Here is a 139,152-nt window from a genome sequence, read left to right as displayed (position 1 = left end):
AAAGTCTTGTCCTCTCCCTCTCTTCCTTGTTCATCCTTTGTTTCCCCTCAAAGTGATCCTCAGAATGTTAGGTTGAGTCCACGTTAGAGATTCCCCACTGAGCCATACATGGGCCCACCTGCTCGGGCCCAACCTTCCAACTTCCTGCTGCCTGGATAGTTGGGCGACACTCCGGCTGGCACGGCAGATCTGGGCAGGCAGTGCCAGGCCTCTGGTTCCCAGAGAACAGAGGCTGAGCTTGGGGTGAGAGACCTGCTCAGGGGTCACTGGATGTATTCACTTGTGTGTGCACCTGTGTGTATAGCTGTGTGTGTGTTCAAGTGTGTGAACCACTGTGTCCCATGATGCCTGCATATGCTTGTGTGTATGAGTATATTTGTGTAAATGTGTGTCAGTGTGCCCCTGTAGTGTCTGCCTGCTGTGTGTGTGTGTGTGTGTGTCTTCTGTGCAGGCCTGTCCATGGGAGTGTGCCTGTGCTGTGAGTGTGTGTACGAGTGTGAACACGTGTGGTAAAGTTGAGTCCCTGTTGGCCTTAGTTCCTCTTCTTTTTCTTCTTGTTTCTCGTGAACAGTTTGATTAAAACTCAGGAAGCAGCAAAACCTCCAAAACAACATGTGTGTGTGTGTTTGCGTGTGCACACACCCTTAGGCCAGAGCCCCCCTTTCCGTCTGCCCTGCTGTCTGGTCTCCTCACCACCCTGCCTGGATGGCCCTCTCTCTCACCCCCCGGGATTCCACTCTCCTCCCTCCCGCTGGTTCTCTGCATCACACCATTGCCCTGTCCTGCTCCCTGTCTCCTGCTGTGTCCTCTGTTGAAGGAGGCCTCACTCCTTCCATCTCTTCCTGTAGCAGTTGTGTCTCTTCCTTCAGAAGGTTCACCCTACAGGGGGGCAGCCTCCTCCCTGACCAGCACCCTGCCCACTGCCTTGCCCTCCTTGGGCCCTGGACTGGCATGGCCCCAAGAGCCTCAACATCTGTTGGACTGGATGTTCTTCACCAGACTGTCTCCAGCTTGTAAAGCCTCCCCCTGCCTGTGCCCCATCCCCACCTGCAGACCCACACCCATTTACAGCAGGTAGGAACTGGCCCAAGCCAGGCCCGCGGACAGGCTCCTTTGTACAGTTCTTATAATAAATCTCCCCCTGGTGCCTCTGACCTGTGGGCTTCTTCCTTCTGTGCCTCTGAGTATGGACGTCAAGGGGGGATGAGGGTAGCAAGAAGGAGGGCTGGTGGGGATTAGAACCAAGTGGGGAAGACTTGGGGAGTTTCTTGAGTGGGGTCAGGTAGGGCAGGATAAGGAGCGCCCCAACTCCTTCCTCTGGCCCAGTCTGGCTCTCTCCTGCCCCCCTCCAAAAGTGAGCTTGGACTCCAGCCTCTTAGCCAGAGTCCAAGAGGCCAGACGAGGCCAGGAGTCACATCCCTTCTTTCTTAACAGGCAGCATCACGTACTCTCCCCTCCCACGACAGTGCCCAGGAAATAGGGGCCTCCATCCCCAGGCCCTCGTCTCTGGAAGCCCCCTTCACTTTTCTGTGCCCCTGAGAGGCCCCAACTTTCCTGTGGGAAACATGGTGTGGCCCCTCCCTCTCCTCAGGGATACTATCCCCTCACCCCAGGACTCTGTCTCTGACCCTTGACCTCAGAGAGCCTGCGACAAAGAGTTATGTTACGTAGTGAGCTCGGTCCATAATCCCAGTGGGTGAAATACAATTTTATATATAATTTTGTTTCCTACAACTTGATTTCTGACTCCCAGGGCTGTATTCCTCCAAACTAGAAAACAGCCTTTTTCAGGATTTCTGCACCCCCTTATCCTGTGTCCTGAGGTTACATGGCGCCCATGGGAACTGGGGAGGGATACCCACAGACTGCCTTAACATCCCTCAGCCACATCCCTAGTCACGTCCCCCGGGCCCTCGTCACCTGCTGATGGGAGGAATCCAACATCCTTGCAGGGATCTCTCAGCCCCTGTTCAGGTGCTGACCTCCCTCCTTGAGGTCGTGGCTTTTTCTCACTTTAAGTTTCTCCAAACCGCCCCTGGCACCTTCTCTCGCCCAAAGGACAGGAGAGCTTGCAGGGTGCTCCAGCCCAACTTTCCCCTGAGACTTGAAGGGCAGAAGAAAAAAGGTAAAACACTAAGAAACATAGACAACAGAGGCCAATGCTTCAGAATCATCCCCCTACTCCCCAGTTAGCAATGCTACTCGTCCGTTTGAGGGTGAGTTGTGTTTCCAGGTACCTTACCAAGCCCTGCAGGTAACGGATTTCCTTCCAGGCTCACAACTGCCCTATGGAGAACGTATTATTACAATTACTTCTATTTTACATAAATGAGGAAATCTGGTCTCTGAGAGGTTACGAATGCCTGTGTGAGGCAGGGAAATTCTGCTTTGTGAGACACTGTCCCTCCCACTGCAGGCCCTTTAGCGCCCCTGGCCCATGAATGCCAGTAGCACCGATGTGTCCTTGTGACCTTCAAAATGGCCCTGGCGCATTTCCAAATACTGCCCGAGTGGAGCAGGACCACCCCTCGTTGAGACCCACCAGGTAACTTGAGGAAACTTTCTGGCTGGTACACAGCAGAGCCAGGATTCAAACCTGCATCCTTTTTAGCCAGCATGCCTCCTCCCAGGAACAGAACCAACAGCCCAGGAATATAAACATCACCTGAGGTGGAGCCAGTAAGAGTGGACTGGGGGAGGAGCAGAGGTCTGAGCCCTTCTTTCCAAATGGAGCTTCTACCCTCTCCCATCCTTCCCAGGGTTGCTGGGGGTCCCTGCTGTCTTGCTACCCCAAACACCTGTGCCCTTTGTCCCCTCTACCCACACCCCCATCTCTTGTTTTGATGCTGCCTTCCTGGAAAGGTGGAGTAGAGGCTGCCAGATGTCGGCGTGTGCAGCCCAGGGTAGCCAGGGGCAGAGGTGGGAGTGGGCTAAGGAGGCCTCATGTTCCGGGAAAGAAAAGGCGTCATGAATCCCGGACAGAGCTTGGTACTGTTGTCACCACAGAGGGAACAGCATGGCCCCAACTATGACAAATAACCCTGCACTCGGTGGGGCCCTTCTACCCCCACCCCCTCCTGAAAGCAGATCCCTGCCTGCCATGAATGGGAATGAGTCCAAAGGACACATCTGCGTCCCTTCCCTGTCCCCGGGGTGGGGGTGTGTGTGGTAGTGTGTGTGTGGAGAATGCCAACTCCCCTCCCTAGCCTCCGTGCCCCCCATATTCACCCTGGGCCCCAGGACCAGCTTCCGAGCAGGCCCCGTGCCACACGGCCCAGGCAATACACCTGTGTGAGCATACACGTGCACACATACACTTGTGTGCCCCAAGCCTTAGCCTTCCCCAATTCTCCCAACTTTGTGGGGGACATGAGCCCCAAAGCTAACGAAGGCCTAAATCACCAAGAGGTACTTAGTTAAAGAGACCCCTAGATTTTTCCCTCATTCTGCTGGGGCATGTCCAAACACCCCCACCTGTACCCAGGGCCTGTGGTCCCCAAGCTGACCTCAGGTGATGTTTATAATCCTGGGCTGTTTGTTCTGTGAACTGAACATCTGACACCTTTTCAGGGAAATGTTTTTTCATTTGGAACATCTGGAAACTGCAAGAACATCTGGGGCTGCCGGGAACAAGCTGCTCCTTGGATAAAACCTTAACCCTCCTGTACCCGCTCTTTGCAGCACCGATCCTGACCTGCGCTCCTGTGGGACGGCCCCCACTGTGCCAGGTGAGGCCTATGCCCAGGGCTGAGGGGGCAGCACCCAGACCTCTGCCTTCCTCACTGCCAGCCCTGGCCTGGGAGACAGGCCCACGTCCACCTAAACCCAAACAGACCCACAAGCAGCACAGGCGGTTTGAAAACTGGAGGGTAGTAGGGAAAATGAGAGGTAGGCAGACGACACATAGAATTTAGCATCTTTCCTTCCCTCCTGGGGGTCGAAAGAATAGAGAGAGGGGACGAGAGAGAGAGAAGAGGCTGCTAGGAAACCTAAAACTCAGAGTGGGCTCGGCTGCACATATGCAAGCCTGCTATGTGCAGCTGTGCAGGTTGTGCACTGCACAAGGGCCCCACCACCACCACTAAGGAGAAAAGGTTGTGTCTGACCCAGGAGCAGGGGCACAAAGTTGAGCTTAGACAAGCTCCTGATCACTATGTTTCCATCCACCCGGCTGACTGGCGAGATAAAGCCAAAGAGCCTTTTAGTTTCAGAACCTGGAGGCTCCCCAACCCTAGCTTCCTGTCCCCCACCCAAAGACACTTAGAGCTATGGACATTTCAATGCCCTGGGAGTGCCCTGATTGCTGCGGGTTTTCTCTACGCCATGGGTGTCCAAACTGCAGCCCGCGGGCCAACTGCGGCCCATGATCCATTGTTAATTGGCCCGCAGCAAATTCCAAAAATATATTCAGTTTACTTAAATAAACCAGGTGAGGCAATACGTACTTCACCTCGAGTGAGTGGCCCGGCTGTTTGTGTATTTTACCGTATATGGCCCTTGGTGAAAAACGTTGAAAAAAGTTTGGACACCCCTGCTCTAAGCCATCTCCACCTAAGGCCACTCCCCAACAGCTCCCAGCAAACTCCCACCAAGTGCGGGAGGGAGGCCTCTCACCAGAGCCTGGACCAAATCTTTTTCCAAGTGGCTGCTACACTTGACCTGCTCTTGCTCAAGAACTTCTGGGGCTCCTTTACTCCATAGGGTCAAATTTCCATCAATCCCTGACATGGCTGCCTGCACTCCAGACAAGAGGCTGTACTTTGGGCCCCTCCGGGTGCCTGGCCTCAGCCCATAGCTGCCCCTCCCCCAAAGGCCCCCCCACACCATCCTTCCTTGGTGTTCCTCTTCCTGCAGGGTGCAGGCTGGTCCAAGGCAGAGGGGCCATACTCAAGTTCATCTAAGCACCTGCAAATCTAGACTTGGGGATGAGAGGCTGGCAGGCCCCGCGGCATCAGTGGGGTGGGGACACCTGGAGGAAAGCACAGGCTGCCTTGAGAGGACTCAGAGGTCCCTGCCCCCCAGGGGTGTCCACCGTGGACCTGAACTGTGGTGCCCAAGCTGGGGTGACTTTTGAGTCTGAGCAGCACAGCTGACAAAAGAGCCCGCCCTTCCCCAGGGTCCCTAGAGATCTGGTGCCTCCCCTGGGTCCTGATTTGCATGACAGGAAGGGGCCTGATGGGGAAGGGGCGGGGAGGGGACAGGCTACAGCCCAGACAGTTACACATTTTCCCCCTAGGAGCCTTGGTTGTCATCACGGGCTTGGGCTCAGAGACGGAGTGGTGACCATGGCCAGGCTGGCTCTGTCTCCTGTGCCCAGCAACTGGCTGGTGGTATTGCTGCTGCTTCTTTCAGGTACAGCATCTGATGAGACCTGTCGGTTTCACTCTGTTTCTCTGTTTCCACTGGTGCTGTCTCCTGCTCTCTCCAGCCTCCTCCTGTCTGTCACGCTTTCCACCTCCAGTCTCTCTCTGACTGCCCTGGTCTGTGGGTATCAGCCATGTGAATGGGCTCAGGGATCTGAGGCCCCGCCTCCTTTCCCGCCTGGAAGTGTCAAGCTGAGCTAGGCACGAGGGGTTGGTGGCCCTGACCACGGAAGAGCCAGAACAGGGGGGAAGAGAGGAGAGAATGTGCTTCACCCCCAAGCCCAGGAGGGCACTACGTGGGGGAGGCAGGGGAGAGGCTGATCCCAGTCAGACCCTGGGACATACATGTTCCAGTAGTGGTTTCTTCCGAAGCTGGGAGAGGCCTCCAGGTGTGACTTCCTTCCTGTCTCATCCAGAGGCCTGCTCAAGGCAGAAGGGGGGTTGGGAGACAGATCTTCTAGGGACCCGTTCCAGTCCTGTCTGGAGCGGGGCTGGGAAGGGCTGAGGGGTCTAGAAGCTGCTGCGGGGAGGAGAAAGTGGGTGTGGGAATGCGGAGGGAGGGTTGCAGGGGTAGAGCAGCCAGCTCTGCCGGGAGGTCCTGACCTTGCCCCACCCACTTCCTCCCAACCAGCAGGTGAGCCGGCAGCCCAAACAGTGGACCAGTTAGTGGATTCTGAAGGTCAGCAACTTCCCCTGCCCTTTCTGGGGGTAAGGATGCCTGTGTCCACCACCAGTTACTGTCCCTATGGTCGCCCTGTGCTCTCATCCCCCTGGGTCTCCTCACCCAGAACCCAAATCCCTAGGCCTCCTTAGGGTCTCCTTCTCCAAGGCCTGGCTCCAAACCCCCCACCTTCCCACCCCTGCAGCCACCACCAGTTGTGATCCTCATTAGACACAAGTGCTCCAGTCCCAGCAACTGGGGGATTGGGCTAAACCCCTGCCCCCAGTCTGTCTGAGGTGGGACCAAAGAGAACCCAACCCCCTGAAGACTCAGGCCAAGTCTGTCAAGTTGGGGAGTCGGGCTCAGCCCCAGGAGGTATCTTAGGGGCTCTGACAGGCTGCAGAGGCTCAGGGGTTGCTAGGGGGCCACTTGCTGGGAACAGTGAGGCAAGAGGGAGGCTTCTTGGAGCAGGTGGGTGGGGAAAGCGTGCCAAGCTGAGAAAGAAGATTTAGGAATAAAACATGGACCAGGTCCACGCAGTGGCGGGGTGGAGGGGGGTGAAGGAGGAAAGAGGGGCAGGGGAGTGACGCAGAGGGCCCCAATTGCCAGGCTAAGGATTTGTGGAGAGCTCCTGAGGATTTCAGACAAGTGCAAGGCAGCCAGGACAGGGAGAGGTGGCTGCACCAGACCAGTTAGGAAGCTGTCCTCTGAGCCTCTAGGCTCTGGAGAATGAGGCCTGAATCAGGCTGCTATAAGGGGACGGAGAGGAATTGGAAGGTTCCAGGGCCCTTCTAAAGGAAAATCAAATCTCAGGAAGGGGCAGGGTCTGGTGGTTTGGCCTGTGGCTTCTCACGTGGCTTGGCTCCCCCACACCTCTGCCTCATGAGGGTCCCACACCCTGAGAAGCAAGGACAGACCAGGGGGCTGAGCCAGGGGTATATGCCACCAGGGCGGGGACCCATGGCTGGGCTGGCCATCAGGAAGACACTGAGCGGGATTTTGATTCTGGCCTTGGTGCCCGCAGGAAGCTCTTGTTCCCAGGTCTGGCAGTACCCACGTTTCATAGCCAAGAAACGCAACTCCATGGTGAAAATAAGGTGCGAAGCAAAGGTTTCAGGCGACGTGACCTGGCTCTGGATGCAGGATAAGGACTCGACGCCCAAGCCACTGCACCTGGAAGAGGGGCACATCATACAGAACCAGACCGGGTCTAATGCCACCCTCATCATTCAAGACATCCAGTTTCAGGACAATGGCATCTACTTCTGTCAGATTGAGTGCTTGGAAAAACAATTTGAGAGGGGCTGTGGCACCGAACTTCGAGTCTTGGGTGGGTTTGGGGCCTGCCCTCCAGCCAGGGAGGGGAGCGGGAGTGGATGGGGCCACGGGGTATTCATGGAGCCATCCACACCCCACCCCACCCCAGCCTGCCACCAGTGAGGGGGCCACATTGTGGAGGTGGCCGTGGCCCTAGACCCCCCAAGAGAGCCGCTGAGAAGAACTTCCTCAGGTGTGCAGGCCCAAGAGGGGGCTCAGCCTCACCCTCCCTGTCCCCCCTCCACCCAGGGTTCAGCACCTGGGCACAGTTGAAGCGGCGGAACACACTGAAAGATGGCATCATCATGATCCAGACCCTACTCATCATCCTCTTCATCATCGTGCCCATCTTCCTGCTATTGGACAAGGTGACCTCGGGGGGCAGGGGGGCAGCCACAGGGCAGGCCAGACACGAGCAGGGTCTCCACCTCCCCAGCCTCAGAGCCTGCCCCTCGACTCCCTGTTCAATCACTCCTTCCTTCATTCAGTTGTCCTTGCAGAGCGTACCTTCCCCGCTAACGCCTGACGCCTCACCCCTCACCCCAGGCCAGTCTCCCTGGCCCTCCCTGGCCCTCCCCGGCCTGGCCAGGCGGTGGATGGGGTAGGGGAAGCTAACATCTCTGCTCTCCATCTCTTGCCCCACCAGGATGACAGCAAGGCTGGAATGGAGGAAGATCACACCTACGAGGTAAGGAGCAGGGTGGACCCCACAGCTCTGAGCCCTGTGGGGACGGTCAGCAGCAGCACCTGTGGGTGTGGTTGGGGAGTGGCCAACGCCTGAGCTCCATTCCATGTCTCTAGGGCCTGAACATTGACCAGACGGCCACCTACGAGGACATAGTGACTCTGCGGACTGGGGAGGTGAAGTGGTCAGTGGGTGAGCACCCAGGCCAGGAGTGAGAGGCCCGCCCTCCCCATGCCCCTGGGCACAGCCTGTTGTGCCCTCAGTGACTGTTTCAGAGCCACCTGGCTCCCAGTCCATCCCCTTTTCCCTGGACCCCCTGTTGGCCTCCAAACCTGGCCCACCAGATCCGCCTGCCCCTCCAGCCCCTGGTCCCCAGCTCTTGCCAAAGGGACTGGAGTGGAAAGGCCACAGGGCAGTGATTTGGAGCAGGGAGTTCTCTGGGGATAGACTGGACCCAGCCTTCTGGGGTGCTATGTGGGGATCCACCCCACGTTCAAGACGGAGAAGGCAGAGACTTGTCTGGAACCTACAAAGGTTCCTGTGAAGCCTGCGAAGGGCCGTGGCCCTGCCCTCCTTGGCCACAGATGGGCCACTGAGAGCTTCATCCTTCTCCCACCCTCTCCCACCTCAGGGGGGTCCTAGCCTTGAGACCATTCTCCCATGGAATAAACAATATGTCTTGAGAAACCACACCCAGGCTTGTGACATCTATGGGTATGGGGTGGATATGAGTATCTGTTTGAGCACAAATGTTTGGGCACCTATGGGCCCATGGGGCGTGGGAGGGGACAACTCCATGGGGCTCATGGACATCTCCTGGGCTCACTTGTCACTTCTCTCTGAAGGTCCAGTTGGAACCTGTAGTCATGTCTTCCTTTCTTACCCTGCTCCGACCCTCGCTGGACCCTGAAGGCGCTTACCCTCCCCCATCCATCCCAATCCTACTATCTTTCAAGGTCTTCCACGTATGGGACGCCTTCGCAAAGCGCCCCAGTCCCTATTGGGACCCCAGCCTCTGCGGCTCTGGCTTAGCTATAGCCTTGTGTTGCTCTTGCTGGCCTTCTTCTCCAGTTAAACCAGAAGCTGCCTGCGGGCAGGGGTTCCCCTGCCTCTACTACACCTGCCACGCCCTGCCCGCCCCCCCCAAGCCTGGAAACTGTTGTTGTTGTTTGACCCAAAACCGTGTGAGAGACTCCTAAAGAGGGAGGCTTTGCGGTGGGGAACTTTAGGAGATGGTGATCTTTAGTCAGGTGACCCCTTCACTTTTCAGTCATCACATCAGAAGCCCCCGAGGGTTACAAGGTCACCACAAAATGGTCCCTAGGGCCCTACAAATTCGGGCCCCAACCTGCCAGCTGCTGGAGTGACTAGGAGCAGCTCACACCTGAGAGCTCAAGCGCAGTTCACCTCCTGGTGCAAAGCCAGGCTGTGCTCTACTTCCTGTTGACCTTGGGGGGACCCCCAAACACCTCTTTGCCATTCATGCTCTGGATTCAGGTGGGAGACATCTCTGCCCTCAGGGAGCTGCCCATTTAACTGGAGAGCAGAAGCCAACATGTGGGGACCAGTGAAAGCAACACCAGTTTTTACCAGCTTTCCCCTGGAAGTCCAGGTAGGGCGGGTGGCTAAGTCACCCAGGCCTGGGATTTCAAGTCAATCTCTCCTTGTTCAGTGATGGCCCCTCGGAACCAGACTGGGCCAAGCCGGGCCAGGCCTGCTCTCTCCCTAGTCTCTGGGCTGCCAGAGGGAACTGGCTTGTTTTGGCATCTGCCTCCACTGAGCTGGAGCCCTTCCTCTCCTACTGCTTTGCATAGTGGCGCTAATTCTGTCCTCTTGCCTCCACCAGGGACCATGGGCAACAGGGCTGGGTGTAGGAGAGAGTCTTCACTTCTCCCCCCCAGCAGGGTCTCCCCCTGCTTGGGGCTGCCCTGAGGTGGGGGAGGCTTTGGCTTTACGGAAAGGCAACTTAATACCTTTGAATAACTGAGTTTCCCTAATGCAGAGACTCATTTGAGCAGCAAGGCCAGCCTCCTCCACCATATAAAGGGAATTTGCCTCCATGGTTACAATCTAGAAGCCCCCCTTTTTTTTTCTTTTTAGGGTGTTGTTATGTCTGTCTCATGGGTCCCTGGGCCCCAGAATTGACTTAGGTGGTGGAAACAAAGCTCGGTGATGCTGATGAGGATGATGAATATCTCAGGTCTCATTTGCTTTATCTGTAAAATGGGAATCACAAAACCTGTCTGAGGGAAGGGAGTTGAACCAGATGCTGTTTTGTTTTGTTTTTTTTTTTTAGTTATCATACAGTAAAATTGACTTTATTTTCTTTTGGTGTCTAGTTTGATGAATTCTGGCACGTGTACAGTTTTGTACAACCGCTATCACAGTCAAGATACAGGACAGAAGCCAAAATCTTTTACTGGGCACCCCAAATATTTATTTATTGAGCATCTCTGTATTCATTCCATGATCTTGCGTTTAAGCCCCCGCATACCCAGAAGGAGTACCATCTCTGCCAAGGTTTTCCATTGCTCTCAAGTCCCAAAGCCTCAAAGACCCTACTCCTTCCTAACAGTCCCGCTGTCTGCCACTGACGTCCTCCGGGAGTTCAGCTCTGGGCCGCTGTTTGGCCCTCCCCTTCCCCAGAATGCAGCCAAGGCCCCTTGGTGGGCTCATGCCCCACTACCCACTGGGGGAATCCAGCCCGGTCCCTCGGGGCCTGGGTGTAAGCACAGGCTGCTTCCTCCTCTGTTCTAGCTTGACTTCCGGCCCTCTCACTGCAGGTGCTGCTAGGCCTGGGGTGCTCTGACCCTGGGGTTTGGGTGTTTTTCCAGCAGATTGGAGATGAGAGAAAAACAAACCAAAACGCGAAAAGTTACTCTGTTTGGGTATCACTGGCAGGTGGCGTTCATTCTTTAGCAGTTGTCCAACCTGGCTGGGTCTTCTACGAAGGGTCTCAGAGGCCATCTCGGCATACAGGGTTTGGGACGCCTGGATTCTGTCCGCACGTGCTGTGCTCTCTTTAGTTGACCTCAGTAGCTGTATTCAGGCCCACATTGGTGAAATTCCTGTATTTGTCTCTGCTCTCCATGCTGCATCCTGGGGACCTGCCATTGACTCAGTTGCAAACAAAAACAAAAAATAACAACAACAAACCTTCCCCTTGGAACACCTCAGCTGCCCTTTCCAACTCAAAAGCCTTTACTTGGAAACTTAGGTGACTCCACAGAGAACAACACTGAACAAGCATTCAATCCTAAATTCAGAGTAGCTTGTTAAAACACATTTAGGTGCATCCTGATGCAATTAAAAAAAAAAAAGATATCTTTCTCTGAGATCTAACAGCACTTTCTCACATGGCAGGAATGGAAGGGCTAGATACCGCATGAGGTCCTGCTCAGGGCTCACATTCTGCAAGTTGTAAGTCCACATAGAACATTTGTGTGTACTTGGGATCAACATATACACACTGCCTCGTCTACATTTTTGTGTAAGTGTTTTCATGTTCGTATTGCCGTGCATTGCAAGATCCTGTACTTGTTCTTATTATTTTTAGTACTTGTTATTTTAAATTCACTCTACTATGAAGAGGACATTGAGACACAGCACGGTTTACCTTGTCATTTCTGGCCAGGTGGATACTTGAGTTCTTTCCTTAGCACTGTCCTTCTATCCATTCCATCCACTCAGCAGATGCTTGTTGAGTTCCTGGGCCTGGGACCACTGGCCAGCTGCCAGTTCTCCCCACTCCCCAGGCTATTCTCTCACTTCTGAATCTTAGCTATTTCCTTCATGGCAGTTTTCACGATGTGAAATGTCTGTATGTATTTTACCATTGTGTATTTATTTGTTTGCTATTGTCTCTCTTTCACATAGACTGTAAGCTCCAGCAAAAAACGGATCGTATGTTTTGTTCAGCTATGTATGCCCATCTGCCTGGTACAATGTCTGGCACGTGGAAGGAGCAACAACTACTTATTGAACCAGTTAGTGCATGAATAAGAGAATGAGTGAATGAATGGATGGATAAAAGGCATGAATCCAGCCTCAAAGAGCTTACAGTCCCATAAGAGGGATAAGATGCCCACAAATAACATCAGAATAAGGTAAAAGGAGGCAGAAGTTATTTCCAGCTGAGTTCACCCATCAGGAAAGCACCCCAGATTTCCCACAGCTGCTGGATACACCTCGATTCTTATTACTTCTTTTTCAGTGAGCCTGTCTTCCTGGGAAATAATCCCCAATATGGAAATTACTTAATAGGTCCAGTTATGGAAATTGCCATGCATGTCTAGATTGTTCAGAGATCCTCGACCAGTGTAAACAACACCCTCCAAGGTCTGTCCTCCATGGTTGAACCCTCTGGCTAACCCAAGGGTCTGATGAGATAAAGGAAGTGAAAACATGATGTACACTGAAACGTGCAATACAAATGTGAAGGATAATGTGGCTTGGTTCATTAAGTCAGGCTACTGTGGGTTGTTTTTCTGCAGCTTTTCTTGGTGCCTGTGGACCTCATTTGGGGCTGAATTGCCCCCGCCTTCCTTGAACACCTGAGTGGGGACTTGATGCTGTCCTGCTAGCTTTGCACTGAGGAAAGTTCTGTCCACACCCAGCAGTGCCACTGTCTTCCCTGGATGAGGCTTCTAAAGAGCCTGGCACCGTGGGAACACCGGATCCTGGGCAGCCATCACTTAGGAGCTGGGAGTCTCCAAGCAAACTGCTTTATCTCTTTGAGCCTGCGTGTCCTCTATGAAATGGGCCTCACCCCCCTCTCGCCCAGTTCAGTGCCTGGCACATGGTGGGCACTCAGAAATGTGGATCTCCTTCCCCATCTGCCCTGGAGGAGCCCTTGGGAATCCCCACATAATATTCTCTAAAGACCTTGACCCAATTCCCTGAATGATCAGAGGGATGCTTAGACCCATGCTGGAAGCAGAGAAGAGGTAAGGTATGTCCTGGGGGCGATCCCAGCCTCCGGCCTCAAGGGAAGCAGGACAGAGTGAGTAGTGGGAAGTGTGGGCCTCAGGTGACCGAGGCGGGTAGAAAGAGCTGCCACCAGTCCCTCTGAGGCGGTCCCTAAGATCAGAGTGAATGTGACCCTAAATAATGAGATGGCCCCAAACTCCATGGGCTTGAACCTCAGAGAGGCTCTTGAAGCCTGAAAGAGGCCACTTCAGATCGAGACCATATCTGTGAGCTTCCATGGTAGGTACAGAGAACCCCAGAGATGATCAAATCTGGAAGTATGAAGGGTTGCCCAACACACTGAAATTCACAGATTTCGAAATAACGGGGGCTTCATCCCGAGCCTTTCCAGGCTGACCTCAGAGATGGTACTTACAGCTTCTCACTGGCCACCATGCAGAGGCCACTGATGGGCAGTCTCTGACCTGGAGAAGCCAGGGGTCTGGCGTTAGGTGGTGCCCCAAGAAATGGTGGGTGACTCCCTAGCAGTGGAGGGAAAATCCCATCTAATTCAAAATTTATCGTGTGGCATTGGTGGTATAGCGATGAGCATAGCTGCCTTCCAAAATTTATCTTCTACTAGCAATGAATCATAGATGTGGTCCATAGTTTCCATCCAAGTTTCCCCAGCATTAGCTAGAAGCCTGTCATGAGGGGTTCCACATTGGTGTCCCTTCTCCCAGGTGACATAGGAGGAAAGAGTAGTGGGGGAGCAGAAGTCTGTGTGAGGCTCAGAGACCCTCCTCCACTTCCTGGCTCCCCCTCTTGGGTGGAGCTGGAAGGATGAGAGGAAAGGAATGTCTCTACCTTCTTCAGAGCCTGTAGCTTTGATGATCCTCCCACAGTCCTGCCTGGAGAATAGCTCCCACAGGTCCCCGTGACCTCCTTAGCAGATAATGAATCAGGGTCACAGTTGGGCAATGGTTCAGGAATGATGGGAGAAAAGGAAGCTCTATTTTCTGGTTCGAAAAGGGGGAGCTAGCAAGGCACAAGTACTCATGTTGTGGAATGTGGGGGTGTGACTTTTCAATGTTGGTTGCCAACACCATAAACAACCACCTCTAGAAATGTTTTCTTGTTTGTTTATTTTCTTGCAGGGTCAAGTGCGAAATGTTCTTAGACTCAAGGGGTAGAAGGTATAAATGGAAGGAAATATGTTCTTTTCTGCTCTTATCCCAGGAGGTGATTCAATGCTGGGGACCTCCAGATGCTGAAATAGCCAGGATCCTGGGCACCAGGAGGCTGGAAGGCAGCAGTTCCAGCCTGCCCGGCCCTAGCCTTGCCTGCTGTGGTCTCTGACATGCACCCCTTGTGTCTGGGCCATTCTCACCTGGAAAATGAGGGACAACAATCTGCCCTTTAGGGGAGGACAAAATGAGGCAAAGGGGTCTTTGTGATGAGGCATAGGATCCTTGTGTTCAGAGGGATATGAAGTTACAATAACTAAGGGGCGCCCACCCTGTCAGCTTTGGAGAAAGCTTGGGATGATGTCACATAGGAAGAGACTTTGGAGATCTGCTGCCTTGGCTGAGGTAACTCGTGCAAGTCAGCCTCTCAGAACCTCGGTCTTTTCGTCTGTAAAATGGGGTGATGATAGTACTTCCTCTGCAAGATGGGCAGGAGGGTCAAATGTGAGAATGCAAAGGCATGCTCTTCACAACCTGATAAGCTCTATACAAATATTAAAAGAAGACAGAATGATAGAAGACTACAATGGCTGGAGACAGCATCTTTCAGGGTGTTGTACCCTGAGTTCCAGCACTAGGGACAAGACTCAAGCTCTCAAGGTCTCTTCCAACGTTGAGATTTCCTGAAGGTGACAGGACTGCAGACGGAAGCATTTGTGGCACCTGTGTTCCCGGGATTTCTGCTTCTTAGTTTGCATCTCTGTGCAGGTCCAACCTCAAGTTTTGGTCCACCCTTGGGGGAACCCCAACGCTAAGGGAAATGGGAAGGCATTATGTGGGGCTTGTGCCCTCTAGAGGTCAGTATTAGCATGGCATCCAGCTGTCTGAGGCCAGATCAGGTGGGGAGTGGCCTGAGGATGGTGATAGAGTGTGAAGATAGAATCTGGGGCTGAACTGTGCCCAGAAATGCCAGAATCTATTGCTGCCTCAGCCCCCTTTTCCAACACACATTCTCTCTAGTGAGTGGAAGGGAGTGATGCAAGGAGGCGGGAAGTGTTATTAGAGTAAGGAAGGGATCAGCACAGCTCTCAAGGCACAGCCATCCTGACACAGCCCCCTGTTTGGGGACCAGGTTGTGTCCGCCTCACCCTGGTGGACAACTCCGCGGTGATATCCTGCCAGCATGCACGTGGACTCAGACTGCTCCTTTCTGCCGCCTCTCCCTTAAAAAGAGGACATATTGGGTGGTCTCTCTAGCCAAGACCCTGTGTGTGCAACCCTCACAGGGCTAGTGACGGTAGAGAGGGGAAGATGACAAACGTGGGGGACATGACCCCAGGAGCGGAGCGGGAACATGATGAGTGGGAGGAGGTTCTAAATTATCCATCAGTAGAGGCCCGTCAGTAGTCCCATGCATAAATGTACAGAGAAAATAGGTAGGGCAGAGGGGGGAGAGAAGGGGCCAGGGTATAAGAAGGGCCCGCCTGGGACCAATTCCAGGATCCTAGGACCCAGCTCCCCAAACCGCTCAGGGACCTGACGACAGCTCACCCAGCTGACATGGCTGCAGGTAGGCGCTCCTAAAATCCCCGTGGGCTTGGTGTGTACTGAAGGGGAATATGGGGACCCTGCGGATGGATGGGGGCACTAACCCTGGGCTTTGGGACTTCTGAATACGAGCATAGACATCTACGCCCAGACACCTGGCCAAGTTTAAATGCTCTCAGTCCCTGAGGGAAGGGGAGGAGGAAGGAAATGCTCCTGGGGCAGGGAGAGGGTGGGCAGGAGACCAAGGCCTCCTGCTCTCTGGGTCCCTGCCTTAATCTCCATGTCTCGCTCTAGGCCCTCGAACCTCTGTGCTCCTGGCTTTCACCCTGCTCTGCCTGCCCTGGCCTCAGGAGGTGGACGCCTTTCCCAACATGCCCTTGTCCAGCCTGTTTGCCAACGCAGTGCTCAGAGCCCAGCACCTGCACCAACTAGCTGCTGACACCTACAAAGAGTTTGTAAGCTCCCCAGGAATGGGTGCTGGTGGGGGTGGCAGGAAGGGGGACATAACAGGAAGACACTGATGAGTTCAGGGTAATTTTATCCAAGTCAAGATGCTGTCAGGTGAGCATGAACTGGGGAGGGTTCCGAATAAAGCAGTGGTGAGAACTGTGCACAGGCTTAGAGCTGGACGGGCTTTCTGTCTCCCAGGAACGCACGTATATCCCAGAGGGACAGAGATATTCCATCCAGAATGCCCAGGCTGCCTACTGCTTCTCCGAGACCATTCCGGCCCCCACCGGCAAGGATGAGGCCCAGCAGAGATCCGTGAGTGGTTGTCACGGCCCAGCCAAGGAACAGAGGCCTCCCTCTTCCTAAGGTTGCCCCTTCTCTGGCCAGGAGCCTGGGCAAGCCTGCCTGCACCGGGCTCTGGGTCGCCTTTACCATGAGGGGGCGGAGGGTAGCAGTGGGTGGGATGGCAGGGAAAGGCCTGAGGGCAGGGGCCCGCCTGGGTACCTACCACCCATCCCCTCCCCGCAGGACATGGAGCTGCTTCGCTTCTCGCTGCTGCTCATCCAGTCATGGCTTGGGCCTGTGCAGTTCCTCAGCAGGGTCTTCACCAACAGCCTGGTGTTCAGCACCTCAGATCGTGTCTATGAGAAGCTGAAGGACTTGGAGGAAGGCATCCAAGCTCTGATGCGGGTATGGATGGCATTGTGGGTCCCCAAACCTGGGGGAGGGGCCTGCCCTTCTCCTGGGCCTGGAGGCCCAGGTGGCTTAGCTGAGGGGTGGGGCTTACATGGACCGGAGAAGAGAGATACTGCCGCTCTCTTTGTAGCAGTCCAGCTTTGACCCAGGAGAAATCTTATTCCTCATTTCCCGTTTAGAATCCTCCACACCTTTCTCTAAGCCCTGGGTGGGCGGGGGTGGGGGGTGGGGGGAGTGAAGGAAATGGAGGGGAAGGGAGGGAGCAACTTGCAAGGACTGAGTCTCTGTCTCTCCATCCCTTTTGCAGGAGCTGGAAGACGGCAGCCCCCGGGCTGGGCAGATCCTCAGGCAAACCTATGACAAGTTTGACACCAACTTGCGTAGTGACGACGCACTGCTCAAGAACTACGGGCTGCTCTCCTGCTTCAAGAAGGACCTGCACAAGGCTGAGACGTACCTGCGGGTCATGAAGTGTCGCCGCTTCGTGGAAAGCAGCTGTGCCTTCTAGCTGCTGGGCATCTCTGTTACCCCTCCCCAGGGCCTCCCCTGACCCTGGAAAGTGCCTCTCCAGTGCCCACCATCCTTTCCTAATAAAATAAAACTGCATCATATTGTCGGAGTAGGTGTCATTCTATTATAAAGTGGGTAGGGCTGCTGCGTATGGGGCAAGGGACAGTTTGGGAAGACAACCTGCAGGGGTCCTGTGGGTCTATTGGGAACCAGGCCACTGGCCGATAACTGACCCGGTTCTTCCTGAGTGAAAAGAGGCTGACATATTCACGTCTCTCTGTCACACACCAAGTCCACTCTGTAGGTCCGTGGTCCCAGCTTGTTGGACAGTTATAGGTCAACCACCCCTGGAAAGTATTTGAAGGCATTTCTCGCCACCTGTCCTAGCACCACAACACCAAACCTAGGCCCCAAGAATGGGAAGAAATGAAAGCAAAACAACTATGAAGTACACGAGCAAAATGCCCCAACATGTGCGAAAACAATGAGAGAAAACATAGAATTACTTTTGTGCAGAAATTTTAAGGTGCATACACATTAGGCCCAACTACCCTTAGGAAATGGGAACAAGGCAAAATGGCTTTGGGACAAACAGAAACAGAATTGTTTTGGGATCTGAAATAAGGCAAGGGAAGTGAAGAGAAGATTCTAAATTGGGGGTTGCAAATTCAGTGCCGACAGGTGCCAGGTAGATAATTACATAAGTAATGACGGCTGATTGTGAAGGGATAAATTGGAACCGATGGCCCGTCTCTTTGTGCCAGGTACAACACCGAAGGGTGGGGACCAGAGCCACCTAAGTACTCAGGCCTCGGCTAAGACGGGGCCTATCCTGCCTTGTCATTCAGGACTGCAGGACCCAGCTGCCAGACCTTCTGACTCTTTAAGACAGGTAGGACATCCGAACCTTAATGTGAAATCTAGTTTTTAAACGTTGGCAATTAATTCTTATTGAAAACATTTTAAGGGGAAAAATTAAGCCACACACATAGGGTCTTCAAGCAGTCAGTGAGCAATTTGTTCTAAGAACAGTGGATTAGGAAAACCTGGTATAAGGGAAAGAATCAGAAAGACTTGGATTTGAATTCATGCTCATAGATTATTTAACCTCCCTGAGAACCAGTTTCCTCACCTATAAAGTGGCAATAATAATAAATTGCCTTACAAGGCTTATGTGAGAATTAAATGAAACGTTTCTGAAGTGGTTGACACATCGTTATAGCACTCAAGAAATTGCCGCTGTTTTGCATTGAATTTTGGGGTGTTCCATGTTTTCTGATGGAATGTTTAAATACTTAGTATTAAATATATTCTCTTTTCCTAATGGCATCTCCAATATTTATTTATTTTTTAATTTCCAAATGAACTTAAAAGGGCACCTAAGCACCTTGGCTAAGTGAATCAATACTTAGATCCTCAAAGTAACTGTATTACCCAAACAAGATTTTACAAAGTCAGTAATTCTTTTGCAACACAAATGATCAACTTACTAATTAATCTTCCTGCAAAGTTCGGATTTTTAGCTGTTATAATGAATTATCTTTGACACAGGACCCACCTGTATTTATTTTAGATATTTTACATTTAGTAACCTAAGTCCTTGGGGTGGTTGAAAGTTGGAATAATCAGAACCCTAGAGCTCCATTTCTTAGCTCAGAAACAATTTGTCTGCCTTAGATCATTCTTTTATTGTCTGACTTTAAAGTCTTGGAGTTTTGGAGTTAGAAGGGCCTCATAGCCTCATAGGTCATTCTAATTCCTTCTAATTTAGGAATCTTACTCTATGGCACCCCTTATAGATGCTATTCACTGTGTGGGACTAGCGTCAAGGGAATCACTATTTTAACTCACGCTACTAAAGCGTTCTGATTTCAGGGAAGCATTTCTTACATTAAGCAGAAATCAATATCCCTGTGACAGCCTTCATTTGGCATTAGACTTATTTGGCAATCTCATGGTCTTAAGTTGATGAAGTTATAATTAGCACAAATATAATTATATCTCTTGGCTCAAAGAAGTGTTTCAAAAGGAAATGTGAGCCATCTTAAGTATTTATTGAATGAATGTGGCAGGAGAGGGGTGCCTACAGAGGTGTTAATAGCTATTAGTAAGAGGATTCTTAAGTGGGGTTGTCATGGCAGCAGTTGACTGCAGGGGGACCCACACTCCAGAGAGTGTCGGTTCAGCTCCTTCTGGGTCGAGCTGAATCAAGTCGACCCCTGCTGGTAGCGAATTCCAAGGATGCTAGTTGATTTTGCAAAATTTTAGAATTTAAAAAGACCTTAAAGACCATCTACCCTAAACTCTTCGATGTGACAAATATCATTCCATCTTTCAGCCCCTCAATTAGGCGGAGGATGGCAACCCCCACTGCAAGTTAGAAACACCTGCGATGTTTTCTAAACAACTCTTACAATAGAAGCCTCCACTTCCTGTGATTCTCTGATTTAATTGGTCTGGTGAAAGGATCCAGGCAAGAGTGTTTTTCAAAGCTCCCTAGGTGAGTCTAAAGTGCAAACCAGGTTGAGAACTACTGCTGAGTTAGGGACCACAAAGATGAGATACACGTGTCACACTTATTGGTAAAAAGGGGCAAAAGGAGATGAAAGACCTGGGCCAGTTTTAGCTCTCCCTGTTTCTAACCAGTGATTATTTTTTTTCTAATAAGCCAGTAACAAAAAGACAAGAACTGTGTGATGTCTTTTATATGTGGTACTTAGAGTAGTCAAATTTAGAGACAGAAAGTAGAATGGTGGTTACCAGGGGCTGGGTGGGGGTGGGTGCAGGGGGAATGGGGAATTGTTTAGCGGGTTCAGAGTTTCAGTTTTGCAAAATGAAAAGAGTTCTGGAGATTGGTTGCGTAGCAATGTGAATGTACTTGACATTATTGGACTATAGCCTTAAAGCATTTAAGATGGTAAAGTTTATGTTATGTTTATTTTACCACAATTTAAAATTTTTTCAAAGTATTTTCTCATGAAAAATCTTCCCGAGGGTAAGATTAGTGAGATTTGCATGAGAAAGGTTTCAATTGGCAGAGCTCAAGCCATCTTAGACCCCTGGAAAAATGTTTTTCTGACTCCGTGTAACTTTTTAATTTACTCTCACCTAAAATGACCACTTCTGAATTTCCTCCATTAGCACTGCTGAAGCACACGTAGTGACTTTTGTCTCTTTTATACATTTCCCCTTTCTACACAAGTCCTCCTCAGAATTACAAGACCTAGGCTTCTGGGTCAAGCAAACGTGACACTTGGCCTTGCAATTTTTTAAATTCACTCCCCCTACTCCCCATGTACCTACTCCCCCTGCACCCCTGCACCTACATACACACACACACACACACACACACACACAAGCTGAGAAACACTTTGAGTGATACCAGTATTAGAGTCACCAACTCCTGCCGGTTTGCAAGAGACTTTCCAAGTTTTAGTGCTTCAAGTCCCATGTCCCAGAACCCCTCTCAGCTCAAGGCAAACTGGAACAATTGGTCATCCTACTAGTAGTCCTGAATCTTAAGGAACAAAAAAAAGGGAAAGTAGAGGAAAGAAAGGAAAAGAAAAGGAGGAAGAGAGAGCAGATGAAAAAGAGAAAGAAGGTGTCCATAGTATATATGTCTTTTGATGGCCGTCAATAGTTACCACGGCTTTCTGAGTGTTGCCTTGAGCTTGTCAGAATTATGGATGTGATTACCACCAGCACTATTAGTGTAATAATAAAAACTAATACTTGTGAACTCATGTATACAACACCATGCTAGTGTTTTTACAAATACGATGTCTTTCCAACTATAATCCTATAATAGGTAAATACAATTATAATTCCCACAGTAAGAAGCCCCACTAATGATTCAAGTTATTTTTTCCTCAGGTCTAAAAATAAAGACACCAGAAAGTTACCTTGACTTTCTTTTTTTTAACGATTTAATTGGGGAAGGGAACAGGACTTTATTGGGGAACAGTGTGTACTTCCAGTACTTTTTCCAAGTCAAGTTGTTGTCCTTTCAGTCTTAGTTGCAGGGGGCGCAGCCCTGTATCCCTTGAGGGAGTCGAGGAATTGAACTGGCAACCTTGTGGTTGAGAGCCTCCTGGCCCATGTGGGAATTGAACTGGGAGCCTTTGGAGTTAGGAGCACGGAGCTCCAACCACCTGGGCCACCGGGCTGGTCACCTTGACTTTCTTAAGAGGTAAACTTTTGGAGTATTAAAGGCAGCTCTTCTCCTGAAGATAATCAGGGTCGCTGCAGTTAAGTGTGAGCTGTTTGCTCTACTGTTCAGAAAAAGAGCATAATCCAAACCTTTTCGGATGTGGGACTCCCCAGAGACAAAGCAGCTAGCTACCCTTTGGAGAGTAGGCAGAGACCAGCTCTATTATTCTGGAAAAGAGATGTAATGAAACCCTTTGCGTTTTAAGAATTGACTAGGAGGGGCCACTGGACCCCTGGTTGTGTGGATCCTTGGGGACGGAAAGGGAACAGAATTTTCAAGTCTACGCGGTGAGGAACCTACTCAAATCTGAAGAGGCTTGCTGGACAGCTGATCTAAAGTACTGAGCTCTAAGAACTGTAGCCCTGGAAACCCATGCAAAGAAGCCACTCCTAGCTGGACCAAGACCTGCGGAAGTGGATCAAGCTCCTGAAAGATCCATGGCAGCCTACCCAGAACTTGGATCTGCCAACCCCCCAGTTCAATGGACTGTGTAGGACACTCTGTCAACAGTGACACCATGTGGCAGTGAGAAGCAAAGGCAGGAGAAGGCTAAGCCTCCAGGTTCTCCATGGTGGAACCAGGAAGTCCGAATGACACCCGTCCTCCCTCCTGTTTAGGATTCACTGTGCTTCAGGGCACTGGGGCCCCGAAGTGGGGTTTGTACACTAATTCCAGACCTGCGGCTGCTGATCTTAAGACACTGAAATGACAGGCGATAACTGGATCAGACTGCTCTGTACTCTTCTCTCTTAAATCGGCTTCCTAATTTATTTCTCCAAGTGCTTAATTCAGAAAAGTAATTTATATTATACAATGAGAGAGCAGTGGCTACTATGTTTAGTGGAAAATTTGAGGCTGGAAAGGTCATTTTGGGGGAGTGCCATTTTTGCAAAATCAAACAAGGGTACTTCCCGTCTCCTTCCAGGAAGCCTTTCTTGATCCTGAGTTAGGTGTTCTCACACCAACCTGTGCTTTCCCAATCAGAGGAGTTAAGGGGCAACTGTAATTTCCTGTTGACTTACTCTAGCTTCCCTCGTAGACTGTAAGCTTGTAGGAGGCAGGGACAGTGTTTTGTCAACCTCTGACTATCTCCCCACTGCCTTGTGTGTGTTGAAACCAAAGGGTTATTTTTATACCTAATCCATAATCCCGACTCAGGGAAGGTCTGGGAAGGAGAATTTTTTCCCCTTGATGCCTGATGCTGTGTTCTAGCGAGTGTCTGCAGTTTGGAATTCTGTGGACCTCTCTTTATCTGGAAGTCTGGACTGTAGTTTTGAGGGCACGTCCAACAGGCTGCTGCCCTGAGCTAATGTACCACCTGTCCCAGGCTGGTTGTTTACACTACCAACTTGACATTCTTTTCTTAGAAATTGTATTCAAAGTGCAACCATGTGGCTTAATAAAAGCTTTCAACAATGACAAAGAAGAGGAATACCTTGAGAAATTATAAAATCACTTTTATTTTTACCATATCCACCATTTCAGTAACCCGTATGTGACTGATGTGGAAGAAAAGATCTGCTTTTGATTCCTCATATCTTCTCTTTCCAAAGAACAGAAAGGGAAGCTGAACCATGAAATCACGCAGTGAACATTGTCACAGGAGGAATCCTCCTGAAGCTCAAAGAAAGTAAGTTTGCAGACATATGAGAATACATATTTCTTTATGGAAAGGGAGAAGAAACATTGGAGCTCTACCATAAGAGCCTGTATAGCTAAAAACAAAACAGTTATTATGTCGAATGTGAACTCAGAGATGATTACTCTATAATGCATTATGAGAAGGAATTCAGAGAGATGTTTGGAGCCCTTAACCTATGAGGCCAATTTCATGGAAGAACTCTTGAAGTTCCACTTCAAGGGCAGAACAGTGGGCTAGGTACGCTGCCTGTCTGACACAATGTGAAATTTCTTATGCTTTTTATTCTCCTCCAAGGCACACACTAGATGGTGAGTTGAAGTCTAACCAGCCACTGACCCCCAATGATGTCATCAAGCTCGGGTCTGGGCGCCGGCATTCCAGACCCCCAGGTTAGGGGAGCAGGGAAATGTGTAGACAGAAACAGGGTTCCGATTCCTGTCCCTTTTGTTTGGTACTCACTCTCTTCAAAGTCCTGTCTCTGGACTAAGAAATTGGTTCCCCCCTAGTCAGGAGGAAACCACGAGAAATGAGCTGCATTTCTGAGACATTTCTATCTCTTCAGTCTGATGTTTGGGAGCAAAGGACAGTGGTAATGGGGATGATGAAACAAGAGCAGCGTCTTATTTTTTGAATCTAAGAGTCGACTGATGAAGCATAGAGCCAGGAGAAGAGGCCTTCTCTAGTTAAACACTGAGACTGAAATTCCTAGTGACTAGAATGAACTTAGAGTACACCTTGTGGACGGATTGGATACAAGGGACAAAGGGGGCCTGAAATACTTATTTTATGGGACTGCACAACATAAAGGATGATGTCTCTTCCTTTCCCCTCTACCCCCTTTACTCCCTGAAGTGAACCCCAGTAGTAGAGGTCACCTACAACCAAATAGCCATTTCTATTTAACAACTGTGTGTGTTCCATTTTTCTGCTTGTCCAACAGCAAACTGGTTTTCCTCCTCTTTGTCCTTCTCTTTCTGCCTATAGGGCAATTTCCTCCTCTCTATCTTGCAGGGCCGATAGTTCAAATACAGTGCTATGGTGATTACACCCATTCCCAGGGCAACAATGATGATGATGAAGATGGTGGAGCTGTTTCCTTCATCCAGTCCTGCCCAAGTACAGAAGACAGAGAGTTGGGAGGGTTCTAGGGCAAGAAAATCACCCCACCGCAGCCCCCAAGCCCACTGCTCAGTCTCACCCTCCCCAGCCCACTGAAATCTTTCTTCTTTCCATGTTGGGAGAAGAATCCCAAACCCCTGGGGGATTTCCGTCCTGGACCTGGCAGCAGGTGAGGCACAGTCACCTTGAACAATGAGAGTAATGTCCTTGCTGACAGAGCCCAGCTGGTTAGTAGCTGTGCAGCAGTAGATTCCAGTGTGGTTCTGGGTGGCCTTCTGTGGTACTTCAAGGTCGAAGATCACTCCATTCCAGGTACACGCCAATGATGGAGTCGGGTTTCCCTTTGCGATGCAGGCAAGCATCTGCTCCGTCCCTTCCACCCAGGTCTGGTTGCCAGGGCAACCAGATTCCTCTAACCGTGGCTTATCTGGAAGCGAGTTCGGAAGGAACAGAGCTCAGGGTGCCACATCCCCTCCTCACTGTCATGTTCACCTCTCCCTCCCCTAATCCACATGCGGTGTCCCCTCCATCCAGCAGCTTTCCCGGGGAGGATCATCAGTCCCCTGCTTTGAGCCACTTCTCTCCTCCCTTCCCTAGGAGCATGGAGTCTGTCTGAGACGTAGCATAGGGCATTTTAATGGATTCTGACTAAATCCCCCAGGCCGCTCTATCAGGGGTAGCTGTGGGGCCCCTGCTTCCCATCTTTGCTTCTCAGGGAGTGAGGACAGGAGTAGTGGTGAACCCAGAGATGGGGAGTTTTCTACTTTTCAAAATACACATTTTTACGTGGAAATTTCCTCCCTCAGCATAAACTTAAACTATTACTTCCTATGTTCTCAGCCATTGGCCCTCAACTAATACTGCCCGATCACTTTACCCACTTTCTCTTTTCTGTGCCCAGTTTCCCTTAATGTTTCTCCCCACTCACTCTGCTGGGTATAAGGTAAGCTTAGAGAGCTTTAATTTTACTTTTTCTCTTGACTTTATTTTAATGAGAAAAATGTGGCAACTCTAATAATAAAGCTGCTGGCCAAGACCTCTGGAAATGGGAGACTAATAATCTTTGTTTTGACAGGAAAGATCAGGCCTGTACTCACATAAGACATGGAGCTGGATTGTAGTGGTTTTGATGAACTGCTGACCCTGAACCTCCAAAGAGGCCTCACAGGAGAAATTTCGGCCATCATCTTCCTCCCTGGTCGTAAGTAAAAGCCAGGCAGGCTCCCCAGGGGCAGGGAGGTCTGGGACTCCCTGAAGCCAAAGAGTAGGGCTGGATGATGTTAACACATGTCCTGTGCAGGTCACATTAATGTCTGTCCCTACCAATGGGTATAATTCTTCAATCTCTAGGATTGGTGGAGGGAAGCCTATATGGAAAGGAAAAGGAGAAGCAAATATATTTCTCAAACTGGCAGCCACTCCTGTGCTCTTGCTGCTGGCATCCCCTGGGTGAGCAGGCACCAGGGGAAAGACTATGGATACCATTACTGCTTCTGTGCGGAATGGCAGCAGCAACAAGGTGGTTTGGGAATTTGAGAGCTTCTCCTACAACAAATGCAGTATGCCCTCACTTGGCTGTTTCTGCAGCAAGGATAGCAAGATGTCTTTTCACCTTATAGATTTCTTCCTCAGCTCCAATAATTGTTTCTAGAAACAAGTTCAAGGATCCACAATCGCTGTCTAAGTAGGATGGCCTAGGGAAACAGGGTGAAGGCTGGAGAGAACTACTGTCTAAGTGTGTGTCTCCAACCTGCCTGCACTTATCAGAGGCAGCTGAGGACTACTGTTCACTGGAGAGCGTGCCTAGTAAAGATAGCAGGGATATTTGCAGTCAAATCACCAAGGCTGTACTGTGGGAGTTTCCAACGGCAGAGAACCCTCATGGGGAAGGGAAGAGGCTGGTAACTTACTGTAGACATGCACTGGCTCTCTTGTTTTCTGTTCCATCGGACCCAGAGACACGAGGCAGGACAGCTCCTGGTCCCCAGTCTCCATGGCCCGAACAGTAGCGTTGGCCCATGCTGTGTCTTCTTCCCAGGAGAGAAAGGGGCTCAGCTCCTGGTCTCCCAGGAACATGTGGAACATTACCTCTTTGGCTGGGAACACCCTAGCCACCTCGCAGCTCACAGTCTCTGCCATCCCAACCTCCAAAAGTGGAGGGACCTGGATTTGCGGGCGCTGAGAGAATTCTGCCAAGAAATGAGGAAAAGGAAAGAAAGGAGAAAAGCCATGATAAATCATGTTGTGTAGGACCCCACAATGTAGGAAGGGAGTGGGGCAAAAAGCTCTCTGTGCCCCAGGGTGAGTTTAAAGCCCAAGAGGTGGAGCTCAGTTTTCCTCACACTCTCATCCCAAACTAGGTGGGACCTCAGTCTTGAAGGCCAAGGTAAAATGAGGTAAATGAGCCTCAGGGTTGCTTCCCTGTCTGAGTTCTGACTCACCAAAGCTCCGGAGCACCTTCATGGCTGAAGTGGAGTGAAAGAGCTCGCCACCACGTGAACTCAAGTCCAGCTCTGCACGGCAGGAGAAATTGCACCTGTCGTCCTCCCTTTGCGCTTTGACCCTGATGGTAACCTCGGCTCTTTGGGTGGCCACAGCCAGGCTCATAAAGTTCTTTCTATATAGTTCTTGGTTACCCTGGAGGAGGGTAAGGGTGAGGTTCTCCAGGGGTGCTACACGGGGCACACAGCACTTCACTGTAAAGACTTCATCCACGGCCACCCATGCAGGCTGCAGCTCCAGGGTCACCTGCTCTGGTGGCTCTTTAAGACAAAAAGGCGAGTTTGAAGAGAGAAGCCTCCGCACCTCTCCAGAAAGAAATGGGATAGGACAGGAAGCCTGTGATAGAAGGTGACTGCTACCCTTAAGCCATCTGATCAACAGTGTCAGCTTTCTGCCACCCCTGTCCTAGACGGGACAAGTTAGCCTTCTGGTTCTTCTTCTGCCCATCAAAGGTGGCTAAAGCCATAGGCAAGAAATGTGACTGCTGAGGGGAGGTCCCTTGCTTTGACTGTTGCTGCCATTCTGGAGCACGTTTATCTCTTAAAGGAGGTGTGAGCAGCTTCTGAGGAGCTCTTTAGCATCACACAACACTATACCTAGTTAACCACACTCTTACCCCCACAGGGATCACACTTATTCTTAAAGCCTATCTTTGCCAATGCTATTTGCCCATCTAAAAGACTCTTCCCACCCATCCCCATTACTTCAAATCCTACCCATTCTGCAGGGGTGAAGCTCAAGAGCCTCCTCTTCCATGAAAACTTCTTCAACTACTCCAGCCTACAAAGACCCTCCTTTCTCTATTCACTATTTATTCTAAGAATTTGTGGCAAAAATTCAGCACTAATTTCACATGTTTTTTGATCATTTATAAGTCAGCATTATTAGCATATGCCGCCTGTATTTGAACATATTCTCAAGCACAGATGTCTGGATGCCCTCTGTGGTATGCTCCTAATTTAAAAGCCTACACCAAAGGGAAATAAAAATAATTGGCTTTAGAATTCCAATAGTATGATGGAAAAATAATAATCTTCATTAAGGGCCCTAATTCTCTCCCCTAAAAGAAGTCTCTAATTTTTCCCTAAATGAGACATAGTCATGTTCACCAGTTCTTCTCTTCCTCCCCAATCCTCAGCCCCACTCACGATACATGGTGATGTCAAGGTTTGTGTCCTTCTGGATCCCGGCGCAAGAGAAGAAGCACTGCAGAATGGAATTCTCTGTGATATCCTCCAGGAGAAACTCCTTCCACTGAGGCCCTTTGCCCACCTGGGTTTTCTTTAAGAAAGTCTCAATCCCACTAGGTCCTGGGTTGGGACAGGTAGTGCTGCAGTTGACCATTAGGGACTGTCCAAACTTTACCAGGGCCTGTTCTGGCCAGACAGAAACCTCAAATAGCTCTTCTGTGGCTCCTGAAATGATCAACCACATATGCCAGAGACTCTGGTGAGGACCACAAGATGCAAACAAAATACAGAGCCTATTTATCTAGTTATAGGTTAGAGACTAGGAAACCTACCCTGAATGAAAAGGTACAGGGGACTAGACAAGAAAAAATACCCTGAATGAACAAGTTAGAAGTCTGATTCCATCACCATTCCCTCCATTCATCACCTTTCTTGGGATCTGATTTCTCCATTAATGTCACTGTGGAAACTATGGAATTGCTAAACATTCCTAGGAAACCATTCATTCTCTTCTTAAACTTCCAGAAATCTTGGAAACTCCTAGGATTGGCTGCTGAGGGCCCTCATGGTAGGCCCCTAAGAAAAAGAGTTTTGTTACTTATACTTCAAAGCCGTGTTTCTCTCAAATTATGGCCTAAGGAGTACTGTCACCAGAACCACCTGGAATGCTTTTACAACTGCTAATTCTAGCTCCACTTCAGACTGAATGATTAAGAACTTGTGAAGGTGGGACCTGGAAATATCCAAGTGAACAAAACAAGCACTCCTGGTGACCCTTATGCATACTAAATTACGAGAACCACTAGTCTAAAAGTGACTCTCAGGGTTACTCAATTCCCATGGAACTTTTCACCTCTTCACAAAGTGAGACTTCCATTTTGCTTTGGTGATAAGGCAACAGATGTTTTTAGATACTGAAGAGTTTAGTCTGTTAGGGAAATCTTCTCAGGTGCAGTGAGAGAGACATCTTTCTCAGGTAAATTTGAGATGCGCGATGTAGGTAAGGAGCACAGTCTCAGGAAAGCTCCCCTGTACGTCCCCTTTAGCTACTCCAAGTCCACCATCTACTTCATCTCCCAAATAGCAGTCCCCTAGGGAATGCACACTCTTGTCGCAATGTTACCCACTAAGGCTCCAGTTCCTTTCTTGCATTTAGAGAACTCACTCCTCTGAGCTATGGGCTCTGTCCTATTAAAATCCAATTCAGGACACAAAGGGTGGCAACAAAGAAGTAAAAAATATTCTCAAGAGCAGCAAAAGGACAGTCGTGGGCAGCAGAGAGCCAAGCAGAGAAGGTATATATATTTCTTAAGGAGAGTATTCTCTGATGGTCTATTATCCTGTACCTTATTTGGGCTATCCCAATATGGCCAGAGACACCTAGATTCTGCGTCCTAGTGATCCAAGAAATAGGAAGTCCTCCCAAGGGTCCAGATGAGTGAATACTAAAGTGTCGCCCTACTCAGGACTTCTTTCCTCTTCCTCATTGCCCAGCCACCTGTCCCCTGGCACATACTGGCTAAAGAAACTTTCCCAAATAGACTCACCTGGGCAAAGGATCAAAGCCAGCAGGGCCCAGACACGAAACAGTAGCATTGCCATCCTTATGAGAAGGGCCAAAAGCTAGAGAGAAAGAAAGGAGACAGAAATGCTGGAGAAAGTGACAAAAAACAAAATATAGAAAATTCTTTCTTTGATATTGTTAAAAGTCAGCCCCTTTCCTGAAACCTCTCACATAGTCTGGAGAAATTGAGCAGTGTCAGTGTTGTGGGTGGTACCAAAATAACTTCTTGCTTCTGTTTATTTCACTTTGCTTTACGTGTATAGCAAAAAGACAAAGGAAAATAGGAGATATTAAATTAAGTGAAAGTCCTGTCAAAAAGACACAGGAAAATAATAGGGAATATTAGATTAAGTGAATAAGCTTGTATTGCACTTACTGTGTTTCCCTGAAAATAAGACGTAGCCGGACAATCAGTTCTAATGTGTCCTTTGGAGCAAAAATTAATATAAGACCTGGTATTATATTATATTATATTATATAAAACCTGGTCTTATATGATAGTAAAATAAGACCGGGTCTTGTATTAATTTTTGCTCCAAAAGACGCATGAGAGCTGATTGTCCGGCTAGGTCTTATTTTCGGGGAAACACGGTATCTGTTTACATGTTTGCCTCTATCTGAGTCAATAGAAGAAGGCTGTTAGCATGGAAACATGAACAACAAGGTTTAGAGAAATGATATTTGGCAGTGTTTATCTAGCACTGTCCAGTGGACCGTGACCCTGACTCTAGAAAATGTGGTCATTAGAGTTTTATCCTCTGATATAAGAGAGAAGTGTTTCATCAGGCCTCTGTCTTCATGACCTCTATGAAATAACCCTCAAGATAATCCATCTCTTTCAGATGTGCCTCCATGTTCACCAAGCAACCTTTAGACTATAACTTTGGCTAAGTTAAATCTAAAGTGTCCACTTCTCTTTTCTCCACCAATCCATACCAAGATTTTTGTTTCAAAACCTCATTCAAGCTAATTTCTTCTAAGAAAGGTTTCTTGATTAACCCTGTCCAATTCACAATCCCTCACTTAATCACAGTATCTGTACCTCACTTTATGCCAAGCGTGATTTCTGAAACTATGTATATTAGAATTTCTATACAGAAGATGTTTAGGGGGTCTCAGTCTGGTTGGAAATGGGGGCTAGAGGCTGTGTTCGCATAAACATATTGGTTTTAATTAAAAATGTATGTTACAGATCAATAAAAATAGCAGAGTTCGAAGTATTTTTTCACATCTTACATAAGATTTAGAAAATATCAATTGTTCATATCTAATATTATTTTGAAAGTGGCATGGAAAGGGTGGAGGAAAATGGCCTTCCCCCTGTTTTAAGAGCATGTATAACACTCATTTAGCCGTATGGTGTTTTTAAAAATATCAGTCACATTAACTCATCCATTGTAGAATCCCAACTAACTTTTGAATTCCTTGAGATAAACTGCTCTCTTCATAACACCTAGTCCAAGCTAGGCACTCACTACTGATCTCTCTCTCATTTCAATGACACTTTCTCAATCACATTTGTCTAATAATTTCTAACATTTAGTAAACATATACTATGTTCCAGGCACTGGGCTGAGTGCTTTACTTTCTCTCACGGCAATCCAATGATTATTCCTACATTTACAGATGAGGAGATGGAGCCCAAGAGAGGTAAAGTAACTTACCCCAAATCACACAACTAAGAGGTAAAGCCAGAATTCAAACCCACGCATCCTGATCGCCGAGCAATGCTCTGAGTACTGCACTGCTTCTTTATATTCAATGAGTCCAGACTATGTGTGCATTGATGGGGCCACGGTGCCGCAAACAATTCGGAATAGAGGTTAATCTACGAGCTCTTTCTGTTTTATTCATCTCTCCTGAGCTTGCTGATGTTGCCTTTCTCTGCAAAGCCTGATCTTGCTGTGAATAAATCTCATAGATTATGTTCTGCTCCTAGAGACTTAGCTAAGAAAAGACTTCCCACCTCTGATCACTATAAGCCAAGCTAGTGGGTTTTCCCCTGTGGTTGCCACTAGTATACGTCCATGCCCCACAAACAGATACAAAAAAACGAGGGCGGGATCCATTTTGTTTTCATACTTATGTACTAACACGTACTTTGTTCTCTGTTATTTCATGTGTTCCCCCCAACCCCATTTTCCCACAGTTCTAATATTTCATCCTTGTTTTCACGTGGCATGTTATGATCAGGTACTAAAACATGAAATTCTATATTCATTTTCTTAAGGAAAAAAGACAGCAGCATCCCTTAGAGAAAACAAATTCCTTTTGCTTATTCTGTAGATAATATCCCAAATATAAGGTGTACACTGTCTGAATTTCTAGACCTGTGCTCCAGCCACTAAAGGGTTTCAGGGAGTGGTAGACAGCGAGGGGAGGGCCACAAACACTGAGATGGCTGTGTAGCATGATCTGGACTTCCTTTCCAAGTCTGGGAATCTCACCATCCATTTATATTCCAGGGTGTCTTGCAGTTTCTTATCCACACCTGACTCACATCCAGCCTTTGCACTATCTCTTCCCTCTGCCTGGAATTCACCTCCTCCTCCCTGAATACTCCTTCACCCAGTTCCATGTATCTTTGCAATGAGGCCAGCCATGACCACCTTCTTTTCAACCCTGGGTGCCCCCTCTGCACCACAGCACACCCTTAATCGACGCTACTGCTTTCTACGCCCATAGCACGCGCTTCTCCTTCCAACACACTCTCATTTACTTCCCAGGCCTGTTACTACTGTCTACCTCCCTCCCTGTTAGCCCCATGAGGGCGGGGCCCTTTGTTGTCTTCACCGATGGATCCCGAGCACCCAGAACTGGTTTTAGGTGTTCAACAACTTTGAATGAATTAATGAAGGAAGTAAGGAATCAACGAGTGAACGAATTAGATAAAATATTGACAAATATTTGTAAGACGGCCCGGGTCCACCGTTTGGATTCAAAGTGTAAGACCAGTTCTTGCTCGGAGCAAGTTTCCTCACTAAGTGTGTCCACAACGTGGCTCTCACGCTCTCAGCCCAACAGGCCATGCAGGCATTTAAAGGCAGATGGTGTTTAAAACATTAAAAAAATATATGGGGAAAAAAACTTCAATGAGTGCTTCTCAGGGCTTCCGGCCCACTAACGTGTGAGGCGGCGAAGTCCGCCATGAGGCCAGATCTCCATAGATTCGACAGGAAAACCAAGAGGAGACACCGGCATGATCCTATGCAAACAAAACAAAACCTAAATCCTCACTGAGGGTCGCTCCTCGTTGCTCCTGCCACTCCTAAGATCGCTCAGCCTATTCGCCCGCTCCGCCGCCTCGCCTGCTGCGTTCTCAAGTACCGCCACGCGCTCAGACCGTTTGGTGGCGCCAAGCGGGGGCGCGCGAGGACGCATCGGGTCGGAAGTTTCCTAATCTACCCAGAAACTCGTGACGTCACGCAGAGGCTTAGCAAGGGTTGGCTGAGACAAGTGGGGCGGGTCGGAAGCTAAAACGGAAAGAGGGGTGCGCAGGGAAGATGAGAGTAGGGAATCCTGGACTGTGCTTGGCAGAAAGCGCATATTTGACTTAAGTTAATCGCAACTAAGTAAAGCAAAGTGGAGACTTAAGGAAAGGGGTTGTTGTGGCAATTAATATCTCTATAGGGAAAACAAGGGGTTGTCCTCCCCTGTGCTTGGTCATTTTGTGGTGCGGCCTGAACGCTCGAGCCATTTCCGGCGGGAATGGGCTGTGCGCTCAGCTGCCTTCCGGTTTGGGGCAATGGGGTTTGTTTGTTGTTGGACTTCGGTTCATTACCCGCTCAAAATCTTACCTGGGACCGCTCTTAGCTCTACCTGGGTGAGCTGGGAGTTGGATTTGACAGGACTCTGCCAATATCTGAAGAGCCCTTTTTGTGCTCCGCCATCCATATACAAGTCACACGCTTGAGCAAACTAGAATTTCCTTTATCACTTCCTACGAAATGTGCCTGTCCTCTTGCTCCCCCACCCCCGGCCCAGGAGGGGGCAATGAGCCATAAAAACGGGGGTGGGCAAGTAAAGCCTCCTCTGTGGCATCCTCACCTCGAGACCCCCTTTTCACAGCTTCATGTCAGACGCCTTCTGAGGGTCGTTTCTCAGAACATTTTCCCTGAGCCCAAATTGGGCCATTCTCAGGGGCATCCGGTTGTGCCCTTGGCGCCCTCTCTGTCCTTGGGCTGATTGTGAGCCCTGGACTGAGTTCCTTGGTGCAGTGGGAAAAAAAAACTATTTTTTTAAAGACTTACTGTGGGAGGGGAAAAGGACTTTATTGGGGAACAGTGTGTACTTCAGGAATTTTTCCAAGTCAAGTTGTCCTTTCAGCCTTAGTTTTGGAGGGTGCAGTTCAGCTGCAGGTCCAGTTGCTGTTGTTAGTTGCAGGGGGTGCAGCCCACCCCCCCTTGTGGGCGTAGAACCTGACAACCTCGTGGTTGAGAGGCCAGGCTCCAACCAACGGAGCCATCTGGCCACCTGGGAGATGAGTGACAGATCATTGACTTCATTCTAGTTGTGGAGGGCACAGCTTGCTGACCCATGTGGGAATTGAACCCGCAGCCCCGTTGCCCAGAGCTCCCGCTCTAACCAATTGAGCCACCTGTCTGCCCCCAAATTTTGAGGATTTGGGATTTTTTTTTTTCAGACGGACAATGATTACGTGCGTCCATTATCTCATTTAATATAACTACCTTCGAGGGAGGCATTACTATTAACCCCATTTCATGGATGAGGAAATAAACTTGGAGAGTCTTCACTATTCTCTACATGGGGGTGACGGGACTGGGAAATTATTCATGTAGTTGGCAAGTTTGTCCAGTGTAAGTCTTAAGAACTGAATTTCTTTAATTTTAGACTAAGAGTGAGTGGCTTGCCCTGGGGCTAACTCCTTTGGGCAGCCTAAGGCAGCCGCCTTTCTTCTACCCAGGTTGTACCAATGCCTTGTCTCCTGTACTGACAGCTTGAGGGAGAATGTCAGATGGAATAGAAGAAGCTTTTCAGACAAACCTGTCTATGAATCCCTCCTCAATGTCTTACTAGCTTTGGGACTATGGGAAAAATTACATAGCTTCTAGTTTCCTCATATGTCAAAAGAAACGACATTTAGTGTATACATATGTATATACCAAACAGGTATTCAATAAATGGTAGTCTGTCTTCCTTTTATAGTGTCAGAAAGGCCTTTCCTGACTACCTCTCTAAAATTGTCAGGCTTTATTTTTCTTTACAGCACGTATTACTACCTGTTGTTAAGTTAAATATCCAGTGGTGTCCTAGATCAGCTCAAATGGGCTAGCCCATCTCTTCCGAACTCTGTATTTAGTGATGTGAAGTTGGTAGCTTGAAAACAGCCATGGTGGAAGTATTTACATCACTAAAATTGTCAAAGGTTACAAATGGTTTGTTTGTTTTTTTCTTCTTGAGACCTGGTTGTTAAACATTTACCAGTATACCACCATATATATATATATATATATATATATATATATATATATATATATATATATTTGTTTATCTGTTTATTATTTGTAGACTATGTGTCATGATTTTTCTGTCTTGTTTATTGCTGTATCCTTAGCACCTAGAACATTGCCTGCATATAGTATACACTCAGTAAATATTGAGTTATTGAAGAAGCTGAGAATCTGTGAAAGAGTGATTTCAAACCTTAATTTTCTTTGTGGGGAAGCATCGCATACTCCTTCAGAGGATTGTTAGCTTTATGTTGGCTTTCCATTTTCATTCTGCTTTTCCACTCCTTGTCCCCAAAGGTGGTAATGAAAATGAGAATTTGGATCTGTCTAGAGAAGATACCACCACTACCTTCTTCCAGCCAACAAGATTGGTTTATCATCCCAACCTCTGACATCCTCTAGTAGGAGAGAATGTAGGAACTATGCTTGTCAAAGACATGCCCTCAAATCATCCTAAACCCAGACAATTCAAAAGGGCAAACTGGGAGTACCCTGTTATCATTTCTCCAAAAAGGTATTTCTTTTACATCTTCATAAAGTTCCCAGCAATTACTATTGTATAGGCTAGTTTTAAAAGCTTTTGGATATTTCTGGGAAGTTTTAATTGGTAGGTTTTTATTTTGTGTTCATGGTAATAGTTTAAGGGGTATTAAATTTGTCTGAAGTCACAGGATAATTTAAAGTCCTTATGAAAATAAGAGTATATGTGAAAATTTATCAACTTGTGCAATTGAAATCTGTACAGTTGATTGTGTCAATCATATTTCAATAAAGTTGTTTTTTAAGTCTATGAAAATATTTACTATTCATAAAAGTATTGTTCAGTATCAATAATCAAAATTTCAGTTTCATGTGAGACTGTTTTAGCATTTGGGGGAATTTTTTGCCTATTTCTCAATTTATATGTCACTTTAGAATGTTATTTCCAACAAAATGGATTTATGATGTGGTTGCTCCTGTTGATTTCTAGTAAATTTCTAACTATATCTCATTTTTAGCATGTTCACTTTTTTGTCCTTTACAAATTCATTTTCCTGGTTAACATATATCAAATCTGAGGCTGTACCACAGTAACCCCTTTAGGCCACCCTCATTTCTCATTCGTGGCTATGAATAATTTTGGTCATTCATGTTAAATGTTTCTGCAAAGTGCTACGAAATCAACATCCTAATCACTCCTTGCTAGAAACCAAAATTTCTGCACTTATACTGGGCATGATTTTTTTCAGCTGCTGCTTTTTTTCAGGTACTTTTGAATGTCATTTTCTGTTTTGTAACACACTTACATTTGTATCATCCTTTTTCCAATTCCTCAATGCCATATCAGGCTTAACTTTCATTTCTTGAATTAAAATCTTAAATTTCAATATCTTCAATGCTGTTAATATAATCCCATCTAATAAAAATAGCCATATTGTGTAAAAATAGATTTTTAAAAATTCTGGTAATTTTATAAATTGGTCACTTAGTGAATTAAATTGTGGCAAATGGGCTTGTTCCAGCTGACCTATTTTATGAACAATGCTTTCCTAGAGAAGTGGAGAAGTTGTACCTTCCAATGGATAATTGCTTTGGCCCAGGTAGTTGTGGTTGTGAGACTGGCTTGTGGAAGAAACAAGTTTGAACCTGATAAAAGCAAAGCCAGTTAGAGGGCTCTTCTCTTTTGAAGCTGTATCTCTCTTTTCACTGTTTTACTTGGTTTCTAGGGTCCCCAAATCTGCTGCTTCCCCGATCCCTCAAGAGTCTCTTTCTCCCTTACCTGTTTTTTTTTTTTTACTCCAGGGTTGTCAATGCCTGACTCAGAGGCAACTTGTTGTTTATAGAGGCTAAGTGGTTAGTTAGGATTAGTACAGTCTTAACAAGAATTAAGAGAGCATATAGATTAAGGGTTAAAATTAGGAATTAGAATTAAGTGAATCAACCTTGGTGGCCCATCAGAGGCACAGTGAGGAGGATAAGATCTGGGCTAAGGAGTAAACAAAGAAAAGTCCAGGAATCCAGGTGGAAAGTCACCAATCATTGTCTACCCAGAGCTAGAGCATAAAGATCAAGAAGGGTTTGAGAGCCAAAGTGAACTGTTACTGTTTAGCTGGTTTTAACTTTCTGCCCTGATGGATTAACTCCTGATCATGACTGACTTGCAAGAGTTCTGAGTGGTAAAGTGGAGTTAACTTTTATTAGTGTTATTTCCTGAGCAGGCGTTGTTTCTGCACTGTCCCAGTCCTGGAGTTCACACTGAAGGTGTCTATGGATGGAGACAGAGCCACAAACAAAAGCCATAGCATACGAGGTCGGACAATGGAGGTCGGACAATGAAGTTCGCGAACTCATCCTAGAAAAAGTGCTGCATACCTCATTGCTGAATATCACTACAGTCACCTTTGAAGGACTCCCCTTGGGAAGTTATGCACCAATGCCAGCTCCTAGTCCACCTTTCGAAACAATTTTGGAACTCTTTTTCTGGAATGGCCATCAGAGCTGTCATCATACTACACTTGATGTCCTACATGTCATCAGAATGTTTTCCTTTCAATATTTCCTTTATCTTTGGGTAAAGAAAGAAGTCACTGAGGGCCAGATCAGGTGAATAGGGAGGGTGTTCCAATACAGTTATTTGTTTACTGGCTAAAAACTCCCTCACAGACAGTGCCGTGTGAGCTGGTGCCTTGTCGTGATGCAAGAGCCATGAATTGTTGGCAACAAGTTCAGGTTGTTTTTGTCTAACTTTTTCACACAGCCTTTTCAGCACTTCCAAATAGTAAACTTAGTTAACTGTTTGTCCAGTTGGTACAAATTCATAATGAATAATCCCTCTAATATCAAAAAAGGTTAGCTACATCTTTGCAACAAGTTCGCGAACTTAATTGTCAGACCTTGTATGATGAGTACTCACATAAATTTAGACTAAGTGCTATGGAAAACAGGAAACAAATTGATGATGGCAGTTGGAGGACGGGATAGGAAGTCATGGAAAACTCCAAAGGTAGTACATTTGAGTTGGCCTTAAGTAATAAACAGATACTTGCATATCAGAGAACTGGGGAAGAATACTTATTCATTAAATAAATATATACTAGTATTTAACGTGGTGTCAGATAGGTACTGACTAGATAGGAACTGGTGTCAGTTCTAGGTACTGGGAACGCAGTATCAAACAAAACAAAGCCCCAGCCTTGGAAGAGCTTGCATTCTAAGGCAAAAGAACCTTTTTTTTTTATAAGAACCTTTTTTTTTTATAGGCAGAAGAACCACAGCATGAAAGGCTTGAGGTGTTCAGGGAAGGGCAAGTTCAGTGTGGCTTAATGGTAGAATATATGGAATGTTGGTAGAAAATAAAGCTAGGAGGTAGGTAGAGGACAGAAAAAGAGCCAATTATGCCATGCTTAGAAGCTTTGAAATAGACTCTTCTGTAAGTCATTGGCTATTAAACATTTTAGAGCTATGAAACCTTTTCTGCAAAATATCTTGCAATGTCACTCAACACATAAAACATAAAAGTAGAGCTCCTTGGTTGAATCAGGGGTGGGAGGGTAGAAGGAGGTAGAGCAGGGACGAACTCCTAGCTCTGCCTCTCACCTCGTCTCAGCTCTCCACAACAGCTCTGAGAAACCTGAAGAACCACCGTGCATTTAAAGCCCACTGCTGAAGGTAATGGAAGGCACACAAATATGAGAAAATGGAGAGATATGATCAAAAAATTTGCTGTCTTGGACTAAAATTGGCAAGGGGGAGGAGATAGGATGGCCCATTAGCAGAGAAACCAGTTGGGTGGGTTATAGAAGAGATGCTGAGGACCTGACTTAAGGTCGGTAAGATGGATCCAAGAAAGATTTAGGAGGTAAAAGCCAATAGACCTTGGTGACTAAGACTGAGGGAGATAAGAGAAGGAGGAATGAAAGATGGTTTCAAATGAGAGCAGAATGAAGCTCCTTAAGGCTTTCTCCATTCTCCTCTTTGCTTTGGTTGCAGGTGCCCTGGGGATCCGGTTGGGTAATTCCATCTTCTTTGGCTTCAGTTGCCTGTAAGACCAGTTTGAATGTCTCAGCAAGGCAAGGTTGGCCTTTCACCATGTCTTTATGCCCTAATCAAGCTAGATAAAGGGGAGGAGACTGGATGGGAGAACAATGAGACATTGATTTTGAACAGATGGGCATCTATTGGGGAGTTGGAAATATGGATCTGAAGCTCAGGAGAGAGGTGGGGGTTGGGGTTAGCGATTTAGGCTCATCAAAACATAGACAGTAATTAATAGTCTCGTGCCCTATTGATGGAGCTAGCCAAGCACCGCTAATAGACAGTAATTAAAGGAATGGGAGTAGATGAATACGTCTGGGTAGGTCATGTACTTATGGGGAGCTCAAGATAGAATCCTAGAAGACAAGCACATATAGAGACCAGAGGGGATTGAGGATAAGTTAGAGATCCCAGTGGAGACCCTTAACTTTGTCTTAGTGGTCTGTTTTTCACTTCTACCAGTATCTCTGGGTCCAAATTCAAGAGCCAGGAGGTCACCTTTGGGAGGGTCTGAGAAGGGAACAGGAAGAGGACTCTGAGACCACAATGCCACTGAGGTCTCTGAAAGTACTATAACTCTCTACCTTCCATGGGAAGAGAACAAATGGTAGACTCATGCCCCAGACCTGGGCTCCAGAGATTCCAGTAATGTTACCTGGGCTGTAGACCTGAAGCCCACTTTTTGAATCATGGTCTATGCTTCCACTATTGGAAGTCTCCACTCTCCAGGAGTTTTACCTGCTAGACTGTGTTGACTATGAAAATATGTGTATTGAGAATCGTGACCTCAATGTGCCCACAGAAGAGGAGCTTTCTGTCTTACATTTGATGAACCAGCAAAACTGATTCTGATTCTCCTCACCCTGTACTGCTTCATGCCTTTGAGCCTTACTCTTTTTTCTTTGCCTAATTCATTCGTAACCTCTTTTGTATAACCTCCTCGAAGATGTCTTCACTAATCCCTTTCCCCCTTTAAAGACCTCCTCTGTTTCCCCTTGGTACCTTGTGAATACCTTTATCTTAGCAGTAGTCACATGGAGAAATGATCTATTTATGCATTTATCATCTTCACTAGAATATATCAGGGACTGGCACATAGAAGATGCTCAATAAGTGCTTTTCAAACAGTGAATACAGCATCTGCTGCTTTACCCTCCAGCCCTTCTGCTCTGGCTGGGCAGTGCCCAGGCCTGCCCCATGACCACATCGTCTGCAGATGGATGCTCCAGCAGGGATAGGCTCCTGGTATAGCCCCAGCAGTGCTGCCATTGTGGTAAATGTTTCTGCCGTGACCTGACTATTCACGTTACTTCTCCTGAAATTCCAACCTCCTGAGGGCCATCCATACTGAGGAATGATTCTTTGCTGGCCTGCTCGAGGGACCGTCTTGCTCCTTTGTCTTGTGAAGCCTTTGGGGGCTATTTTGCCCACAAAACAACTGGGTGAGGAACCACAGAGCCCACACTGAAAATTGTCCCTTTAGCTCTGTATTAAATGTTTTATTAAATTAAATACTTTAGTTCTATTCAGTCTCTTTGAACATCTGTAGATGCAACAGGGTCCAGAGTAGGGAAGTCCCTCTTCTGAGACCATAGAACATCTCAGAATGAAATTTTGAAGAGTGGTCACTGAGCAGAATAAATATCAAGAGAAAAAGGAGGAAGCAAAAAAGACGTTCCAAGTTGAGGGAACAAAGGCATGGAAATGCTGCCTCTGTGATCTCCATGATCATAAGACCTGTAATTGGCTGCACTATTAGGTCCTTTGAGGGTAGCAGTGGGAACGGCTTTCCTCCTCCCATCTCTGTCGATTCTTCAGCATTAATTCAGTGCTCTCTTTTCACAAGATCCTGAATTGTGCCAACATGAGGTATCAGATCCCATGTGCTTATTGGGTGACCACCAATATTATCTCCTTCTTCAAACTAAAGTGCTCCAGGAAACTTTTTCCGATTAATTAGGCCCTACCAACCTCCTTTTCTCTGAGTCCCCATAGCACTTGCTTTTCAGTTTGGACACTGTTTCTTTGCAACTAATAACAGATCAGAGGCAATAACAGAGAAGTAACAGCTACCAACAAGAAGTCATATATAGTGGTTAAGTGCCTGGATTGTGGATTCTAGAGCCAGATCAGAACCACGTTTGAATACCAGCATCATCATGGTGAGAGTGGGCAAGTAACTGAGTCTCTAATTGATTGATTTCTAATATAGAGGTTAAAAATAGTATCTATCTCATATGTGTTGTGAGGATTAAATGAGCTAATATGTATAGTGAATGCCTAGTAAATGTTAGCCGTTCTCTGCCTACTGTCTAGGATATCTTCTTGAATCCCTACCATGCCTTACATAGCTCTATATTCCCCCTACCACCTTGAGTATATTTTATCATAGCGATTAACTCATGTCGACATTATCTGTTTATCATTCTCTCTGGCTGCACTTGAAGATCATTTACATATTCACACACATTTGTTAAGTAGGTTATAACAATGATTAAGAGAGACACAATATGTACCCAAAATAACTGAAAACAAGTATTCAAACAAATACATATACATGCATGTTCATAGCAGTACTACTCACAGTAACCAAGGTGGCAACAGGCCAAATGTCCATCAATGGATGAATGGATAAATTAATTGCATTATATAGATATAATGGAATATTACCCAGCCATAAAAAGAAATGAAGTATTGAAACATGCTACAACATGGATAGACCTCGAAAACATTATGCAAAGTGAAAAAAGCCAGACACAAAAGCCACATGTTATAAGATTCCATTTATATGAAATAATCAGAATAGGTAATAAATAATCAGAATGGATACCAGGGATTAGGGGGGTGGGCTAATAGGAAGCAACTGCTTAATGGACATGGGCTTTCTTGAGGGGTGAAAATATTTTAGAACTAGATACAGGTGGTGATTGCACAACACTGTAAATGTACTAAATGCCACTGGGATTGTTTACTTTAAAATGGTTACTTTATGTATTGGGTGAATCCACCTCAGGGGACCCCCATGCTAGTTCTTCCTTCATTGACGTTTATCTTTTAGTGAGGGACTCGATCAGCGTGCCACACACATGCACCTCTAAGTAATTACATATTGTGCTCTCACTTGGTGGGAAGTATTAAGGGGAGGAGCAGAAAAGTTAGGAGCTGAGGGAGAGGTTATGAGATGGGAAGGGCTTAGCAGTTTGGGGAAATTGCCAGGAGAACCCCTGGACTGACTCTTAGAGAGGTAAAGGCAGGGATTTAAAATGAGCCCAAGGAGGGAAGCAGGAGGCAGGCCCTGCAGAACTTTATATGTCATGGGAGGGAGTGTGACATTCAATGCAAGAGCAATGGGAGCTAGGGAAGGTTTTAAGCAAAGGATTAACAGTTAATTACATTCAACTGTTTAATCTGTTTTTAAATGTACTTATTAGCTAGACTTTTCTAGAATAAAGATTCTCTACAAGGGCGGTGGGGGGCAGGAGGTATATCAGAATTACCTGGACAGATTATTTTTAAAATATAACACTAGGAACCATTGGAGTGTGTGTGTCTGGAGGGCCGGGGAGCAGGGGTTGGCAGGCATATTTTGGAATAGCTCCCTAGGAGATTTGCCTCTACTGCTTCCTCTAGAAGTACTGTTGCTCTAGGAGCTTGAGAGGGTTGAAATGGTTATTAACTGCATTGTCATGACTTCTTTACGCACCTTACTGGAGTGGAGAGGGGCCCGGGTTCACGACTTTAACAATTCCAGTGGTCTGTTCTCAGTCTGGCAGGTAACCCACTTTTAGGGAGAAAAAGGAGAGAGGATCTCAGGGAAGACCAAGAGAAAGGAAAGCAGCAGCAGGGTTTATCACTGAGGAAAGATATCAGGAAGTACAGATGAGCAGAACTAATTTCTAAAAAGGGTTGGAAGCTATACTATAAACAGGATCTGGAGTGCTTTGGTGCAATACTTGGTTGAGGATGAAAACATAAAGCAGAGGATTTATATAGTGAAAACTTATCTTAGCTACTCAGAAGTGTTGTCTGAGCAGCAACAGAAATGCAGACTCTTGAGCCCTACTCCAGACCCCAGGCCTACTGAGTCATAACCTAAATTTTTAACAAGAGCCCCAGATGTTTCTTATGCTCATTAAAGTTTCAGAAGTACTGGTCTGTATCACGGGAAGAAGACCCCAGACCACCAAGCGGGTAGGCTCCAAGGCATAGCTGAAGCACTTTATTTTGAATACCTTCTGATACATGTCAGTGGTTTCTGAAAAGGTGTTTAATTTTTGAAAATTAGGTGCTATAAAGCCTAGAGAAAGACCTTATTTAACTGCGGGAGTTTTCTCATAACGCAAAATTCCTTCGCCTAGAAACATTTCCTGTGAAGTACTAGGCTTCCTTAAAGTGAAGCATAGCCACATTAAAAATATGCGATAAGAACTTGGCACTTGGCCAAGTCAACCCTGCGCACAGCTGGACCGGGTCTGGGGCAGCCCATGTTCCTTGGCAGGTCTAAGCCACCAGGACGGACTTTTAAAGAAAGTCAAGTTGGCAGCTCTTCTGCCCCTGAGAGCAGCTTTAAGTTGAATCTTTAATGCTGAAAATGTAGAAAGGAGACATGACAAGACTATCTCGAGGAGCGTGGCCGGGTACCTAGGCGAATCGGCTACAACGCGAAGAGGGCAGCGACTGTGAACTGTCTTAGCCCTAGGTGACCTTCGACCTCTGACCCGGCGCCTCGCCAGGTATTTCCAAGCGCAGCTTCCGCCCCCGCCCCTCCCGCGAAGGGCCGGCCTAAGAGATGTGGGCGGGGCCCTGGGGCTGGCAGTTAAGGGCTGTGCCTGTTAGGGGCGGGTCTCGCGAGGGGCGGGATTTGAGGAGGCATCCTAGCATTGGGCTGCTGGGTATAGGCGGGGCATAGTGCTGGGCTGGGTTGGGCGGAGCAGGGAGTTAGTTGCCGCCTCTGGGTTAACTGGACTCAGGCGGCCAAACCTACGGAGGCCGGGGGCGGTAGACAGACCTGTAACAGATCCCGGATCCAGGATTTCCCGGGCAGGACCGGAATCAGGATCGGCCCTGCCCCAAACCTGGTCTGTGAGGAACTCGCGAACTTGGATTAGGAAATCCCGGAACCCGGATCAACAAACCCCAGAACCCGGAATTTAGATCGGAAAGTCCCGGAGCCCGGAACACGGAACGGACTCGGCACGGAGCCCGGAATCCGGATCGCTGTACTGCCGGACGGGACTGAGCGATGTCGGGCCGTGTTGCTGGCGGGTTCCCGCTGCCTCCGCTGAGCCCTGGCGGCGGCGCGGTTGCCGCGGCTCTGGGAGGACCGCTTCCGCCAGCGGGACCCGGCATGCTGCCGGGACAGGCTCTCAGGGGGCCGGGGCCAGGGCCGGCTGGAGGCGTGGGGGGCCCCGGGGCCGCCGCCTTCCGCCCCATGGGCCCCGCGGGCCCCGCGGCGCCGTACCAGGTGAGGAGGACGAGTGGGGTGACAGCACCACGAGCACGCCTTTGGCAGGGGGCGGAGGGGGTCCTAGGGCAGCCTCCTGGACAGCGGGCACAGGGGCCCTACATGTGGAGCACACGGGACAATGTAGAGGGAAAAGCCAGGGACCCTCGGAATCGGCTAGGTGGTGGTGGAGGACTTCGCGGGGAGGGTAAGAGCAACTCGGTGGAGGGTTTAAAGCAGTTGGAAGGGTCTGGGGGCTTCCTTAGAACAGGAATTCTAAGTACCTGAGAGATGGAGGAGTTGTGGGAACTAGTGAGTTGTGGGCGGGTGGGTTGAGAACTCTAGTGTAGATTCTAGGGTAGGGGGTCCTGGGAAGTGATGAGAAAGTTTCGGAAAAGGGCCCTCACCGAGAAACCAGGGTTACCCTGCATTGGCCTTGGTCCCACTCCAAGTGTGCTCTGTTTTTTCTAGTTGGGAACTGGCAGAGATCTAGCGTGTCTGAGATGGCTCCCAGCTGCTGGTGGGGAGGAAGAAGGGCCTACTTCCCACGGGCCATGGGAGGCCTAGGATAGGACCAGGGGACTCCAGCATGTGCAGTGGAGAGTCGGCTCCTGGGTCAGGCCCAGGAGTCCTTGCACGGGATGACTCTGGGTTAGACCAGAGACAGTGGTGATCAGGCCTGAGGGAGAACAGCCCGCCTGGCACATTCTGGGCAGATTCTCTCTTTGGCTTTCTGCCTTGTGTAGGTGTCCAGGAGCTGATTAGTCTGGATGAGCAGAGAGGCTCCACTGAGTACTGCTGCTCTGGGCTGAGGAGCCTGTGAGAGTTGCTTCAAAGGGTTCTGTCCTGACCCCTGTGGGGTTTGGCTTTGAAGGGAGCTTCTCAGGTTGCAGCTTGAAAGGCCACTGGGAGGCAGAGCCTGGGTCCCTGTGTGAGGAACTCAGCCTGACTGTGCTGGTGGGGCTTCGCAGGCCCCCAGTCCGTTGTTTCGGGTTGCCCCAGAATGCTTGGGAATTGTGCCCATCCTTTTTCCTGCTCCCTCTTTACTTTTATTTAGCCTTTAGGTTCTAACAATACCATATTCCAACCCATGTACCCAGCCTTTGGCACTGGCTTCTAGCAAATTGGAAGGAAGGAAGGAAGCTGGGGCTTCCTATGTTCTCTCCTCATGTCTCCAGGTAGAGGTCCCAGAAATAGATCCTCATAGAGTCGGGTATGCATATCCCCACCAGGAGCCCTGGGTCCTCACTTTCTAAAGAGATTCTTAACTGAGGTCAGTGATTTTTCCCTCTTATTAACTCATTCTCTCTCCTCTCTCTAAAAAACAAAATAAAACAAAACAAAGGGTCTGGATATTGACTGAGCTAGACGGGGTTGTGACTCTAGCGGGGCCTGTCTTTCTCATCTTGCTCTCCCCATTGGGGATTCATGAGCCCCAGGTATCATTGAGGGATGCCTGCATCAGTCCTCCCAACCCTGGGCCAGCTAGCTGAGACCTGGCCTGGGAGCCTCCCTGTGGGCCTCTGGCCTGGGAAGGATCTAAGGAATGGATAGGAGTCTCTCCAGGTTCCTCATCTTGTGACCCTTGGGAAGTGGGCCGTGGGGAAAGCCCGAGAGGGTGGATTCCACAGCAACTTGTAGGGAGTGGCCTCGGGCTAGTGGCAAGGCTGAGCCAGCTGGCTGGGTAGCCCTGGGCTACTGGGGCTGGGGACAGAGGTGAGGAACAGGAAGGCACTGAGCCTCTGCTTCCCTGGGCCTCCCATCCACCAGGGTCTCATGGCCTCCACCTCCTCCTCTTCCAGGGAGAGGAAGTGGAAGTACATGGGGGGAGGAGGACTCAGTTTCTTTTGCCTGAGTTTGAAGAGGATCCTGTTTGGCCTCTTTCCAAGTCCAGTTGTGTGACTTAAGGAGAAGGGACTTGGGATCTGAGGAGCAAAGGGGTTCCTGTCTGTTAGGGTGCATGAAGTGAGCTGGAAAAGCAAGGATTTTAGGGCCCAACTTGGGCAAATTAGGGGAGCCTGTTGAAAGAAAAGTGATGATCCACTTGCCTACACACACACACACACACACACACACACACTGCTGGGTTCACTCCAAAGTGTTCAAAATATTTTCTACTTATGAAGGGGTATGTTCTTTTTCTAGGCCCACAGCCCAGCCGCCAGGAGCACCAGGGCCACCGGCTTAGAGGCAGGGCAGGGTGTGCCCTCTGGAGGCAGCAGCATCAGGCCCAGCTTCCTGCCCCTGTTGTCCTGGGTGCTGGGGTGGGGGGCAGTAGAGTAAAGCTTAGGGTGTGGGCTGGTGCTAGGCTAAAGGGGAAGGAGGTCGCTGCATGCTTCTAGGGTTCAGGGCACTGAGCCAGGTGGGCCAGGCCCTGCCACAGGTGGGGAGTTACGGAGTGTGAACGTTCTGGGCTGAGTTCTTTTTTCTTTTTTTAACCCCTGGGTTGTTGTTTGGAAGAGGAAGAGTTACTGGTGTTTCATGGCCCAGGTGTGGAGCTTGGCAAGGCCAAGCTGGGACTTCATGAGCTGTAAGCAGCTTTCCCTTGGGCCCCTTCCCCCTCGTGGAGGAAGCCTGGGGCCCTGGGTAGCTGGGGCTCTGCGCCTGGGAAGTCTGGAGCAGATGTCTGGGAGGGGCCTGTTCCAGGCCTGCCTGTGCTGCCTGGTCTTGGGACTTCCTGTTACGGGAGCACCTGCCTAGGTCGGGGGGTGGTACCGTGGTGTTGTGAACGCCCTAGTGCGTTGCCTCTTAGGGACCACAGAGCCCTAGCTCACATTCTGCAGGATTCACTGCTTCAGTGGTTCCTCCCCTTTGGACCAGGCGCTGGGTGGGAAAAGCTCATGTCTAGGATGTCTGGAGGCTGGGCTTCCAGCTGTGGCCACACTGATTTTTTTCCCTGTCATCTCTGGCCATGGCTCATTAAGGCAGAGAAACAGTGTGTCTTTTGCCTTTCAGCAGCACAGAGGAATCTCTCCCTGATGAGGACAGACTTGTGGCGGACTCTTGAGGTCCCAGAGTCCCCCCACGTTTAACTCTTCATTCTCCCAAATGCGTCCTTCCCACCCTACTCTTCCTTTCCCCTTCCCCACGTCTCTTTGTCATGGTTCTCTCCATCTCTGCATCTGGTCAAGAATCTGACCTTCTGGCGAGAACATGGCTTTCATTCTCGATGAAGCGGTGGTGGAAGAATCTGATGTCCGTGATGCTGGGGCAGGGGTCCTTTGATTTGGTGTGAGTCCCCACCCAGCCTGGCTTGGTTGGCTGGTTGTGCTGGTTGCATAATCTGGGCCCTGGGGCCAGCCCTGTGAAGCTGCCAGGGACAGTGTGTGCGAGGCAGAGCTGCCAAACAGGCCTTGCAGACAGCAGACATGGGGGAAGGGGGGCGGCGGGTTACTCACAGATGGGCTCCACAGAAATGTTGGGGAGCTGGACATCTGTGGGAAATCCTTCTGCAGGCTTCTAAAGAAGCCACTTCTGTCACCCCGATCCCTCTGCTGACCCTATGGCTCTGATCCTTGCATCCCATGATAATCTTATCGCCATTCTCCAGCTTGGGGTTGCGAGGGCTGCGTTGAGCCAGGTGGTGGTGCATGGACCACGGTCAGAGTCCAGGTGCCAGCTGCTCTCTCTCCCAATAAGCCACTCAAGAGCCACAGCTTCCCTTTTGGGATCTCCTGGCATAGGGGTCGGGGGCTGGGCAGTAGGGAGGTGAGAGAAGGGTCCAGTTCTGGCTTGTGACTAGGGGCCATATGGTGACCAGATGGTCTCTGTACTCTGCCTGTGGCCACTCCCACCAACTGGGACATGCTCCAAGCCATCCTGTTGCAGCTTGCTCACCTGGGGTGCCGTTGCCTGATGGGCTTGCCAGCCCATTGTACTGCCTTTCCCCCCTCAGTCACACCACCAGGCTGGCAGCAGGGGTTGGGTGTTAGGGCTCTGCCTGGTCAGCCTGCTCATCACACTATATGCCGCTGCCTGGCTGACACTGCCCCTGGGCCTCCCAATGCTGTGCTTCTCCCTCAAGTGGGGGGAAGAAGAAGGATGGGCATGCTTGGTGGGGTCATCTGAGGACCTCAAGAGTGCCTCAAAGCTGACTGGCCCCAGGAAGCAGGGGGATAGCCTGCTGGGGCTGGAAGGGGCAGTGGGCCCTGGAAACCTCCCCTAGGCTCTTGCCTCTGCAGGCAGGATTCTCCTCCCACGCCCTCGGCTCTGCAGGCCTCATTCGCTGGCACGGCTGCCAGGGCAGTTGAAGGGGGCGGGGCAGGTGTGGTTTACACTCTGCTCTCAGGCGCCTGCTCCCCTTTGTTCCTGGCACTCCAGCCGGCCTTGCCTCTGTGGTGTGCGGCTCAGGGCTAGACCTGGCCAAGGAGAGGGATGGAGGGAGTAGGCTATGGGCCCCATAGGGCCCTGCCACTGACCTATGCACCTCCATTGGCTCACTTCCCTCAGCGGCCTGGCATGTCACCAGGGAGTCGGATGCCCATGGCAGGCTTGCAGGTGGGACCCCCTGCGGGCTCCCCATTTGGCACAGCTGCTCCACTTCGACCTGGCATGCCACCCACCATGATGGACCCATTCCGAAAACGCCTGCTTGTGCCTCAGGCCCAGCCCCCATGCCCACCCAACGCCGGGGGTAAGACTGTCCTGTTTCTCCCATACTACCTATAGCACGGCTATAGTGGTAAAAGAGGGCTTCCTTCTGTCCTAAGAGCTCCAATGACTGAGGAAGATTCCTGGTTCTCCTGGGAGTGGGTTCTGGGGACTGGAGGGATGGGTGGGGGGAGGCCCTTTGGACCATTGACCTCTTAAACGGGTTTCTGTCCTCCCCAGGTTAAAAAGGAGGAAGATGGCAGATAAGGTTCTACCTCAGCGAGTGAGTATGTTGGGAGGGGGCTGGCTGTGGGTGGAGTCAGTCTCCCCCAGCCACGCGATGGGGGAGGAAGGAACCAAAGCTGCAGCTGAAACAAGCTGATGAATCCTTCTCACTTTCTTTCTGCAGATTCGGGAGCTTGTCCCAGAGTCTCAGGCGTACATGGATCTCTTGGCTTTTGAGCGGAAGTGGATCAGCTGGATCAGCCATTGCTCGCAAGCGGATGGAGATCCAGGAGGCCATCAAAAAGCCTCTGACGGTGTGTACAGCCCTGGCCACTCCCTGGCCTGGTTTTCCAGGGGCCCAGTGAGTGTGTGCAGTGGGCTAGAGCAGGAGTTTCCACACTGCAGGGTGCAGCCCATTCGTGGAGCAAGAACTGTTTAATGTGGTAGGCCATCGTGTTTTTAAGGAAAGATGAAATAGTAGAAATCATAGTAACTCTTCAGTCAGGTACTTACCACAGTAGTAAAGGTGCTATTTCATCACATTTTTGTTTCAGATATTCATATAGATGTGTGTGGATCCTGGGTCATGATATAAAATGTAAATCGTGTCGACTGTGGTCAGAAGTTTGCAAGGCAAGGCTAGAGGGTAGATGAGGGTAGTTCCTGTCTCCTTCCCCGTCCCTAGAGGAGCTTTTTCTTTTTTACTCTTTTCAAAACTTAATCATCTAGAACAGCCCCCCGAATGGTGAAGACTTTCCAGGAGATGAGGATATTTGGGGGCCCTGATGGGTGTTTGAGTTTTATTTACAATGAGCCGGAGGCTTCTGATTTACCCAGTAGCACCTGGTATGTCCCTGTCACACCACTGATCCCCCTGTGTTGGAACTGTCGGTAGTGCATCTGTCCCTCCCTAAAAGGGTGAGCTCCTTTAAGGCCAGGACTGAGATTTCCTCCGCCTGATTCCCGCTGCCTGGCGCATAGTCACTGCTCAGTATCGATGCTGAATGAGCTTAGGCAGGAAGATGGGGCAGAATTGTTTCCCAACATGTTGGTCCACCTCCAGCTGGTTGTCTTTCTCTCTTCAGCAAAAACGAAAGCTGCGGATCTATATTTCCAACACATTCAGTCCCAGCAAGGCAGAAGGTGACAGTGCAGGAACCACAGGGACCGCTGGGGGAACTCCAGCAGGGGACAAGGTGGCTTCCTGGGAACTCCGAGTGGAGGGAAAACTGCTGGATGATGTGAGTTGGGGAAGGAGATATCTGGAGGGGAGGTGGCCCGTGTGGGTGGAAAACTGGGCCCAGACACTTGGCACTTGTGGGGAAGTCCTGCCTGAGGGAGAGGGCAGTGCTCACGCCCTGCACAGCTTGTGTGGTTATCACAGCAGTTTTCCTGAAGATGGCAGTGTCTTGAGGAAGGGGTACCCTTTTCTAATTCACAAGTCCTTTATTGGCTAGCGGTGATGCCGCACAAAGAGCCCTTCCTCTGCTTCCATTCTCTCCCTTTTCCCGGCTTCCTTCAGGGCCCAAGAATCCTCAGTGCCCTGAACTTCAGGTGAAACAGTATTCTTTTGGGGGCATAGCGTAGCTCAGCTTTGAGAACTCAGCAGCACTCCCCTCTCACCCCCTTCTATCCCCAGCCTAGCAAACAGAAGAGGAAGTTCTCTTCATTCTTTAAGAGCCTTGTCATTGAACTGGACAAGGAACTGTACGGGCCTGACAACCACCTGGTGGAGGTGAGAGTGGACCTGGGGCATGGGAGCACAGACTGACATGCCAGGTGGGCGGAGAAATGGCCTTGGTCCCCTTGGGGGCCAGGTGTGTATGTTCATGCCCACCCCCTTGGTGATGAGCTTGGCTCCCCTCCTCCCTGCCAGTGGCACCGGATGCCCACCACCCAGGAGACAGATGGCTTCCAGGTGAAACGGCCTGGAGATCTCAATGTCAAGTGCACCCTCCTGCTCATGCTGGATCATCAGGTGACAAATGCTCTGGGGCCATGTCTGGGGTCACAGGGATTCATCTGGGGGACAGGGGCAGGTTCCTATGGTAAACCCTTCCTGTGCCTGCCCTATTCTTCCGCTTTTCACAAGAACCCCGCCTCTGACTTCCTTCTGTGCATCTTCAGCCTCCCCAGTACAAATTGGACCCCCGACTGGCGAGACTGCTGGGAGTGCACACACAGACGAGGGCTGCCATCATGCAGGCCCTATGGCTTTACATCAAACACAACCAGCTGCAGGACGGGCACGAGCGCGAGTACATCAACTGCAACCGTTACTTCCGCCAGGTTAGTGGACGCCATCCCCCCTCGTCTCACAGCCGGTCTTGCCTGCTGCGCTAGAGCCCCCCTGGGCTAGTTCTGGGCCACATTCCTCAGCGACCCTGGGGTGATCCACTTCCTTCTGTATCCTCAAAAGCATCTTTGGTATCCTCTCCAGATCTTCAGTTGTGGCCGACTCCGTTTCTCAGAGATTCCCATGAAGCTGGCTGGGTTGCTGCAGCATCCAGACCCCATCGTGATCAACCATGTCATCAGGTGACTAGGAGTAGGGATAGGAATGCTTTTCTGACAGCAATTGACCTCTGGCTGCAGAAGCCAGGGAGAAGCCGCAGGTTTGGTTTCTTGCTCCCCAAGTGTATGGAGGTTTGGCCCAGGTGGGTGGCATAGATACAGCTGTGCTCACCCTTCCCCTCCCGTGTGCTGCCTGTAGCGTGGACCCTAACGACCAGAAGAAGACAGCCTGTTATGACATTGATGTGGAGGTGGACGACCCACTCAAGGCCCAGATGAGCAATTTTCTGGCCTCCACCACCAATCAGCAGGAGATTGCCTCTCTTGATGTTAAGGTGGGCCCTCTGCCTCCCCAGCCTACCTCTGGGGCCCAGGATGGAGGTGGGCAGGCTCTGTCGGACATTTCCATGCATGTAGCACCCAGGGATGGGATTTGTATCCAAGTCCTTTGGGGTTAGGCCTGGAACAGACCCCCGAGGGGTGAGGGCCAGTCTGACACATGTACCCTTTTCCCCAGATCCATGAGACCATTGAGTCCATCAACCAGCTGAAGACTCAGAGGGATTTCATGCTCAGCTTTAGCACTGACCCCCAGGACTTCATCCAGGAATGGCTCCGTTCCCAGCGCCGAGACCTCAAGGTGAGTCCCTTTCCTGGGATTGATCTGGATTAAGTAAGCTCTGGGTGGTTTTACCCCCTTGGTTATTCTTCCAGTTCCAGGGGCAGATTGGCTCAGGGGTGGGAATTTTGCTATGGCTTTCCTCCTGGCTCTTTGCAGATCATCACTGATGTGATTGGGAATCCTGAGGAGGAGAGACGAGCTGCTTTCTACCACCAGCCCTGGGCCCAGGAAGCAGTGGGGAGGCACATCTTTGCCAAGGTGAGGCTCTGCTGTGTGCCCTCTTGTGGTTGTGAGCAGCAGAGGCCTGATCTGCCGCTCTCTCCCTTTTGCAGGTACAGCAGCGAAGGCAGGAACTGGAACAGGTGCTCGGAATTCGCCTGACCTAACTGCTCAGGGACCCTTCTTCCCAGCCCTGGAGCTATCCCCTCCTCAGCCTGGAAGGGACCACCATCTGGGGCCGCAGACACGTAGGATAAGGATGGGGTGAAGGGTGTCTCCTGTCACCCTCTGCTCCCCAGCTTTAGTTTCTTAAAGATAGTGATAGGATTCCTTGTTGCTTGGTCCTCAAAGCCGGCTTACTTACTTTACGCATTGGCTTTAATTGGGTTCACAACAGAGGCCTCCTCTGCCCCCTGCAGGCAGGCCCGAGTAGTACTGCTGGAGGCCGTGCTTTGACATTGTAACCCAGACTTTTCAGAACCAAAGGCCCCTGGCTTTGCTTGTTTACAGACTTCCCCCTTGGGTTGAGTGTCTGAGCTGGCTCTGGGGAGCTGGGCGAGGAAGAGGGGCCCAGCTCAAATTCTTTCTAGCATTTCTAAACCAAAGTTCTTCGCCATTCCTACCAGCCCAGCCTTGCTGCTGGATTTTTTCTTTCCTTTGGGTATTTGCACTATTTGGGGAGCAGGTTTTTCTATGCGGGAGCCACTTTTTTGTACAGGGGGTAAGCTAGGGTTTTTCAGGGAGCCCTATTTGGTGCTTCCTTCCTTATTTTCTTTCCTCAATCTATGCAAGCGGCTCTGGCGGCCGCCATCATCTCCTGGGATGCCAGAGGGCTGCCACCCAGCTCTTGGGCACAGGGTGGTGGAGCCTCCTAGAAGGAGATGCTCAAGTTCTCTGGCATGGCCCGAAGTACGGGTGTGCGTGCTTGGTGGGGGCAGGGGGAGGTGGGCAGAACTCTGCTTACCCTTTGGAGCTTGGTAAGAAGGGTGGGCCTAGGGCTTGGCAAATGCCAGTTCTGGCAGGTTTGGAAATTTCCAAATAAATCTTTGTTTATTGGTGGTACCCAGACCTGGTCATTGAATAGTGCAGCCGCTCATTAACAGACTGAAGTCCTACAGGGCTTGTCCTGCAGAGCTTTATTGGAGGGATCCACAGAAGGGACATCCACCTCACTTCCATAGCTTCTTGATGGACATGTTTTTCTCACTATCCTTCTGCATGACCTGGAGAGAGAGAGAGCATTAAGTTACAAACTGGGTGAACACAGGCCCTGTCCCCCTGCTCCAGAGCCACCCTCAGCAAAGGCAGAAAAGATGGGAGCCTGTACCTTGGCTACTGCCATCTCAAAGTCCTCCTGTGTGACGTGGACTCGCCGTCCCGCAGGGCATACATGCCAGCTTCGGTACACACACCCTGAGCAGGGAAAGGAAGACAGAGGTGTTGCTGTGCCCTTGAACCCAGAGCCTCCTACCTCTGCCCCCTTTCCCTTGGGCTCTCCAATTACCTTCACTTCAGCCCCTGATGCCCCTGGCATGAGCTCAGCGATTTTTCTCAGGTTGATCCCACGGGTCAGGTTCATTTTTCGAGAATGGATCTTCAAATGTCCAACCGAGCCTAGAGATGGGAGAGGAAAAGACCTGAGTGAGCCCCACCACCTACCCACAGCCAGAGCCACTCCCAGCACTGCCCATCACGAACCTCCTCATTAGGGGGTGGAAATTCAATTTTTCTGTCGATGCGCCCTGGGCGAAGCAAAGCCGAGTCTAGGATATCAATCCTATTAGTAGCCATGATAACCTGAGTACAGAAAGGGTGTGGCATCAGCTAAGTCCTTCCTCAGGCCTCTCCTCACTTCACCCAGGGCCTTCCCTGGCTCATCCCATGGCCGACAGCACCTTACCTTGATATTCTTGGTGGCCTCAAAGCCATCCAGCTGGTTGAGCAGCTCCAGCATTGTGCGCTGCACTTCACTGTCCCCTCCAGAACCCCCCTCCAGCCGTGAGGAGCCAATGGAGTCAATTTCGTCCATGAAGATGATAGACGGAGCGTGTTCTCGTGCCATGACAAACAGCTCCCTCACCATTCTTGCCCCTGGGTCGAGGGCAAGCTGGCGTTACGGAGCTGATGAGCTTCCTACCCTAACCTCCACCCCCTCACTTCCACTTGCTTTGCATGTTTCTAGCCACAATTACCTTCCCCAATGAATTTCTGTACCAATTCAGAGCCAGAGACACGAATAAAGGTGCAGTCTGTATGATGAGCCACAGCCCGGGCCAACAGTGTCTTCCCAGTACCTGGGGGTCCATATAGAAGCACTCCCTGGAGAGAGACAGCAGGACTCAGGGCAGAAAGCCAACCCCACATTTCATCCCCAACATTTACTGAGTGCTTGCTCTGCTAGACCACACCAGACGCTCAGGGATACAGACAATGAACACCAAGGTCCCTTCTGCAGCTTGTATCCCAACGGCCTCAGCACCCGGCAGCACCTCTGTCCCAGGCCCTCTTCAGCTCCCCTGCACCTCCCGGACCCGTTTGGCCTGTGGTGTACACAACAGCGTGGTCCCCCCACAGAAGCCCTGCTCCTCACCTTAGGCTGCGCAATGCCCAGCGCTTCAAAGAGCTCAGGATGCTTAACAGGCAGCTCGATGACTTCTTTGATCTCTTTGATCTGCTTGTCCAGTCCGCCAATCATCTCGTAAGTGGAATCTGGCACCTTCTCCACCATCATCAGGGACACCAGTGGGTCCACCTTGTTGGGCAGGATCTTGTGCAGAGTGTAGCTGTCATTTCTTAGAGCCACCCGGCAATTGGGTGTCACCTGGGCGAGGGGAGAGCATTTCAGGATCTGGTGTGGGGACAGCTGACCCCAAGGTCCCCACCTCACCTGCTGTACTCACATCATTGATGTCAATGTTCTTGTCCACGTCCACGACAAACTTGCCCTCAGGATGTACCTAAAGAAACAAGTGCTGAAGCCCTTCCCTGATAGCCACCAAGTCACCAACCTCACCCAGGGAGATCCACAAGTCCTAGAATAACGTGGCAGAACAGCGTCCTCACAAGGCTACACACAAAGGTCTGGGAATGCAGCGGGTGGTCCCTGGGGTCATGCTGCCTTTACCTTAACTAACACTTTCTTCTTATCCATGGCCCGGACCACTTCCCCTACATAGGAGCCCTGCTCCTGTAGCAGCTGTAGCTCTTCCCGCAGCAGACGAACTAGATGGGAAACACATAGTGGTCACTCAGCTTCTTTGGTGTCCCCTCCTCCACCATTCAATTCAATATGCATGAACTAAGCACCATTTTGAAGTTCTGAAGGGAAGGCCACAAAAAGTCAAAATTCATGTCTTCAAGGTGGTTACAATGGGGCTCGGGAGAGAGCTCTGCACGTGAACTTTGTAACAGTGCAAAGCATCACCTTGGACTGGGGGAAAAAAACGCCAGTGTGAAGACTGTTCAGCGAGATTTGAACAGTCAGACCTCAGACCAACTGCCCACATGCAGCCTTCCCATCTTTCTCTCCTCACCTTTTGCATTAAGCTCATTCCTTTGTGCCTGCAGCCTCCGGAGATTTTGGCTCTTATCATTCACAATCAGCTATGGAGGACAAGAAACAAAGGGCAGAAAACAGGTTAAGATCTTAGCCAAGACCTTCAGAGGCTGGTATGAGCTGAGTGAGGAAAGAGCACAGGGCACCTGCATGTTGTTTCAGATTCTCCCATATGATTCTAACGACCCTGGCCTGCCCTCCAAGAGACCCTCTGGAGCCTAGGGCAGCCATCAAAAAATGCTGCTTGTCTAACACTGGTCCAGGAATAACAAACCCTATTGGAAAAAAGTTACACCTGGCTCATGTAGTCAATTTCTTGCAGGACAACATATCAACATGCTAGAGTGGGAAGATCTCTTGAGTCAGAAGCCTAAGTTCTAGTCCTCCTGCTGCCAATAAACAGCTAGAGAAAGCTAAGGAAAGCCATTTAAAAGGTCTAGTTCTGTTAACAAACTGCAAGTGGGCATAGCATCACCCACCTTGCTTCTTTTTAGGACTGTTGTGAGAAACAAATGAAATCACATGTAAATAAATTTCAAAAATGATAAATCAACTATAATACCTATAAATGTACCTGGAATTCAAAAATATTCCCTGTGGCATTCCTCCATCCAATTTATATCATTTTCCTTACTTCTATGGTCCCCGTTCCCTCTTCAGGGAGCAGTGGGTCACCCAATTCCTTTTCATTCAGTCCCATGAAATCAGTCAGCGTTGTCCAGACTCCTCAATTCTGTCTTCTGTTACACTCTCACTCTGTCCCAACCCCTCTCTGATAAATCTCATCTGAGCCCCTATCTTCCCTTTTATTGGATACCCTCTCAATCAGGCTTCTTCCAAAAGAAATGGCCCTTGGCTAGGGGTACCTTTTCTGCTTGACTCTTGAAGGGGTAACAAACTATTACTTCTTCCACTGCGCCTCCCAGTGGAATTATATGGATTTGTAAAAATCTCCATCAATTCTTCATCCCCGCTTCTAGTTCTCTCTGGACTTCTGGAGTCCGTCCTTACCTGCAGTTCTTCAATCTTGGACAGATAATATTGGCGGAGTCCACTTCCTGCCTTCCCCTCTTCCAGCTCCATCTGAAGACACAGTGTAATTATTAAACAACAGGCTAGCCCTCCAAAGAATAAAACCACCTCCAGTTTGGACCTTGGAGGTTTAAGATCTGGGTTCCAAACCCTCACTCCAATTGTTCAGAACCCTTCACTTCCTCATGACTAAACTAAAAGCAGACTGAGAATGCCGCCTACTTCATGAGACTTGCAGGAGGATCAAGAGACGATATACACAGAAGCGCTTTGTACCGAGTTAAGCGCATAACAGACCCGAGGTGTTATTACTAGAGGCGGAGCCAGTAGGAAGGACGGGTGCCCCGTCCCCTACGACTCGCTGATGGACCCGTTCCCGCTCCCATTGCTCCTCACTCCGCTTTCACTGTGTCATCCTCTCTTGGCCCTGCCCCGACCCGCCGGGCGGCGCTGACACAGCAGATCCGGTCCCAAGCAGGACCCAATCTAGACTGGTCCATCCAACCCCGACCCACCCGACCCTCTTTCCCCGGCCGGCGGCCCACCTCGGATCACGCCTGCTCCGCATCCAGCCCCGGTGCCCGCCCGGCCGCCGCCGCCGCCATACCTGCTCTGGCCCGTCAAGCGCCATCTTTCCCCTGTCGCGGAGAACGCCGGCATTCGGCCGCCTTGGCGCGCAGGCGCAGAAGCAGGGCCTTGGAGGCCGAAGACCGCGGCAGAGAAGAGTTCCGGGTCAATGGGCGGGGTGTGCGAGAGACGCTAACAAATAACAGGGGCCATGATAGGAGGGGTCTACGCGAGGTCGGGAGCTTTCGAAGGGGCTGACGAGAGCACAGAACTCCTAAGAGTTGCTCTCTAGAAACTCTGTTTTAATCCAAGTAATATGCTCCCTTGGTCCCACCTTCCAACTTATAAAAGCCGGCGACAGAATATATAGATAGCTTTTTTTAGTGTGTGTGTGGCCACACCCCAAATGGCGGAAAACGGGGCCCCGGCGCAAGCGGAAGCGGAAGTACGTTTGGTGCCTCCATGTGCCGTCCAAGAGTGGTGGAAGCGGCGTTGGCTGGTGTTGAGTGGTGTGGTTAGCTACAGGGCAGAGTGTGATTGCCTCGGTAAGTGGGGAACGGACACCGGAATCTAGTGCTTAGGGAAGAGACGTTCCAATTCTCCTTTCTCCCTAGGTTGAGTGACACTCCCCCGTTCCACCATGGGCAAGAAGGGTAAAGTCGGGAAGAGCCGGCGGGACAAGTTCTATCACTTGGCAAAGGAAACTGGTGAGTCTGGGTTCGCGCCTTCCGCGAGCTAGCGAACGAGCGACCTTGTTGAGTTCGTCCCCCTTTCCAAACATGAGTTTCTCTTCCGCAGAAAGGGTGGTGGGTGGTGAGTCTGCAGAAATCCCGCTGGGAAAGCACTCCGCGGACTTGTATTTTGTCGCCCCCAGGTTATCGTTCCCGCTCTGCCTTCAAGCTGATTCAGCTGAATCGCCGCTTTCAGTTCTTGCAAAAAGCCAGAGCCTTGCTGGATCTGTGTGCTGCGCCAGGAGGATGGTGCGTAACAACCAGCACCTGTCACCTCTGACAGCCAGCTTTCTAGGTTCCAGCCTCGGGTGACTGAAAGTTGCATTGGGGGAGGGAGTAATAACAATAATACCAGCCTCGATTTCTCTACTCCTCAGAACATACACTGCAGAGAAAAAGTTTGGAAGTGTACATAGGACATGCTCTGGCCACTGCGCTTGGCCCGGCTCCTAACACTGGGGGTGACAGATCACATTGCCACAGGTAGAGGGACAGTCCTAGGTATTTTAATCTTTATTCGTGTTTTATAGGTTGCAGGTGGCTGCCAAGTTTATGCCTGTGTCCAGCCTTATTGTGGGTGAGTGACAGGTGGCTCTCCCAGGTGTTTTAGGGGTGGGAGTATGAGGTATTGTGTTCTACATTTCCTTTCTCCCTGCTTGAGGCAACATTTTGGAATACTTGGACCTGATTTCTTTCAGGGGTGGACCTGGTTCCTATCAAGCCTCTTCCCAATGTGGTGACACTCCAGGAGGATATCACGACAGAACACTGTAGGCAGGTGGGGGAAATCTCTTTCTTCCTGTCCCCTTTATATGTAAACATCCAGTTCTGTGCCACTTCCCACCCAAATCTTCTGAAGGCAAGATTTTTCCTGTTTACCATGGTTTGAGCAGTGCCTGAATGATGTCTGTAAGCCGGGATATGCCTCATGTCTGTTCTACCTTTTATTTGGTCAGGAACGAGGTATTTGAAATTAGAAGAAGTGCAGAGATTTTAATGAAATCCTTTCCAGTGGACTTACTAGTAGACCATAAGCTCCATGAAGACGTAGACATATCATTTTTGTCATCATATCCCTTGTACTTGGTGCACTATTTGGCCCATGGTGGGCACTCAACAAATGACGGGGTGGACAAATGGCTGAATCGGGGACTCCATTTGTAGCCATTCCTGTGTTTCTATTGCCATAATCTCTTTCCCTCTCTATAGGCTTTAAGGAAGGAGCTGAAGACCTGGAAAGTTGATGTTGTGCTCAATGATGGGGCCCCCAACGTCGGGGCTAGCTGGGTCCATGATGCTTACTCACAAGGTGCCAGGAGTCGGGCATGGAGGTGAGGGTAGAGGTGGGCATGTCCTCTCAGGCTGCAGAGGTCTTCAGCTAACCATTTCTCTCCCACAGCCCATTTGACACTGATGGCTCTTCGTTTGGCTTGTGATTTTCTGGCCCGAGGTGGCTGCTTCATCACAAAGGTTTTCCGTTCCCGTGACTATCAGCCCCTACTATGGATCTTCCAGCAGCTGTTCCGCCGTGTCCAGGCCACTAAGCCCCAAGCCTCTCGCCACGAGTCTGCAGAGATCTTTGTAGTCTGCCAGGGTGAGCATCACTTCTTTCTCTCTTGACTCAGTTTCCCAACTCCCAAAGCACACTTTCTGATGTATCTTATCATCTTAGGATTCCTGGCTCCTGACAAGGTTGACAATAAATTCTTTGACCCCAAATTTGCCTTCAAGGAGGTTGAAGTCCAGGCCAAGACTGTCACTGAGTTGGTGACTAAGAAGAAACCAAAGGTGCATTTGGGGAATGTGGCCACCCTCAGTTCCTAGAACTCGGGAGATTGGGTCTGGAGGGTCCTGACAGACACCCCAGAAGGGACTGCTCAACCTTCTTTATTTCCCTCCCTAAGGCTGAAGGCTATGCTGAGGGTGACCTCACTCTCTATCACCGTACCTCAGTCACTGACTTCCTCCGAGCTGCCAACCCTGTTGATTTCCTCTCCAAAGCCAGTGAAGTGAGTCCCCAGACTTGAGGTATAAGGGAACCCCTGAGACATGGCCTAAAAATTTCCTTTGACTTTTACTGCTCCTCCCAAACAGATCTCGCTAGATGATGAAGAATTGGCACATCATCCAGCTACCACTGAGGACATACGGGTGTGCTGTCAGGATATCAAAGTGCTGGGGCGCAAGGAGCTTAGGTATGCAGTGGGGTGGGGGTGGGTGTAGGTGCCAGGAGCCCCAAAGGCAGGGAAAGGCCTGTGAAGGCCATGACATTGGATCTCTGGGAATAGGATGCTGTGTGCTGGGCTAGAGGTTTGGGGTGGGGTCCTGAGCCTAGGGCTTACATGACTCAAACATGAAATTTGGGGTGTAGGCCTAAAACAGGAGGGGCAGAAACACAAAGGGAGACAGTAAGGTCAGTAATGGTATTTCTGGGCAGGTCCCTGCTGAACTGGAGGACGAAGCTTCGGCGGTTTGTGGCCAAGAGGCTGAAAGAGCAAGCAAAGGCACTGGACATCAGGTGAGGAGGGGACTAACGCAGGGTAAGGGTGTTAGAGAGAAGTGCCTGGGAAAATAACCAAAGCCCTGGGATTGTTGTGTCAGCCTCAGCTCGGGAGAGGAAGAGGAAGAAGGTGAGGAGTCAACAGCTGGGGCCGTGAGGCAGCCCTCCAAGGAGGAGGAAGAAGAGGAAGAGCTGAACAGGACCCTGGCAGAGATGAAGGCCCAGGAGGTGGCAGAATTAAAGAGGTGAGGGCAGCTGGGGAGGAGCTTGGGGAAATCCCCGCAGAGCTACGTATATGGAGAGGGGGGAAAGAGAATGAAGGCATGGATGGGGAATCTTCAGAGCTGGGCAGGTGTAATTCCTCACACCCCTCAGGAAGAAAAAGAAACTGCTGCGTGAGCAGAGAAAGCAGCGGGAGCGTGTGGAGCTGAAGATGGATCTTCCCGGGGTTTCCATCGCAGATGAGGGGGAGACTGGCATGTTCTCCTTGCGTACCATCCGGGGTCACCAGGTGAGGCAGGGCTGGCATAGATGAGACAGATCTGTTTGGGTATTTGAAGGGGGGACAGGGATTGGATGTCTGTTTTCTTAAGTGTGTTGCATGATCATGTCTCATGGTTGCTGTCTTCACCCATAAATATATGACTTGGAGAGGGGAGACTGGGAAAGAAACAAGAGCCTTGTGTCTCCAAGGCCACACCTTTGGAGGATTATACAACACATGATGAAATTAGGAAGATTTATGAGTGTGACACAGGTTTATCCTTACAGAACTAGAACCTAAGAATGTTATATACATGTATGCATATGAGATATAATATGTAAGAATATAAGAACCAAGAGGCAGCCTTTGCAAGAAGCTAAGTTAGTCGATGCAGCCAGGGGCTCTGGGTGACCAGCACGTGTGATGGAGGGTTTCTGCGAGGGGAACAACGTCCTCCAGTACAGTGAGACCAGGTTAGCAGCTTCGTGCACTTGGCCACGGGATGCTGCTTTCTGCTGAATACTGGAGACTGCTTTTCCTTACAAAAGCAGTGTCACAAGCAAAGTGAGCTTTTGGAAAACCAGGTCATCTTTGATGTACAGCAGCAGCAGAGCATAGGGGTCCTGGAGCAGATTACTAGTTAGCCATTCTTTGCCTCGGTTCCCTTATCTGTAAAAGAGAATAGAACCTATCTGCTTACTAGGGTTTGGGGGAGGAATAAAAAAATAAGATGCTGCCTGAGCCTTTAATTCAGTGGGAACAAATCAGACCTGTAGCAGAAGGTGATGAGGTGCCTTCTAAGAAAAACCAGCGTTTTAGAACATTATGAGTTGATGCTGTATCGACTATAGGATACTTTTCTATAAACCTATTTCTGCTACCATTGACGACGAGACAGCTGACAGTGACCTAGCCTAGAATGGGATGTTTTAACACAGCCCATCACTTCCCTGTCTGTAAAAGGGGATAACGTATTTGCCACGGTGTATTTCCTAATGTTGCTGAGAATAGTTTAATGGACACAGAAAAAAAAGCAGTATGTTCCTCTAAGTACCCCTGATCTGTTTGTCAAACTTTAGTTGTTAGAGGAGGTAACACAAGGGGATATGAGTGCTGCAGACACGTTTACGTCTGACCTGCCAAGAGACGACATCTACATATCAGATGTTGAGGATGACGATGACGCATCTCTGGATAGTGACCTGGATCCAGAGGAGCTGGCAGGAGTCGGAGGACCTCAGAGTCTAAAGGACCCAAAGCGGTAAGGTGGGGGCTGGGGTGTGCAGGATAGAGGGCCGACCCTGCAGCTCGAGTGCTGAAGCAGAGTTGGTGGCAAGCAAGTTCTCCAGGGCACTGACGCTCCACGCACTTTGCTTGGATCTACAGTGTACGATTTGCAGAAGCAGATGATAAAGAGGAGGAGGAAGAAGAGAATCCACTGCTGGTACGACTGGAGGAAAAGGCGGTCCTGCAGGAAGAACAAGCCAATTTGTGGTTCTCAAAGGTCAGAGGAGGCTGGGGGCCAAGACAGACAGGGAATTGGCATTCCCAGGAAAAGGGTGGCTGATGACTCCCCCATCACAGGATGGCTTCCGGGGAATTGAGGATGATGCTGACGAGGCCCTGGAGATCAGTCAGGCCCAGCTGTTGTACGAGAGCCGGCGGAAGGGGCAGCCGCAGCCGTCACCACCAACACCTTCACCACCTTCCAGTGTGAAGACAGAGAGAAAACCTCCCCAGTGCCAGGAGGAGGCCCCTAAGGAGGAAGAGGCTCCATTGGAGACAGAGGGAGCCACCAGCCCTGGGGGGCAAGAAAGAGATGACAGCTCAGACAGTGATAGCAGCAGTGAGGATGGAGAGAGGTGAGCGATTGCAGCTGATGGGAGACGGGATGAAGCGGAAGCAGCGGTTATAACCATTTCTGTAAGTTGGGGTGTTCAACCTCGGCTGTAGATCAAGAGCTTTAAAAATACTGATGGTTCTCATTTAAGTGGCCTGCAGTACAGCCTGGGTGGCCGGATTTCCAGAAGTTCCCCAAGCAGTTTTAAGTAGGAACCAGGGTCACAGTGAGGAGGAGTGGGTCTGAGTGGTGTGGGGAATGAGTGGGGCATTCACGCACGGTCCTTCCCTCTTCCAGTTGGGAACCACACCGCGGTAAGAAGAGAAGCCGTGGGCCAAAGTCAGATGACGACGGGTTTGAAATAGTGCCTATTGAGGACCCAGGTGAGAGTGGGTCTGCACCCAGTGGAATGGGAGGGGACAGTGGAAATCCCAGTGTGGGAATTGAGCGTGGACTTGACTCCTCTCTAGTTAAACATCGGATACTGGATCCTGAAGGCCTTGCTTTAGGTGCTATTATTGCCTCTTCCAAAAAGGCCAAGAGAGACCTCATAGATAATTCCTTCAACCGGTAAGGGGGTCAGAAAATCCTGAGAAGTGGCCCAGGGTGGGGTGGGTAAGTGGTGGTTTCTTCTCTAGAAAGACTGGAGTGGTCATTGGGCTGCTGTCCTCTCTGCCTAGGTATACATTTAATGAGGATGAGGGGGAGCTTCCAGAGTGGTTTGTGCAGGAGGAAAAGCAGCACAGGATACGACAGTTGCCTATTGACAAGAAGGAAGTGGAGCATTACCGGAAACGCTGGCGGGAAATCAATGCGCGGCCCATCAAGAAAGTGGCTGAGGCTAAAGCCAGAAAGAAGCGGAGGGTAAGTAGTGGGGCTGCTTGAGATGGGTGGGTGGGGCAGGCGTGGGGAGGCCAACCTGACTGAGGTCCTCATACAGATGCTGAAGAAGCTGGAGCAAACCAAGAAGAAGGCAGAAGCTGTGGTAAATACAGTGGACATATCAGAACGAGAGAAAGTGGCACAGCTTCGAAGGTAATGGGGAGGAGGTCACCCACAGGTACACTGGGGTTAAAAAAAGTGGCAGAAAGCCTCTAACCTGTTTTTCCATTTATACAGCCTCTATAAGAAGGCTGGGCTTGGCAAGGAGAAACGCCAAGTCACCTACGTCGTAGCCAAAAAAGGTGTAGGCCGCAAAGTGCGCCGGCCAGCTGGAGTCAGAGGTCATTTCAAGGTGGTGGACTCAAGAATGAAGAAGGACCAAAGAGCACAGCAACGGAAGGAGCAGAAGAAAAAAAACAAACGGAAGTGAGCAGTCGGCAGAGCCTCTGAGAAGGCAGCGTATGGACTGGGAGGGACAATTCGCTGCGGCTGCGCATTCCCGCCCTACCTTCGCCTGCATGGCAGTCATGTGAAGAGAGAGGAGGGGTACCTAGAACTCATGGTGGTACCGAGTGCAGAGGAGGGCATCCTCTGCCTGAAGGAAGGTTTGTTAATGCTCTGCTGGAGTGTCCTGTTAGTGCTATAAAAGACCCCACAACCTTCCACGAAGAATGTGGGGACTAGATGAAGTCATACCTGTTTTAAATCACGGGGAAGTTGTGTTGGGGTGGCTTTTAGTCCATTCCTGGGCAAGTGGGCCTCTCAAGTCTTCCCCCATCCTCTTCCATTATCTGAATAAAACCATGGTGGTTGATGTCTGACAGTTTAGTTCCCATTAAGTGGTAACTCGTGCTGCACTGTTCTCAATCGTAGTTTACTGACTCAGGAAGTAGAAATGACAAACAATCCACAGGTCCCAGTAGTAAAACATTTACTAGAGCAAGCAGAAAGGAATGCACATCTTAAAGAAAACTTCACAAAGTCACAAAATTCAAAGTACGTATATTTCTTTTATAAACAAGATTGGGAAAAAAAATCATTTCAGCAAAAGATTTTTCTACCATGTGGCAAGTTAAAAAAAATACAATGAAACTGGAGAAGACAGTTAAAAGCTGTTGGGTTTTTGTTTTTTAAATTTAGCAACACTTCAGACCTGGAGCAATCCTGTTTTTAGGATCATCTTTTCCCCTTCCATGGTAGCCGCTCTGGGTCAGGCAGGCTGCTGCTTCCGGTCTCGGGGCTGGATACAAACCTGGCTGGGGAACCTGAGCTTCAACTCCCACTTGAAATCAGACACCTCCTTTTCCTACAAATGTCTGGAAGCTCCAAAGTGCTTCCCAAATATCCCTAACACTGTAACGGATTGGGTTTGCAGAAGCCAACTCCTAAAAGGACTGCCTGGCCACATAACTAAGAAAAAGAATTTTACTTGTAGATGTTTATATAAGGTGACATTTTAGTAAAAAATATACACTACATATAATACAAAGCTAGAGTGAGTTTTGCACCCTATAAGGCCCTTCCAAGGTATTCTCATCTGACCCTCATGACAACTCACCCAGAGCCAAAAGAAGTTTCGAGCTCACTGCTTCCCAGGACTGAAGCAGCTTCCCCGAGAAAGCATCCAAAAAAAAGGATTCTGATGAAGGGGTAATGTCTCCAAGCTCCAGCTATCCACTAAGGGCAGGGGGTCCTTAACACCTTGGGCCCCAACCCAGCCCTGAGACACCTAGTTATCAAAAAAAATCTTTCTCAAATTTAAAGACAATTTCACACTTCAGCACATACCATCTAACTGTCCCATCGACTTTTCTTGCGCTTGGGAGGCTCAGGAACGGCAAAACCATCAGCTGTCTTATCTGTCTTGCTGTCCACCTTGTCCATCTTGCTGTCCACCTTTGGGTCCATTCTGCTCTCACGGTTACAACCTTCTTTCCTGCTTTCACCATTCCGACCATCATTTGCACCTCGGCTCTCTCCGTGTCGGCCTCCACCTCCTCCATGCCTGTTCTCCCCATGACGATGACCATCAGCATGCCGGCTACCGCCGCCGCCGCCGCCGCCTTCTGGGTAGCGGTATCCGTCTCCATGGCGACCACCATCTCCGTGACGTGGGCTGTCGCCATGCCGATTGCCACTGCCACTCTCTCCATGACTATGACGGCTGCCAACCCGGGTCTCAGTATATCTCTCTCTCTTCCCATTGCCACCCCCAATTCCTTCTCGGCTGTTACTCCCTGAAGCTGTGTTGTTGACTCCCTGGGCTCCAGCAGTAGGATAGGTCACCGGGGCACTGCTAAAGTTCCCAGTATTGCCAAAGCCTGGGATGCCCTTGGTGGCACTGGCAATGGGGCTGTCAGGACTGTTATGGCCCTGCTGAGCTGAATTAGTTGGAACAGAATTCAAGCTCCCTGCACTTGTCCATCCACTTGCCCCAGCAGCAGAACTCCCAGCCTTCTGGTTGTTTAAGCTGGCCGCAACAAAGTGACTCTTGTACTGAGACTAAAAGAGACAACAAGAATAGCTGAATAGGTAAAACAGTAAGTTCAAGGAACTTGAATGTATAAGCTTGGCAATGATAAAGTATACAGAAACTTGTGTGTTCACACACGGTGCTACCATGCTGGCCTGGCCTTAAGCAGCCAGATGGCCCCACGATCCCATGGTTTCTCTGCTCCTCTATTAATTGACAAAGAATCAATCTTGGGACCGAACTGAAAGTCTGGAGATGGTAAAAGGTGCAAACGAAGGCCAGCTAGCTAATTGGAGGGGTAAGTGTAGAAGGAAGATAGGCTCACAGTTCACAAGAGGTACAGAATCAAACTTGGCTTAAAAATGGCAATTCCGCTCAACCAGATTATAACAGCCTTGGAGGTGGGCAACACTAGGCTATTGGGGCAGCGAGGGAACACCAACCCTGCTGTAGTACAACCGTCCCGGGCTTGGGGTGTGATTGAAGCCGACGGCCAGCAAGAAGGGTTTCTCTGGTCTCTATACCTGCATCTCTAGGTAAGCTATGGTCAAGTTTATCAAAACTGAAAGCAGTGAGAAGACTCTAAATCCAGCACCAAACCTACAAACCCAGCTACCATCTCAAGACTAGGCCGCTTTGGCACTTTCTAAGAGTTACTATTGAAAACTTTTAGTTAAATGTTATCTTAGACCTGGAAAGCTGCTTTCATTGCTGTCAGCCGATCTCCCATGGCTCCTGTGGAGGGCTTGTAGGCCTCATAGTTGCTCATTACATTGTTGTTATTTCCTCGCTCCTAAAAAATAAACACACCCATGAGGATGAAAGAAAAGCAGGAAAGCCCACTCACTGCCACAGATTGGGCCTCAATATACTGAAAACTCGAGTGAGAGCTGCAATGGGAACAGGATATTCTTAGAAAGTTACTAGAAATGAGGTTAGATTATGCCCAAAGCTGATTATGTGGTATTACTTATATACACAAAGAAACATGTTTATGTAATTATGTAAAAATTATAGATGAAAAGGCCACATGGCAGTACAAAGCAGTACAGCACATGACTGACTGCTCATACCCACCTGAATCTAGATCCTTAAGAGTCTCACTCATCCCCAACACTCTCCAGTGTGTAACCTTAGGTGCCTTGGGTTTACGATCTATACTTACTCTCACTGGGTGGCTGTGAAGACTGAGTTCATATGTGTGACTGCTTGGAATGGCCCTGGTACATATTAAGTGCTCAGTATTAGCTATCACTATCATCTGCGCCGTGTGCGTCATCATTATTGTACTGTGGGGAGCAATTATTTATTTATTAGAGACACTAGTTAACTATAATGATCCAGAATTGTAGACTGGCAGCTTTCTTCCTTGGCTTAGGAATCAGAAGTGACTGGAAACACAATTAAGAAAGCCAGTCAGTGGGAACTTTTGTTACCTGGTTTGTAAAAAAAAAAAAAAGAAAGCTAGCTCTCATTGGTCTTCGATTCAATTCCCAGAGAGTGTAGAAATCATGCCTGAGTTTAGTTACAAGATACAGCCCGAGTTTACAAAGTGAAATGTGACAATGCCTTCCTAGCAGCAGACTCCAGCCACTGTTGGAGGGCTTATAAAAACAGGCTTCTGGGAACCACCTCGAGTTTCTGATTCACCAGGTTGGCGCAGGGCACCGAGTTTGCATTTGCTGCTAGTCCAGGAACCACAGTTTGAGAACCACTGCTAATATAGACTGATTTCCTGAGCACGGCTAGTCCGTCAAGTACACATAAGTACTTCTTCAATAGAATATCACCACATTAAGAACCAACATTATATTGACTCAAGCCAGCAGATGAAACACAAGCTCCCTTCTAGAGAGGGTTCTGAACTCAATGAGGTAGAGGAGGCTAGTCTTAATATCACCCAGGACTCAGGACCAGCCCTAAGGACTCTACTGGAGCGTGGACTCACCGTGTTCTCAGAGCCTAGGCCAGGCCGCTCCCTGTAGCCTAGGCCTCCTCCACCAATGTTCAGCTTTTTGCCTTTCCCTCCTTTGAAGCGGGATTTCCGAAACCAGGCATTCTGCATTGAATACAATTCAAGGTTAAACCAGGAGTCGGAGAGGCAGCCAGAGGAAGAGGACAAGATCAAACAGCAAACTAAGTGGGAAGGAAGAATTTTTTGCTTCATCTTTAGCCAAGGTATTTATGGCAAGAAAGGAACTGTTCACGGGAATCACAGATTCGCTTCTTTTTTATAATTTAATCTACCATTTGTCATTAGACTTAGATCCTTATGGAAGGCCTCCTTTACTGCTCCCTCCTCCAGGGACTCCAGAAAGAGAAGTGATTACTTACCCTGGCTACTTCTAACTTCCTCGAGGAAAACGATTTTTCTATCTTTCAAATAATCTATATATACCATTGGACATGAAAAAAAAATGGACCTTTTAAAGAATTAGTGGGTTTGGAAGGAAAGGGAAGAAACTATGTAAAGTGAGATTTATTAGAACTGACTCTAGGGGCAGAGGCCTAGAACTGGTAGCCACATAACAAAATTTTATTTACCCATACAGCCTAAGTTTTCATTGATCACTGACAGAGTATTACTGATCAGATGTAGTCACGTCTTCAGAATGCGAACAACTCTGGGGGAGATCAGAACTCTATCTGATGGTCACATCTTATAATCAAAGTGAAGTTCTTGAGAGGCAGGGCAGGTTTGGCAAAGGTGCTTATCAGGGAAGCTGATCACAGTCTGAGAGCACAGGAGGTCTGAGGCACAAAGAGATGAAGGAAATGCCAAAGACAAAATGTATCATGTTCAAATATTTAGTTTAGGAATGGCTCGCTGTACCCAGGAAAGGGAAGGAAACATTACTCTTGGGCACTGCAGGGCCTTTACTCCCAGGCCTGACATCGGCAGGACCACACAACTGCATTACGGGCTAGCAGTGCTGTGGGATGGCCTATGAATCTGAAAAATACGTAGGTATCTACTATCAGAACGTGTATCCCAAACCCACTTGTAATTTGGGGACTGCATATATTAACACAGCTCAAGATTTAATTCGGTAGAATGCCTCCCTCAGTTTGGATTGGCAATCAGCGTGGTCAAAGGTCTGAGGTCTAAGTCTATGAGGAAGAGTGCAATACATCATTTTTGAAAGACAGCACACATTTTTAGCCTCCCATCAAAGAGAAGAGTATTTGAGAGGAAGGGCAGTAAGAATAGTAACCATCTCTGAGATTACATTTATTGAAACGTGTGCTATGGGGTAAGTAGGCAGAAATTTAAGGGACAGATTTTAGCACAAGGAATAGCTTTTCAATGCAGATGCTACTGAAAGGAGAGGATGAGCAGACAGACCAGATGAATTTTAATGTCCTACAATATCTCATAAGCAGTATCCTCTCCATCCCACCCCCTTTCTTGACATGCTTCTACGTATGTTACCTGCCTCAGGCTTATTCAATTTCTTTCACTTAGTTTTACAACATGGAGCAATCTGGAGTGTGCCCAGCTCCTCACCTGCATTGCCAGATCTAGGAGTTCCTTGGAAACATGCTGATTGGCTCCTTCCAAATTCCGGACAAGGTCACCAGCAAAATTGCTGTCCTTGGGGGTCAGCAAGGTGTAAGCCACGCCCTTCTCACCCGCTCGTCCTGTGCGGCCAATCCTGTGAGTATGGGTATCAATGTCTCGTGCCACATCATAGTTAATGACAGTCTTAATTGAAGGAATGTCCAGACCACGAGCTGAAATAAAAAACAACCCAACCAACTTCTTTAATTCTTCATCAGGAGTCAAAAGTAACCCCAAATGCTCAACCTCTAAGAACCAATATTCCTCTTATCTAGGTAAAATGCATGGGTTGGTGAGCTGAGATACAGGCATGTTAAGTTATCCTTCTAGAACAAATGCCACAGCAAGTCAAGTGCAGCTCAAAACTTACGTCCCTTTTCTATAATGCTGAACCATCTATCGGTAAGGGACATGTTCTGCCATGAATAAACTACTATGGCGTCTCTTGCACTAGGAATATATAAAAAATTAAAGCCAGCATCAAGTGTGACTTGCAGCTGAAAAATTAACTCCTTTCTGGAAGTAAATACATTTTCAAAGGTAGCTATTAAAACTCAGAACAAAACCAAAAATTATACTTCAAAAAATTTTGATCTTGAGTGAAGTATGCCCTATTAAATAATCAATATAAGATATTTACTATATTCAGACATACAAGAAGGGCATAACTTATAATGTAACTGCCTCAACAATTTTTTCCCAAGTGTCTTCCAATTGCACGGATATCGTTTTTTTTTGCAGGGGTATCTTTTTCTCAGAAAGAAACATTAAGTGAAAAGTGGTTGTGATCACTGTGCTCTGAACTGATGCTCCATGGGAATGGCCAGCAGAGTGCCCTTCATCCGCTCGCTCAGATATTACAGGTCTTACATAGCAAGACAGAGGCCCCTTACAGCATAGGAACCTAAGGTTATTAGGGAAATTCATACTCTACCTGCAACATCTGTGGCCACCAGGACTGGAATATCCTTTTTCTTAAAGTCTGAAATGACCTTGTTTCTTTCACTCTGATCCATGTCCCCATGAAGCAGCCCAAGATTATGACCCTCCTGCTTAAGGTTATTGGCTAGCTCCTCTGCATTGGCTTTTTTAGTAACAAATAGGAGGACACTCCCTGAAGAGGTAAACTCTACCAGACGCCGGGTAAGCCAGTTCCATTTAGTAGGCCCAGAATGGAGAATCTCCACAATCTGTGTCACATCTTCATTTGCCTGAAAAGGAAGAAACGAAACAGAGGATTGTGACATTTGTGCCAAAGGGCACCTGACCAAGGACCAGACATCACATTTTCTACCTCAATCTAGAAGAACCCTGAACAATCCCTCTTCTCCTTGGGCCTGCCTTCAGCAAGTCAAGAGCAGCTCAAAACTGACGTCCCTTCTCAAATCACGGTGCTCTCCTCATCTCCCCTGATGTGTACACATACCAACTCATTTGTAAGCCCTAATACTTTGCAATACTTTTTATATGCCAATTCAGATTATTCCTAATAAATTAAGCTTCTTTCCTGTCCCTCCCACTCACGGTTCCTAGTATAATTCGTACATGCACAAAGAAGGTATTCAAATATGAAAAACAGACAATGTCAAAACACTAACTGCACAGAACTTTCTATAATAAACATGGCAAGAAACTTAAGGAATTCTCAAGGCAGCCTTGATTGAATTCCAAATCAAAATTCAGAGAAATTTTCCATAGGGCATATGTACAGGTGAGGAAAAAACCCTTATCTCATTTTCACTGGGCTTTCAAGTCACCCCACTCCATGCTATGCAGGACTCCTCCCACAATTATTTGTTAGTTCCATCCTATCTCACTCTGCTCGTCTTCTAGGTTGTTTTTTGTATTTTTCCCAAAAAGTTTTGTTTTTTTAATTTTTATTATGAAAAAATTTTAAATATCCAAAAAAAAGTGAAATTAACAGAATCAACTCCCATGGACCCAACACCCAGCTTCAACAATTACCAACACTTTACCAATCTTTTTCATCTATCCCCCCCTTGTGTTTTTTAAAGCAAATCTGAAACATGTTGCATCATCTGTAAATACACAGTAAGGTTTTCTTTTTCTCTCAGTACTGAGAAATTAATTCCATGTCTCCATAATATGAGAAATAACAGGTTGGGTTCCAGGGTTACCTCTCCAATATCTCCCTGCACCACTCGAATAGGGTCAATCAGGATATCTCTGGCCAGTTTTTCAATCTTTTTCCGAAACGTTGCACTGAATAAGAGAGCTAAAAAGTAAAGTAAATTCTGTTAAAGAAACAGTATGACTTCTTTTTTGAATATTCAGTAAGTTTCCTACTGACACTCAAAATACTGTTTTTCAAAACAAAACTGAACTTTAAATTTAGTTTAAAAAAATCATTTCGCTAAAAAAACCAAAACAAATTGCTCTTATTCTATTTTTATATATTATCAGTTAGAACAGGGTTGTCAGCATGGTTCAGAAAACGTCTCTTGATTTCAAATCAGCAGATCTGCACTGTGCATTGACTCTACCCACTGATAAAATTATATAAATTGGGGCAAGTCACTTAATTCTCAGCCTTGGCTTTATCATCTATAAAAATGAGTTACATCCGATAACCTCAAAGGTCCTGTGAAGCACAGATAAACTACCATTATCTCACCCTTTATGGTTCTTATCAGTACACACACATGATCATTTCTGCTGCCATAACTGAGTGCTTATAAAATAAATAGGTGTTTATTCTGAGTACAAATGTGACTTAGTAAAACTGCTTCATACATACTCTGTCTGTCAGGACGAACATGACTGGCTATGGATCGCACCTGGTACTCTGGAAGAAGAACAGTAAAATTAATAACTCTGTAATACAGTTTGGGATGCCTGGAAAAGTCATTTTAGTAAAAATCTTCATATGAGAGATGATAAGAATTAAGGACATTTTGAAACTCCTTGACTTATCATTCAGTAAGAAACTCAACAACATGGTACCCTCCACCCAGCTGGGCTAGATCCAGTGGCATTCCAATCAATAAAGATAGAATTTTGACACAGCCAGGTAGGTCAAGGACAGGCAAGCAAAGGACCTTGAATGATATGACATCCACCTACCTAAGAACACAGACTTTGACCTCCACAAAGGCACATGAATAAAAAATAAAGCACAGAAATAATATTCCCCTATATACAAAGGCACTTTGAAATGTCCTCAACCCAATCAAGCTTAATATACTTTTCCTGAGAGAACGCCTAAAAATAGTTAACGTTTTAGCTAAATCTCTACAGTCTAACCCTATCCAGGAGTTATTTTTAGTTTCTCTCATGCAGGGAATAAAAGAGGTAAGTCTAAAAAGACATGGAAAAAACTAGTATCAAGAGGACGGGGACAGAAGAAACTGGTATTCAAAGCATACCAAACCCCATGTCAAACATGCGATCTGCTTCATCAAACACAAGATAAGAGACTCTTTGAAGATTGGTAGCTTTCTTCTTCACGTGATCAATCAGTCGACCCTATGAGATCCAGAAAATGAATAATAAGTAAAGGCATTTACCAGAATTTTTTAGAATTGTGCTCCTGGCAAAGGTACTAACACTCCAGTCTCAGACAATGATGGTCTGAAGCCTTGGACTTCATGTACTACAGAGCCCAAAAGAACAGAAGTTTTGAAATCTCAATAAGATTCTTTGCATTGTAATTTAAATTGTGAGAAAATGGCCAGAGCTATTTTTGTGAGGCATTCTGAAATGAGCTAATTTAAAACCTTACTGATGTGTTTTCATGCTTGCACTACACTCTTCTAGGCAGTTCTGACCATACTCTTTCTGATGCTTGATGCTCTCAGCAACCACAGATGCATTTTCTAGGAGAGCATAAGAAAAACTATTTGAAACAGAGGGGAATTCATAGCTATTAATATACATATATGTCAGAATCTTAATGGACTGTTATTTTAGTCAACTAATCAAAATTAAGCCCAAACCATAGACTGTGACTCATTACAGTATTCTCAACCTTGCTTTATCACATTTTAAGGGGAATTCCTTCCAATAACTAAGCATTTTTTCCATACCAACGGAGGCTGAGAAGCCATTTAAATTTAAACCCAAGACATACTTACTGGGGTACACACAACAATCTCTGCCCCTTCCTGAAGGGCCTTGGCCTGCTCCCACATGCTCCCTCCGCCATACACGGCCACTGATCGAAGATTATATGCTTTCCCAAACCGCTTACATTCTGCGTGGATCTACGAAGTTGTTGACATAATGACATATTAACAAACTGTGACACTAACAAATACCTGTCACAACCCAAAAGAGAGTTCTGAAAAACACACAGAATGCCATGTCATAGAAAATCAAAAGTTAAAAAATACTTCAAAAATCATAATTTTATTCACAAAGTAAATAAAGAGACCATTATCATATCTCAACAGGCTATCTAAAATCTTGTTTTGGTTATTTCATTTTTTTTTTTTTTTTTACTTCTCTTCCTGACCCTGTCAATGCCCTTCCTTCCACCAAGCAAAATGAATTAACCCAGGAGGAAAACATTGGGAGCTTACAATACAAACAATTCCCATATTATTTTCTCTTAAAACGGTAGTTTAGGGAAAAGTGTGTTACAGAAAATTTGGTTATAGAAAATACGTAACATACTATTTTCCAAGTTTCCTGGTAGCACAACAATGTGAATGTACTTAATGCCACCGACCTGTACACTTAAAAATAGTTAAAATGGTAAATTTTATGTGCATTTCACCTCAATTAAAAAAGAAGTTTCCTGATAATTCTACCCACTTGACTGCTTAGTACCTTGCTGGTTCACATACAAAAGGAGGCACTCTACAAAAGCACATACCTGCTGGCAAAGCTCCCTAGTAGGACACACAATCACGGCAATTGGTCCATCACCTGGTTCCAATTCCTTCTGGTCCATTATATGAATCAACATGGGCCAGATAAAGGCTGCAGTTTTTCCACTGCCTGTTTTGGCAATACCAATCATGTCTCTACCACTTAATGCCACAGGCACACCCTAGAGAAAAAAAGAGTATATCCACTCTCAACTTTCCATTTTAAAGACGTTCTGAAGGAAATCCTGAAGAAAGGTAAGTGACTATTAATGACATTCATTTCCACTGGAACAAAACTATCCTGAGCTGTGTATACTGGCTATGGAATAACGAGAAATACCTGGCATTCCCACAACCTTTGTGATTTATAAGAAACATTATCATTCTCTTCATGTGGATCAGCTACCATTCAAAAAATACGAATGACTTCATTTTATTTAAAATATAGAAATAAAAATTTCAATTTATAATGTAAGTGGGTTGCTAAAATTTTAAAAATCTTGTCCCCTTGAGAAGGTACAGACTATCTCATCCATATACAAAAATTCTCATTTTCTGTGTAGGAGTGAATTAAATCCCACCTATAAATAGGAAACAGAAGGTATTACTTTCAGTTATAACGAGAATTTTCAGGTCATGGACAAAGGAATTCTAATCACTGACTGCTAAATTTGCCCATACACAAATCATTCTAATCGAGTTTAGACCTAAAAACTATTTTCTTCAGATCGTAATTTGAAGACATTTATCAGATAGAAAACATTTCCCAACCCCTTTCGCAACTTTTTAAATGGTAAATAGTTCACTTTTGTTCTTTAAATTTTTAAGGTTTCAGAAATATTCTTGTATTTCATAAATGTCCTCCCTCCCTCCCTATAAAGCAGAATTAAAGGCTAAACCACAGAGGGAATATTTGGACCTTCTATCCACATCAATACAGCTCTGCACTAACCACTGTTTTATTGCTTTGATTTGTTTGTAAAAGAAATATAGTCATCGCATATCATTCTACTTCATTTTCTTTCATTCTGTGTTACTTACCTGGCACTGTATTGGAGTGGGTTGTGTGTACTCAGATTTCCGAATTTGGTGCATCAGTTGTTCATCAAACCCAAAATGAGCAAAACTACTTCCTGGTCTAGGAGGTGCAGCACCAGAGACCTAGAGATAAAGACAACTCCCAGGAATGACTTGTACTTCAAAATCAACAACACTGGAAGTTCAACAATATTTATCTGTCTCTAGCATTTAGCTTGAGTATGAAATGAAAAATATTAAGTCTATAGCCAAAAGCACACACTGTTTGAAAAAGTAAAATAACAGATCTAAAACCTCATATAAAAATAAAACTCCACGATAAATATTCCAGAGATAATTGTCCTACAATGATTAAGTACTTAGACATTTCTTTAATCAAAATTAATTTTCTCATAAGAAATAAAAAAAATACTGTTCAACGAATTGCAAAAAGTCATTAATGTTTGGTTTTTTACCACTTTGCATAACTATCAACCAGATGGTAGAAAAAAAAAAAAGAGTGCAGCAAATGTGCTCTAAATAAGACAAGTCTATACCCACTGGTTACAAAGATATTATCTACCATCTCCATTTTCAGTCATGCCTGGAGAGTTAATGCCCTACTTAGCGATGGTCCAGCCACCGTCATGCACTGTTTGAACTGTACCCAGGTGAAGAATGAGGCTTGAAACCCCCATACTGACTCCACCAGTAGAAACCTTTCAATGCTTCTCTAGTGATGCTAATATTTCAAGTCAGGATTTCACTTGAAAAGCTTTTTTTTTTTTTTTTTAATTTGGGGGAGTGGGTGATACCTCTTGGAAAACAGACAAGTAAACACATACACATTTACCTCTCTCAGAAAACAGAAGTTCAAACATCACATAGCAAAGGGTAAGACATGGGCCAGAAAGTTGTCCACATCAGAGTAGATAGCACTGTATTATCTGTGCATGTTTCACTTAACTAACATCTAGCAGCACCCTACACAATGTGGCCAATATGCAACCCAAAACTTTTTGGTGGACAATTTAAACTATTATATTTTTAAAAGTGTTAATTTCTTCTAATTTTTTAAAAAAGGATGCTGTACATAATTTGAGAAGCAAGTTTATCTTAATTTTGAAATATCATATTGTTCACATCTGTTAATCTTGTCTCCTCTTCCTGAAGATGGGGACTCCTACCCTTCATCTCTAGCCTCTAGCCCACCCAACAGTACTCAGCACACTGTACTCATTGTAGAAATACTTGCCGATTAAGATCACAATAACTTATTGTTCCAACGCAACATACAGTTGACTGAACACATATGGCATTCATGTGTATCACATGAAAGAAAAAGCAATCCTATCCTAAAACAGCTGGGAGACTAATATAATAAAAAGACACGTGAGCCCAAGGGATGTAATTATTGCCCTATTAAAGAGTTCAGAGACCATTAGACCAGAAATTCAAGGTTATTTTAGTTTGGGTAACCAATAGTACTAACCTTGGACTAATTAACATTAATATAAGACTATCTGGCTTAATGGTTGACTTACCCGAAGATTGAGCTTATGCCGGAGATCTATTAGCTGCTGTGGGGTGAGGTTGGTTATCTCTTCATGCTCATTGTAAAAATTTTTTTCAAATGGTGGATAGTCAATCTGCAGGTCCAATTATTCAAAGTTAGTCTAGAATTCAAGAGTCAATCCTGTGAGTTTGATTTTAATGCAAAATAATTTTCTACAAATACAAGCCATAATCAACTAGAGAGAACAAAGGAATTCACTCATTCATGACACATTCCAAAAGTACAGTCACTTTCTTTTCCTGATCCCATTTTCAATATAAACACCAACCTACTTTCTAAAGAGACTCTTAATGACACATCAGATTTGAACAACCTTGATGCAGACTAAGGAATCTCTATAATGCCAAAGGCCTCAGATTTTAAAGTAGTATTTTAAAGAAGAAAGTCTACCCTATAACATCTAAATATACTTTGGAGTAAGTTGTTCATCTAGCTCTAGGCATTTAAAAACATTTCTAGTATTTCCTTTGGGAAGAGCTCTGTCTTTAGAAGGAGTTCTGTTCTTTTTAAAAACACAGAACTGTTTATGTAACTTTTCAAAAATGTATGGCCAAGCATTTCCAATTCCAAAGAGGGAAGAAGTCACTTCTCTGCTCCACTTTTCATAGCTTGCTGTACTAAGAATACAAAACATAAAACAAAACCCCATACGAATCTGACTAAATGATTTTCTTTCTGACAGTATGGCATGTCTACAATAAACTTATTTCTTAAGGAGAATATAAGCCTTTGTTAGGTGGTCAAAAATTTCCTAATTCTGGATACAGCCTAAAATTAATTATCTTTCAATGGCAATTATCAACAAAAAGTAAAGTTTTAAGTTTGCCTTTAGCATGTTTAAGCAGAACCTGTTATGCTCCCCACAATGCTGCACTAAGCCACAAGAGGATTTACTTTAGTTCTCTCCTGACTCAATTAGAATGGAAGCTCCACGAGAGCAAGAGCTTTTGTCTTTGTTCACAATTTTACTTACAAATGTGTAAATTTTTGCATATATAAAAAAATGTGAAAAAAGCTACTTATCGGCCGAACAGGTATCCATCCGCCCCTTACTTCTGCTCTCTCTTGGCAGACTGCCCACTATATTAGGACAACTGTGGGATACCCCAGAATGATGATGAAGTTTGAGTGCTTGTTAAATAACTCAAACATTTTATTAGATGATTATTTCAAGTATTTGTGTTTTTCATTATTGGATTTTCACTCTTTATCATGGATACTTCCTCCTAGATCAGTTTCACATATTTATTTCGTTTGCCACATGTAAAATACCAAGGCATTATGTGGCAGCATATGTGCAAAAGGAAACATTTGAAAAATTGAATAGAGCCTATACTCTTAGTCTAGACCAGTAGTTCTCAAAACATTTTAGTCTCAGGTACCCTTTTACACTTAACAAAAACATGAGCTTTCATTTATGTGGATCATATCTATTGGTATTTTCTGAATTAAAATTAAAACTGAGAAAAGATTTTTAAAATTTATTCATTGAAAAATAACAATAAACATTACACTTTAACAAAAATGCTTTAATAAAAATGTTATTTTATAACGTTGTTTTACATTTTTACAAATCTCTTTAATGTCTGACAAAAGAAAATGGTTCCTACAGTAAATTGTTGCAATATACTGCTTTGATTGAAGCCCATAAATAAAATCTGGCCTCATAAAAATGTGGTTGGAAAAGGAGAGTATTTATTAATAGTCTTTCAGATTCTTGAGGATTTTTACTCTTCTTCTACCTAAAACTTGACAAGCAGTTAAAGCTTATTTTCATTGTCTAATCTGAAACCATATCGTGAACTTTTCACATTCCATTACATTATAACCCATGGATGCCTCATATACTTTGAATGGAGCCTTTACTCATGCATGATTCTGTAACATCAAGCATTGGCCATTTGAAAATTCTGGTTCACTGAGGTACTGTGCAGATCATTCAAATGGCGAAATTTCATTAACATAGAAAAAAAATCAGTTGTTTATCACCATCAATTTCATTACAACAGACTTTCAGTATCAGAAAGCTGTCAAGCTCACTGTGGTGAATATAAGTTTCTTAAATTCAATGTTGGTTTGAAAGGTTAAATTTCTATCCTTGGCAATAAACACTTTTAATTGTTTTCCTTACAGTGTCATTAGTTTTCTCAAGTGAAAATGATATTCCATGAAAAAAGCAGCTAGTTCAACTCACAACTCAAATAGCTTAGTGCTTTATTTGTCACACCAAATAAAAAGACATGTAACATAAGAGTCAAGATTTAATAATTTTTACTGTTTCATCAAGGATATTCTTAAGTGAAGCTGGCTTTTTTTTTTTTTTTTTTTTAACTGTGATGGTCTGGCAGTGAAGAATATAATGACTATCAGAATAGCTGGTAGCACTGTCTTGATTCATGCTAAGGTGTCAGCATCTTAACCTACCGTTGCTTTTAGCCATTGATGCAAATGCTGATGTAGTTTTAAAAAAAAAGGTAAATTATCTTAGCACTGTTATGAAAATTCTTTTGACTTCACAGAATCTTTGAAAAGATCCTTCCAGGAGTCTTTGGATCACACTTTGTAGATCGCTGCTCTAAGATCTAGAATCACTGAAGTATGGAACATCTAGTCTGATAACCTGCATAAAACACTGATTTTCTTTTCAAGTGGATATACTGATATCCTCATTTGTTTTTCCTGATTCAAGGAACCTATAATTCCCGGTTACCCTTTGAACAAACAGCCTTTCATCTGCCCCAGACCTGGGAGAAATAAGATTTACAGCAATTAAAAAACAAATGCCAGCCTAAGGGCCCATTTTGAAAGGAAGATGGTAGTGATGGTCTGGAAAACAAGTACAATTCCTTGAAAAAAAATTCTTCACCTAAAATCGAACGTGCGCAAGTGATTCAGCTGTATCTTAAACAATATATGTAGGCAATTAAGCCCCAACCACTCGGTCACTTTCTGACTCAACCATTTAGCAGAGCTGACAAGATCCCAAAGAACAAATATTCTCATGACATAAGCAGTATATATCAGGAGTACTCAGATACTAAGGAAACCTAAATATTAAAGCTGAAGAGAACTTTATCAGCTTGAAACGAGAATCAAATTCAGTAAGAAACACCATACCTCTGAATGATCAATGGGAGGAAGAGGATCGATGATTTTTTTGGAAGGTGCAATTGGATTTCCATCACTGTCATATTCCAAATTATCTTCCTCCTCCTCTTGAACCACACCAGCAGTTGGGTTCTCTGCCATATACCGAAAATAAGCTTCCTGCAGGAAAGCACAAGAACATAATCATCCCCAAATACAACTGAGAACAGTTTCTGCGCCTGTAATTAGTGCACGCAGAGTACCAGATGACTGCAGTTTAAATACCTACCAAGTAAGGCAACACTTTTACTAGCAACGATTCCTTTAACAATAGCAGTATTCAGAGGGACAATCGGAAGAAATGAGTGAGATAGTTAGTACTACAAAATGATTTAACTTGTTTAACAGAAGACTTACAAATCTCTGAAGTTCCACAGCCTTCCTGGGGTGGGGTGTCTATCTACCCTGCCCAGAGCTGTGGAACACATGCTGTGGCTTTACCAATCCAAGTTTGGAAAGTGACACTGATTAGAAGGGTCACAAACCTGGAAAAGGCTACTGCTCATTCTGGTTCCCTCCTCACCATCCCACAACTGAACAATGGGGAAAAAATACTAAAGGACAGTCATTAATGTTCCATCTTGAAATATAAGAATCACAAACAGAACCCCTAGAAAGAGGTAGAGGTTAGATGTTGCTAGAGGCCATCTGTAGATCCCACACTACCCTACTTCTTGATTTATCAGACTAAACATTTGGATTAAAAAAATCAAGCTGAATAAAGCCATTTGTTTCTGATGTCACAGTTGATCAAAAGTTCCATCTTCAACATGGAGGAAAGCCATGTGAATCTTTATATTACCAATTGGTCACATGTAGAAAAGGAGCAAGTCAAATGACATCCCCAGCTGAATGTCAGGAATGGCCATTTCAGTGAAGGCAAGCTCTAGCTTGTCCCCAGTATAGACTTTGTGGGGTAAAAATAAAAGATAGAAATACTGCATAGGAACTCACTTGGTCATCTTCCTCTTCAATGTCATCTCGAATACCCCTGGAAAAACAAGCGGAGAAACAAACTTCCCTGCAAATGTTCCACATACCCAGCTCCATACTTATAGCAGATTATTGTTGAATTCCATATAGCTCAGGAACTCTCAACACTAATAACAACAAAGCAGCAACAAGCACACTGTCAACTATCCATCCATCATATATGTGTGGTTTCACTCTACACGCAGCAGTTTGCATTTCTTTTGAATGGGATGACATGGTACCCCTAGAAACATCAATTTCTAACAAGGATATAAGGAGTAAAAACTTTTGAAGATAGATACCCAAGGATCCTAGCCTTGTCAACCCCATACAACAAATACAACACAGTTGTGAAAAGCATTTTATATTAAAAAAACAAAAAATCCTGCTTTTGGTATACACCAAAAAAAAGTCACAACTTTCTTAACATCCCCCCGAGTTTTTAGCTCTGGAGTAAGTGCATTTAGCTAAAATCCTTGGGGACAGAAAAACGACATCAACTCTTTGTAAGTCTGGGACTCAAATTCCTAAGCAGTTCACACAGAAGGGGACCACTGCCACTTGCTGCATTCTTAGGAGCTATAGATAGAAAGTATGGTTGCTTAGTTTCCACAACCATCTCTTTCTAATCAGACTTTCTGCCTAACCTACAGCACTTGCTATTTGTAAGGCAAGCTATACCATCAGTGTAGAGCAACTGAAAGAGGATGCAAAACACAGTAAGCACCAAAGAGAGGGCTGAACCTCCACATGGCACAGGAACTTTGGGGAGGGCCTGAAGTACTGACTGCCAAGCAGAGGGAAACATCCATCCACGCCTACTTGTGCCTGGTAGCAAAAGCCTTAAGAGGAGTGTATTCAGCAAGGGACAGAGGAGAACTCTCCTTCCCAGAAAATAAAGTATTTCAAGTTCTGACTTGTTGTTAAAGCATGATGTCACTCCTTAAATAACTTAGGTTTTATTATTTATTAATACTAGAGTTTTTTAACGATATAATCACCATTACTTTTCATAATCAATCTATAGGCATTAACCTATTTTATATTAATTATGGGACAAAACTCAGAACAGTGAACCCAAACTTTAGTAATTATGTTCTCTTAACTCCCACTGTAACTCTTTCTATCTATAGTAGAATACCAAATGCTATTCTACCAAAAAAAAAAAAAAAAAAACACGCTTTTTTAATTACTGCAAATTCAAAGACTTTAGTCATCTCTATTACCTACAGAAACATTATTGAAGATACAGAGGTAACTTCAAGTCAAGACATTTGTGTATTTTAATTTTTTTCTACAATCTTTGGGGGAATAGGCTATGTAATACTTTATTTTCATATAACCTTTGTGAGGGAGAAGAAAACAACTTACTTTACGTTTTTTCGTTCCTTGTCCTTTTCTTCAAGCCTCTTCATGTCTCTAGCTGCCTGATCCTAATGAAACAAAAGTATGTATGGAATCATTATCAACTGAAAACACTGAAAAGGAAATTTCTTTATAAAGAATTCTGAGATTTGAACAAGTGCCATCATAGTTTTAGCTATGCAGTTTGACAACTGCATTTTGATGCAACCAAAATTGTAGTTTGACAATTATTTCCCAAAGAGAAATACACAAATGTTCTAAAAACTTGGCTACACATGGATTGCATGACTTTTATCTGCAATATATAACAAGCATAGAAAAATCGGCAAAAATGTTTGATTGGTCACTTTTTTTTAAATGTTAATGACATAACTGTTGGCTGAAAAGGACCTTAAGTTCAGGCAAATCAGGCTTTCTCAAGGTGTAGCTTAAGATCATTTGTATCAGATTACCAATGGGGCTAGCAAAAAAATGCAGATTTCTGGATCTAACTCTGCGAAGGTGGTTCTCATTCTGGGGCGACTTTTGTCCCTAGTGGACATTTGGTGATGTATAGAGACATTTTTTGACTTTTACAACTTGCGGGAGTAGATGAAGGAGAGGTTGTTACTAGTATCTAGTGGGTAAAGGCCGCAGATGCTGCTAAACATCCTCCAATGCACAGGACAGCCCCAAATGTCCATAGTCCTGAGGCTGAACGCCCTGCTCTAATCCTACTAAATCAGCATCCTTGGGACTGCAGTTAAATGATACAGTTTTTCCATTTTCTATAGGTCACTGTTATACACAGCAAATTGATAATCACTAAAAAAATTCTTTGTTTTATACATGTGAAAAACCAAGGTCAGAAGAATTAAGTAATTTTCACCAAGATTAAACACATTCTGCACAACTGTTCCTGGTTATAAAGCAACATAAATTTTTCTGACTTCTTTGACTTTAAAAAACACCACTATACTAAACCTGGCATGGTCAGGCGTTCTATCTAATCACGTTTCTGATAAAGAGGCATTACTTTTAAAAGAAACATTATACACAATCTATTTTTCAAGAGACAGATATAAGATATATTTAAGGTTGTAACTAATGTAAAGATGACATAAGCAATGTAACATTAAGAAACGGATTACAAACACTTATAGAACATATTTTTTGAGCCTACACAAACCTTTTTTAAAAACATTGGCTAAAAATGAAACTTCATCTTAAGTCCAAAAGTTTAAACTTTCTAGTTTACACCAGATATCAGGGTTTAATGCAATACTTTGGCAACCACATTCTTCAAGACAGATTAATATCCACCCTAAAAATCAGCAAAACATCTGGGATACTATCCCAAAAAATACACCAGAAGAATGGTACCATATTGAAGAGATTTAACCTCACACTGCTTCAACTACTTGAAATGCCAAGCAAGAGAATCTGGGCCATTCTTGGATACTCCCACTCAAGAAGGGCTATGGCAGCTTGCACTACCAAAAATTAAATCTAAATTTAAACCTAGAAAATAAAGAGCTGATTTTTCTTCTAATTCATCAGTAGGGAGAACTCAAGAAATAATGAGAAATATAGCCCTTTGGGAAATGTCCATATCTCAAGAAGATGAAAAAAAGATATGTACAAAACATCTCAAACATGACAAACCACTTACTGCCTTTACTTCTAGAAAGAATCATTTAACATATTTACTAAATCGCTTCCATGGTGCAAAGCACATGTATGTTCTAAATATTTAAGGTGAGTTTCATGGCAGAAATACAGTGCTACAAGAACTCAGATACAAAATGACACCCCAGAAAAAAATATGGACTTTCGAACTGAATCCTGGCTCTGCTACCTATTAGGTGCATACTCTTTGGCAAGTAATTTAAGTTGTTCTAAATCAAAGGTGGGAAACTCAAATACCTAATGGGTGCCAATCTGACAATGAATGAAGTGAGCCAGGATAACAAAAGTTGTATTCTTCTGACATAGACATGCTTCGCCTGCACTTTAGTAAGTAGGAATATTCTCCTAAAGAAGCATGCTCTAATTTTTCTTGTATCACATGACCCTGAGTCTTTTATTTTGTAATATTTGATAAGAAGCGCAAGCTCAGAAAAAATATTTCTCCATTGTAAGAAAACCGCAACGTAAGTGTGATGATAAATGGCTCTAAATGGTGGCCTCAATGTCAAGAAGACAACAGGGATTAATTAATGGAACTACAGTGAACTAGAAAAAGCATGCTTTGTCTAAAACAGGCAGCCATCTACTCAGCAACAACCTGTTTCTGCCATGCAAGAATGCAGGCTTAGTAATGCCAGATTTTCCATTTTTCAAGAGTCTGAACTTTTAGGTAAAATCTCCTATCTTAAAAAGGTTGGCTCACATTTTTAAAAAGCAATTTTGTTTAGGACAAACAAAAACAAATCCATACTGGATTCTTTCTTCCCGTCCTTCCTTAGAGGAGAGATGAATTGTGGCTCAAGACTTCAGATAACAAGTAAACGAGAAATCTTGAAGGACTTTATTTTATAAGCAATGAAGTGACAGTTTTGAACAAGAGTAGTAACACGGTAAGAAAGATGCTTTAGTCTAATTACTATAGCTTTATATCACATAAATGAGAGAGCAGAGAGCCTAAAGCAGAGAGAGAATTTAGACTAGGCAAGAGTTAATGAGGGTATAAACTAGTATGAACAGAGTGGAAACCGAAAGGAAGGAACAGATGCAAGAGATATTGTAAAGACTGACAGAACTTGGCAAATGAAGAGAGGAAAGGCAGCATGATGCATTGGAAAGAGCTCGGCTGGACAAAGCAAGTAAGTTCCAGTTCTGCTACACAGTATCAGTGTGATTTGGGGCAAGGGACTTGAATTATCTTAGAGTTCAGTTTTCTTACTAAATAATTACATTTATGTATTTTCTTTCTGCCTATTCCCTATTGTTATTCTGAAGATTAAATGAACTAAGTCATGAACATGCTTTATCACTGGCTAAAAAGAAAATAAGAAAGGAGAGCAAGTGCAAGCCAAGGTTATTGTGCAAATATTGGTGCCATTAAGAGAAACAAGAGCAAAAAAAAAAAAAAAAAAAAAAAAGACTGGTTGAGGAGGAAAAGATGACGAATTATGTTTAAGGTGCCAGGGGGACACACCCACGTAACAATGGTCAATATGCTTCTAGAAAAGCAGAGCTAAAACCAAAGAGAGACTATGAGACCAACAACATGAATTACTGACTTGACATTACTTAAGATGGAAGTTAAGTTGTAGAAGTGGATGTGGTCACTAAGGAATTTATAAAGAGTGAGGATAGCAAATCAATATAGAGAACTGTAGAACTGTATTTGAGAAACTGGAAAAGGATCACAAGAATAACAGATAACAGTGAGACAGATATGTAATGATGTTTTTGGCAACAACAATAATACAGAAGTTAGGTTTTTTAAGTTATCTTAGAGATACAGAAATACTAACAGATGAAATGATATGTCTGCGATTTAGTTTAAAATAATCTAAAAGAGGGGCAGGAGGGGGTTAGATAACACAAGATTGGCCGAAAATTGTCAACTGATAAAGTAGGGTGAAGGGCATATGGGAGCTCACTTTATTATACTACTTTTGCATGTGTTTAAAATTTTTCTTAATAACAAGTAGATAAGTAAATGAATAGACATGTCAAAGCGATGGGGGAAAAAAGACAAAATACAAAATCACAAAAGCCTAGTGAGAAGCGTTTTAAGGAAGTGCTCACAAGTTTCAATTTCTACAGGAAACTCATGAATGTTGACACTAATGTTGGTAATAAGAAATACTAAACATTAAAAATACAGAATGCAGAATTTGTAATTTTAGCAAGTGCCTGAAGTTTAACTGCCTTACATAAATATGCATTTAATAAATGCTAGATTGAATGAGATGTTCGTTCAAGAACATACCAAGAATTATTAAGACAAAACATACACACAATACTTGAGCTACTTTGTTCAGGGGTTATAGTTCAGATTTCTTGGTACTGATCATCTCTGAAAACGTTACAGGGCAAGTGGAAGTATATTTAAGAAACTAGAGAATGAGTGCAAAATTCTCCCCAAAAAGGACCAGAACACAAATTCTGACTGAGGACGGAAGCACTAGTTAATCTGGTCTATTGCTAATTGCAAAAAACTTTCACAGAGCAGAGGTGACACTTGCCTCCACTTCAGCCATGAATGCCTCCAGGGGATCGTCATCACTATCAGAGTCTGCTGGCTTGGAATGGAATTGCTGGCGGGTAGGTGAGTTTTCAGCAGGAATATAAGGTAAGTCAACATTGCTAGAGTCTTCTTCCTCGTCTTCAAAATATCTGAAAAGTAAGATGCATGTTTAGTTTGGGGTCAGTCAATCTTTCATGTTACAGAAATGTTTAATTATTATGGTATACATTACTATTAAGAGATTTAAACTACACAGGTCAAATTAGAGACCTCCAGGCTTTGGCTAAGGATTATTAAGTATTACTTAATATATGCAACTTCTAATATTGCCCAAAAAACAGCCACAGCAGATTCTCCATTTCAATAATGTCTGTTGAAATTATATTTCCAGTTCTATAAAAAGGGATGCGTTTTCAGTACAAATTTAGTGTATCATTGTTGAACAGATGTGGCAAACACTAAAGTGTATGCTATGGAAAAAATTACTTTCATATGAATATTAAAATCCTAGTTTATTCTTTATAATCCTTTAAAAATTTTTAGAGATATACTCAGAAGGCTAGGGACTTCCATCAGAAGTTCTGGGCTATTTTCTGAGGATCCACAGAGAACTTCTAGAATTGAAAATGAATGCTCAATCCAATATCATTCACCGTGCTTAAGTACCCCTGAACTGGTCAACTGCTCCCGAGAATGATGACTCTTGACTTTGCTGAACCTTAAACACCTATTTCTGCAATGAATTACTGAATAACATGTCAGCTTTTAAGAATGCTGCTGTGTACTTTAAGAACTCCGATCTTGCTGATTTATTTTAATTAAAAAAAAAATTAAGCAGTGTCACAACCAGGTTGGAATTAATAGCAATAAGAAATTTCTTCAAATTCAGCAGACAAATCATAATCCACAGGAATCAGAACTCAAACCTTCAAACCCCAGCTTTTTATAATAACCACCTTATTAATCAAGTTAAAAGATAATTGGTAAAACTGTTTCCTCAGAACTATGGGCAAAAACCTGAGATTTTTCTTCCACCACAAGATGTTATAACAGTAGTTTTAAGGAATTGGGTGTTGAGGCAAACTGTGTCTCTACCAGTTCTGACAACTGCCTGTGTTTACAAAACAAATTATATGGTATCAATAAAGGACTTCAGTAAAGACTATCAAAAACCACATGAATTACTTAAAATTCTTCAGCCATATTTAGATCTCAATGGCCTCAAATAATTTTTGGAACAAGGTGTAAGTAAGCACACAAGTATTATATTCCTTACAAGTGAATAAACTCAACAATTTAACTTATTAGTAACAACACAATTCAATGAAATAACCAATTTAAGAAGTCATATTATCATACAGGAAACAAAGAATTTCTTTGCCTCAATTTCTGTTGATGGAATAAATATCTCAAAGCCCAAACTTTGCTAAATTACCAGGAATGACCACCACTTACGCATTTTCTTCATCGAAATTGGCCCGTTTAGATCCAATTTTGTAGAAAGAAGGGAGCTGTGGTGGAGCCGACTTTCCAAATCCAGAAGAAGAGCTGGTTGCCCCAAAGGCACTGTGGGACTGTTGTGGGAGTTTTGGTTCCTCTTTCTTTCCAGCACTAATGGCAAAACCTCCAAAGCCAAATCCCCTCTTAGTGCCAGGGCCACCTTTATTCCAGTTCATGGTGTCAGTGATTGATCTGTTAGGAACAAGGTACACTAATATAAATTTAATTTTATAAATAAAATTGATGTTTTTTTTTTTTTTTTTTTAATTGGGGAAGGGGAACAGGTCAAGTTGTTGTCCTTTCAATCTTAGTTGTGGAGGGTGCCATTCAGCTTCAAGTTGTTGTCCTTTCAGTCTTAGTTGTGGAGGGCGCAGCTCAGCTCCAGGTCCAGTTCCTATTGTTAGTTGCAGGGGGCGCAGACCACCATCCCCTGCGGGAGTCGAACCAGCAACCTTGTGGTTGAGAGGACGCGCTCCAGCCAACTGAGCCATCCGGGAGCTCAGTGGCAGCTCAACTCAAGGTGCCGTGTTCAATCTTAGTCGCAGGAGGCGGAGCCCACCATCCCTTGTGGGACTCGACGAGTTGAACCGGCAACCTTGTGGTTGAGAGCCCACTGGCCCATGTGGGAATCGAACTGGCAGCCTTCGGAGTTAGGAGCACGGAGCTCCAACCGCCTGAGCCACTGGGCCAGCCCAGCCCATTGATTTTTATCTCCTACAACCTCTACCTATAATTTCATTTTAAACTTTTGTCCCTCGTTAAAACTTTAACTTTGTACTTAGATATGCAATATGCTAACCTTAATGAAATGGTCCCATTTTTTAAAACACTGAAGAAATTGTAATTTATTTTATTGGGATCTCAATCTAAATAGGAATGTAGCGGGCCGGCCCAGTGGCTCAGGCGGTTAGAGCTCCAGGCTCCTAACTCTGAAGGCTGCCGGTTCCATTCCCACATGGACCAGTGGGCTCTCAACCACAAGGCTGCCGGTTCAATTCCTCGAGTCCCCCAAGGGATGGTGGGCAGCGCCCCCTACGACTAAGATTGAACACAGCACCTTGAGCTGAGCTGCCGCTGAGCTCCCAGATGGCTCAGTTGGTTGGAGCGTGGGCTCTCAACCACACGGTTGCCAGTTCAATTCCTCAAGTCCCGCAAGGGATGGTGGGCTGTGCCCCCTGCAACCAGCAACAGCAACTGGACCTGGAGCTGAGCTGCACCCTCCACAACTAAGACTGAAAGGACAACAACCTGACTTGGAAAAAAGGCCTGGAAGTACACACTGTTCCCCAATAAAGTCCTGTCCCCCTTCCCCATTAAAATCTTAAAAAAAAAAAAAAAAAAAGACAAACGACTAAAAATTAAAAAAAAAAAAAATAGGAATGCAGCATTAAATATCTTCCCCTATAAAGGATTTAATATCTTTTAAGCTGCCAAAAATACTTGTAAGACAACAAATATTTTCGAAGATCTGGTATGTGCTAAGCTTGTGTTAGGCAATTGAAGATACCAAGATGAAAAAACTTAATCTCTTAATTTTTATCCAAGGAGTTTACAGTCTACCAAGAAAATAGACACCTCTCCCCTGCCCCCCAAAAAGACAAAAAGCAGAAACAACCCACAACAATATAATGTAATGCTTGCAATAACAGAGATTGAGATGCTATCCACAAGGCTGTCTCAAAATTAAAGATTATCCTCTGGTAATGACATTGAGTCAAAGAATCAAAACTTAAGAGATTGGTTATTTGTAGACATTATCCATGTAATAGTCTCTGAACAGTTATGTGCCTGGCATTTATTGAGCAAGTGCCCACTATCCAGGAGGAAACCAACACTCACTAATATGTTGCCTTATGTAGTTGGTTAGCCTATAGTTAAGGACTACAAAGAAATATCCTGAGCATCGATCAAATCAGTTTAAAAACAATACCTTATAGTATCTTATTAGTCTTGGCTCCAAAAAAACTTTTTTAATGACACAAGTTCCTAAGTTTTGTAGAAAAGCAGAAAATTCAGAAAGCAAAAAGGAACAAAATTTAAAACTACCTGAAATTTCCTCTTCCAGATACATAATCGTGTTGATACCTTTCCCATTTTTCTATGCTTATGTTTATAAACACACACAAAAGAACAATTTCTTCACCTAATGATATACTATGAACATCTTTAAATATCAATAAATACTTTTCTCCAATACTGTTTTATAACATTATGAAACATATCACATAGCTTTGTGCATACCCTTAATTATTTCCTTAGGATCAGTTTTTAAAATGCAGTTGCTTAGCCAAAGGGAATATGCATCATAAGTTCTAAAAATTTTAATGGCTACTTATATTTATTGATGGAAAAGTGTCTGTTACACATTGAGTCAAATAAAAAGGGCAAAAAGCAAGGTGGATGGTATGATTCAATGTAATTCAATGAAAAAGCATGTGTTACATATACAGATGTAGCTGGAAGGCTGTTAATCAAAACGTTAACAGCAGTTATTTGGTTTTTACTTTCTTCTTTGTAATAAGGCTTACCATTAATAATAAAAATTAAAATGCTTTGTAATGGACCCTGAAGCCAATGTGGAAAAGAGTTCCAAAAACTGCTTTTCACAATCACGTTGTTGAGGGGACCAAGAACAAATATGCTCTACTTTTCGGGTTCTGTGCCTCTCTCCCATATGTACCTTGTAGGTTTTGTTTGAATTGCTATTATATAGCACTTAGTTCAGTCTGCTTAGCATTAAATTTGTTTTATGCTATGTCAGTCTTCACCCTTAGGCCACCATTAGTTCAGGTAGAGACTGTCTTTACTCATTTTGGACATTCCATAGAAGTTAACACATGGCTAAAATAAGTACTTGAGAAGTACTAGTTTGCATAAACTTAATTAAGACCACCTCCTGCTTTCTTCAGGAATCCGATCTTAAGGGAAATTAACATAATTCTAGTGATACGAGATTTAGTATGAATATTTACAAGCAATATGTTATTAATACTGTGGAACTAGGGAAAGTCACACCCAAGGAAGGTAGGCATTCAGGTGCTCAGCAGAAACCTTCTAGGTTCTTCCAGATCCTGGCCCCAAACCTTCCTGACGCACATTTCTGATTCTGTCATTCCCTTCAATTCAATACCTCTTTCCACAGTTACTCAATCATTCTGGAATGAGACTCTCCTTTATGGCAAGAAACGACTTTACCATCCCTATGTCCCAGGGTTTCACCACATGCATCAGTTTCCCAAGAAAACCAAGCACTCTACCTCCCCACCAAATCTCTCACTATACCTACCTCCCAAAGTCCTATCCTTCGAAGTCCGCCTAAATACCGTCTCCTAGAACTACAGCATGGATATGACTGCCCCAGAGAAGTGTTACCTCTTTCCTCAAATGTGGCGTGCCAGCCGCCACGAGTCGAACAGTACCTGAATGGGGGAGTGGGAATGAAAAAAGACACTCACACAAATGATGATGCGATCGATCGGTCTCCAGTGATGCTGAAGCACCGGGTTTACTTTCCTTCACCAATTTATACCATCTGTGTACGTGCAGCTTAACAATCACGAGTGTGCATTACCTCATTGAGAGTAAATTTTTAACTTCTACATAGAAACTACAAAATCACTGAAACTTCCCCAAAGTCATTATCTCATGACAAAGCCCACCAATTATCCTGATAATCATCAGTCCTCAGTGTCCGGGAACCACCAGCCACTCCTATCCCATACCTCAGCAGCTTGTAAGCACCCTCCAGGCGCAGGCAAAGACAATGCCTTAGGAGCAAAAGCAGGTTAATCATAAACCGAGCCAGTCTGCAAGAGCCCGAGTTACAAGAAACCTTGGCTCCCCACACTCAAACCCCTTTTCTAGTCATAAAACCCCCACCATTTCATCATAACTATCTATCTGTGTTCTTGTTTTAACTCTGCAACTCCATGTTACAGGTTTCATGGGTAAAGAAGCAGGCTTATCCATTTTTTATCTCTTTTGTTTTCCAGAGTACATATTCATTAATCATGTTTAGTCAATATATAGAAGACCCAAGGGGATTTACAACTTGGCCAAGGAGAAAAATGAAAGATAGCATAAAGTCATACTTGGTATGGTTCTAGGCACTAAAATACTGTGAGTTGATAGAAAATCCTAATAGCATAGTAAAGGAACACAAGCCATGGAGCCAGGCTGACTACGTTCAAACTCCAGCTTTGACACTAACTTGATGTGAACCTCAAGGAAGTTCTAGGAAGTTACTTAACTTCTCTGAGCCTCAGTTTCCTCACCTGTAAGTGGCAAGAATATCACCTACTTCACAGTTGGTATGAAAAACTGAGTTTATACACTAAAATACACTTCCTACAAAGCGTGGCGCATGGTAAGAGTGCAGTATGTATTAGCTGTCATGTTTATCATTATTTCTCCAGAAATCAATTTCTCCATTGGTAAATGGAGAATATCAAGTTACACTTTTCAGATCTCTTTCAACTCAGGGATTCCATATAGAAGTGTGACATGATACTGAAGATGTCAGAGATCACTAGGAACTGACAAGAGGGGACAGGCTTCATAAGAGAGCTAGAAGCCAGGCGAAGCACTGAAAGATGCGAGCTGAGTAGCAAAGTGTGAAGGAAGAAGACATTCTAGGGAGGAAAGCTAGAAATAGCAATGGCTGGGAAGTAGATAAGTGTGGAACCTAAGGAAGATACATTGGCTAGTTTATGTTTTGGACAATGGTAGAAAATAAGATATGATCTAAATGACTTTAAAAACAGTGGACCCAAAACAACTGATTATAAAACCACATTAGTTTATAACTTGTATTTATGGAGTATGAGGAAGAGTTCTAGTGAGACTTAATTAGCATCTACTCTATCTAATAATCTGTCTTGAGAATATCTCACACACTATAAACCAGTCAGTTCTTTAACAAGAATCTATACAAAACCCAAGAATTACATAAGTAAATGCTGATTATATTTTAAGAGCATCTCTTTCTGCTGTTAGCTTAAAGAAACTAAGAGCTGATTATATGAATATCAATTTGATGAAAACTAAAATATAAACAACTGCACTCCTCCATGAATTATACTACATTATTACAATTTAAGTCAAATTTTATCACTCCTTTGCTCAAAACCCTCAGATCATTCCCATTTCTGGCAGAGCATAGTGAAATCCTCACAATAGCCTAAAAGGTCCTGCTTGTTCTGCCCCAACCTCCACCCCTTTTTCTTCCCTGAGGGTATCTCTTACTACTTCCTTCCACCTTTGCTCACAGTGCTCCAAGCACTTGGTCTTCTGATTGTTCCTCTAACAAGCCAGCATTATCCTCTTCCAGGCCTTTACACTTGCCGTTCCCTCTGCCTAAAACCTTCCTTTACCCACACTGGCTCAGCTCACTCCCTCAACCTGCTTTTAGTCTGCTTCTATAAGCACGTCGCTGACCACCCTATTTCAAAATGCAGTATCTCACAATCCCTCTTTCCAGATCTGTTTTTTCCTAAGGCACTAATAATCTTCTAACATACAGTATAATTTACATACTTGTTTCCTGCCTCTCTTCCCCCCACTAGAAAGTAAGTTTCATGAGAGCAAGGGTCAGAGACCAAAAACAGTGCTAGAGAATAGGCACAGAGTAGGCATCAGTAAGAATATCCCTTGAATGAATGAACTGCAGATTAGGCTATATAATGCCCCTTTTAGGTACAGGAAAACAAAGCACACATTTCTTTTTTTCACCGCGGAAGTCTAAAAATTTTGTACGAAACACTTATTGTTTTCTTGTGTGCCAGAACTGGGCTTGGCTCTGTCAAATTACAGTGAATTACTAAATAATCTCTGCCCTTTAGGAGCCCCAGGGTGTATATACCAGAGAGAATAAACATCATTACAAAAAATAACATACAGGGAAGCCAGAGGAAATTGAACGACTGCCTAAAGGAGTGAGGGGCAAAGAGGTATTAAGGAAGCTACGATGCCCCCAAAACTCTCTTATAGTACAATAGTTTCTCCTTATATTATTCGTCCGTATGCTTGCAACTCCGTATAAATTATTTACTCACATCAGATAGGCTGTTAAGTAGGCCGCAAAAAAGTTTGTGAGCGATGGTGATGCTAATCACTGATCTATATTCTAGGCTGCACAAAGATCACGGACTATTCCTTTTACTGTCTTCCGATCTGGCAACTTTTGTCCAGACGGTCTCCCTAACCCCCCGACTTTGAGGCTTGCATCTGCCAACTACTGCAGACTAGGGTCAGAATCTTTCCCGTGGCTATCCCTGAGTTGGAGACCGGCACCTTACAAATCCCTTCCGTAGCCGAGCGGGCGGGCGCCGCCTCCGGAAGAGCAGCCAACTGGGCCTCCGTAAGAGTTGCGGGAGAAGCGGGAGCCATGGGAGGGCGACGCGGCTCGGAGGAACCCCTCGAGGCCTGAGCCCCGCATTCCCACCCCTCCCCGGCGCCCTGGGCCTCCCGTGCCCAGAGGCTCCGCTGGCTCTTTGTTAAACGAGGCCGCGGTTCCCTGGCCCTGGCTAGGCCCCGCAGTTGCCTCCAGTGCCCCCAGGGGTGGCGGCCCCAAGTCCAGACCCACCTCGTACAAACCTGCTGCTGTAGCGGCAGCCGCTACCACCGCCGACGCGGAGAAAATCCCACGGCCAGAAGTACGCGCGGTCCAGGCCGCGTCCCGCCGCGCTCCTCCGTCTCCGCCCCTTGCGCCGCCGCCTCTCGACCCGTTGCTGACGGGGGGAGGGGAGCACAAAATTGACATGCGCAGTGCAGAGAGCGCGGGCCGAAGGGCGGGGCCTCAGCTACGTTTCCGGAAAAGGCCGTGGGCTCCGGGCCTTAAAGGTACAGAATATCTCCAAGGTCTCTCAGATTGGGTATTGCTGATGGGGGAGGAGTGTTCAAGGCCTGCCTAGGAAGTAGGCATGGGATTTAAGGAAGAGTAGCAGTGACAGGGAGCCGCCCAAAAATTCCAAGATAACGCCGTCGGTGGAAACTGCATTGCATAAAATTGTCGATCCCTAAATTTAGGTCCTTTGCAAATAGGACTTGGACAACATGTCTCCTCGTGCGTCTGGCCACGTGGTTCCATAGAGCATGGCCACCTTTAGCTTCCGGAGCACCAGTTCAGTGTGATGACAACTTCACTGAATCCTAACGGAGAGGGTTGGGATCGGCGTGGGGAGTTCCGGCCCAGGGGCTGGGATTATGTAATTCTCCCAGCAGCCCCACCTCTACTCACCGGGGCGAGGGTGACGAAGGTCTCGCGCGGTCCCAGAGGCTGTGTTCCACTTCCTTGCCGCGCGCAGGCGCGGACAGGCAGCACGCAGTCTACGTATTGGACGGTGGAAGCTACGTGAAGAGTGGCGCGACGTGACTGAGCTACCTGGTCCAGCTGTGTCCTAGAGGGATCGGGGGCAGTAAAATCGCGGTGACAGCGCAAGCAGCGGCCAGGCCGAGAGGCAGGCGGGGTAAAGGCGGCGGCCTCAGAAGCGCTGGGCCGGTTCTAGCCCCTGGTACAGGTAGGAAGCGGGCCATGACGTATTAGTCAGTGGGGGCCGGGCCGGGCGGAGAAGTCACTCTGAGTAGCCTCGCCCGGTCCACTTTCCCACCCAATTCCCTCAGACAGGCCTGTGTAACTTACATCGGTCCCCTCGCCTTCTTACTTCTCCGGACTTTCTTAAAACAAGCAAACTTTGGAGTGGCAGGTCAGCTCAGTTGGTTAGAGCGTGATGCTAATGACACCAAGGTTGTCGGTTGGATCCCCACATGGGCCACTGTGAGCTGCGCCCTCCTTAAAAACAAAAACAAAACAAAAAAAAGCAAGCAAACTTTGTCCACTTCAAGGCCCATTTCCTGTTGGTCTTCAGGATTGAGGTGATTTTAACGGGTTTGGGGAACTTCCCCACAGAGTTGTGAGCAAATGCCAATCAGAAGTGCAAAGTTAGAGGAAACTTACAGTGTGCAGAAGGAAGAGTGGAGTACAGATGGCACGATGAATTGATTCTCCATGGTGGGGAAAGACTAGCCCCGGGTGGTTTAACAAAAACAACCAACAAACTCTGGCCAGTCTTTTCTGAAGGTTTCTTGCATAAAACGTGTTTTTATCCAACGGTGTAAGGAGATGGGAATGTCTATGTGACTTCCAAAAGTCCCAGTCTGGCCATTGTCTGAAAGGCCTAACTAAATGGCGACAAGGAATGATTCCCCCACTTACAGACCTCGTCTGTGAGAGACTGCCAAGGAAGCCAGCAGAAGCTAATCAACCAGACTTGGTAGTGCTTGTGTTCTTTGCCCCAAGAGTCTCATTCAGGACTGGGTGGCGTGGCAGGGAGTTGTGCATTTAATGACTTGCAGCAGAGAGACTTCAGAGTGAGAAGGCCAAGGCACAAATGCCTCGGATAATTTTAACATAAATAACCTTGAAGGAGCCCCATTACTGTGCTGAGTTATCCTAGAAATGCTTCTACAGTGTGAACCCTCTTGAGTGGAAATTCAATTTGAATTGATCAGACCTTTTGGTAGGTAGGTAATCAAATCAACTGTGCCAATGTTAACCTTTATTTGCTTCTATTTGAAAAAGTTTAAAACATCTGAAAAGAGAAACACTAAAAATGAAATCTTAGAGGATGTTGGTAAGACACGGGAAGGAAGTAATGGGAACTAATATTTACTGAGTGCCTTTATGTGCTGGGCATCTATTTCCTGCACGACCCACTACAAGTAGTGAATGGGTATCCCCTTTTCATAAGTGGAAAACGGAATTTTAAGTAAGTAGCCCAAGATCATATGACTGGCAAATGGTAGAGCTGACATTTTAAAACAAATCTAACTCCACCAAAGTGCGTGCTCTTTTTCATTTTTCTTCCACTTTTGACTATAATAAAAGATTACTGGAGGAAAGTAGGGATATTTGGAGACACATCAACCTTTTTGAGGTTGGTTTTGCGAAGGCAGCTATGTTTGTTTGCTCATAAAATGTTTCCCGTTGCTAACCTCAAAGATCAAATATTGGACAGGAAATGCTATTGGTCTATCCTTTATGGCATGTTTCAAATTACTTGTGCCTTTCAAAATTTATGAACTTTGTCCAGTTCAAAGAATGTTTCTTAAGCAGCCATGGGTTGCAAGGTATTAGGCAATAACCTTTGATACTGCACCGATTCCTTTAAGAATTTACGGTGTTGTAAATATGAAATACAGAATATTCACTATCCCAGAGCACCTTGAAAGAGTAGTAAGTCACCTCCATTAGTTCTCAACTTCCTGCATTCTGGCTTCCATCCTTACCACTTTCCTGCAGTTGCCAAAGGTGATTTCTTGATTAACATTTGGAAAATTGAGGTCCATATCTCACTTGAACTTTCTGCAGCAATTGAAACTGAGCTCCATTTCCTTCTTAGAAATATGCTAACTTCTATAACACTTTGACCAGAGTCCCTGCTTTTTCTCTAATCATTCCTTCTTAGTTTCCCACTCCAGTTCTTCCTGTTATGCCCACCTCTTAGCTGTTATGATTTGTTTCAAGACTTTTTGATGTTCTTTTTTTTTTTTTAACCTCACTCAATACTCCCTGGGGATCTCATCCGGTCCCACACCTTCTCTATTTCCAGCTTTGGCTTGTATCCTGAACTCCAGACTTACATTTCTGTTCTTTTTTTTTTTTTTCCAGACTTACATTTCTAACTACTTCCTTTTCTCCTTCCATAAGGTAGGTTATGATACTTTTTAGGGATATCGTGAAAATCAAGAGATAAGTGTTAATCATCCAACATACTGCTTAAAAACACTGAACTTTTCAACAGGTACTAAATTTAATTTATTGCCTTTCCCTCCCAATTGTTTTTTCTCCCTTATTGTTCTTTATCTCACGGATGACTTTGTCCAGCCATTAATCAAGCCAACACTTAGAATCACCCGGTCTTCCTTTCCCACATTCTCTATATTCAATCACTTTATGCTGACAAGTGTAATTCTTAAATATCAGATCTGTTTTCCTCTTCATTCTCAGTACCACTGCCAGTTCAATACTGTTTTATATCTTATCTAATTATTTCAACCACTTGTTTTTCCTGCCTCAGGTGCGTTTATCCAATTCACACTGTGTATGAGCTGTCAGTTAAATTGCAAATCTGATAATGTCACTCTCCTATTTAAATCCTTTAGTCAAGTCTAATTATCCAGATTTCTTAGTGTGGTCTGTAAATAAGGATCATCATCCTGGCCCTGCAGGCCATTCCAGAAGCCTCCTGACCCCCACTTTGGTCTGTAAACCCAATGCTCCATCATACCAAACTCCTAAAATATGTTACTTCAGGCTTCTATGCTATAGCTATTCCTCAGTTTGCAGTGCCTCTTGAGTGCCTCAGGAACCATGCTTTTATTTTTTTATTACAATAGCACATCATAGGAAAATTAGAAAATATAAAGAAAAATAAAAGCAAAGTGCCCATAATCCTACCGTACAAAATAACTTATTTATATGTAGATTTATGTATGTTTAGATGGTGGAATACCCACTGTTCTTTTCAGAAAGCTATGAAATACTGATGTATTTCATTACATCATGTACACTAGGAACAAGATTGTTAGCAAAAAACTTACTACTTTAAGTAAATAATATAAAATCATAGCCACCGGCCTACATTTGAGAAGTGGCCTGATAAATGGTTCTCAGGGATTCTGGAGTCAAAATTGGAGTCAAATCATAGCTCTGTTACTTAACACAGAGTTGTATTACTTAACATCTCTGTGCCTCATTTCCTTATCTGTGAAATGCGGATGTTAATGCTACTTTCCACAAAGGGTTGTTATGAGGATTAAATCAGCTGCTTTAGGACTGATTTAGGACAGCGCCCAGGACTTTGAGTCTTACACGTTTGCTTTTATCATGATGATGTTCACATGTGAACACACCAAGTTGATCTAAGCATGAATGGCTTTTCTATTCATGTATTATTTTTGTTAACCACTAACAGATAAGTAGTTCCATCTAATTCTTATTTTATTACACCCCTTCCCAGTTCCTGTATAAAGCTTTTTATAGGCTCTCAAAACAATGCTTACCAAATACACAGTGTAAATGGAAACCAAACTAAATAAAATGAATGATTTGTCCACGATTTTACAAATAACTAGTGACAGAGTACAGACTAGAACCCAGGCCTCTTTACCCTCACCGCATCTTTTTTTTTTTTTTAATAGTGCTATCTGAAATGAATAGTATTAAGAGAAAAGCAGGAGTCGTTGATACATTTTAATTGTTTCTAAATTTGATTGGTATGTGTAGAATGGCCGTCCACTTAGGGTTTGTTTGTTTCAACTCACGGTTAAGGTGCAATGAAAACCTTCCACGCCTTCTGTGTTGTCCTTTTGGTGTGTGGGAGCATCTCTGAAGCCAAGTTTGACGATTTCGAGGATGAGGAAGACATCGCAGAGTATGATGATAATGACTTCGCTGAATTCGAGGATGTCACAGAAGATTCTGTCACTGAGTCTCCTCCACGGGTGATAACCACTGAAGATGATGAAGACGAGACCACTGTGGAGTTGGAAGGACATGATGAAAACCAAGAAGGAGATTTTGAAGATGCAGATACCCAGGTGAGATTCTTTTTTTTTTTATTGATTTCTTGGGAAATTGGAAGGATGGAAAAACTTGTAACTAGCGCTGTTCCCCAGATACTCAACTAAGACCCAGGTCTAGGGAGACCTTTACTCTCTAGGATCTTTTTGTTCAGTAGGTGGCACTCTTCTAAATGTTTTGTAGTATGTTCCCACCTTTGCATTGATCGAAGAATGAATTGTATTTTTCTCCTCTATGGAAAGCCTGGCTGGGAGAAGGAGTGGAGAGTGGATTCTGTATATGGGTGGGAATTATATTATTTAGCAGTTGGGATTCAAAAGCATGGAGAGTCATCATTTGTTGAAAACACGTAACATTCCTGTGTTCTGTGCTTGCTGCTTACGTGTTCTGTTTTCCTCTACAACTGTCGCCTACGAGAGTGAGGTAACAACTGCTGGCAACATTTACAGGGGAAAACATTGTGCCTCACTTTTGTAGGAGGGAGATACCGAGAGTGAGCCATATGATGATGAAGAATTTGAAGGTTATGAAGACAAACCAGATACTTCTTCTAGCAAAAATAAAGACCCAATAACAATTGTTGATGTACGTATACAGGATTCTGAATTCCAAACCAACAAGATATTTTGCTGTCATACATCCCGGAAATATTAGTGACATATAGCTGGTGTTGACGTAATAGTGGGAGCTGTGAAAGAGTTCGACATCAATTCTTCTGATAAAACTCCCGATCTAGAGAAATAACTCCTGTGTTTTTATTCTAGCCCTCATAGTTTTATTTATCAAGGAATGATGAAGAGGATAGACATTGGATTTATTTTGGGGTGGGACTCAGAATCAAGTTTAATACAAAGGGCTTTCCAGCTTTTTGTCCCATTTGATTGTACTCACATTTCCTCAAAGAGTCTTTTACAAAGCCGACTTAGAAAACCAAAATGGTCATATTTCAAAGTACAACCATATACAGTGACAGTTGTAAGTAGTAACAACTTCTGTTTATGGGTTTTCTCATTCTCCTTCATCCCATGAGTTAGAATGCATCCTTCATCCTCAGCCAACATTAAATAGAATAATTGTTCTTCTTTAGGTTCCTGCACACCTCCAGAACAGCTGGGAGAGTTATTATCTAGAAATTTTGATGGTAACTGGTTTGCTGGCCTACATCATGAATTATATCATTGGGAAGAATAAAAACAGTCGCCTTGCTCAGGCTTGGTTTAACACTCATAGAGAGCTTTTGGAGAGCAACTTTACCTTAGTAGGTAAGTGAGGCTAATAGAAGTTCAACTGCCTGCTTGAAAATTATCTGGTAAGAACTGTTTATTCCCTTCAATATAAACTTCTGAGTGCTTCTACTGGACTGCTGAAGAGAGTGCTTTTTTATTTGTTCTCAGGATCCCATTTTTGTTATGTTTTATATGCTGAGTAAATTTCATTTATTAAATAATTTTCTCATCTTTCATTAATTAACAATTGCTGAACAGCTTCTGATTAGAATGAGATAATCAGTGTTATCTACGCAAGTTGATAAAAGTCTGGCTGAAAGCAAATAATTTTAACATTTTGAATAGCTTGGTAAATGCTTTCAGTGCATCTTTTAGAAATTAGAAATCCCTCACAATTCCCTCAGGTTCTGGGCACTTTAGTCTCAGATCCACTGAAGAGGTACTCATTGAAGTACCTTACAGGAATCCCTGTAGTTGTGTAGTGTAGGGAGTAAGGTGGACTCACCCACCTTCACCCCTATTTGGTATTTACCACTTTGTTTCCCTCTAATAGTAGGCAAGTATCCGTCTGCTTGTCTCTTTAGAAGACTGTTTAAGTGTTGTGCTAGGTACTTTGCATATATTGTTTCTTATTTAATCTTTATAACAATATTGTCTATTGGATATAGTTTCTGTTTTCCTGAGGAAGGGAACTGAAATCCAGAAGTGTTAAAACTTAAGCTATTCAATTGCAACCATGATACTAGAACCTCGTCTACAGACTTCCGATGTTCATGCTCTCTCTGTTGTACCATAGTATTTCCAAGTACTTTTTGACCTGGAAATTAGGAAAATAATAAGCAGCTTTTAACACTTCCCACTTCCCCTCATGTGTTTTCATTTAGTGTATCAGTCTGCTTTACCTTGTGAGGGTTGAACAATTTCTTTTGTACACTTAATCAAATGAAGGGAGGAAATGATTGGAATTTGATCTAAAGTACAGCTCTTAATAGCACTTACCATGTTGCTGTTGGAAGAGCAAACATGATTAAAGTTAACTCATAGGCGACATGGTGAGGCAGTGTTAGTTGTATTACGGTATTTTTTATTCACTGCATACGAGATTTTTTTAACTTTTGGCAGAGACATTTAAACTGATTTTGCTCCATTTTGTATCTACTCTGGAGAAATTTATGCTCGAGCTGATTGTCGTTAGCAAGGACACAGAAGCAATGTTAGAGTCCATATTTTTTTATGGAAACAATAAAGAGTTTTAAAAGTAAAAGGAATGGTGCCCATCTGTTGTAATCAGTGTCCAAAGGAGAGTTCTAGAAGATGGCAAAGTATTGCCACCTTAAAGCTATGATCTTTGTGGGATCAGGGTGGAAAAGAGTGTAACAATAAGGCCCCAGCATTTTTCAGAGAATCACGTTAAGTGGTTTTGCCCCTAGGGGATGATGGAACTAACAAAGAAGCCATAAGCACAGGAAAGCTGAACCAGGAGAACGAGCATATCTACAACCTGTGGTGTTCTGGTCGAGTGTGCTGTGAGGGGATGCTTATCCAGCTCAGGGTAAGTAGGGGATTTCTGGTACAGTGTATATATCTACCTTTTGTTTTTTTCCAGAGGGATTCAAATCCTCAAGTGTCTCATCCTTTCATGTTTGACTTAAAATGAGGTATAAAAATCATCTTATACTAACTGGCAAATGTTGATTATATATATTTTTTTAAAGATTTTATTGGACTTTATTGGTGAACACTGTGTACTTCCAGGACTTTTTTCCAAGTCAACTTGTTATCTTTCAGTCTTAGTTGTGGAGGGTGCTGTTCAGCTTCAAGTTGTTGTCCTTTCAGTCTTAGTTGTGGAAGGTGCAGCTCAGCTCCAGGTCCAGTTGCCGTTGCTAGTTGCAGGGGGCACAGCCCACCATCCCTTGCGGGAGTCGAACCAGCAACCTTGTGGTTGAGAGCCCACTGGCCCATGTGGGAATCGAACTGGCAACCTTCGGAGTTAGGAGCACGGAGCTCCAACTGCCTGAGCCACCGGGCCGGCCCGAATGTTGACTATATTAGATGAAGCATCTGATTCCCTCTCCAAGGTATTTTCTTTATAGTAAGCAGAAGTCGCAACTGTTCTCTTGCTTTTGTTTTTGTTTTTTCAGTTCCTCAAGAGACAGGACTTACTGAATGTCCTGGCCCGGATGATGAGGCCAGTGAGTGATCAAGTGGTATGTATTATCCCTGCTGGTTTTCTCTGTGCAAAGTGAATTCATTTTTTTTTTTCAATTACAGTTGACATTCAATATTATTTTATATTAGTTGCAGGTGTACAGCATAGTGGTTAGACAGTTATGTAATTTACGAAGTGATTCCCCTGATAAGTCTGTTACCCACCTGGCACCACACATAGTTCTTACAATATTATTGACTATATTTCCTATGCTGTACTTTACATGCCTGTGACTATTTTGTAACTACCAATCTGTACTTCTTAATCCCTTCACCTTTTTCACCCCGCCCCTCAACTCTCTTACCAGTTGGCCACAGTTTGTTCTCTGTGTCTATGAGTCTGTTTCTGTTTTCTTTGTTCATTTATTTTGTCCTTTAGATTCCACATGTAAGTGAAATCACATGGTGTTTGTCTTTCTGTGACATATTTGTCTCTGTGACTTGTTTCACAAGCTCTGGAGCTTGGGGCCCTCTTCTCAGAGTCATTGAGATTGTTGGCAGAATTCAGTTCCCTGTGGTAGTAGGTCCCATTTTCTTGCTAGTTGTCAATTGGGAACCACTCTCAGCTCTTAGAGCCCACTTTCAGGTCATTGCCACATTATCCACCCCACACCCTTTCACACTGTGACTCTTTCTCCAAGTAGGGCTCAGTTCCTTTTGAGGACTCACTTGATTAGGTCAGTCCACCTAGGATAATATTCCTTTCGATTAAGTCAAAGTCAACTTGAGGGACTTTGGGACCTTCTGCTACCTAACACTATATAGGCAGTCATGGGAGTGATAGCCCATCATGTTCACACATTCTAGGGGAGGACATATACACCACGGGGTGGGAATCTTGGGGGCCATCTTAGGAAGTTGCCTATCACAGAGCCTAACAGGTGAGTTTTGTTGTTTTTTAAAGCAAATAAAAGTGACCATGAATGATGAAGACATGGATACGTATGTGTTTGCCGTTGGCACTCGGAAAGCCTTGGTGCGACTGCAGAAAGAGATGCAGGATCTGGTATGTCGAATTCTTCCGACTCCAATATACATAGCAACTGTGCCCATTGATTACATAGAGATTCACCTTCAGAGCATAGGATCATTAACCATTTTGAAATAGGTCAGTGCATATCCTCTTGAGAAACAAAAAGTCTTTGTGTATAAGAAAATGTCATGTCTTACTTTCAATTACCTCTTTCTCTAGAGTGAGTTTTGTAGTGACAAACCTAAGTCTGGAGCAAAGTATGGACTGCCGGACTCCTTGGCCATCCTGTCTGAGATGGGAGAAGTCACAGAGGGAATGATGGATACAAAGGTAAATGCAATAGAAGACATACATTTGTACACCTTGGCATATACAGGGCCCTCTCCCTAAAAGTCACACTGTACAAGTTCTTCATTTTATGACAATGCACTGGTTACATATTCCTTTCCCACACAGACATTAAAATACCTTCTTTAAGCAATAGATTAACTTGTCAAAAGGAAAATTTGATTAGTTAAGAAGTTCTCTCTAAATCAAGTGCAAGTTGTTCTAGGATTGCTAATGGCTTTCAGGTTTTTTGAAAAAGAACTACAACTTTAATCCTTATCACCATGTCACTTAATCCATTTTTTTAAGCTTCAATTAATGTTAGAGAAGAGAGATGTATAGAGAAAGTCGTTGGTTGTGTAATGGTAACAGCACATATTAGTGTCATAAAAATATAAGATAGCTCAAAGACAGTTCTGAATGTAAGTTCAAGGTGATGTGTTTATGATGAAGTCCCTGAAATTATTTTAGATTTTCTCTTTGTGCTTTCACTCTTGTTTAGAACATTATTTTGAGATACATTTTAGCTGCTTAATGAGAAGAACTGAATAATTGGTGTTGCTGAAGAAAAAGTACTAGTTTCATTGTAGAGTGATTTCTTATTTAAATTTAATTTTTTAAAGCTTTGGCCTTAATGACATTGTGCAAAAGTAAGGAGGATTGAAGAGTGAATATCTTTATGAAAAAAGGGAAATGCATCAAACCCTACTTTAGAAAAAATAATTTTCTTTTCTTTATTTCAGATGGTTCACTTTCTTACACACTATGCTGACAAGATTGAATCCGTTCATTTTTCAGACCAGTTCTCTGGTCCAAAAATTATGCAAGAGTACGTATGAAATAAAAATACTGAAAGTGATGTTCTTGTTTAGCTTTCTGTGTTGAAGCATCTGCCAGGTAGATTATTTCTAGATTTATTCTGAGCCTGAGTCAAAAATAAGATGCTTCATTGTAACAAGGAGCTGGAAATAAAACATAAAAATCCATCAAAATAAGCAAAAATGTTATTTAAAATATGGGCCTTGCACTTAAAGTTAGGCTCATTTCTGGCTCCCCAGGTGAGGTGGAATATATCTTGCCTGGTTGGTACATCACTGGAGGTGTTCAAGCATAGGATAAAGATCACTTGGGAATGCATTCATCAGATAGACAAGTCGACCAGATGACCTGTAAGCTCCTTCAGGCTCAGATTATATTTGATTTGAGGATGCCAAACCAAATACTGTGCTGATCATTTGCAGGTATCTGTTCATCTAAGTGAATTGGGTGACTTATGTACATAGAGAACGTCTTTCTTGTGTTCCTTCTAAACAGCCTTTTCTTTTATGACAGGGAAGGTCAGCCTTTAAAGCTGCCTGACACTAAGAAGACGCTATTGTTTACATTTAGTGGTAAGTGTTCTGTGTCTATCTGGGTTCTTCATTTCCTGAGAGGTGATCTGAAGGAGAGTATTATTCCCTCCCAAATGATAGCTTATTAAAAAACTAGATTGAAATTAACCCTGCCTGCTTATTGCCTTTGAGTTTCTTCAATAAGAGATCCTTTTATATATTTTAATTTCTATTTTCCGCATTTTAGCTGCCTAAGAAATTTGAAGAAAGGAGTCTATTAATAAAAAAATAAAAGGTTGGGTGACTCAGAAGTATTAATGCTGCTGTTAACTCAGCAGGAAAATGGCTTTGTTTTCCAGTGCCTGGCTCAGGTAACACTTACCCAAAGGATATGGAGGCTTTGCTACCCCTGATGAACATGGTGATTTATTCTATCGATAAAGCCAAAAAGTTCCGACTCAACAGAGAAGTAAGACCAGTAGCCTTTATTATAAGTTGGCACCTTTTACTGTTTTTTTCCTCTGGGATTTCAGTAATTGTATCTTTGCTAGTTGACTTGAAAGTGCTAAATGGGAGTAGTTTTATGAAAGCCTACTAAATGGGATTTTGCTTCTGTTGGATTGAAATGGATTTCTTATGAAACGCTTTGTTTCTTGGTGAAAGGGCAAACAAAAAGCAGATAAGAACCGAGCTCGAGTGGAAGAGAACTTCTTAAAGCTGACGCATGTGCAAAGACAGGAAGCGGCACAGTCTCGGCGTGAGGAGAAGAAAAGAGCAGAGAAGGAGCGAATCATGAATGAGGAAGATCCTGAGAAACAGCGCAGGCTTGAGGTAAGACAGACTTATCACTGAGGTGGAACTAAGATTTATGAGGTTGCTATTTGTACCATATTGGCTGTTAAGGTAATTCTGTGTGGGAAAGTACACCGGCTAACAGTTTAGCATTTTCTCAGTACTTGGGACATTTAATTAGTTAATAGCACTATAAAGAATAAATAGTGTTTCCTGTTCAAACCATGTTAGATTGAGTCCAATCCTGGAGAATGATATGAATCTCAAACCCAAGAGCTTTTTAGGCTATGGTATGTTATGTTTCAAATATTAGCATGTTCTTACATTTTTGTGAACTAAGATGCCATAGTCCAGCTCTAAAATGTTAAGCCTGGTAAATGCTGGTCAAAAAAAGAGGAGAACAGAGCTCTAGGAGATGTGGATTTTAATGAGAACAATCTCGAGGATTGAAGAAAATTCCTAGAAGTGGAGGAACTGTGCTGCCAAGTAAAAGAGAGCCGTTGTGTGGCGCTTCAATGCCAGTGGAGTGATTAATGCTGTTGAGTGAAGGGCCTACGTAGCACGGAGCACGCCGCTGGCCTCCTCCCATCTTACCCTTTCTCATCACTTTTTATTGGATTTGGTTTGGTTTAGTTGATGGGTATTTTTCCCCTGAAACTATAGCTGTGTTTATGCAATCTTCTTTATAAATATAAATGCCTTTTTAATGAGTACACTGGGAGAATCTACACAGAATCATTAACAGATAATGCCTTTCATTTTTCTATGGAAATAAAAGAGGTTCTCCAGTTCTTTCTAGGGTTTGAAACTACAATAGGATTAAGAAAAAGGAGGGCCCAGAACTTCAGTCAGATTGTAAGCTGCTTGTGGGTTAAAACGTATTTTTTAAGAACCACTGCTTTGTAGTATCTAGGCTTGGGTACCTTGTAAAAATAGCCAGTGAATTAAATGGGAATGGGAATTACCCCCGCCCGCTCCTCCCCAAAAAAGAAGAAATTGTAATCAGTTTCTGACTTGAATGGCTCATTCATACGAATGATCTGGATCCTCCTGCCCCTACTAGTATAGCATTGTTTGTTTTGTTTTCTTACATATTTAATTTGAAAAATACAGAGAAACATATACACAGAAATTAAAACTAACCTTAATCCTACTATGTGAAAATAATATAGTCCTTTAGACGACTCCCATCCCTAAAGGTAACTGCTGTTAACACTATTTATAATCTATTTAGTTCCCCAACTCTCTACGTTTAGTATGTATATTTCTTTTCTTAATGTAGCTCATCTTATAAACACTGTTCTGTAACTTTTTACATTAAAAATATGTCTTTCAAGAAAGTGTCTTTCCATGTTTGTGCTTTTAAAAATTTCCTGAGGAAAACAATCCTAGGAGAGAAAGAAAGAAAGAGAGGCTGCCAATAAGAAGTTGTACCCATTTATGCTTTTACCAGCATATGGTAGGGAGCCCTCTACACTCGATCTTTATGAAAACCACTTACCATTTTTCAAATGTGTGATTGTGGTAGTGGAGAAATGATAGCTCATTTGTTTGGCATTTTTTGAACATTTTTCACATATTTATTGACATTAACAAATATGTTTCTTAAATATGTTAACGTGAATTTCTTCACTTACCCCCTATATCATATTCTGTGCATTGGCAGTTTTCCACATGTGTATAATACGTAATATGGGAAGGGATGGATTGTGTTGAGGAAAGAATGAATATGACGGAGATAGGGGTTGGCTCAGTGGGAAAGGGACCTTGGGACAGTACTTTGACCATTTCATATAGCTGTCCCCGAGGGTAAAGCTTTTCACTTACTAGTGTATGTTGGGGCTGTTCACTTGCTTCTGAGCCCTCACAGGAGGCAGCAACTGCCAGAGGGGAAGGTTCATTTCTGCCTCTGTGAATGCAAATGCGGGATGCGTTTTCCCATAAAATCAGTGTTAACAATGATGGTTCAATTCTTCAAGATACATACACAATAGCACAGCTGTGGATGGATAAACTTTCAGACTTTTGCTACTAAAATCATGTGTTTGAAGCTTCTTCCTCTCCTATATAAACCTCCTAATGCCTAAATAAAAATATGTTAAAAAATCCCCAATTGAACATGGTGAATTAAAATATTGTGCTCAGGTATAACATCTATGCTACTAATAAAAAGAGATTTATAATTAATAACCTGATCAAACAAGATCTTAAGGTTTTCTGAACTGAAGTACAATTTCCTTGGCAGGTACATAAAATTGTTATGATGAAAGATGGGTTAATGTTTCCTGGGTATAGGAAAAATCAGACCAGACTAACAAAGCCTGTTTAAATGTAGTATTTAGTTTCTTTTTAACTTGAAATTTGCTTCACTTCAAGGTAATTTTCATTAACGAACGTAGATATTAGCAATTTTCATAACTATCTTCTGCAATGTTATTTATGGTGAAAGCTTAGGTTTTGAGTAATAGTATAGGCAGTAGTAGTCTCGTTTTGATTGTTAAATGTGTGCTTAGAGCTTAGTTTGGATTTTCTCTCTCTCTCTCTCTCCCCACCTAGGAAGCTGCCTTGAGGCGGGAGCAAAAGAAATTGGAAAAGAAGCAAATGAAAATGAAACAAATCAAAGTGAAAGCCATGTAAGGTCATCCCAGAGATCTGAGTCCTGATGCCACCTGTAAGCTCTGAATTCACAGGAAACGTAAAAAAATACCAGTCCATTTCTCATCTTAAAGTTCAAACAGTCCCAGTGACTGAGAAATCCTTATTTCATTGTTCTATTTTTTTTGGAGTTTTACAGAGGTTATGGATACATTGAAAGGACTCTGTTTCAGTCATTTTCTTCCAGATAATCAAATTATTTTGATTATTTTATGAAAGGAATGCTGTATGAACTCTGTAGTTTTAAAATATTTTTAAAATTATAACGAATCATCACTGCTTTTAGTGCTATGATATTTGAAGAAATATCATGAATTTATAGACACACAATTAGATCGTTGCTTTTTGTTTAAAATGGCAGTTTGAAATAGCAGTTGAAATGGCTATAGAGAATGCCTCTAAACCAAGATTCCACAAATAACTGTTGGAATTGCACAATAAACATTGCTTGGTGTTTTCTTCTGTGTCTACATTAAGCTTGTAAAAAAGTTAAATTTAGAACACTATCTGTGGTGTTGAAATTTCAGGGACTCAAAACAATGTAGTTCAGTGTATGTTTTGTAGGTGGCGGTGCTGATGACAGTATTATAGGATATCTGTAGACTTTAAGATGCTTACATGTATGTGGAAAATTTTAGGGATAGTTAGTACAGGAGCACAGTTTTCTCCTTACGTGATATAAGCTAATGACATCGTGAATGCTGTATTTTAAGTGATTGTATGTTTTTCTTGAGTAACAAGTGCATGAAAAATTAACTGCTTCAACCAGAGCAGATCAGTGGTCTGTGTGAAGTCACAAATGTTTTCCTTCTTGGTCGCTGCAACCTGTCGGATGTTCCTGGAGAGCCTCTATTCTCTGTGTTATGGCTGTGTCTCTTTGCTTCTCCTTCTGCTTTGATCTCTTCCACAGCTGAGGCTGGGTATATTCTTTCAAAGAAATAGCCATGAATATGCATAAGGATACTTTTAAAAATGAGCTTTCCTAAACTTTGGAGAGTTCTTTCTGCCTCTTGAGGGAGGAACTCTTGGGAGAGAGGCCCATCTATCTGCACAAGCATTTAGCTTGTTCAGATCTCTGCATTTTATAAATGCTTCCTTCTAAGAAAGCATTTTTTTAAGTCACTGCTTGTACCAGGTAATTTTGGGTGGGATGGGAAATGGTTGGGTTTTTTGGTGGGAGAGGGGTGGGCGGGTATTTTTTTGTGGACGCTTTTATGTGCAGGTGTGTCTGAGGCAATACCAAGCTGCTGTGGAAACAGCATGTGCTGCTGCCTTTGTAACTGCATGGAAACTTCACGTGGGGTTTTCTCTGGGTTAATGCAGAAATGTGTAAACTGGGAGATGCAAATGTAATATTTTTTTTTAACAGTTCATGAAATTAAGTTATTAAAATAATAAAAATAACATAAAATGTAATGCTATATAATTCTAGAATTAGCCTTGTTTTACAAACCTTTAAAGTACATTATAGAAATCACAATTGATAGGCTAAGTTATCTTTTGATGAAAGCTTTCTTAAAGTCCCACACATTTGGACCATGGCAGCTAATTTTGTAATGTAAGCATTCATATGCACTACCTATGGACATACATTAAACTCATTGACAAAAATCTCAGAGTGCCGCCTTTACTTTTCTGGGGTTTCCCTACAAGAGTATAAGCCCATAGGGATGTTCTTTCTAGTCAGTAAAAGTCACTGGAATGCTTTTCCTTCAAAAGAGTTGGCCTTGACAACAATCCCTTAATTCCCGGTTATTTTTTTAATGTTTTGTAGTTTTAAAGCCCTAGGTGTTATTAATGGGGTCCTCCCCGAAGTCCCCGTCTTGAGTTAAGACACCATTATCTCCTCTCCTATGAACGAGACGGCAAAGAGAGGAGAATGTTGTTGACTTGTCTGTCACATTGGGAAACCATTCAGCCCTCCAATCTTGTCTGCACTGCCTGGGCACAGCAGTGCCAAAGCAAGCACGGGACTGGAAGACAAAGGCCTGGCTTTTACTGCCACCAAAACCTATAACTAATCCTTTGACTTTGGACAAGTCACTGACTAACTTTTGAGTTTCTGTTCTGTTCTTCCTTTTACAAAGTGAGCATAATAATTATTTTCTCTCCCTAACAGGAGATAATAAATGTAAAATTCTCTAATAAATTACAGCATTTTTATCTAGAACTATTTTCCAAGTGGTGCACTTTTGCTTTACTCTGCTTTCCTTTCTCCCAATAGAAACCAAACAGATCCTTTTAGAGTTCTCTTTATCTGCAAAATTTGACAGGGTTGGTTTGTTTTGTTTAGTTTTGTTTGTGGTTTTTCTTTTTCCGTGGTGGGGGTAATAGTTTACAGTTCTGTTTCCTTACTCATAGAACCTTTTCCTGTCAAGTACCAGATGTGAAACTGTTTTCTTTAGATGGGACTTACACCAAAGAAAAACATTGATTTTTCTTTCTCATTCCACTCATCCAATAGTAATTGGCAATGTAAAAATTATTTAAAGCAGTGTCTACAAGAATCTGTTTTGATGGGGGTGGTGGTGAAATACTGTACTTTTATCGTGCTGGATTCTCTCTTCTTACTGTTCCTGCCTCCACTCATTTTGAATGATTTGAATGGGTGTAAGAGATGAGAAACAGTTATCCCTATAGCATAACTGTTGGTGATCAAAGATTTATTCGCATTTGGAAGTAAGTGTAAGGTTTTTATCTTTGCACAGTTGAATGTCATTTTCTCAGTTCTATGAACTGAGAAGTAATACCAATTTCAGGGGAAGCTAATTTTTTTTTTCCTGAAAGGGAGAAACTTGTGTCTATTACTACATCACTTTTAATGGATATTATTTTTTATTTCCATTTTTAAAAATTAACTGACCTCTGATTTCATCTATTTGGTTTTATCCAAATAGTGTAGCTTTATTTGTTTAAAAGATACCAGGCCTTTTTAAGTATTTACTTCTGTGGGAGTTATTTGGAAATCAGATAATATTACATCTGTCTAGGTTATTTATTGTGTCACCTTTGCTTGAGGGAGAACTCTTAAGTGCCTTCCTGTCACATTTTCAACTTAAATACTAAATAGCTCTTTCTTCTGCTTCTTTTTCCTGCATGTAACTGTATCACTTAGTAAGGTTGTAGCAAAGCTAGAATTGAAGCCAGTTTTCCACTTCAGGAAAGAGCCCTGGATTTATTGGCAGGAACCTGGAAGCTGTCATAGTGCTTTAACAAGTCTGTTTCCTCATCTAAATGAGCATTACCTACTCTCCCCTTTCTAAAATGCTGTTCCGAGGATCATATTAGATAACATGTATAAAGTGCTTTGACATATAAAATGCTGTGCAAATTAATCCTGCTAAACTTGTTAAACTACACATCATAAGCATTCCACTTGTGTGTTCTAGGCAATTAGTTTTACCTTTCATACAGTTATGTGGTATCTTGAAGAGGGCAGTGCCCTTAGTTTAAACTGGATGCTCAAAGAGTTACAAACAAAACAGGATCATCAGTCCATATCCACTCCTCTAGGCTTCAAGCCAGTTTCAGAATGCTCCAGAAATCTTGGGAGAGCCCCAACCCTTATTATAAGTAGGTGAAAAGCATCAGAGGGCTTGTGCATCGCAGGGATCATAATTCAAAAGCAAAACAGGAAAAGATTGACTGTAAATACTGCAAGTTGACCTTTTATAACGCCGGTTTTCTAAGTTTTCTGGACTTAGTCGGCCCTGGAAAACTAAACTTAATGGAAATTTGCTCCTTGAAACTGTCAGAACAGAATCTGGGTCAAAAGGTTCGCTATGTCGACGAAGAAACCCCCTGCCTAAGAGAAAGCTTGTAGGAGTTTGTTTGAGCCAAACCGATGACAATTGCTGGGAAGCGAAATCTCAAGGGATTAAGAAAATGCTCTGCAAAGGGGCGGTTTGCAGCTTATTTTATACATAGAATCAAAAGAGGAGGGTTACATGAAATCCATTAGTGGTAGATTAAGGGTGTGGGAGAAAGCAAAGCAGGGAAATCTCTGGGATTGGATAAAAGTAAATTGGAGAGACAGGTACCTCTTTTACATAGGAATTTTTTATGTTCACCCCATCTTATGTGGTTATTTTCAGTCTCCTGAGCTTGTCAGGTTTAACCTGTGGCCCCTTTTCCATCCTCATCTAACTAAGCTTTTGTAGGCAGTCATGAAGATGGTGAGATCTTTCAACCCCTTTGGTAGACTGATACCCAGCTAGAAAATAACATAGCTACTGGGCTATGAGAACAGATGGGAAGTACCTCCATGTTTAAAATTACTCATTGTGGTGGCTGCATCAAGTTTGGCGTCTTTGCAGGCACTGACTTCTCTAGTACCCCCAACTCCAAAGACCACATGGGAAGAAGGTTTTTCCAAAAGAACATCACCAACAATTTTACTTCAATTTCTGCTATCTTGTTTTGTCAATTTACGAAGTTTGCTGCTGAGAGAGGCATTGTATTTTGAGGATGAGAGAATAGTAAGAGTAGTGCTTTGGAATGTTAAACCACTAGATAAGATCAAAGTGATGTATATAAAATTGAATGAGACCTTGAGGTGCAAATCGGTTTACTGGCAAAGTTCATATTCAGTCTCAAAGTCACATTTCTGTCCCTGTTTAGATGTAACTGAACTCCCCCACCTTGGAAGTTAGACCAGTATAAATCTGTGTCAAGGGTCAGAACTAGGAAGAGCTTGATGGTATATATCCAATTTTGGAACTACCTCCTCCATGGGCTAAGTAAGTCAAGTGAATAAAAGGCAACTTCACAGAAGGGAGTCTTGCTCCATCACTTGATTGCTTCATCATTTCTCAAGCGCTGCCTGCCTTGGCTTAGGCTAGCTTTCCCATCAAGGCAAACCTTACAGGTTTCTGCAAACAAAACATGAGTTGCAAATGAGGAGTGATCCAGAAACGAAAAGATCCAGAAGGATAAAAATGATAGTTACCATTGATTGAGCTATTTTCTTCCTTTTACAGAGAAGTAACCTGAAGCAGAGAGAAGGTGAGTTTCCCCTTAGCACTTGTCAGTTTGGTGCCGGAGAGGCCAAAGTGAGGGGCTTTTGAGATGTATTCAATGAAAAGAGCGCGATAGGTTTTTTTCCCATTGAAGTCCTACCACACGAAATGAAAATAAAATCCTCAAAGTAGCCAAGTCAGCAGCCAGTGTTGGCTAGCCTTACTCTAGTCCCCTTGACTCTTCATGATCGAAATCATCTACTTCCTTCCTGCTGCGGGGGCGAAGGCTCTGGGGAGTCCTTTCCGAAGCCTGCAGTGCTCACCCACAAACTAGGTCTTTGGCTTCCACACACTTGGGGAAACGGGTCCCTTCTGTGGGAAACGGAATGCCTCTGGTACGCGCTGCGCGGAATAAGAACTCAACACCCGGAGAACGGCAACTCCGCGCTGTCGCTGCTGGGTGCCCGCGGCAACCGAAGCGACGGGAAAATCAGACGGAGCTTCCCCAACAGAGAGGGCCGGGAGGGCCGGGGCGGAGCTTCCCCATCAGGGCGGGGCGGGGCGGGGCGGGGCGGAGCTTCCTCACCCTCGCCGGGGCGGGGCGGAACTCTCCTCCAGCTCTCCCGGGGTCCCTCTAACTGCGCATGGCACGTTGCGTACCCCCCCCCCCCCAGCAACCGGCCGGGCTGCGGCGAGGATATAAACTGAGGAGGCGGAGCTGAGACGGGGTCGGGACTTCGTGCTAACTCCAGGACCAGGTACCGGACTGGCGGGGCCGCCTGCTGCGCTCCAGGGATCAGTCCCTCCTCTCCCTGACGCCGATTTCATCTCCTCGGGGCGGGCCTTCCTCGTCAGAGCGGCCATCCCGGCTCTCCCCCCTCGCCCTCCACGGCCCCCTTTTCACGCGAGTCCTCGATTCCCGCAATGAGGGGTTGCAGCCGGAAAGCAGAATAGGCTTGGGCCTGGCGGGGAGACCCAAGAGCGGAGTTGCTAGGCGGGAGAGGCAAGCTCCTGCTTTCCCGCCCCTTCTCCCCCACCACCCCCCAACTTCCAGGTGGCGTACCTGAGGCCCAGGTGTCAGTTTGTCCTGCTGTAGCGAAGAGGCGGCACCTCCCAGTGCTTACTTCCCGCCCCCTTCCCATTCCCATTCCATCCCAGGCTGGACAGGCAGCGGGTCAAGCCCCCTTAAGGACAGAAACCTAGGTGACTCCGTGAATCAGACACAACAAAGAGCTCCTAACTGTCTTGTTTTCCAAGAATGTTTAAGTGCCCACAGATTTGGGGAGGAGATGGCGGGGGGCGGGGGGTGTTGAGGGTAGGGAAGTGAACACGGGGGAAGGGGAGTGGTTAAATAAAATTGTTCAAGTTTTCAGGAGATGGGGAACTAACTTACTTGTCTAGCCTTCTGCTCAGATACCTTTTCATTTCCCAACTTGACTTCCCCCAAAAAGGATAAGCCTTTCGAATTGCTCCTTCTATTATCGTAGAATCCGTTCAAGTAGAACCATATTCCAGTACCTATTTGCAGCATAAGACAATTCTTCATTGACTGAATCATACTTTCTAGAGAAACCCAAGACTGTTTTCTTGTCCCTGAGAGTAGTAGAAACCAAATCTCACCTGATTACTTGTCTCAGGCCAGGAGCTATTCAGCCATTGCTATGGACCCAAAAGCTCGCCTTCCCGCCTGCTGATTTTCTCTCACCCTTCTCTCCTTCAGTGAATTTCCGTCACTTGTATTGTTTTAGCTGCTAACTCCCAGCCCATAGCCATCTCTAACCTCTCTCTCCAGCATCAGTCTTAACTTTTCTAACTGAATGCTATGTATATATTTCCACTTGGAACATATAATTGTTTTCTCAACTGCGATATGATTTAAAACTTCAAGCTCATCTTTCCACCAAAACCACTTCCACCTCTGAGCTTTCCTGTTTTGTGGTTGACACACTCTTCTTTTCCCAGTTACTTGGAGACAAAACACACACACACACACATTGGAGTCATCAGAGCTGATGATAAGGTAGTGAGTTGGAGAAGGTAGTGTCTGGTATGGGACATTTTCAAGCAGACTAGAGAACCTTATATCCAGGAGTTTGTAAACGCTTTTCCTCTAAAGGGTGGAGGATGGGCTAGAGATTTACTGTGTCCTTACTAACGAAACAAAATTTCTTTGTTTTTTTCTCCCCCATCCATCTGTTTCTTAACATTCTTTCTGCCACAGGCTCTTATCACCAAAAATATGGTTCCACTCTAATTGTATTCTAATTGGCATTCCTTTCTCTGGGTTATTTCCACGTCTCCTCCCATCCCTTTGCAAATTAATACTCCTTCTGTGTTCCTTAGAACAGGGCTTCTGAAATGTTAGTCAATATGATGGTCCACAGATCAGCAGCATTGCCATAATCTGGGAGCTTGTTAGAAGCACCAGGCCCCACTTGAGACCTTCTGAATCAAAATGCATTTTAACAAGATGCTCAAGTGATTTGCATGCACGATAAAGTTTGAGAGACACTACCTTATACCACTGTTTTGTGTTTGTCCCCTGTTCAAAACCTACAGTGGCTTTCTGTTGCCTGCTGAATAAAATCCATACTTGAGCATGCATTTAAGACCGGTTCATTGCTCTCATACATGTGGAGTTCTGCTTCTGTAACTGCTTCATGTTAACTGGAAAATATATGCAAAATGCTGACACACTCCTCAGCACTTTCGGTCAGCCATTCAATATTACTCTGTACCTACTATGTCGTAGGCACTATTCTAGAAACGGAGACACACCTGTGGAGCAGACAAAGTAAGCACTAAATTATCAGTGGCTAATACTATTTCCTGCTTGGAAATCCCATTCTAAGTCCTGTTTGACATTCGAGCCCCACCCCTTCATGAACCTATCCAGGTCCACCCATTACAGTAATCTTCCCCTTCACTGAACTCCATAAGGAGTTGCCCATTCGTGCTTGTGTATCTCCAGACCTGCCGAATTAAAATTTTTGAAGGTGGGGAGTTCAGGTATCCATAGGTTTTTAGAACTACACAAGTTAATTTGACACACATCCTGGTTTTGGAACCAGTGGTTCAGATCATTAATGAAGCTGTAGATGTGGCCGCCTAGAGCCAGTTCTTAGGTCTCTCCAAATGGGCAGTTACAGTAGTTTATGCAGTGTTTTGCAATTGGCTTTACTTTCTATTTCCAATATTTTCCCAGAGCATAGACAATTCTTTCTGTAGATAAAATTCATCTCTCGTCTACATTAATAGTCTCTCTCTCTTGTAGACTACATATGGATATGGACCTTGTTTCCCCTTAAATTTCTTTTGCATATTATTAAACAGTGTATATTCTACTTTTTTTTTTTTCCAAATTCAATCTATATTTTTACTATTTCATGGCAGGATACATGATTCTCAACACGGTGGGCAGGAGGCTTCTCTGAATTTCTCTGAAGCAGTTCTAAGGATTCCTAGAACTCGATGTACCAAATTAAGTCCCACCCCCATTGCTATATCACTACCATAACTCCTCACAAGCACACCTCAAAAAAAAGGGAAATATGGCAGGTTTTCTTTCTAGATTCTTCAAAAGCATTTCTGAGTACTTATTTCAGTCATTTTACTTTTTAAATCAACTTTATTGAGATACAATTTACCTACAATAAAATACACCTATCTTAAGTGTAGTTTGTTGCGTTTTGCCAGATAGAGTCATGCAACCACGACCCAGTTAAGATATGGAATATTTCTCTCGCCCCTGAAAGTTCTCATCTCTTTGAAGTTGGTCCCTCGTCTCACCCTTGATCCCAGGCAACCAATGATCTTTCTGTCACAACATTTAACTTTTTCTAGAATTTCATGTAAATGGAAACAATATGTAGATTTGTGTGACTTCTTTCATTTAATGTGATATTGTTGCATCTACCGTGTTTCCCTGAAAATAAGACCGCGTCTTATATTAAATTTTGCTCGAAAAGACACATGAGGGCTTATGTTCAGGGGATGTCATCTTGAGAAATCATGCTAGGGCTTATTTTCTGGTTATGTCTTATTTTCGGGGAAACACAGTAGCAGTAGTTTGTTCCTTTTTATCACTGAGTAGTGTTCCACTGGTGTATATACCACATTTTGTTTATACACTTACCAGTTGGTAGACATTTATTTGTATCGTTTCCAATTTTGGGCTATTGTGAATAATGCTATCATGAACATTTATGTACAAGTCTATGTGAACATATGTTTTCTTTTTTTTTTTTTTGAATTACCTAGGAGTAGCACTGTTGGGTCATAAACGATTAAACTATTTTAACATTCCCACCAGCAGTGTGTGAGAGTTCCAGTTGATTGATATCCTTGGCAACACTTGGTATTGCTACATGGCAAACCAAGGAAATGAAAAAAGGAGGCAGTTATTAACTTTTGGGAAAAAATGGGTGTAGAGAAAGAAGACATGGTCATCTTTACCTATTGGCTCAGCTACGAAGCATGTTTGCATAGTCAAAGTAATGTAAATGTGGATTATTGATTTAACCAAAAATTACGCCAGAACTATGTTGAAGGCAGGAAGGCAGAGTGCAGGCAGGTGACGCAGGGGCGCTTAGTCGTCATCTACCAGGGTAGGAAGTTAGTAGATGAATGTCTAAAATGAATAAGTCATGGCCATATGAACATTATTTAAGAATGGTGATAAAAAGGTTAAACAGCCAAGAGAATTGAAGGTAATTGCTTCTGGGAAAGGGTCAGTGGGGGGTTGGGCCAACAGAAATTTAAAAATTAAAGAAGAAAACCATATAATAATAAACTTTTCTTACAGAGATTGCAGTATTTCAGAATGTACTTGGCCTAAGTACCTCTATGTTTATTGTCAAGGAAAGTTTCTCTAAACAAATCTTTAGTATCGAGCCCTTTTTAGGTTTAGTACGGTGCTTTGAATAGTGGACTTGTAGGAAGTTTTTGTTAATCAAAAGATATTTCTAAAAAAGGAGATCTGACTAACTCAACCTGTTTCTATTTTCCTTTTAGGTTTAAGTTTTTGACATTGAAATAGGTCTACACATTAGGAACTCATGTCTTTTCTTGTAAGTAAACCAGAGCGAATTAGGGTGAGTGTTTCTATTCTTCTGGCTTTACTATTTTCATTTTCTGAAAAGCACTGTGTTTTGGCAGATACTGTAGGTGGTTTTTTATGTGATGCTGAGAATCATACAGAAATGGGTGTGGGAAATGAGGCAGGTATTGCAGCCTCCACTCCTGAGAAAAGAGCTTGCAGGCAGAGCTTGACCAGACTACACACAATACCTCACCCAGCTTGTCTGATAGAGAAGAAACAAGATGGCTTATTTTGTGACTATCAGTCATTCAACATTAAATGAGGTGAATGTGTAGATATGTAACTCCTAACGATCTGTCCTTTTCCTGTGTAATTTCAGTGAGTTTGTGTGTTTTAAAAATCTGTATCAAATTGTAATGATTGGAACACTTTCCCAAATATAGTCATAGGTTTTAATGGAAGACTTTTTAACCATGAAAAATTTTACACCTGTAAACTTCACCAGCTAAAATTACCTCAAGAACAAATGAAATATTGACTTTAGCTTCTTTACAAGCTTCCATGATTTCATAAAAGAGTATCTTATTTCATTTATTATCAAGTATTTTCTGAAGGCAGTAGTAGTTATTTTAAAAGTCTTGTAATAATGTATAAGTCCTGTGAAACATTATGAACATACCACTTTCTTTAAATATTAAAATGGCACAATTTAGTTTTTTTTTAAATATTTTGTGGTACAGTGCATGATTTTTTTATATCAAGTTTTTAATTTATAGTGTTATTTGTTCTTTTAATTTGGAAAAATTCACATAGAGAAGGACAGAGAATGATGCTATAGTTCCAATTCATAATCCATATTATGCAACTTATTTCTGAATGTTACCTAATCTTTTTTCTTATGTTTATGTATAAGAACAATTTATATTGGAAAGAGTAGACAACACTTAATTACGAGGAAAAACTGAATCTCTCCTTAGGCTGAACTCTGCCCCATGGAAAGAATGTCCCCAAGCCAAACTTTAACACCAGTCCTTAAGTGAAATACAATCTTGATTCCATTGCTTTTAAATATGAGCTTCTTTTCTATTTCAACCTAGTCTGACTCAGGTGAAACCAGACCACTTACAGTCTGATGGAAATCCAATACCCATTTGAAATAGGCCAGTAAAGTGAACCATAGATTGTTCATGCTAGTTTGGGCCTTGTAAACTTGGTAAAAAAAAATGTAAGCAGTGATTCTTTAGAAATCCTAGTGGATGAAAGAACATGCAGCTTGCAGTTTCCTTTTACAAACTAATAAGGCCTTGTGAAAAACCACTGTTTCTTCCCTGTTTTCTGTGTTGTGAATTCCAGTAATATTTTTCAAATTGGCATTCATGGTCCTAAGCTTCTGTAATAGACAGCCATGGAATGAGTAAGACAGAACCAAAAGGTAATTTTATGTATAGGAAGGACAAAAACATTCTTCATTATTAGGGCCGGTACTGCGTGTTTTTCATCTGTCAGGTTTAAGAATCATTCATCAAATTAGGCAGAGGAATAGAGACAGGAATTAATCTATTGTTTTCAGTTGATTTAAATCCAAGATTCTTTTCAAAACTTTTCTGTAGGACTATATCTTAACTGTACTGCATGATTCTGTTTTTGTAGTTGTGTTTTTGTTTGTCTGCCTAATGACTAATAGCTAATTTTTTGTGGCTTGGAAGAAATACTAATTCTCTTTGGGGTTTTCCTCTTTAGCGGTGGGTCTCGGAAAAGTTCATTGTTGAGGGCTTAAGAGATTTGGAACTATTTGGAGGTAAGTACAGTAATGGCATTTAGCCATCACTTCAGGGTAAATCGCACTACTCTTGTTGACAAAAGCAATTTATAGAAATTAGCAATTCTAAGGGCAAGTGTAAACTACAGTTGTTATATTTATTTGGCTCCTTTTTGAATCTATGGTTTCCCAAAGATGTGAGGACGAATGTGACAGTTGTCGTTGGCCTGTCTGGATTGTTAGAAAGCCAGTATGTGCTTTAAGGCACGCGTATTTCTTCTAAGTATTTGTCCAGTTGAAATACATATTCTTAAAGGGAGAAAAAAAACAAAACTAAGTGTTTAAAAGTCTTTATCCTTGAAGATTTTAAAAATAAAATTATAGTCAGGACAAAGGCAGCAATGATATAAAAGTTCTGGTTTTACTGATTAATCTAGTTGAGTCATCTTTTCATGGTAGAAATTATGAGACTTAAGAGAACTAAGGAAAAAAAGTTGTCAAGACAAAAATATTAACTTCCGATTGGAAAAAAATACTAACTGTTGATTTTAGAAGTAAAGTAGGTTTGCAACTTTGAGGTTTATCATGCCCAGGTATTCTCCTTTGGTTGTTTTCAAATTGAGCCTTTTTGGGAACTGTGATCTTAACCTTCAGTAAATAAAATTGTTTTCTATAAAAATAATAGTAGTAGAGCCCCATTCTCTGTGCCTGGACCTCAAGATACTCTCTTTGGCACCTGTAGCTCAAGAAACAGGTTATCAGATTGAATGAGTTGGTTGACTGACCCAGAATACCCCCAGGTAGGCTTTGGTAATCGAAAACTCAAATTTGTTAGTTACTAGGTGGTACCTATTAATTTATTTTCTCTAATGCTGCTCAACAAACTTCTGGAGTAGTAGTATTCGTGAATTCTGTCAGTGTTGTACTTTAGACAAATGAGAGTTTAGAAAAATGCTGAGTTATTTTTGTTTGAGTTATAAAAAATAAAAATTAGCTGTACAACGGAGGAAAGGCTAATGGAACAAAAATACTATATCCTGATCCTATTCTCAATTTCTTCCCATCATTAATGGGGATACAATGGTTTAAAAGTAAACATTGACATTGGAAATTGAGTTGGATGTCCAGTTTATAATTAGTTAAAAATATGCCAGTATATGTGAATTAAACTAATGGATTTTGGTTTCAGTGTCTTGAGTGTAGGATCTCTGGCTATCTTTTGACAATTCCCTAGTCTCTGATCTGAGGAGGATGAAGAAATTGTTCTGTGTATTGTTTACAGCTTGATGAAGTACATATTTCCAAGTTTTAAACAACTTGGAATTTGCCTTCTAGTCTTGAAGATCGGGTTTGATTTCCTTTCATTTATTCACCTGGCTCTTACCTGTGACTCACTGTCTTAAACAACTGCTCCTGCCATTTGTGTACCAGAAAACTGATGTGCAAGGCCAAAAAAAAATCTTATTTTGATAAATTGAGGCTACTTGACTCTGCAGCCAGTGTCCTCTAGCAATGCAGTTGGATGCTTTTAAATTGTAAATCCAATTTAAGATTACAATTTAAGATTTTTAGAAATGTATGCCAATACTTTACAGTTAAAAATCTTACTTTGATGATTTTTATCGCTTTTACAGAATGGAGAAAATCAAAGCACAGATACAGAAATTGTCCGACTTAAGAGCAGAAAGTTGTTTCAGTTGTCCTTCATTCCTTTTCACCAAGAGTAGCAGAGGGCCCCAAAGCTTTTGCTTTGTGTGCATTCAGAATAGCATGTGTCTGACTGGAGAACCAAGTGGGTCATATATACATGTTGCTGTATTAAAACTTTTTTGCCTATGTTTTAAAAACCTGTTTTCTAGTCTCCGCACTCCCTGGGAAATAGCCAACCATCACTCTAACTTTATAATGAATTGTTCATAGTATAAAACTCTGAACCCAGCCTATTAAAAGTACTAGGTTGGTGCAAAAGTAATTGCGGTTTTTGCAGTTATTTTTAATCTTTTAAACCGCAATTACTTTTGCACCAACCTAATAACATTGTGTGCTGATGAAAAGTAAATGTATGACCAGAATTAGAGCAGTTGAATTATGCTCAGCAAAGAATCCCCATAGAACAGTAGCCTTGCCAGGCTTTTAAGAGCCATAGATTCATGTTTAAAACCCCACCCACCTGCAGCATTTTTACTGTGGATCTCTGTGTGTGTATGTGTGTGTCTGTGTTTATATGTAGCACAGCAGGCACTTTTCACCGTGATGACTCTTAAGTGGTTTCTATTAATAAATGTAGTCCTAAGTGCAATAATTGCTGTTCTGAATGTGCGTGTGTCTTCTACTCAAAACACAATGCCAACAATCAATTTCTCTACTCCAGAGCAGCCTCCGGGTGACACTCGGAGAAAAGTAAGTGACTTTCTAGGCCCTAGCACTATGGCTGTTGCATGGCAATGACTTCTCGTGAAAATTTGTGTGTTTTGTTGGCTTATCATTTTAAGTTTCTGCTTCTCTGTCATTGAGCTTTATGTGAAGTGTAATTCTTTTACCTGTGGAAATTCAGGTTTCACCCTGGAAAGATTTTGATGTGTACTTTGAAAACGGAAAAAGTCTTGGGCACTTTTTGTCTGTCCTGGGGATAAAGGGCTCCTCTCCTTCCTAATCTACCAATCACCCACCACCCCCTCCAAATAAAGGAAAAAGTTTCAACAGTCACAAAGGTGGTTATTTTTTAGTGGCTAGTGATACTCAATTCTCCATCCTTAGTCTATTAATAATAGATTTCAGTCCACAGAGATGACACAGATCTCTATCTAGATTATAAGGCAGAACCTCCAAAATCTTACCTTAAAAACAAAGCCCCAAATTAAAAAGTTCAAAACAGAAAATGTAGTTTTTTTAATTGGCAAAAGCTGCAGGACTCTTGCCCTGCTTCCTACTCTTCTAGTTTATTTTACCTAAGGAAATAACACCAGACATGCACAGTGTACCAAGCTATTTTTGATCATGTGAATCAGTGTCTTATAAAGACAGCGTGTAAGAAGCCTTTTCTAAATAGACTTCCTACTCTTTTCAGATGACAGACATTTGCATCTTTGCAGGCAGCCCCTGGGTGAATGAAGGGTGATGATGTTGCCTAGGAATTTCTCAGAGTAAAGCTTTGGCTGTGCTTAGATAGCTGGCTAGTCAGGAGTCCCTCTTTCTCAGAGCCAAATATTTTCCAGTCAGGAGACCAAAAACGTGTAATATCAGTTAGGTTAGTTTTCCACAATACCATGCCAATTATATATCATTTTTGTATTTTCACGGCTGTTGGTGTTATACCAAAAGTTATCCTGTGTGAAACCTGTGGGAGGTTGAATGTGTTTGTTTGGAAGCATTTCATATTACTGTCTTTATGTGCTTTATTATATTTTGTTTTGAACTCCTTGAAACAAAGTTTTCATTTTGTGGTCATTTCTGGGTATCAGTATTTTATGGATATCAGATATTATGTATTTTTCAAATGCTTCAAAATGAATAAAATGCTTTCATGGTGTGGGAAACTGAGAAAAGGCTTTGATGAAATTAGTTTCTTTTTCTAGGCAATTTGAGATTATACATTGTACTAATAAAACTATACCATGCTGTGTTTAAAGAAAATGGACTAAATATTTCATTCTTTTCACCTGAATTTTGACCTTTTCTAAATCTGAAACAATACAATGAACTAACCTGCCTTTCTTGGGGCAATATCAGAGAAGACCTCTTCTTTCAAAATATCACCTTTGTTTGTTTGTTTGTTTTCTTCAGTAAAGGTCGGTTTCTCTCTGAGTCCAGACCTATAAAACAGCCACAAAGTAGAAAGCTGCCATTTTAGGACCATTTCCAGTGGGTTGGAGACAGATTGGTAGAGGGGCCGCAGCAACCACTAGACTAGTTCATTTCATGCAATTCAGATTGCCCAAGAACTCATATTCCAAACTACCTAAAGAATTTCATTTTCTAAAATCTTTGAGTAGTTTTCTGTAGTCAACAGTGACAGTAGAAATATTTGTCAAATTATTAACTAATCACTTCAGTAGTTTAATGAATCATTCCCAACTTGGTTCAACAAGAGTATGTCTTTAATGTGTAACCTGGCAGACAGTATGCTTATATGCACTCCTAGCAAGGAAGAGGGAACAGAGAAAATAAAACAGTATCTAGCTGTAGTTTTTCCAAAGGGAGTTATTTAAAACGCATAAAATAAATATTTTAATCTCAGAACTCCAGCTGTCTGTCATATTCAAATTAGAGAAACATTAAGGAGTTTGCCTGGAGATCAGAGGAGAGAAGACCTTCAAATACAAAGTAGCTCTAGATGTGTCCTTATGGGGGCCAGATTGTTACCTGCTAAACAGTGCAGTATAGTAAGTCCTCACTTAACGCTGTCGATAGGTTCTGTGACTAAGCGAAATGACATGTAACGAAACCAGTTTCACCATAGGCTACATATAAACAAGAGTTAATTCCTACAGCATCTATCAATCAACGTTATAACAAAACGATGTTGAACAAAACGATGTTATTCAAGAACCTGCTGTACTTTCTCACATGCAGGTATCAGATTCTGACCTATAAAGTCCCCCTAGTGGATGTGTTGTGTGAGGGCCAGCATTTCCAGTGTAGACCTTTACGTTGAACCCTGTCTCCAATGGAACTGGCTGGTATTATACATTGACTCTACTCTCCTCTTCAGCCCACGGGAATGACGAGACAACAGGTAGAAAACCCCCTCAGGTCAAACTTTGCTTACATGACTTTTTTTAAGTATGTGCCAGGATTGGTGTAGACACTGGGGAATACGTCAGTGAGCAAGATGGACAAGGTCCGTGCCCTCAAGGGGCCTGCATTCTAGTAGAGAAGACAGGCGATAGATAAGTAAACTGCACTGACACCTACTGAGAAGAAAGTCAAGCAAGATGACTCATAAAGTACTAGGAGCCTACGTTACTTTGGCTGGACAGAGTCTCAGTGAATAAATGACATTTAAGTTGAGACCTCAGTGACAAGGAGGAAAGTGCCTTGAGAAAGTGGCAGGGGCAGCGGAGAAGTAGGGCAGGAGTGTCCCAAACAAGTAGGACTGGAGCCTCAAAGGTTATGGGTCGGGGGAGGGTGGTATGAGATGAAGTCATAGAAGCAAGCAGCGGCCAGAGCATGTGGGTACTCCCAGGCCAGAATAGGGAAGTGAGTCTGAAAGCAACCCCGTGGATTTATATTAACTGGTGACACTGCTTTTATTGAGGAGTAAATTAGGACCTGAGAACACAGGATCTGCAGAGCAAGAATAGGTGCAGGGGCTTGCAGGTATAAGGGTCAAGAAGATGGGACTCTTTAAGATTAACTTAGCATGCAGCTTATAAATGCTAAATAATGGGGCGTCGCCAGTCTAGAGTTCTTGGTTAAAGCTTTGTGCTCCATTTGGTCCCTTGGTCATGTAGCTCTCACCGGTCTGAGACACTTGTGAGACATGTGGTAACCAGTATAACATAGTTTCCAGAAGCTACAGTGGTTATTAAATGATCCTAGAATTTGTTTCCAGAGCATTTGAAAACACAGACAAGTATAAAAACCCAAATCAAACCAACCTTAAGTATTGATCAAGCTCTGCTTAGGATTCTCTGTTTTCTCTGTTCCATCTTATTTGTTGAGCAGGAGAGTAACCAAAAAGTAGACAGTGAAAGAGGGAAGAGAAGAATAGGATTCCCATTTATTGAATACCTGTGATACACCAGGCAGCGCTCGCTCTTTACGCATTTTATCTCATTTAATGGTAACAACACTCCTATGAAGTGGGAATTAATTCCACTGATGAGATAACGGGGGAACCCAAGAGGTTAGAGTGATTTGTTCAAGGTCACAGAACATGTGATAGACCTGAGCTCAAGTTCTGCCTCTGTCTGGCCCCTAAAGCCTCTGGTCTTCACATTACACCATACATTTTCCTTAAAATAGCCCTTCCTGAAATTGAACAGATGTGAAGCACAAAAGGTTACTGTGGACACGTATCTTTGGTAAATGCTAGGTTAAACAAAGCTGAACAAGTCCCTTCCTACAGAACTTCTCGAAGCCTTTAATATTGCAGGTACACCTTGTGGTTCTCCATGAGAGTACACTGCATTTTCTAACTTAATCAGACGCGTAAACTTTTTTCATGCATTAACTGCCAGTTTCATTGTTCTCTGGGGCCTACTTTGGGGAAATCCTGCATTAAAACAACTCTATACAAAAATGAACAGGAGACAGAAAGAAGCATTTTCACCTTGGAGAAAACCCAAATGGCCAACAAATATATTAAAAGGTGCTCGACATCACTATCCACCAGGGAGATGTAAATCAAAGTCACAATGAGATTGGCCAAAATTAAGTCTGAGTACACCAAGTTTGGGGAAAAGATGGATCAATGAGAACATACCTATAATATTGCTGGTGGGAGTACAAATTGGTGTAGTCAGTTTGGAAAACAATTTGGCATTATCTCGTAAAGTCAATTGTTCGTATACTCTGTGACGTAGCAGTTCCACTCCCGGGTTTAAGCTTTAGAGTAACTTATATATTTGCATCAGGAGACACATTTAAACATGTTTCTAGTAGCACAGTTCGGAATAGCAGAACTAAGAAACAACCCAAAAAGTCCATCACCATTGGAATGGCGAGATATGTTCACAATGAATATTATACAGCATGGCTCAATAAAACAGTATGGATGAATCTTAGAAATATAAAAATTGATTCAATTAGAAATATGATTTGCTGACAAAACTCAATCTTGCTTGACTAAGTCGTCTTATTGTCAGTAAGTGGTATGAGAGGCAGAACCCCACTTGGTTTCTTTCCCCATTGGCAGCATCAATTGTTTTATAACCAGATGTGCTTGAAACATCAGGGATTCCCAACAAGGTGGTACGACCATGTCGGAACATTCTCAGCTCACACTCTTCTGGTTAGTACTGAGCCAAGAGCCTTTCATGTGTTCACAGAGACCTTTTCCTGACTAGAGGTCAGGGTCATGAATGCAGCATGTGAAATGTGCGCTGGCCTAAGAGTCTCCATTCAGTTAGACACACATCCAAAGAAAGAGGATCCAAAAGAAAGAAAAATACTCAGAAAGAAAACTACACGGTCTCTAAGTCATACAAATAAATTTAGGTCTGGAAGAAGGAAACTGGGACTATTAAACTGAGGGACGAGCTGTTGGTCTGCCATGTATTTCGCTGGGCACTTTCCTTCAGGCCCTCAAAAGCCAGAAGTGTGATGCCCACCTCCTAAGTGGCTGGCATCTAGCTTTGTCTGCAGCATGAACGGGCAGGAATGAGGCAGCGGTCACTTTGGCTCCCTGGGATGATGGCTGAGACCTGACAGCTCTGTTCTTCGTCTACAGCCCAGTGTGTTTGCTGTTTTCTTGCCTCCCTTGGAAATGTCAGAGAATGATTGGTCTGGGGTCTTGGTTTGCCAAATGTTGCTTATGGCCACATTTTCCCGATAGCAAGATTCAGCATTTGACCTTTGGGATCTTGTAGGCAGGATCTTAAAAATAGCAAGAAATGCAAGAGAACCCTCCACCTCTCCGTCCCTGTTCTCTTTGCTAAACGTGCCTTCTCCAGACAGGCTTTCCCCAAGTAAGGATTGTATCGTTTTTAGCAAATGAGCCAGTTGTTGGAAAGGACAAGCAAATCAACAATTGCCTGGAACCAGCCCTTGTCCCCCACCCGTTTGTAGACAGCGCTGACACTTCCTTGCTCTGATACTAGTGCTATTACCACATTGAATGCCTGATGTTTTACTTTACATTTCTCATTAAAGAATGCTGGCCCTAGTTCTTTGCCCCCGAGTCAGAATTTCTGTTTGTTTCGGTGCCAGTCTCCTCGTGGGTCTGAATTACCACCTCCCCACTCCCATCCCACCCCCAATTTTCTCTCACTAACCTATTTTTCTTTTTTCTTTAGACCAATGAGGCGAGCTCAGAGTCAATAGCGTCCTTCTCTAAGCAGGAGATCATGAGTAGCTTCCTGCCGGAGGGAGGCTGTTACGAGCTCCTCACCATCATAGGTAATGGCCAGGGCTGTCATGACTTCCATGCTCCCAGCGACCCCTGCGGCTCTCCCAGCATCTCCACAGGAATGTGTGTCAGCTAGTTACGGGAATAGTAGCGACAGGACTGGCTTCTGTGGGACTCTGCCGCTTTTCTTCCAAGATGTTATCAGGAAAGGATCTCTTTTGCCATTTTTTTCTTTTTGTTAACACTTCTGGTGTCCTGGGCCATAGTCAGTCCGAATGGTTGGCTGGGAAGAAACTGATAGGAGAAAAGTCAAGAAATGTCAGCCATGGAAAGTAATAGTAGTGAAAGTTTGCACTTGAATTTTCTTTTTAAATTAAGTCTCTTTAAGGAAGAAAACCTTTGTTGCTGGTGTCCTTGTGTCTGCACCCCTCTTTTCTTTTAGGCAAAGGATTTGAGGACTTGATGACAGTGAATCTAGCAAGGTACAGACCAACGGGAGAGTATGTGACGGTTCGAAGAATTAACCTAGAAGCTTGTTCCAATGAGATGGTGACGTTCTTGCAGGTAATACAATGCAAATGTGACCCTTGCAGAGTGGGCGCTTAGTTCCAATCCTAAGTACAAGGCATCTCTTACATCTGCCTTCTGAAAGCAGCTGGCAGGAAATGAAAGTAGACCAAGCCAAGAAGTTACGGAAGCTCTCAGTGAAGAATCTTGGGCATTTTGCACTAAGGGTTCTGTAATGCCGCTCAGCCCAATTTGTGTTCCCCTCTTCTCCAAAGACTCCCATGGGCCTCGTCTATTTATTATTCAGAGAGGCCAAGTAACTTGCCCATGGTCACACTCACGAGTAAGTGGCAGAGGCAGGATTCAAACCCAGGCAATCCTGTTCAGGCGTGGGGCACCGGCCCTGCGGTGGGTGGACATCTTCCGGCTCTTAGCGTCCTATTTGCCTGAGGTTCCTTTCTATTGGAGAAGCAGGGAGCTGCCCTTTTGTTAAACTGGGAGAGACCGCAGGTCTAGTCACTGCCTGGGGACTGCTGTCCCCGTGGCATACACTGCGAACCCCGTCGGGTTAGGGCCTGGGGCAGGGTATTTGCAGTTCTGTTAGTTACAGCCCCTCCCACTTCTTCATTCACGCTGTTTTTCAGAATTCATGCTTATGGCGGTGCTCTAATACCACTTCACATGTTCAGAGTAGTTTTTCGGGTCGTTCTGAGGATGGGACAGAAAGTCAGTCCTTACTTAGTTATTTGGAAAGAACACGCCTGGGTTTGTTCTAGAGCATGTTGGACTTTCTGATTTTTCTCCTTATTCTGGAAGAGCAGTGGACAGACAGGGAGCAGGTACTGCCTGTTTGGCCTTAGCTCACATCCCAGAGGCCGGGATCCTAGAGTTTCTATTCTTTTGTCCAATTGTTTTCACATCTTTTGTCCAAGTTTATTTTAAAATTCTGTAGGTCTTACACTTTCTGCAGCTGCTCCTAAGGAAGAGATCTATCTCTCAATCTGAGATTGCTGGAGAAATATCTTCTAATGTTTAGTAGTTGTCGTTTGTTCTTTAAGTACTTTTTTCCCTTGTTTCTGTTGACTGCAACGTTTTCCTTTAGAGAGGAAAACTTTTTTTTTCAATCTTAAAGAGTTATTCTATTTCTTGACCCTTGAAGTTGAGCTAAACTTAGAACTTCATGTCTTCAATCAACAGCTTGTTTCCATCATCTCCGAGGGGCGAGCTGGGGCCCTTGCTGTGTTAGCAGTTTCCCTGTTGGCGGGGTTGTCTCTAGAGGCTCTCTGGGATTGGCTGGCAGAGCCAGACTGGCAGAAGCTGGCAAAGCAGTTCTGGCTTCTCTGTAGAGATAACACAGACTGCTTTCTCTCCGGCTGGAGGGCACCTGCTTAGAGCACCCAGAACATACTAGGTCCCCGTGTTATTCATGCTGCCACCTTCCCGATGAGTGTCATCCCTCAGTGCCCCTCGGTTCTGACTTCAGTTTACCATTGCTTTCAGGGGGAGCTTCATGTCTCTAAACTCTTCAACCATCCCAACATCCTGCCATATCGAGCCACCTTTATTGCAGACAACGAGCTGTGGATTGTCACATCATTCATGGCCTATGGTGAGCGGGAAAGGGGTCCTGGTGGAGAGGATGTCTAGGAGCTCTGTCATCTCCTGGCTCATGTGCTGCCCCTGTTAGCCTTCCCTATCTGCCAACAATGCTTTTCTTCAGGTTCTGCGAAGGATCTCATCTGTACACACTTCATGGATGGCATGAATGAGCTGGCCATCGCTTACATCCTGCAGGGGGTGCTCAAGGCCCTAGACTACGTCCACCACATGGGCCACGTACACAGGTGCGTTCTTAGGCTCCACACCCTACCCTAGAGCTGGGGTCTGTGCCCATGAGCCCAATTAACGGCGGAAGGTTGACGAAGTTAGTGAAGCCGACTCTAAATCAAAGCTCAGGACTGCCTCGCCTCTGAGTGGGTGGACAGAGCACTTGGCCTGTCAGAGCTGAAGCTGCTGATTTTCTCTTTACTGAGCAGCTTGGTCCTGAGCGTTGTGTGAGAGGAACATCTGACATGAACCTCTCTGCACCCCGATACCTCCCTTCCTTGGGGCAAACTGGTGTGTGTTCCCCAGAGTCAGCCCTATGCTGAGAGGCTGGGGAAGAGACAGGTTACTTAGCAGATGGTGTGAGGAAAAGTGGGTCACGGTAGGGAAGATAATAAAACTGGACCCCTGCCTAACTCCACATACAAGGGAGCTCTTCAGAGCATTAAAGGCCCAAAGGTCAGCTGTCAAACTACAAACTTAGGAGGAAATGTGGAGGAAATGTTTTTGTGATCTAAGGTATAGGAGGACTTCTAAATATTGGAAGCACAACTCATCAGAGAAAAAGTTGATGGACTTGATTCTATCAAGATTGAAGCTTTCTCTCCAATACAGGATTCCTTGAACAAAGTTAAGAAATGGGTGACAGTGTGGAAGACATTAGCTTTGTCTAAAACACACGGGAGATTGGTAACAAGGAAATCTTGTGAATCAACAAGGAAAGGGGAGCCAAGAAATGGAAAAATGAGCAAAGGAGATGAAGTTAATAAAAGAGCAACAGTCATCTGAACAGACACTCAAGTCTAGCAATAATCAGAAAAGCAAATTAAAACAGGAGGATGTCACCTTATACACCAGAGAATGGTGTAATTTGGAGGCTGGGCGAGGCCCAGTGTGGTGAGAGAGTAAGGTCTCTCTTGTCCATATAGTGGCAGGTGGCCTGAGGCAGCCATTCGGGTCACGTGAAACTGGGACCTTCAATGCTGCCATTGGCTGTACACCCCAAAGAAGCCCTCACGCAGGCCCATCAGGAGACATGTATGTGTCATTGTTCATATTCATGGTAGGAGGCAGTATGAGTGTCCCTTTGTCACGCGGGGTGGCATGCGGGGTCTCCGGTCCCACTCCCCGCCTAAGAACTCAGGATATGGTGAGGCCAAAAAGGAACACCCACGGAGCCACAGATAGGGGAGTCGTACCACTGTATTCTCGCTGGCGGCTGGGGGGGAGACACAGGAAGCAGGAGCCACACGATCCGCAATCTGCCGTCCACTTCTCTGCCAACCAAACTCACTTGCTAACTGCAATCCGCGCCTGCTAGGGCAGCCACGGCAGTTATATCAGTGGCCAATGGCTAACCGGTAACAGCTGATGGCCAACTACTACCCGAACCAGCATCTTTTCCATGTGAGGCCAAGAGCCTGGAAACTGCTCTCCTATCCCCACACCCTTCCTGGAAGAATGTATGAGTAAAACTGTTAGATCCCACCCCGGAATACAGGTGGCAATTAGAAGCAAAGGTGGGATGTATACAGAGGGCAACAGGAATGGGTCTTGAAAACATGGCACTGAGAGCAAAAGGAAGAATGGGATGCATAAGACAGTGTAGCATTAGGTAAATTGAAAGTGTATGCATACAAAACAATGATACTCTTTCCAAGAACAAACAAAAAGTACAGATTAATATTAGTGGGCAGTAGGGGAAGCAGTGGTCTGTGAGCATAAGAGAGAACTGTAACAAAATAGAAATAAGTTTTACAATCTTGTAGTACGTATATGGGGTCATGCTATTTCCTCCTTTTTGTGTATGTTTGAAATTTTATAAAAAGAAGTATATAATGTTCTTATACATGTCTCTCTCTCTCTCTCTCTCTCACACACACACACACACACACACACACACACACACACACGCTGCCAGGGGGAGAGCTGACTGGATCTAGTGTGCGAAGACCAAAGGTTTGTGGTGTGAGGGGCTCCTGCTGCCCTGAAACACCGCCTCCTCCCCCCCCCCGCACCCCCAGGAGTGTCAAAGCCAGCCACATCCTGATCTCCGCGGACGGGAAGGTCTACCTGTCTGGTTTACGCAGCAACCTCAGCATGATCAGCCACGGGCAGCGGCAGCGTGTGGTCCACGACTTTCCCAAGTACAGTATCAAGGTGCTGCCCTGGCTCAGCCCGGAAGTCCTCCAGCAGGTCTGTTCTGGGTCCCGAAGACCCCGTCCCACCACCTCAGGATTTGCTAAGGCAGGCTTCAGGAATTCCCTGGGATGGGGGTGCTCTCTGCTTGAGTGGAAGAAGGGTACCTGTTGGCAGGTAGACCCGGGCGGCTTCTCGGCCTGGGCACTTTGTGCTCCTTGCAGGTTAAGAAGACCCCCCCTCTGTGGGGTCCCGACCTGTCTACTTTGGCTCCCTTCAGAGATCTTCCCATCTTAGGGGAAGTGAGCCTTTGGGAAAGAGGTGGTGCTCTCTCCATTCCTGCACTAAGTGCGAGCGTGGGGCCGCACGCTTCTTCCTGCTGGTTCCATACCATCACCCAACAGCTATTCCTTCTCAAATAGCAGCTGCTCTTCGGTAATGTAGGCAAGGAAAGTCTTAGCAGCTGGCCCTGACTTGGGGGCAGGCATTCTTAACCTCTCTTCAGTGTTTGCTCCACCCCCTTCTTTTTCTAAGAACCACCACCAAGGCTACAGATGGAGTAATCTGTGGCTTTTTTCTCCCACCCTAGAATCTTCAGGGTTATGATGCCAAATCTGACATCTACAGTGTGGGAATCGCAGCCTGTGAGCTGGCCAATGGCCATGTCCCCTTTAAGGATATGCCTGCCACCCAGGTGAGTCTGCAGCCCGGTGGTTTCCCTTTTGCCTGCCTGCCTTCTACAAGTGCTTGTTGAGTACCTGCCACTCAGAACACTGGGCTGGGTTACTCAGATGAAAGACACAATCCTTTCCTTCATGAGCTCCACCCAGTGGGGAGATGGTTGTATAACTTTACTTTGCTGTGATAACTGCTGTGGAAATGGAGCCTGTGGAGCCTGGGGAGGGGAGCTCAGGAGCAGGCCCACTGCTAACGATTGCGGGGCCTGGAGCAGGAGTACAAATGGAGGACCCCACACCAGGTCTATTTAAAATGTGTACATCAAGCTCACACATTTTTATAAATTTATAAAATATGTTCTGTCCTCCTACTGTGATAAATATATGTGGAAAGCCAGTTTCTGCTTTAGATTCTCAGACTTTGTCCGTGTCCCTTACATGACTGCCCTTTGACCACCCCCAGGCGTACACAGCCAGTGGCATTGTCTACCCTTGGGAGATAGACCCAGGGAAGAGGCTCGCCAGGCCTTGTGAAGTCCAAACAGTGGGCTTGATCGCTGGGGCAAGGTTGCCTGGGTCCCACGTACCTAGAACACGATCTAGAACTGAGAGGGAGAGCAGGTGGGCTTGCAGGCTCTGAGTGAGCCTCTCCCTTGAACCCACAGACTGCTTGCCCTGTGTGGAGGAGGGCAGCTAGAATGCCCAGAGGGGAACTCTCTAGAACAGGGGGCCCAGGGAGGCTTCTGTGAGCAAGTGACACTTGAATCTTGAAGGCAAATAGGAATTAACTGAAGAATGGGAACTAGAGGAAAGTCTTTTAGGCAGAGGGACCAGCATGTGCAAAGACCCTGAGTCGAGGAAGAACAGGATCTGGGCAATAGCCAGCAGTGGTAAACGGCTGAAGTAAAGGTGTGTGGGGGTGGGGGGGGCTCTGGAGGGGGAGGCAAAGGCACATCATGGAGGGCTTTGTGCCACGCCAGGGCATTTGGTTCCTGTCCCAAAGCAAGTGGGGAATTGCTAGGCTTTTAAGCACATGAGTGATAACATCAGAAATATGTTTTAGAAAGATCACTAGCAGGTGGATTAGATCTAGTAGACTGGTTAGGAAGGTGTGGAAATCTAGGTGAGGAATCTAGAAGAGAGATGCTCAGGAAAGCATCAAAAGGCTGTTTAAGGTGAATGAGCGGTACAGATCCAGAAACAGTGTTATCCAATAGAACTTTCTGAGATGACGCAAATGTTCTACCTCTGCACTCCAGTATGTAGCTACTAGCCAGGCGTAGCCACTTAGGCACTTCAATTGTGGCCAGAGAGACTGACGAGCTGAGTTCTAAACCTAATTTAAATTAACAAATATAGCCACTTGTGGCTAGTGGTTACCATAGTATCAAAGCTCCGGAGCGATTTCCAGGTTTCTGGCTTGGACAGAACAATACCCAGGGACTTGGACAGCGGTCACCAAGATGGAGCCAGTTTTACACGTGCTGAGTCTGAGGGCTTTCAAACAGCTGCCCAAGCTTGGCGTGCCCCTTGGCACACGGCTCCTGTGCAGCCTGTGACAGCGACAGCTCTGAGTGACACTGCAGGTGCTGCCTAATGGACCCCCTCAGTCCCACCGGGGCTTGGCAAATCGGGGCTGGGCCTCAAAGTAACCCAGCTGCTGCCTTCATCCTCGGAGAGGACTCTGCAGTTAAGTAAAGGGGAGAGGAGACTGTATGCCCCTCTTCCAGCCATGGAGAAGGGGGGCACTTTTTTGTAGTCCCTCTCCTCTTCAGTGTGGCCTAGCTCAGGTGTGGCTGCCAAGCCAGTGGTCAGCATGCTTTTGGAAAAGTTACTTATTCTACTCCTGTTTTTCCTCCCCCCCAATCACATTTATATGCTGGGAAAAGTGTCTTTGTGAAGCAGCGCTATGGGTCTCCCCGGGGCCCCCCTCCAGCCCAGGCCTGGCTCTGTCGTCTGCAGATGCTGCTGGAGAAGCTGAACGGCACGGTGCCCTGCCTGTTGGACACGAGCACCATCCCCGCTGAGGAGCTGACCATGAGCACCTTGCGCTCAGCCGCCAACTCTGGCCTGAGTGACAGCCTGGCCACCAGCACCTCCAGGACCTCCAATGGCGACTCACCTCCCCACCCCTATTACCGCACCTTTTCCCCCCACTTCCACCACTTTGTGGAGCAGTGCCTTCAGCGCAACCCCGATGTAAGGTATGTCCGCTGGGCTGGAGGTGAAGGCAGAGCTTGAGAGGGTGCATCTGCCCTGTAGGAGTCTGGGTTCCCCGGAGGAGTCCCCACAGCAAGAGGGGTCAGCCCGGCGGTTTGCTAAGAAGCCAGCCTGAGTAGCTCTGTTTGTTGGGGAGCTGAGGGAAGAAGTAGAGGGGTCTTGTGGGTAAGGTGTAAGCAGCAGGATTTGGGAAATCTGGGGCTCGGGTGATACTGGACTCTCTTCCCCTTTCTCTGCAGACCGAGTGCCAGCACCCTCCTGAACCATTCTTTTTTCAAGCAGGTACAGTAGCAAGCACTTTGCCAAGGTTCCCTGATTTTTTTTTTCTTGCCTGTGAGTCTAACCCCGCCCCCCCTCAATCCCTTTAGCATTGGGGTTTTAAGTATCCTCTCCTCTCTTCGAATGAGAGAAATGACCATTTTCTGAAGGCCCCTAAATTAAGGCGCTGCTCCCGCCTCTCCCTCATAGAGACTCGACTCCAAGGCCCATTTGTCACTAGCACATGCATGGTTCCTTGCCCCCATGGTGTCCTGGGACCCGGAGCAACAAGGTCCACCCTCAACTCTCTCTCCTCCCCCAGATCAAGCGACGCGCCTCAGAGGCTTTGCCTGAGTTACTTCGTCCTGTCACCCCCACCATCAATTTTGAGGGCAGCCAGTCTCAGGACCACAGTGGCATCTTCAGCCTGGTGACAAACATGGAAGAGTTGGAGGTGGATGACTGGGAGTTCTGAGCCTCTGAAGAAGGTGCAGTTCCCAGCAGGGGACGTGTGAGCCTGCAGGGGCCCTTCTGAACGCTGACCACATTCCCACCCTTCTGGGTGCAGATTGGGTAGAAAGGACATTTCTGCCAGGAGAGTTGCCTGCTTACTGACTGGGAAAGAAATTCCTGGAGAAACTGTTCCAAGGCTTCTGAGACACCAGGGAATTCCAACAGCCAGGGATCGGGAGAGGCCAGAAAGCTGACATTCTCAGCCCTGGATGCTCGAGGGGTCTCTTCAGAAGGAAGAGATGCTGTTCTGGCCCTGGGGGCTGAAGTTCAAGCCCAGGGTTTAACTCATTGACATAGGGAACTGTGTGACCTCCTCTTCCCACTCTTGTTCTCCTACCTGCCAAATTCCATTCTTTTCCTGTGCTCAGATCCTGTAGGTCCATGGAGGGGCAAGCAATAAGCAACCTGCTCTCCCTCCCCTCCGACCTCTCTCTAGTGACTGGAGGGAAGGGTATTTTTCTCTTTGTAAGCCCCAGGTTAAGGCTGGGGCCGTTCGTCCTTATCCCTGTTACTGCTTAGGCTCTGACACCCATAGTTCATCCGTGTAGTGCATTTCTGCCCTCCCAAGAATCCATCTCACTGCCTCCTGCCAGCTGCCTTGGTGCTCCCTCCAAAGGTCATAATGTCTTGTCTAGCCAGAGGGCTTATGTCCGTAAGCCATGTTAGTTTTATTACCAGAACAAATTAAAAATGTCAGAGAATCCATTGGAGAGTGGCATTGTTGTGTGTTGGCCATACAGGCTCAGATATGAGTCATTCCGCCTGGGTTCTGCCATCCGAGTGGTCCCACAAGTGTACGTGGAAGCACAGCAATAACCTTACAAAACACCAATTTCTTTCAAAAGCCGTAACAGATTGGTCTCTTAACTATCTAAACTTTAGAGACTATTAATTTTAGCCTGTGGCCATCAAACCACTTTGAGGCTGGAAAGGTCTAGGTACTGTAGACAGCCTCTCCGAAGGACGATTTCTGGACCACTAGGCGTCCAGGCAGAAGCTCACCTGGCAGACAGGCAGGTGGAGGGTTTTGTTTTGTAACATGACTTGCGTGGGTTTGTAACATGAGGTATTCCCTTACTACTGGGACTGATACCCAGAGAGCAGGTAACCTAAGAATCGGATGGGTCCCCTGCCCTGTCATCCTGGCCAGCAGCCAGAGTCTGCGTCAGGGGTGATTCTAACCTTGGTCTTCTCCATGCTGCTCCCAGCATGTGCGCCCCTTCCCTCCTGCCAGTCCCTCGGTGGGGTGCCCTGCTCTGGGCGAGGTGCCCTGCTCTGGGTGAGAG

The 139,152-nt window shown here is 44.9% G+C and overlaps 10 protein-coding genes across 23 annotated transcripts in view; 7 read left to right on the top strand and 3 right to left on the bottom strand.

Moving 5' to 3' along the window:
* SCN4A (sodium voltage-gated channel alpha subunit 4) overlaps positions 1-1,141 on the top strand; it is a 43,508-nt gene extending 42,367 nt beyond the window's left edge. For 2 of the 3 annotated variants that reach the window (XM_033091018.1, XM_033091020.1), the window contains one exon: positions 1-27. This exon is cut by the window's left edge and continues 2,037 nt beyond it. The gene's annotated coding sequence lies outside the window, so the exon portion shown is untranslated. The other variant, XM_033091019.1, reaches the window with a different exon arrangement.
* Positions 1,142-5,203: 4,062 nt separating this feature from the next.
* On the top strand, positions 5,204-8,718 carry CD79B (CD79b molecule). 2 transcript variants are annotated; one of them, XM_033091459.1, is made up of 6 exons: positions 5,204-5,352; positions 5,995-6,042; positions 7,049-7,354; positions 7,591-7,709; positions 7,988-8,029; positions 8,143-8,718. In XM_033091459.1, exons 1-6 carry the CDS (start codon positions 5,286-5,288, stop codon positions 8,239-8,241), a joined length of 681 nt encoding a protein of 226 aa, XP_032947350.1. In that variant the 5' UTR covers positions 5,204-5,285; the 3' UTR covers positions 8,242-8,718. The 2 variants fall into 2 exon arrangements, with proteins under 2 accessions (XP_032947350.1, XP_032947351.1); XM_033091460.1 differs by having other exon boundaries at positions 5,211-5,352; positions 5,998-6,042.
* A 6,818-nt stretch (positions 8,719-15,536) lies between these two features.
* Positions 15,537-17,431, top strand: GH1 (growth hormone 1). The gene is made up of 5 exons (XM_033091461.1): positions 15,537-15,691; positions 15,964-16,124; positions 16,318-16,434; positions 16,648-16,809; positions 17,123-17,431. The coding sequence occupies exons 1-5, from the start codon at positions 15,682-15,684 to the stop codon at positions 17,321-17,323; spliced, it is 651 nt and encodes a 216-aa protein (XP_032947352.1). The 5' UTR covers positions 15,537-15,681; the 3' UTR covers positions 17,324-17,431.
* A 6,645-nt stretch (positions 17,432-24,076) lies between these two features.
* On the bottom strand, positions 24,077-32,906 carry LOC117014010 (intercellular adhesion molecule 5). Its single transcript, XM_033091687.1, has 8 exons — positions 32,790-32,906; positions 29,536-29,611; positions 27,947-28,213; positions 26,738-27,058; positions 26,207-26,485; positions 25,394-25,663; positions 24,481-24,723; positions 24,077-24,285 (listed from the first exon to the last, which is right to left on the bottom strand). Exons 2-8 carry the CDS (start codon positions 29,588-29,590, stop codon positions 24,077-24,079), a joined length of 1,644 nt encoding a protein of 547 aa, XP_032947578.1. The 5' UTR covers positions 29,591-29,611; positions 32,790-32,906.
* An 11,061-nt stretch (positions 32,907-43,967) lies between these two features.
* Positions 43,968-53,712, top strand: SMARCD2 (SWI/SNF related, matrix associated, actin dependent regulator of chromatin, subfamily d, member 2). The gene is given in 15 exon segments (XM_033090513.1): positions 43,968-44,501; positions 48,930-49,092; positions 49,095-49,113; positions 49,311-49,353; positions 49,480-49,545; positions 49,547-49,609; positions 50,381-50,536; positions 50,935-51,030; positions 51,172-51,273; positions 51,423-51,584; positions 51,736-51,833; positions 52,009-52,144; positions 52,327-52,449; positions 52,588-52,689; positions 52,764-53,712. Coding segments are annotated over 15 exon segments (1,605 nt in total). The 5' UTR covers positions 43,968-44,279; the 3' UTR covers positions 52,818-53,712.
* Positions 53,682-57,983, bottom strand: PSMC5 (proteasome 26S subunit, ATPase 5). Its single transcript, XM_033090515.1, is given in 13 exon segments — positions 53,682-53,873; positions 53,978-54,027; positions 54,030-54,063; positions 54,155-54,264; positions 54,345-54,447; positions 54,551-54,741; positions 54,843-54,969; positions 55,241-55,471; positions 55,551-55,607; positions 55,775-55,872; positions 56,184-56,253; positions 57,218-57,289; positions 57,846-57,983. Coding segments are annotated over 13 exon segments (1,221 nt in total). The 5' UTR covers positions 57,870-57,983; the 3' UTR covers positions 53,682-53,819.
* Positions 57,984-57,994: 11 nt separating this feature from the next.
* On the top strand, positions 57,995-65,747 carry FTSJ3 (FtsJ RNA 2'-O-methyltransferase 3). Of its 2 annotated transcripts, none has more exons than XM_033090512.1 (21): positions 57,995-58,116; positions 58,420-58,512; positions 58,680-58,785; positions 59,067-59,113; positions 59,235-59,314; positions 59,746-59,845; positions 59,936-60,130; positions 60,209-60,324; positions 60,441-60,545; positions 60,631-60,731; positions 60,974-61,054; positions 61,138-61,281; positions 61,412-61,547; positions 62,600-62,781; positions 62,907-63,024; positions 63,105-63,382; positions 63,658-63,743; positions 63,831-63,930; positions 64,041-64,224; positions 64,301-64,395; positions 64,480-65,747. In XM_033090512.1, the coding sequence occupies exons 2-21, from the start codon at positions 58,446-58,448 to the stop codon at positions 64,670-64,672; spliced, it is 2,514 nt and encodes an 837-aa protein (XP_032946403.1). In that variant the 5' UTR covers positions 57,995-58,116; positions 58,420-58,445; the 3' UTR covers positions 64,673-65,747. The 2 variants fall into 2 exon arrangements, with proteins under 2 accessions (XP_032946403.1, XP_032946402.1); XM_033090511.1 differs by lacking the exon at positions 57,995-58,116 and adding an exon at positions 58,199-58,350.
* DDX42 (DEAD-box helicase 42) lies at positions 65,157-96,235 on the bottom strand. Of its 4 annotated transcripts, none has more exons than XM_033090507.1 (20): positions 96,104-96,235; positions 95,450-95,594; positions 92,153-92,285; positions 88,822-89,058; positions 87,365-87,515; positions 83,193-83,254; positions 81,804-81,840; positions 80,820-80,969; positions 77,671-77,775; positions 76,151-76,270; positions 75,115-75,291; positions 74,372-74,500; positions 73,664-73,763; positions 73,036-73,083; positions 72,416-72,513; positions 71,212-71,488; positions 70,224-70,450; positions 68,664-68,774; positions 67,407-67,508; positions 65,157-66,744 (listed from the first exon to the last, which is right to left on the bottom strand). In XM_033090507.1, the coding sequence occupies exons 4-20, from the start codon at positions 89,040-89,042 to the stop codon at positions 66,034-66,036; spliced, it is 2,826 nt and encodes a 941-aa protein (XP_032946398.1). In that variant the 5' UTR covers positions 89,043-89,058; positions 92,153-92,285; positions 95,450-95,594; positions 96,104-96,235; the 3' UTR covers positions 65,157-66,033. The 4 variants fall into 4 exon arrangements, with proteins under 4 accessions (XP_032946398.1, XP_032946399.1, XP_032946400.1 ...); XM_033090508.1 differs by having other exon boundaries at positions 95,461-95,594; XM_033090509.1 differs by lacking the exon at positions 92,153-92,285.
* CCDC47 (coiled-coil domain containing 47) lies at positions 96,158-110,418 on the top strand. The gene is made up of 13 exons (XM_033090514.1): positions 96,158-96,383; positions 100,196-100,464; positions 100,925-101,032; positions 101,535-101,709; positions 103,104-103,225; positions 103,815-103,880; positions 104,786-104,887; positions 105,074-105,184; positions 105,925-106,010; positions 106,514-106,572; positions 106,872-106,981; positions 107,176-107,343; positions 109,861-110,418. Exons 2-13 carry the CDS (start codon positions 100,201-100,203, stop codon positions 109,939-109,941), a joined length of 1,452 nt encoding a protein of 483 aa, XP_032946405.1. The 5' UTR covers positions 96,158-96,383; positions 100,196-100,200; the 3' UTR covers positions 109,942-110,418.
* Positions 110,419-115,541: 5,123 nt separating this feature from the next.
* On the top strand, positions 115,542-138,571 carry STRADA (STE20 related adaptor alpha). 7 transcript variants are annotated; one of them, XM_033090500.1, is made up of 13 exons: positions 115,542-115,675; positions 119,931-119,986; positions 121,699-121,756; positions 124,089-124,117; positions 129,676-129,778; positions 130,171-130,292; positions 131,736-131,844; positions 131,956-132,079; positions 134,084-134,255; positions 134,788-134,892; positions 136,838-137,079; positions 137,335-137,377; positions 137,676-138,571. In XM_033090500.1, exons 2-13 carry the CDS (start codon positions 119,975-119,977, stop codon positions 137,826-137,828), a joined length of 1,272 nt encoding a protein of 423 aa, XP_032946391.1. In that variant the 5' UTR covers positions 115,542-115,675; positions 119,931-119,974; the 3' UTR covers positions 137,829-138,571. The 7 variants fall into 7 exon arrangements, with proteins under 7 accessions (XP_032946391.1, XP_032946390.1, XP_032946393.1 ...); XM_033090499.1 differs by having other exon boundaries at positions 119,931-120,010; XM_033090502.1 differs by lacking the exons at positions 121,699-121,756; positions 124,089-124,117.
* The last annotated feature ends 581 nt before the right edge of the window (positions 138,572-139,152 follow it).

The sequence above is a fragment of the Rhinolophus ferrumequinum genome, chromosome 21 (assembly GCF_004115265.2).
Source record: "Rhinolophus ferrumequinum isolate MPI-CBG mRhiFer1 chromosome 21, mRhiFer1_v1.p, whole genome shotgun sequence".
Classification (NCBI taxonomy): domain Eukaryota; kingdom Metazoa; phylum Chordata; class Mammalia; order Chiroptera; family Rhinolophidae; genus Rhinolophus; species Rhinolophus ferrumequinum.
This window is presented reverse-complemented; position numbering and strand designations above follow the sequence as displayed.

Bases quoted from the DNA above. Each gene is read 5' to 3' on its own strand.
- FTSJ3 (XM_033090512.1), top strand. From the start codon at position 58,446: ATGGGCAAGAAGGGTAAAGTCGGGAAGAGCCGGCGGGACAAGTTCTAT. The intron at 59,114-59,234 runs GTGAGTGACAGG...GATTTCTTTCAG, and splicing joins TGTGTCCAGCCTTATTGTGG to GGGTGGACCTGGTTCCTATC. The intron at 61,055-61,137 runs GTGAGGAGGGGA...TTGTTGTGTCAG, and splicing joins GCAAAGGCACTGGACATCAG to CCTCAGCTCGGGAGAGGAAG.
- STRADA (XM_033090499.1), top strand. From the start codon at position 119,975: ATGTCTTTTCTTGTAAGTAAACCAGAGCGAATTAGG. The intron at 129,779-130,170 runs GTAATGGCCAGG...CTTTTCTTTTAG, and splicing joins CGAGCTCCTCACCATCATAG to GCAAAGGATTTGAGGACTTG. The intron at 137,080-137,334 runs GTATGTCCGCTG...CTTTCTCTGCAG, and splicing joins CAGCGCAACCCCGATGTAAG to ACCGAGTGCCAGCACCCTCC.
- CD79B (XM_033091459.1), top strand. From the start codon at position 5,286: ATGGCCAGGCTGGCTCTGTCTCCTGTGCCCAGCAACTGGCTGGTGGTA. The intron at 5,353-5,994 runs GTACAGCATCTG...CCTCCCAACCAG, and splicing joins ATTGCTGCTGCTTCTTTCAG to CAGGTGAGCCGGCAGCCCAA. The intron at 7,710-7,987 runs GTGACCTCGGGG...TTGCCCCACCAG, and splicing joins TCTTCCTGCTATTGGACAAG to GATGACAGCAAGGCTGGAAT.
- CCDC47 (XM_033090514.1), top strand. From the start codon at position 100,201: ATGAAAACCTTCCACGCCTTCTGTGTTGTCCTTTTGGTGTGTGGGAGC. The intron at 103,881-104,785 runs GTATGTATTATC...TGTTTTTTAAAG, and splicing joins GGCCAGTGAGTGATCAAGTG to CAAATAAAAGTGACCATGAA. The intron at 106,982-107,175 runs GTAAGACCAGTA...TCTTGGTGAAAG, and splicing joins AGTTCCGACTCAACAGAGAA to GGCAAACAAAAAGCAGATAA.
- DDX42 (XM_033090507.1), bottom strand. From the start codon at position 89,042: ATGAACTGGAATAAAGGTGGCCCTGGCACTAAGAGGGGATTTGGCTTT. The intron at 74,501-75,114 runs GTATGTGCTTTT...ACAACTTCGTAG, and splicing joins CTAGGGAGCTTTGCCAGCAG to ATCCACGCAGAATGTAAGCG. The intron at 70,451-71,211 runs GTAGAGTATGAA...TTTTTATTTCAG, and splicing joins GGTGGCCACAGATGTTGCAG to CTCGTGGTCTGGACATTCCT.
- LOC117014010 (XM_033091687.1), bottom strand. From the start codon at position 29,590: ATGGCAATGCTACTGTTTCGTGTCTGGGCCCTGCTGGCTTTGATCCTT. The intron at 26,486-26,737 runs GTGAGTCAGAAC...ATTTCTTGGCAG, and splicing joins GAAGGTGCTCCGGAGCTTTG to AATTCTCTCAGCGCCCGCAA. The intron at 24,724-25,393 runs GTGAGTACAGGC...ACTCGCTTCCAG, and splicing joins AATCCAGCTCCATGTCTTAT to ATAAGCCACGGTTAGAGGAA.
- GH1 (XM_033091461.1), top strand. The intron at 16,125-16,317 runs GTAAGCTCCCCA...TCTGTCTCCCAG, and splicing joins CTGACACCTACAAAGAGTTT to GAACGCACGTATATCCCAGA. The intron at 16,435-16,647 runs GTGAGTGGTTGT...CCCTCCCCGCAG, and splicing joins ATGAGGCCCAGCAGAGATCC to GACATGGAGCTGCTTCGCTT.